This window comes from Bos mutus, chromosome 15 (genome assembly GCF_027580195.1).
Source record: "Bos mutus isolate GX-2022 chromosome 15, NWIPB_WYAK_1.1, whole genome shotgun sequence".
Lineage (NCBI taxonomy): Eukaryota > Metazoa > Chordata > Mammalia > Artiodactyla > Bovidae > Bos > Bos mutus.
In genome coordinates this window covers 36,255,451-36,361,857 of record NC_091631.1, presented here as the reverse complement: position 1 = coordinate 36,361,857, position 106,407 = coordinate 36,255,451, and the positions used below count along the sequence as shown (strand labels likewise).

Genomic DNA, 106,407 nt, shown 5'->3' with positions numbered 1-106,407 from the left:
GTAGAGAAGAACAGACACGCTTGGTAGCTCAGTGTTTCAAGGACACTCAAGTCAACCACCTCTCCAGCAGCTCTGGGGAGGTCAGATGCTTTCAGTTTGCTCAGCAAGCAGCCCTTCCTGCCTCGGCTTCTGCACTTGTGCTAAATCAGTGCTTCCCAGACTCTGAGATTTCAGGGACTGGTCAATAAACAAGCAGATGAACTCAGTGAATTGTTAGAAAGTGAGCACCCTTGTAACCCTGGCCCCCACCACCAGGCCAGGAATAGAGCTTTACCCACATTCCCAGGTTCCCCACTCCCCTCCTTCCAACTTCTTGACCTTCACCGAAACCACTTCCTTGAGTTTCTTTTATCACTCACGTGTGCATCCCTATGCTCTATAGGGTAGTTTTACTATTTTTTAAAAACAGAAACCCACTTTATTATTTATTTATATTTTTGGCCTCACCTCTCGGCTTAAGGGATCTTAATTCTCCAACTAGGCAGTAAACCTGGGCCCCCGGCAGTGAAATCGCCAGGTCCTAACCACTAGACCACCAGGGAACTCCGTAGTTTTACTGTTTTTTTTTGTTTTTTAACTTGATGCATCTCTTTTAATCTGAAGAGTCTCCTCTATCCCTGTCTTTTCCTTACAGTTTATCTGTTGAGGATCTTGGGCTGTTTGATCTGTAGTTTTTCCACAGCCTGGATTTTGCTACTTTTACCCTGAGGGTGCAGTTCAGTTTGCTCTTTTATTCTCTGCATTTCCTGCAAATCAGCAGCTAGAGCCAGAAACCTGATTCACCACAGGTTGGATCCCTCTTGAGAAACCTGTATGCAGGTCAGGAAGCAACAGTTAGAACTGGACATGTAACAAGACTGGTTCCAAATAGGAAAAGGAGTACATCAAGGCTGTATATTGTCATCCTGCTTATTTAACTTATATGCAGAGTACATCATGAGAAACGCTGGGCTGGAAGAAGCACAAGCTGAAATCAAGATTGCTGGGAGAAATATAAATAACCTCAGATATGCAAATGACACCACCCTTATAGCAGAAAGTGAAGAGGAACTAAAGAGCCTCTTGATGAAAGTGAAAGAGGAGCATGAAAAAGTTGGCTTAAAGCTCAACATTCAGAAAGCTAAGATCATGGCATCCGGTTGCGTCACTTCATGGCAAATAGACAGGGAAACAGTGGAAAGTGTCAGACTATTTTGGGGGGCTCCAAAATCACTGCAGATGGTGACTGCAGCCATGAAATTAAAAGACACTTACTCCTTGGATGGAAAGTTATGACCAACCTAGACAGCATGTTAAAAAGCAGAGACATTACTTTGTCAACAAAGGTCCATCTAATCAAGGCTATGGTTTTTTGAGTAGTCATGTATGGATGTGAGAGTTGGACTATAAAGAAAGCTGAGCACAGAAGAATTGATGCTTTTGAACTGTGGTGTTGGACAAGACTCTTGAGAGTCCCTTGGACTGCAAGGAGATCCAACCAGTCCACCCTAAAGGAGATCAGTCCTGGGTGTTCATTGGAAGGACTGATGTTGAAGCTGAAACTCCAATACTTTGGCCACCTGATGTGAAGAGCTGAGTCATTTGAAAAGACCCTGATGCTGGGAAAGATTGAGGGCAGGAGAAGGGGATGACAGAGGATGAGATGGTTGGATGGCATCACTGACTCAATGGACATGAGTTTGGGTGGACTCCGGGAGTTGGTGATGGACAGGGAGGCCTGGCATGCTGAAGTTCATGGGGTCGCAAAGAGTTGGACACGACTGAACTGCACTGCACTGATGAGACTCTAGGCATGTGCTCATTTACCAAGTGCTACATTATGTCTGGTGTTCACTTCTATTGGTGTTGGCAGCCACTGATGTTCAACACCTACATCTGGTAACCAGTGCACTGGAGGTTGCAATATGGATATATTCTAAGCTATTATTTTGTTTTCATTTATTAGAGGGAGTAATTTTATAAGGAGATGCTACCCTCTCATCTATTTGATTTCTGAATAGAGTTTGTATAGGAAAGGTAGGATAAATATTTAATTCTTTCCTTTTATTTACTCAACTTTTAAGATAATGAACTGGACTGGTTCCCTGTTATCCTCAGAAGGTGGCTATTTAAAACAATTGTTAGGAACTTAGAAATTAAAACCTACCTGATGGGTTTCATTTCATGACAATTATTGTCTTTATTGTCTCATCTTGGCTGTTGGGAGTCCCTTCAAGTTGGCTCCTGAGTTGTTTGCCATGACTCTTGTGGTTGCTCTCTGGCATTTGCTAAGTTCCTCTTGTATGTTTTCTATCCTAAACTTGGAATCAGCTATTTCTCTAAGAAGCCCTGGGTTTCACGTGTGCTTTGCCCCTATGTATAAAGGCAGTCCTGCCGCACCCTGCTGTTCAGGCTCAGTTATCTCCACCAAGATAATGACTCCTTGTCTATGGGTCTTCAGACACATGGAATGCAAAGTGCCCTGGTGGCAGCTGGGACCTGTAGTTCCATGGACTGGGACCTGTAGAATGTAGTTCTGTGTCCCCTGGAAAGCATGTGCTCCCTTTGGAGAACAGTGCTTCCAACCACACAGAACCCAGAACCACAGAAACAGGAAGCACAGTGGCCCTCGGTGGACTCTTGGAAGTGAGAAGTGTGGCCACTTCTTATGCCCTTTTGTTCCTGGAACCAGGTATTCTTCCATAGGGACAGAGCAGCACTTGAACTTCTCTGATTTAATGCATATTCTGGATCCTGAAGGATGACATACCATTCTTGCAGATTGTTGCCTCAGATGCCTTCAGAAGGCTATTCCAGGGCTCTTTGGGGCTGGTATCTTCTGGATGGCACAAAAAAAAAAACCCCAAAAACTATGAATGTGTATCTGTCAATCACCAGTAGATCCTAACGTCATGGGCCCACTTCCTAACTTCCTTCCCTGCGAACTGGGTGTGCTGGTTGGATGCAATGGAATTCCATACCTGGGGATCAGGTATTCTCTAAGCTTCTGGATATTGGTGCTGACTGGCTCTGGGCAGGAAAGGCAAACTTATTTCAAGAGTAGATCTCTCTCCCTGCGAGGATGAACTGCTGACCCTCCCTGGATGGAAGGGACCTGAGATAGTTGACTTGCCACCAAGGGATTTGTTGATCTCCTCAAGGAATAATGCCATATCTGGGGCTCAGTATTTGTTTCTTTCACTGGCAGAAGGCAGCAGCAGCTAGATGAGCTTTGGTACTTGGGCATCCGTGCTGGTGGGCCTATGCATAGCCTCCATGTCTATCTTGTGATAGACAACTGCATTCATCTGCTTATTGTGCCAGTTCCAGGATGGCCAGTGACAAAGTGGCTGAGTCATTTAATCTACTTAGTTCAGTCCTCTTCTGTGATGGATGCTCTCTGGTGAGTGGTGATGAAATGACACCAAAATCTTCATACTGCCTGCCTCCTTCTAAATGTCCAATCACATGTCTACCCCAAACCTTCTTGTCCCCAGTCTTCCAGACCCTTCCAGTCCCTTGACAAGGCTGTTATACTACTGACCACTGCTGAAGAATGTGTATCTAGCCTCCTGTGTACACTTCTTCGTCCATTACCAGGGGCAGCTAATTGGGAAGACTTAATGCTTGATCATTACCATTTGCAGCTCTTTGGCAAGACTTTCCCTTTCTTCCCACTGTCTTTCAAGGCACCTCCTGGATGTGACTATCACACAGGCCCTGTTCTTTTTGACTTCCACCCACATACCAAGCTGACCCATCTGCAAACCAAATGAGGTTACCATTTCCATCTTACAATAAACTACTGCTGGCTGCACTTGACTTTGTCTTGGCCAGCTTGATGGAACCCAGTTTATAACAGGAAGTTCATGATGTATTTTTCACTTGATGCTCAGGGATAAGCATTTCATCTAAACCAGGGCCCAGTCACATGTCAGGAGCTGCTTCTCAAAAGGTGTGTAATTCTCTGCTATAGATGACATGACTTTGCTCCAGACTCTCAGGGGCCAACTTTATGATTCTTTTGCTGGGTTTTGCAGTGAGCTCTAGATTGCATCTTTCCCCATCATTGCCACTTCCAACAATATAGAGTCTGCTGGATCTTTACCCCCCCCACACACACACCCCTAAATGCTCAAAAGATTTTTTTCCTTTTCTTTAAAGTTGAGTAATTTTACTAAAATACATCTTGGTGTTGGTCGCCCTAGGTAGTGGTCTCAGGTACATGATGTCACTTCCAACGTGAGGGGCCTTGGGTAGCTTTCCTTTCACTGTGACTGTAACACCCATCTTGGAGGAAACAAGCACTCTGACCCAGGTCATACCTTTCATGGTTTGAATCCAACTTAAAATTTTAGACACCATCTTGGCATCTTCTCTGCTGATCAGAATTCCTGTAGTTCATATGGGCCTGCTGCCACTCTGCACACTGCAAGGTCTTGTTCACAGGTGGTCCAGTAGGTCAGCATAGTCCAGTCTTCTAGCTTGACTGTTAAAACACCAAGAGTATTTTAACTCACTTTTCCAACAAATATTTATTAGATGTGTCAGCCACTGTTTGAGGCACTTAGGAAGAAACTGTGAGCAGATACTATATAGTGAAATACATTTCTTCAAAATCATCCAAGGTAACCCCTTGGTGGGTGAGAGTATAGGGAAAATAAAGCTGCCAGGAGTTTCTAATTGTTGAAGCTGGGTGAGGAACATGGAGGTTCATTATACCAATGGGTGTCTCTACTTCTGTATGTTTGAAACTTTCCATAATAAAAAGATTAAAAAATACATATGGTTCTTGCCTTTAGGCAGTTTGCAATCTAATGAAGAGTTAGATAATAATTTTTAAAAATCACATAAATGTCAAGTTGCAACTCTGATAATTTCCTTGAAGATATCCAGTGCTATAAGAGGCTACATGAGGGGTCAGGAGGACTTCCCTGAGGGTGAAGGTCAAAGTTAATTAGGCAGATGGGCAAGGAGGGGAGAAACTTCTAGGGAGAAGGAGCAACCTTCTGCCAAGTGTCTCCTTCTGTGGTGGGAAGGAGCACAGAGCACACAGGACTCAAAAGGAGGTTTGCTCAGTTCAAGCAGAGGCTGGTGGGGAACGTGGTGGGAATGAGGCTGAGTGACTGCTGGAGCCCAGCTGTGCGGGGCCTTCGAGACCACCTTGAGGGGGTTTTGTTTTTACCATTGAAAAGAATTGATGCTTTTGAACTGTGGTGTTGGAGAAGACTCAGAGTCCCTTGGACTGTAAGGAGATCAAACCCAGTCAACCCTAAAGGAAATCAGTCCTGAATACTCATTGGAAGGACTGATGCTGAAGCTGAGGTGGCAATACTTTGGCCACCTGATGCGAAGAACGGACTCATTGGAAAAGACCTTGATCCTGGGAAAAACTGAAGGCAGGAGAAGAAGGGGACAACAGAGGATGAGATGGCTGGATGGCATCACTGACTCGATGGACATGAGTTTGAGCAAGCTCTGGGAGTTGGTGATGGACAGAGAAGCCTGGCATGCTGCAGTCCATGGGGTCACAAAGAGTCGGACACGACTGAGATACTGAATGAACTGAACTGATTGGAGCTCTGAGAGGTCATGCAAGGGTTTCCTGGAGGTGGATGATGCATTCAGATTTGCATTTTTCACCTCCCAGCTAGTGGCCAAAGGGAAGATGAGAGAGATGAAAACAGCTTGAACTAATGGTGGTAGAATTAAAGGGAAAGGAAAGGATTTTACAGTTGCCTCAAGAGGCAAGGCTGACAGGACTTGGCCACTGACAGATGAGGAGTTATCCAGGTTGTCTCCTAGGCGTTAGGGGTGCATCGCCTACACCCAGACTTGTGTTGTTAGCCAAGCTAAAATGTGTGGGGTGATGCTGAGCACATCTGTGCCTCATTCACCTGTGGGACACCTTGATCTGTTTTGGGCTTCCTTTACTCGTACTGACTCTGTAGGAGGTGGGACTGCCTGGGCACAACAGAATCTTTGAGCTTGAGGTTCCTTCCTGCCCTCTCCTTGACTCTGCTGTTTCCTCCGGGCTGGGGCAGCCCCTGAACACTTCTGTTTAGATTTGGGTCTCAGTGATCTCAACTTCCGAAAGAGGCTTATTATAGGGTCTGACCTTTAACTTGAGCTTCACAAGCTGGACAGTTCCAGCAATCTTGGAACTACAGGATTAATTGCTGAGAACCTGGTTTTGATAGCTTAAATGCTGACCCCAGAGCTAGTCCAAGCTGGACCAAACTGTTATTTCCTATCTTGGTTCAAACTCTTGATTCCTGATCTCTTGCTCTGCCTTAGTAAGTTCTGGCCTCGGGGGACAGGCAACACCACCCCTACCTCTAAAGGCAGCCACGGGCCAGGCAGCTCTTTGAATCATGATGCTTGACTTGTCGAAAATGTTAGTTACACCCGAGAACCATAACACAGAACACGGTAGGCTCAAGCTTTCCAGTAAAGAAACCTTTAGCCCAGATCGAGTAAGATTCTGTAAAAGCTTCCTGGTTTTGTGGTTGTACTTCATTATTTAGGTTTTGGTGTTTGGAGGCACCTCTGGCAAGAGCTGGAATTCTGTGACCTCAGCCCACCGTTGTTACTCAGCAAGCTGTATAATTTGCTAAGCTTAACCCTCTAGTATCATGAGAACACATGGGTTTATATACCTTTGTAGGAAAAAGTAATCATAAAATTGAATTAAAATTGGTGCTTGGTTTTATTTGCAACAGATTCAATGTACTGATTTCACAATTGTGGGCGATGCTCATGGATAATGCTTTACTTTGAATAAGGTTGCTGAACCCCAAAGGCAGGCTTTAATTTGGGAAGCTGAAGAAGCTAGATTTTAGTCTTAGAATACTGTGGGTTCCACATACCCAGATTGTGTGCCTTCCTGCTCCTCATATATAAAATAAATAATTTAGCCTTGTGTTATTGCTGTGTGCTAAAGAGGAAAGGATCTAGCAAATAAATGCCTTTTGAAAACAAGTCCATAGCAATTAAGAAAGTAAATGCAATAAAAAGCATTCATATCAGAAATTGGAATTAAAAACTGTCTCTATTTGCAGATGACAAATCTTGTATACAAAAAATTCTAAGGAGTCTACTAAATCTATGAAAACTAATAAATGAGCTTAGCAAGGTTTCAGGATACAAGATCAATATAAAAATCAATTTTGTTTCTCTATAGGAGCAATGAACAAACTAAAAGTAAATTATTAAAACAATTTATAATAGTATCAAACAGAATAAAATACTTAAGAATCTTTAACAAAAGATGTATATTCTGCAAAATACCAGACATCACTAAAGGAAATTAAAGAAGATGGAAATAAATAGAATATGTTCATGGATCAGAAGACTTAATATTGGTAAGATGGCAATACTCCCTAAACTGATGTATAGTTGAACATGTGCATGCCTGTGAAGTCGTTTCAGTCGTGTCTGACTGTGTGCGACCCTGTGGACTGACCCTGTGGACTGGAGCCCACCAGGCTCTTCTGTCCATGGGATTCTCTAGGCAAGAATACTGGAGTGGGTTGCCTTGCCCTGTCCTCCTCCAGGGGATCTTCTGACGCAGGGTTGAACCCGCATCTCTTATGTCTGCTGCACTGGCAGGTGGGTTTTTTTTTACCACTAGCAACACCTGGGAAGCTCCACAGTTGAATGCAGTTCCTACCGAAATTCCACCTGACTTCACAGAAACTGATAAACTTATCCTAACTGAAAATTCATGTGGAAATTCAAGAGACCTAGAATAGCCAAAACAGGCTTGAAAAAGAAGAACTAAGTTGGAGGACTCACACTTCCTGATTTCAAAACTTATTACAAAGCTACGGTAATCAAGACTGTGGTACTGGCATAAAGATAGATGTAGTGGAACAGAATTGAATTCAGAGATAAATTCTCACATTTACAGTCAATTAAGTTTTGACATGGCTGCCAAAATAATTCAAAGGGGAAAGAATAGTCTTTTTCAACACATGTGCTGGGATAACTGGATAGCCACATGCAGAATAAAGTTGGACCCCGCTACCTAGCACCACATACAAAAATGAACTCAAAATGGGCTTCAGGGAAGATAACGCTCATGTGTGGTTTCTCGGCTGGGCTGTTTCTTCTCTCCAAAGTTTTAGTCAAATAGGCATTGAGCATAAATCCCATCTGGTGCTTGTGCTGGCTCTGATAACAGATAAATCACAACCAGGCTCTCCCCGGGGCAGCCTCCCACACCTGCCCATATGCTGTCTTCATCGAGGGCAGAGTCTGTAGACATAGTGACAAGAATGATGATGGTGATGATCGCTAGCACTCTGAGTCAAGCACCATTCCAACCATTTTACAAGTACACTCATTTGATTCTTACAAATATTAACCCCATTTCATAGATGAGGAAATTGAGGCAGAGATGGACTAACTTGCCACACAGCTGATAAACAGCAGGGCTTCTGAGAGAGTGGGTGGGGAAAACTTGCAGGGGAAGGGCTGTACCTATGCCAGGACTCGGCTGATGATATCAACAGAGAGAAAAGGGGCTGGCATCATAGTCGGCTGGGGCAAGCTGACCTTGACTACAGTGGCCACGGGTTTCCTTGGAATCCTGTTGCTGACCTGCCCAAACTGGATTCAGCAGCCCCATGGAACTCGGGGCCTGCTATGGCCTCCAAGTCCCACACCGCCCTAATGAGCATCTCCTCAGCCTAGCACAGAGCAGGAGCTTGCGAGTAGTTGCTGAGGTCCAAGAACTTGACATTTCCACTTGCTCATGGCCTGAACTCCTAACTTCCATGGTGCTTCTCCTCCTGAAAATGTGATTACAAAAGCAATAGAGTCATTATAGAAAATGCACAGCCATTACACAAGTAATGGAAAGACAAGCAGAAGAGCTGGTTCTGGCGTCTAATTCAGCCTGGACGAGGGGACTTTTTAAAGGGTTCTTGATGGTCTTTAGGATATGAAAGCTCAGGATATTCCAGCTGGAAAAAGCACATTCCACAATGGAGGCCTCATACTCCGTATAGGAAAACAAAGGACTTGAAAATTTTAGTGGCTCGGTGAAAGGTTAGGGACACAAACTGGGACCCTGGGGACAGAAGTGAGGGTATCCAGAGAGGGACCCAGCCACCTGTGAGAAGCAGGGGTCAGAGAAGAAGGATGTCCGGTGAGAACCCCCCAGAAGCAGGATCAGCCTGGACACACTGGAACACAGACACTTCTGCTGATTTTAAGTTGTCTACCACACCATGCAGAACAGTAGCCCCTCAGCAGTGCCTCGTGCAAGATATTCTTTGGAGAAATCAAGGAGAAGGGGCAATGTTTCATATTTGTGTTAATTATGGACAGAGAAAGGAACAGCTGTGGAAAGTGAGATGCCAGGGAAACTGAGACTGGCAGGAAGAGGAAATGGGAGTAAACAGAACTTGTTGTGGTTCTTGAGTTGCTCAGTTGTGTCTGACTCTTCTCCAACTCCATGGACTGTAGCCTTCCAGGCTCTTCTGTCCATGGGATTTCTCAGGCAAGAATACTGGAGGGGGTTGCCGTTTCTTTCTCCAGGGGATCTTCTTGACCCAGGGATTGAACCCATGTCTTCTGCATTGGAAGGCAGATTCTTTACCACTAAACCACCAGGGAAACCCAAACAGGAGAACTAAGCATCTGGAAATTCACACCAGTGTGGAGGAGGGCATTGGAATTTGCACATATGTATACTTGCTTACATACATTTGCTATATACTTTCCTTAGTATAGAGGATGATGGTTTCAGCCATTTTTATTTAAATGTGAAAAGAAGGGATGATTCTGTGAGGCTGGAAGACTGCAGGATACAGAGATAAACAAGATAAACAAGTGGAGGAAAATAAAAATCCCTCTCTACCAGGTAAAGAGAATAACTCCAAACATTTTGGCATATATATTTCAGACTTTTTTCTATGCACATATATAGTTCTGTTGTTCGGTTGCTCAGTCTCATCTGATTCTTTGCAACCTCATAGACCACACAACTCCAGGCTTTACTGTCCTTCACTTCTCTCGGAGCTTGCTCAAACTCACGTCCATCAAGATGGTGATGCCATCCAACCATCTCATCCTCTGTCATCCCCTTCTCCTCCTGCCTTCAATCTTTCCCAGCATCAGGGTCTCTTCCAATGAGTCAGCTCTTTGCATCAGGTGGCCAAAGTATTGGCACCTCAGGTTCAGCATCAGTCCTTCCAATGAATATTCAAGGTTGATTTCCTTTAGGATTGACCGATTTGATCTCCTTTTAGTTATGAATCTAATTTTAAAAGTCGACTGAATGTGCACATCATTTTGAAGTCTGCTTTTTTCCTCTTAATGTAGTATTATAAACATCCTTCTGTTTCAATAAATATTCATCTTGTATCTTTTCTAGGGGCTGGGTGATATCGTGTATGAAGATACTAGAGTTGACAATCAAGCCTTAAAGTTTTGATTTTAGTTGTATTTTTATGAAAGTAGAAATGCTCATAGTTTGAAGAGTCAAATAATTCTATAAATCTTGCTATGAAAGATAGCAATCCCTTACACATTCTCCCTCTTTGTCCAGGAGCAGAAGCAACCACTTTCACGTCCATCCTATTAAGCTAATTACTTTGGTATTTACTTCTGCACCTCTGAACAACAGCCTCGAATTGCTATTTGTTGATTTTTCATCTTAGGTATGATTGCTTCACTTCTTGATATGGAAATTGAGGACTTATCTCACGTTCCTCCTATATTCCCTGGACACATCTCCCTATGTCCTCCTGATACAATGATACGGTAGTTTTGGCCAGATCAGTGTGTACAGTTTACATTATTATGGTTACGTAAACACTGTTGATGGCTGCATGGTGTAGTAAAATATGATGAATTGTCCTTTCCCCCATAGATTTTCTTTTCTTTGGATTGCCTTGTGTTGCAGGTTGGTGTTTCCAGAGACAAAACTCTGAGATGGATCTCGGTGTAGGATGTTTATTACAAGAATACCCTGAGGATCCACACCTGTGGATAGAGGGCGAGCAGACAGAATTGAGGAGAGAAAGAAGTCAGACTGCCATGCAGGCTGAGCACAGCCTTGACTGATGCCCTGGGAGCTCTGGAGCCAGAGGGTAACTTAGGAATAGTCCCTTCAGTGTTCATTTACATGCATTAGTCACTCATTTAACCCCTAACCCTTGGTCAGTTGGCAAAATCTCCTCTCAAGGCATTAGTTTGCACCAGATTTTCAATGTATTCCTATCTTCTCGAAGAAGTCTCTCCTGGACCCTTGCACCTACTCCAGGTACTCGAGGCTGCACTGCACTGCACTCCAGCCCCTACTCCTGGGGCTTTTGTCGCTCCGGGCTCTTGTGTCAACATCACTCTGGGCTTCAGGGCAGCCCATTGTACAGAGGTCTCTGGTTCACTGTACTCCCCTGTATTGGATATTCTGTTTTCCTGTGTTCCATGCCATCTTCTTTCTTATTCTGTTGTTTTAGTGGAGCATATCTTCCAGTCACATTCACAGAAAGCAGAATAATGGGCTACATTTTTTTTTTTTGAGATCTTAATATATGAAAATGTTGTCATTCTTTGTTTACAGATTCCTAGTTTGGAAAAAGACTTCTAGCTTGGAAATACTTTTTTTTTTCCAGTTTAAAATGCATTGCCTTGTGCCTTCTAGCTTCCAGCATTGCTACTGAGAAGTCCAAAACCACTCTGATGTCTGACCTTTTTCTGAGCCCTGTTTTTCCTTTCTGAGAACTTGTAGAATCTTTTCTGTTTATGATGATAAAATTTGCCTCTGTGTGGGTATTTTCTTTCATTCATTGTAGGCACATGAGGGACCCTTTCAATTTATTTGGAAATTCATGGGCTCATTCCCACGAAATTTTCTTAAATTCTTTTTCTTGGATATTTTCCTCTCCTTTCTCTGTTTCATTTTATATTTTTCCTGGAATGTCTATGATTAAGACACTGTATGTTCTGTACTTCATCTTAACCACTCACTCATTTTTCCATCTTTTGCTTTTATTTTTGGAAAATTTCCTCAGTTTTATCATCTAGCACTTCTCTAGTAGAGTTTTAAAAGGAAACCTGATACATAAACAGCAAAGTTTAAAAATCACAAGTGTGCATTTAGCTCAGTGACTCATCAGAAACTGAAGACGCTTGCATAGCTCCCACCCAGGGAAAGAGTAGGTGATGACTATTACCTGCCTTGTGCATTCATCTCATCACCACTCCCTTTCCTCCCCCAAACAATGATCCTAACTTCTAACATCATAAATCAATTTTGTTGTTTTCAAGCTTCAGCTTACATCAGAATCACCTGGAAGATTTGTTAAAACAGATTTCTGGCACTCACTTTCAGAGCTTCTGATTCAGTAAGTCTATGTTGGAGTCTAAAAATTTTCATTTCTAACAAGTTACCAGGTGATGCTGATGGTGGTGAGAACTACTGGCCTATTCCTTAACTGAAAACAAATGAAATCATACAGTGTTTCCTCTTTGGTTTTGGTTTCTTTTGTTCAAAATTAACTTTATCCTTTTTTAAAAAACATGTAGCTGAAGTTCATTCATTTAAACTACTGAATAGTATGACTGTACCCTATAGAATGAAGTTATTTATCCATTTTACTGTTGATGGTCATTTGTGCTATTACCAGTGTGCTAGTACCAGTGTTTCTATGATTAATGGCTCTACAAACATTCTTTTGGAGTATTTTGGTGAAAAAGTGCACACATTTCTGTGGGGTATGTGCATGTAGGAGAGGAATTGCTGGTACACAGTATGGGTCAAGCTCTTTTCCAAAGCAGTTGTACCAATTTTTACTGCCAACAGCAGGGTGTGAGTGCTCTCTGTGCTCTGCATTCTACTCAACACTTGATGTCATCAATCTTTTTATTTCTAGCCATTCTGGTAGGAGTGCAGTGGTATCTCACTGTGGTTTATCTCATGCAAAATGGTTTTGCATTTTCATGATGACTGATATTGATTGTTTTTCATAAATGTATTAGTTACTTGGATACCCTTTTGGATGAAGTACCCATTCAAGCTTCTTGCTCATGTTTCTCTTGATTTATCTATCTTTTTCTTATTGACTTGTAGTGATTCTTTATACATTCTGGATATGACTCTTAGTTGGTAATATATATTGCAATAATTTCTTCCATTCTATGGTTTACTCTATTAATGGTGAATTTTTATAAATACAAACTTCTGAGTTTTGTGTATGTAGTCAGAGCACCTGAAATCTATTTTTAAAAGCAATTTTCCAGTATATTATACAGTATTATATAGCTATAGTCAGCACATTGTACACTAGATTTCCGGACTTATTCATCCTACATCACTGTAACTTTGTACTCTTCGACCAACATCTTCCCACTTCTACATCTCTGCCCTTGGTAACCACCATTCTACTCTCTGCTTCTGTGTATTTAACCTTTGTAGATTCCACATATAAGTGAGATCATGCAGTAAGTTTTCTTTCCATACCTAGTTTATTTCACTTAGTGTAATATCCTCCAGGTTCACCACCATTTCCATAAATGGCAGGATCTCCTTATTTCTTAAGGCTGAATAATATAGCATTATATACATGTACATAGAAGACACAGAGCAAGACTATGAAGAAGTGGATGTAGGAATGGATTGAGAGTTAGCAAAAGCAAAGAAATCTACAGTTGAAAAAGCTGAATTGTAAACTGTGCTCTCACCATTTGGATGCTATGAAGAGGGAATGTGAGAGAGAATGTGAGATTTAAGTCACCTCCTTTTAAGAGACTTGCCTCTGTACCGATGACTATGGCCAAGAAGATGGAATGTGCTAATTTGTCAAAAACAATGAAGGCACACTCCTGGAGATGGGGTAGGGGTCCTTTTTCCAAAGCACACAGAGGGCTTAGGGGAGAAGTGGATACCTGAATGAAAAGAATGAATGAAAGTCCATGCATTGTTAGGAAGAGATCATGGGTAATGGATGTTTGAAGGGCAACAAAAAATATCCACCACATTTTCCAATGACTTTAAGCTTTGAATACTCTTGGAGCCCCTGCAGCACAAATAGGTATTGGCAGGGAAATTAGTTATCAATTTTGCAGGAACTAAATAACTCTGTGATGAATTTGTCTGTTTGATAGTCAGCACTGACTTCCAAATCCTTCTAGAATACCTTTCTGCACTGTGTAAGCTGACAAGCTAAAAAACCTCATCATAAACAGCATTTCTAGGCTCCCTTGCAGCTAGGATCCCGGATATGACTTATGTCCTGCCAGTGAAATGTACTTACATGAGATTGAAAAGTAGGAGTGATTCAGAGGCTATTTTCCAACTGCTTCTGGTTTTGTTTGGCTTTGGTCATGAATAAGTCTATGGAGATAAACCTGACAACCGATTTCCAGGTACTGAGAGGCAGTTGCTATGATGGCAACCTCCTCATCTTGATTCTTGAGAGTTTAACTTGTTAAAGGTATGTAGACAAAAAGTGACAGGGTTCAAGCTCAGGTGTCTGGATTCATAGCTATTTGGAGAGCTCTCAAAGTTTGCCACAGTTGCACAGTTGTTGCTTCCCTGGCGGGTTAGGTCTGGATTCTGATCCTGAAGACCCAGCCTAGACCTCACCTCATTCACCGCTTCCAAACTTGTTGTAAGGGCTTAGTTTTTTCTTATATGCTTTCAGAGCTACTTCAGTTTGCTGCACTGAAACCTTCTCGCTAACATAATAAGGGAAACACCCTGTCTCCCCAGATTCCAGGTTTCCTAATTACAATCATGCTATGGGTATGGAATAATAGCCAAGTTTCTCCCAACAAGCAGGGGCAAGTACCTGTGCTTTGGCACAGCTGTAGAAGAGCCCTGATAGAGGAAGTCAGGAAATAGGACACCAGCCAGGTGTGGCGTCCATGGGCCCGATGGGTGTGTGGCGGGATGAGGATTGCTTGTAGTATGTGCCCATTCTGCCAGCACTTGTGCTCTGCGCTTCAAAAACCTCATCGCATCCACGATTCGGTGTAGCCCTGCAGGGCAGGCATAATTACTTTCAGTTTACATATGGGGAAACTGAGGATCCGAGAGGTTAACAGGACCTGATCAAGATGCTTGGAGTTGTCTACACACTTGGCATATATACATTTACAGTTTTAAATGTTCTTCTCCTAATTACAAAAGTAATGTATGTTTATCATAGAAACTTTGTCATCATCCCTTTCTGTCATGGTAGCAGGATGGAAGCAGGGGCTACTTTTTCTACATTTGCATTTACATAATTGTAAAGTCTTTGCTTCTTCTATTATATACGCTGATAAGATATATGAGCTCTATTTTCCTTTTTTTTTTTTAAAAAATTGAATGGCATGAAAAATATTTCAGAAATGAGAAATAATTGACAAACTGGCTTGTGTTGACCTCTTAATTAATGAAAGGGCTGAGATAGTTATCTGCAGTAAAATTGCAAAATAGATAATTGAAAGGAATCACAGGTCACATCTTAACTTATTATCTTATTAATAGGCTCTATGAGCTAATTTAAAAGGATTATAGCATCTCTCATATCAGTAATCTTACATGACGATTTTAACGACTCACTAGTGTGTGTGTGTGTGTGTGTGTTTTGGTTGCCCATTCTCGTCCCACAGGCTTTAGGCAATAGTTAAAAGTGTGGCCACAAGAATTTAGAAGATGTTATCTGTTGCCTGTCTACCCTAAATTGGTCCAGGATGATAACTCACTATAATCAGGGGTCCACATTTCGCAGGCAGCATAAAAAATGCATGTATACTCTGTGGCTTAAAAATGAACTACAAAGAAGACTCCCATTGAAAAGTCCTATGATCTTCAAAAATGGCTGGGGTCTAGATTTCATTCAATTTTAAGTTACTTTTGTGGTCATGACAATAAAAACTACTTCTGCTCCAGTCCTCCTCTTCCTCCTCCTCCTTCTATTGCAATATATTAATAGTTAAATGGTTCAACAACTAAAAAGTATAAAGACAATCACTGAAACTTCCCTTCCATCCTTTACCTCCACCTACCCAGCCATCTTCCTAATTTCTTATATATCTTTCTATAAATTCTTTATGTATATACAAGAATAAACAAATACAGATTCTTGTCTTTCTGTTTTCCCCCACAAAAGGTAAAAATATATGTACATTGTTCTGTAGTTTGTTTTTGTTTTTTTTTCATTTAAAAGAATATCTTGGAGATCTTTTCATATGCAAACAGATTTTCCTCCTTTCTTTTTATAGCTATGTTAATGTTCTATTTTATATATGTCATATAATTTATATTTCTGCCTGGGATTTTTGGCCATTTAGTTGTTTTTAATCTTTTGCTGCTACAAACAATGCTGTGATGAATAGCTTTGTACATAATATCATTTCATACATGTGAGAATTAACATGTATTAAATGTTTCAGTTCAGTTCAGTCGCTCAGTCGTGTCTGGCCCTTTGTAACCCCATGGACTGCAGCACGCAGGCCTCCCTGTCCATCACCATCTCCCGGAGTTTATTCAAACTCATGTCCATTGAGTCGGTGATGCCATCCATCCATCTCATCTTCTGTGGTCCCCTTCTCCTGCCTTCAATCTTTCCCAGATCAGGGTCTTTTCTAATGAGTCAGTTCTTTGCATCAGGTGGCCAAAGTATTGGAGTTTCAGCTTCAGCATCAGTCCTTCCAATGAATATTCAGTACTGATTTCCTTTAGGATGGACTCATTGGATCTCCTTGCAGTCCAAGGGACTCTCAAGAGTCTTCTCCAACACCACAGTTTAAAAGCATCAATTCTTCAGTGCTCAGCTTTCTTTATAGTCCAACTCTCACATCCATACATGACTACTAGAAAAACCATAGCTTTGACTAGATGGATCTTTATTGGCAAAGTAATGTCTCGGCTTTTTAATATGCTGTCTAGATTGGTCATAACTTTTCTTCCAAGGAGTAAGTGTCTTTTAATTTCATGGCTGCAATCACCATCTGCAGTGATTTTGGAGCCCCCCAAAATAAAGTCTGACACTGTTTGCACTGTTTCCCCATCTATTTGCCATGAAGTGATGGGACCAGATGCCATGATCTTAGTTTTCTGAATGTGAGTTTTAAGCCAACTTTTTCACTCTCCTCTTTCACTTGCATGAAGAAGCTCTCTAGTTCTTCTTAGCTTTCTGCTGTAAGGGTGGTGTCGTCTGCGTATCTGAAGTTATTGATATTTCTCCCAGCAATCTTGATTCCAGCTTGTGCTTCATCCAGCCCAGCATTTCTCATGATGTACTCTGCATATAAGTTAAGTAAGCAGGGTGACAATATACAGCCTTGACATACTCCTTTCCCTATTTGGAACCAGTCTGTTGTTCCATGTCCAGTTTTAACTGTTGCTTCCAGATCTGCATACAGATTTCTCAAGAGGCAGGTACAGAATGAAGAAGGTATACAGTACAGAATGAAGCAGGTCAAAGGCTAACAGAGTTTTGCCAAGAGAATGCACTGGTCATAGCAAACACCCTCTTTGAACAGCACAAGATAAGACTCTAAACATGGACATCACCAGATGGTCAATACCGAAACCAGATTGATTAACTGTTTATTTAATTTAAATAGATATTTTAAGACTGCTTTTTGTAGAGCTTATGTCAGTGTATACCCTCATCACTAACTTTTAAAGTGCCTGTTTCCCTAGACTTGCCATGAGAATGTTGTTGTCAAACTTTGGATTTTTTGTGCAATATGTTTAAGATTTATTTACATTTTTTTAATTGGCCATTTTTCTATTGTGTAACTGGTCTTTACTTATTGACACCTAAGGGCTCTTTACATATGAAAGAGATTATTCTTTTGTGATCTAATATGAAAACATTTCTCCCAGTTTCTTATTTATTCTTTAACTTTGCTTATAATGTTAAACATCAGAGTATTTTTTTTTTTGGTTGATCTTATTAATTGTTTATGGCTTCAGGGTTTGGGGTGACAAAAAGACTTTCCTTACTATAAGATGAAAGGTATTTTCCCATTTTTCTTTTAAAACTGTTGAGGTTTTTTAAAAGTTAACTTTTTTTTTTTTTTTTTGGCCACATGTCTTGCTGTATCTCAGTTCCCCAACCAGGGATTAAACCCAGGCCACGGCAGTGAAAGCCCAGAATCCTAACTAGGCCATCAGGAATTCCCCAAAAGTTTAATTTTGTATTCTTTTGAAGTTAACTCAGTGAGGCATGAGGAATGGATTCAACTTCATTTGTCTTAAGTGGCTACCCATTTGTCCCAATACCATTTATTTAGTGGTCCATATTTTTTCCAGTGATTTGAATGTCAGCTTTATTACATTGTGTCTATGTATGATTTTGTGACTATTTCTGCCTGTCTGTCTTTGTATAAGCCAGCATTACACTGTGCTGATTGCTGAGATTTGATGAGATCTTTTACTAGTCCTGGTACTGCTGATCTTCCTTCCCTGCCGTGGCTCTTCCTTTTCACACTTTTTATCACTGTTCTTGCTCCTTTCTTGTTCTATATAGACTTTAGAATCAACTTATCTAATTTTTTAAAAGCCTAAAAGAACACATTAAAATTTTGAATTAAGTTATGGAGAACTGACATTTTTATGATGTTTCATATTCCTGTCCAAGAGCATGTAATATTTCTACTTGTTCAAGTTTTCTTTTGGATAGTGTTTTAAAATTGTTTCTTTACATAGAACTTGAGTATTTCTTATTGTCTTTATTTTCAGGTATTTAATTTTTTGTTGTTGTTGCAATTGTAAATAGTCTTTTCTTCCATCACCTCATTTATATTGAGAAAACTTGATTTCTACACATTAATTTTGTTCCCTACTAGTTTATTGTATTCCCTTACTGCTTGTTAGTAGTTTTTCAGTTGATTTTTTTCAGTTTTTCAGATATCCAACGATATCACCTGCCATATTTCTTCTCTTCCAATTCTTATGCCTCTAATTTATGGTTGTCTACTTGATTTGACCATTATATTCTGTAAGCTATAGTAAATTGAAATGATCATCTTTGTCTTGTTGCAGAGTTCATTGGAAATGCTTCCGGTATTTCACCGTTAAGTCTGATGTTGGCTTTTGAATTGGGATAGATTTTTTTCCTCATGTTTAAGAAGTATCTATTCGTATGTTATTAATTTTTTTTTTAAATCGAGGATGTTTGTTGTTTAAAATCCCTTTACAATCTATGAAGATGATCATCTGATCTTAGTCCTCAAATCTACTTATAAGATTAATTATGTAAATAGATCTCATAATATTAAACCATCCTTGCATCCTGAAATGTATCCCACTTATTTATGATGTTGAATTTTGACTGCTAATTTTTTGTTTATAGAGGTTAATTCATGGTAATAAATAATATTGATCTATAGTTTTCTTTTTTGTGTACAATATTATGAAGCTTGGGTATTAGTGATATACTTCCTTCATAGAAAGAATTTGACCTCTTTTTCTATGCTTTGGAACAATAAAAAAAATTGGAATAATTTGTTGTTTAAAACAACGAATTCTTTGTTAGAATTTTTTCTGTCAAATTATCTGGTTGGTCCTGCCACTTTGTTAAGAGGTAGGGTAGCTCTTTGACAACTCCTCTTTTTTCCCATACAAATTGGTTTCTACCATTTCTCTCTCTTCTGAAGCCAGTTTTGTATGCATGGCTCTTCTGATGTTTAGAAATCTTGGATTTTCTTCTTATAAGTTGCCTTTATAATTACAACCTTTTATGATATCCTTCATCATCCATTTCTTTAGATAGTATCTGTGGCTTCCCTACTATGAAAATAATAAAACTAGTTCATATCCTAATACAAGACCCGTACTGGCAGCTGAGCTGTGGCAGCCGCAAGAAGAGAGCAGGGTCTCTGTATGGGGCACTACTAAGACTCTGTCCATCCACGGAGCATGTCCGCACAGTTATTAACTCCGGCCTGAGCACTGGGACAGGAATTGCCAACACTCAGGCAGTAAACTGTCAGTAAATTATTACGAAGGAAAAGCAAACACATGCACGTGGCAGTCAAACATAGCAGGGAGTTAGAATTCTTTGAGGAGTTCAGAGTCTCTGGTTTTTAAAACTATGACAACATTGTGAGGCAAATGGTCACAAGCCTAGAAATAGAAATCAAATATAAAAATCATTCCACCAGATAAAAAAGAACAATTTTTACATATGAGGCTTCTGCTCAACCAATTATTAACAAGGAAGACACTTTCAAAATTAATTTTCCTTGTAATTAAAGATATAGCAATGGATATATAAACATGTATTTTGAATTGTACACAAATCATGAAGCCACTTTTGGTTTCTTAAATGACCCTCACAAATTATAGGAAATGTGAACGAAAACAACAACTGCAAATTATGAGCTGGTTCTGCCCACGTGTTTGGTCTATGGTACAACTAATGCAGGCAGAGGAGCATCAGAGGTTTTTAAGTAAGAATTATCTTAGGGATTTCCCTGGTGATCCAGTGGCTAAGACTGTGCTCCCAATGCAGAGCCCTGGGTTCGATCCCTGGTTGGGGAACTAGATCCTGCATGCCACAACTAAGAATTCACAAGCCAAAACAAAATCCCATATACCGCAGTGAAGATCAAAGATCCTGAGCACCAAAACTAAGACCCAGCAAGGACAAATAAACATGTAGATAAATAAATAAATATATTTTTAAAAAGAATGATCATGTTTAGATTTTGACAGAAGTGTTGAGGATGAACACTCATGATGTCTCTTTTCTGTTGGACGGTAAGCTCTTTGAGGGCAGGCCTTGCCTCTCATTCATCACTGTATCTCCCATTGTGCCTAGCACAGCACCTGGTGCACATTCAGGCTGCACGGGGCAGTGGTTAGGAAGGAAGATCTGATGCCAGATATCTTGGCACTGATGCCTGTTCTGTCACCCCCTAGCAAACTACTGAACCTCTCTTTGCTTCATTTCCTTTATCTGTGGAATAAGGATAATGATGATATCTACTTCGTAGTTTCTATGAGTATTAAATGAGCTGATGCATGTGAAGTAGTTAGTATCTGACATTTAGTATTCACTTAAATGTTAACTACTATCACTTAAAAAAATTATTTATTTACTTGGCTGTTCCAGGTCTTAGTTGCAGTATGTGGGATCCAGTTCCCCAACCAGGGATCAACCCCAGGCCCCCAGGCTTGGGAGTATGAGTCTTAGCCACTGGACCATTAAAGAAGTACCAAATATTACCATTTTTAAGGAAAAATTTATTGGAAGAATTTTTAATCCTCTGTAAGTGAAAGAGAATGTTGATGAAGTTTTCAGAGCCATTGAAGAAACAGAGTCCTGGTATTTAGACCAAGATAGCATCAACTTTGTGAATAAAACAATCATTTGCTACTTGGGCTCCCAAGAGGATTCAACCCTACCCCACTGTCTTTCTCCCATCTTACTCACAGGGTCACCTTCTAGCCAGCCAAGTTTCCTAATGGAAGCTTATCTGGAACTGAATAGGAATATTTTTTTGCCTGTAAATAACAGAAAATCCAATTCAAAAAACTTCAATGAGCTACTGCTTCACATTCATTACGATGGCTATTGTTTAAAACAACACAAAACAGAAAGTAAGTTTTGGTGAGGATGTGGAGAAACTGGAATCCCTTGTGCGTTGCTGGTAGGAATGTAAAATGGTTTAGCTGCTATGGTCATTAGTATTGTGGTTCCTAAAAAAATTAAAAAGAGAAACATCATATGATCCAGCAATTCCACTTATGAATATCCACTCAAAAGTATTGAAAGCAAGCACACAAATAGATATTTGTATACCCACATTCACCGCTATATTATTAAAATAGCCCCAAAACAGAAGCAACCCAAGTGTTAATTGACAGATGAATAGATAAGCAAAGTGTGGTATACACATACAATAGAATACTATTCAGCCTTAGTATTTATGTTACATGAAATAAGACAGTCACTAACACTGTATGATTTTATTAATATGAGGTACTTCAGTTCAGTTCATTTCATTCACTAAGTTATGTCTGATTCTTTGCAACCCCATGGACTGCAGCATGCCAGGCCTCCCTGTCCATCACCAACTCCTGGAGTTTATTCAAACTCATGTCCATCGAGTTGGTGATGCCATCCAACCATCTCTTCCTCTGTCGTCCCCTTCTCCTCCTGCCTTCAATATTTTCCCAGATCAGGGTCTTTTCCAGTGAGTCAGTTCTTTGCATCAGGTGGCCAAAGTATTGGAGTTTTAACTTCAACATCAGTCCTTCCAATGAATATTCAGGACTGATTTCCTTTAGGATGGACTGGTTGGATCTCCTTACAGTCCAAGGGACTCTTAAGAGTCTTCACCAGCACCACAGTTCAAAAGCATCAATTCTTCAGTGCTCAGCTTTCTTTATAGTCCAACTCTCACATCCATACATGACTACTCGAAAAACCATAGCCTTAACTAGACGGACCTTTGTTAACAAAGTAATGTCTCTGCTTTTTAATATGCTGTCTAGGTTGGTTATAACTTTCCTTCCAAGGAATAAGCGTCTTTTAATTTCATGACTGCAGTCACCATCTGCAGCGATATTGGAGCCCCCCAAAATAAAGCCTGCCACTGTTTCCACTGTTTCCCCATCTATTTGCCATGAAGTGAAGGGACCAGAAGCCATGATCTTAGTTTCCTGAATGTTGAGCTTTAAGCCAACTTTTTCACTCTCCTCTTTCACTTTCATCAAGAGGCTCTTTAGTTCTTCGCTTTCTGCCATAAGGGTGGTGTCATCTGCATATCTGAGGTTATTGATATTTCTCCCTGCAATCTTGATTGGAGTAGTCAAATCCATAGAAACAGAAAGTAGAACGATGGTTGCCAGGAACTGGGGCTGGGTGTAGGAGTGAATAATTACTGTTGAATGAGTACAGAGTGTCAGTTTTGCAAGATGAGAAAAGATCTGGATGGTAGTGATGGTTGCACAACAGTGTAAATATACTCAATGCCATTAAACTGTGTACTTTAAAATGGTTCAAATTGTAAATGTTATGTTATATATTTTTTACAATTTAAAAAATAAAGAATAACTTTAAAAACCAATTCAAACAATAAGGAAGGGGCTTACCTGGTGACTCCATCTGCCAATGCAGGAGACAAGGGTTTGATCCCGGATCCAGAGGACCCCACTTGCTGTGGAGCAACGAAGCCTGCACGCCACAGCTACTGAGCCTGTGCTTTGGAGCCCAGGAGCCGCAACTACTGAGCCTACATGCTGCCGCTACTGAGGCCAGAGTGCCCTAGAGCCCATGTTCTGCGAGAAGAGACGACACTGCAATGAGAAGCCAGTGCACCGCAGCCAGAGAGTAGCCCTTCCTCTCCACAGCTAGAGAAAGCCCGCACAGCAGCAGAGACCTGGCACAGCCAAAAATAAACAAATAAAACTAACAACAAGAAGAAGTGTACTGGCACACATACCTGGAGATCCTGAGGTGGGGTGTACCTGTGGGTTGGCGTCAGTGTTCCTCTTGACTTATCCTCTTTGGGTTGGTATCAAGATGGCTGCCACAGTCTCTCACTCACCACACCCATATCATAGCAAGAAAAGAGGACTCTTCCATTCCAACCTTTCAAGCAAAGAGACTGAAATGGCTTCTGATTGGAACACCGTCATGTGTTTATCCCTGAACCAATGATTGCCGCGGGGCATGGAATGAAAGTACTGATCTTCTCAAACCATCTCCTGAGCCTGAAGTTGAAGGTGGGGCAGCTTCCCTCCGAGGAACAGGGGCTGTCTGGGGCAGGGGAAAACATCTGTTGCGAGAGACAAAAGATCAAATGGAGATGAGTCCAGATCAAACATACTGGAAAGGTTTTTCAGGAGATGTGAAAGCCATCCATGGAGGAGAAATGAACGTGTGTATGAGAGCTGATGGGTTTTCTTTTCTGGGTTAGTTCTCAGGACCTGCTAACCTGCAGACTCTAGTACTTTCATCCATATTTCATTGCTGTCTGGGGGACATCTCAGCAAACACCTTTCCCCTGGGGTACAGTATCATTTGTTAATCAAGACATTGCATTTTATTTATTGAGACCCACTTTGTGTCTTTTAGGCAAAGGGAAGAGTGTGAGCAAAAGAAAAGATATATGAGGTGGGAAATGACAAACTCCTGATACAAGTAGTTCAGTGTCGCTGGAGCATAACTTGTGGGTAGGAGAGAAGTTGGAAGGGCAGAGGGTGCCAGGCAGACCACAAAGCTCTTTGGCTAGGCAGTTCTTGTTTTAACTTACTTTTTGAGGTAAAACACATACAATAAGGTGCATAAAGTGTTTTAAGTATAAGCCAGAGTCTCAGTGAATTTTTACATATGTGTACATCCATCACCCAGATCAAGATCTAAAGCATTTCTAGTGTTCCAGAAAGTTCCTTCATGCTTCTTCCCAGTCAACACCCATTCCCAGAGGGAATTACTATCCTGGCCTCTATCACAATTCATTAGTTCTATCTATTCTTAACCTTCATAGAAGTGGAATCGTACAATACGCACCCTTTTGTATTTGGCTTCTTTCACTTAATATAAATAATCATGAGATGCCTCTGTGTCTTTGAATGTGTTAGAGTTTGTTCATTTTATTGCCCTACAGTATTCCACTGAATGAATATCTCACAATTTGTTTATGCATCCTCTCTTTAATGGAGATTTGAGTTATTTCTAGTTTTGCGCTAGTGTGAATACAGTCATTATGAACATTATTGTATGTGTTTTTTTGAGTAAACACTCATTTCTCTTGGGTATGAACCTAAAAGCAGGTAGTCATGTTTTGCTTGAGTAGATACCACACAAATGTTTTTCAGAGTGATTGAATCAAGCGAGTTTGGACTTTAGCCTGAGAGAGACTGGGATTGGTGTGACAAAATTTATATTTTACTCCCACAGCCACTGTGAAGATGCACTGAAGGTAAAATTCTAAACAGGGAGATCAATAAAGAACCGCAGACTAGGAACAACAGACCAAGTGAGGGATGATGAGGTCCTGAGCTCCGGAAGCTTGCATGAAGGAAGAGGATGGTTTTGAGAGATGATAAGAAGGTTGGGTTGACATGAGGGTTTGTATTTTGTATGTTGTGGGAAGAAAGAAAGTGGACTCTGGTGTGACTGACAGGTCTCTGACCTAGTGTCGGCAGAATGACAGTGCCTTCTATCAAGTGCTATCAAGAGGAAACACTTGATAAGGAGCAGGTTTGAGGAAGAAGATGAACTCCGATTTGAACATCTTGAATCTGAGGGACCTGTAAGTGATCAAGGTGCAGGTATCCAGTAGACAGCTGGAGACAATGCACAGAACTGAAGCTAAAGGGAGATTTTTATTATAGAAACAAGTGAATGAACGAACCACCGGGGAGAGGGTGTTGAAAGGGGATCTCAAAAAGATGACTGAGAAGGTAATTCCTCAGAGGCTGGAAGATCAGGAGCTTGCCTGCTGCCACGAAAACCCAAGGGAAGGAGAATTTCTAAAAGGAGTTTCCAAAAGCTGCTGAAGAGTAAAAAAAGTGAGCATTGAAAGGTGTCCAGCGAATGCAGAGTTTACCTCAGCCATATGCAGTTCAGGGGCACTCACAGTTTTTGCTTCCACAGTCTTCTTACTTCCAGAAGCCCACACCAGTGAGACAAGGCTGGCTGGGTTCTCTCTCCCCTCCGGTCTGGTTCACAGACTCTTAGCCTGAGGGAGGTGAGAGGGAGGTACAGCCTCAGTCCACAGACAGTGTGGGGACCTCAGTGAGACAATGGAGGGCAGACAGCAGCTACCTCAGGGCCCACCAAGTCCCCCTTGGTGTTGGAACACTGGAAACATTGACATTTGAGCACCAATTTCCCCTGAAGCCTTTCCCCTATGGAAATTCCCAGTTGTAAACCATATTGACTTTAATCTGAAGCGTCAGAAAGGTTGCCCAGGCATCTGGGAGCCAACCAGCTGAAAGAACGTTTGTATGGAAGTTTGGGCAAACAAAATAGGATTCACAACATTTTTGGAGATCTGGGCCAGTGGTAAACTTTTCCAGGAAACATGAGGGAAAACTGACTCTCTTAGGCAAAGAAGCACTGGGTCTTATAATTAATTTGTATTCTTACTGACATATAAACTTGGGGAAATGGGGAAGGGAAAGAACAGTGCGTCTTATTTCTTACCAGGCACAAGGACTGGAGGAGGCTCCCATAGAGTTTAATGGGCAGCTTTATGTATTTACATGCTTTGACTGCAGCTAACGACGTCTGTGCCACACAATGGGCAGTTTCTAGTTGGATTTCAAAGAAGATAACTTTGATCATTTCAAAAGCAATGAAGCCTGATGCAGCTGGAGAGAAAAAGAAGGCGGTAATTTATGGCTATCGTTAAGGACACAAAGACAAAGGCGGAGAGAATGTTTCACTAAGTGAAGATTTACAAATGTGTAAAAAACCACCCTTATGACTAGAAATAGCTGAGTGAGTGTCTCACTCACTCAAACAAAAGCGGGTGGGAGGGATGGGGGAAAGAGAGAAGAAGGGATGCAACCTGCTTGCCTTAGCTGGGGATAAAAAGGTCAAAAGAAAAACAACCACAGAAAAGTTATTTTCTCCGATTCTCCATTGGACAGCAGCTCTAGGAACTAGGAAGGAAGAGGTGAAGAGGCAGTCTCATCCTGGGAGTGGTGGGGGTGGGCGGGGCAGAGGCAGTGGAGGAGAGGTGCTGAGCCGGGGAGACATGTTTTTGTGCCAGAGCTAAGTGGGGATTTTTGTGATGTTTGTGTTTTTTCTGATTATCAAAGGAATGAATATGTATACACACACACACACACACACACACAGACATACATACGTATGTTCGTGTATATTCATGGGATAAAATTTAATAAATACAGAAAAGCTCAAAGAACATTGAAATCCCTGAGTATGGTGTTTTGTTGCATCTGGGAATTGCCGTTACCTTTGCTCCTGGAGCCATGCTGATGCCGCTCATCATGAGCTCCAGTCTCCTGTGCCTAGGACGGTGTGGGAGGGCCCTGTGCAGGTGTGTTCTCTTGTAAGGACCTTGTGTTGTCTTGTGTTGTCTTGCTTGGAGGGCCAGGTGACAAGTACTGCCTTGTACATGCAGCTGACAAGTACTGCCTTGTACATGCAGCTGACCAGACCTGATGTTTATTAGCTCAGGTGGTCCTACATACCACTGTTGGGCTGTCTCTTGTTCCTGGTGGCTCATCCTTGACCTTCTGGTCCCCCTTTCCCTTCACTTTAGGCTCCAAAAATACATTTAACCAGTTTTCAATGAAATGAACATTTTCTGTTATGATTCTGGGCCCAGCATTGTGCCAGAGACCGACAGTCTCAGCAGTGTGTGTGTGTGTTGCGGGGTGGGGAACAAGTGGGCCACTGTCATCCAGGACTTTAGGCCAGGGGATCAGAGAAGGCCTGGGTTGGGCAGAACCGAGAAGGGTGTAGACGGAGTGCCTGCTGAGGTGAGCAGAGAAGCTAGGGTCCCACTCTCCAGGGAGCTCTTCTGAGGCTCCGAAGGACGCGGGATCACTTTCATTCCATCCACACTCCCCTCGTAAGCGGAGAGAAGGTCAAGTCCCATAGGTGGCGTCGGGGTTTGGGGACTATAGGACTCTGAGATACACAGGACACTTTCCGGGTGCCCCGTGTCCGAATATTTCAGCCCCAAAGTGCTGCTTGTCCTCACAAGAGGGACCGGGTCAAGTTGGAGGACACCGCGAACGGGCGGAGCGCGGTGGCGGTGCGGGAGCGGCGGGTTTGGGGCGGGGGAGCCTGCGCTGGGGACTCGGGGCCCGCCCCCGCCCCGCTGACAGCCGCCCTCCGGCCACTGCGGCCGCGCCCCCTCCGCCCGGACCGCGAGGAAGAAGGGAGGGGGCCGGGAGGGGCGGCCCGGGGAGGACCGTGTGAAAATGAGGCCGGGGCTCGGGGGCCGGGCGGGGCCAGGCCAGGGGTGTCAGAGCGCGGCGGGCAGAGCGCCCGCACACACCTCCCGGAGCCGCCGCCGCGCTCGCCGCCCGCGCTCCCCTGCCTCTGCCCGCAGCCGCCGCGCCTGCCATGGGGGTCGCGGGCCGCGGCTGCCCTAGGGCTGCCCCGGCGCTGCTGCTGCTGCTGCTGCTGCTGCTGACGGCGGCAGTCCCGCCCTATCGGGGCCGCGCAGAGGGGCCGCCGGAGGGTGAGTGTCTGGCCGCGGGGACGCACCTGGCACGCCGGGCGGGACGGGTGCCAGGAAGGGTCCGGGTCCCCTGGCGGGGGGTGAGGGGCGCTTGGGAAGAGCGGGAACGCGGCTCGGATGCGGGGCTCCGCGTGGCCCCTGCTTCCGTGGGGCCCCAGCCGCCAGACAGGCCGAAGCGCCGTCACCGCGCGGGTTAGAGGCCGGGGCCTGAGTGCGCGGCCGGGCCTGTCCCCGGGGCTGATGACAGTTCCCGCTCTGGTCTGCGTGGAGCGCCTGCTGGTCAGACTCGCGCGGGCGGAGCTCGGGGAGCAGGGCTTGGGAGTCTCCTCTGCGGAGACGGGGAAACTGAGGGCTCTGGCCGCAGTCCAGAGTGAGGTCGGGGCCGGGAAGTTCTCCGATGGGCTTCGGGAATGTTTCTATCCGTGGAACAGCTGCTGTTGGAGAATCGGGGAACCCCGTTCTGCACTAACTGGCCTTGCAATACTTTCAAAACGTTTGTTTTTAGTTCACATGCTAGAGGGATATCAGCCAAGCAAATACTTCTGCCCAGGCGGCTTTCCAGGTTGAGAGGGTGGGCAGCGGTGAGGGGCTGCGGATGGGGGCACCACTCCCGCTTTGCCTGGTTGGAGGGCTCAGGGTGCTGTGATCAGAGCCCAGGGCGAGCTGTCCCCCCATATCGCAAACCCTGAGAAAGCTGACAGACCCTGCTCGGTTTCTCAGATCATCTTTGCCAACTTGGTCTTTCCTTCAGTAGGCCTTTACCATCGCCTGCTCATGTGCCAGGCACTGTGCGTGGCCTCAGGGACGCAGACCCAATCTGTAATCAACTGTCTAGATGGCAAGACAGGCAGGAAAGCAGTGACAGTGTGATATGCAAGCACATCCTGGGGAGGGCATCTCACCTGCACTCTGGGCTCCTGGCACACTCCCTAGGGGAGGTGGGTCTGAGCTGTGTAGAGAGGGCATCCCAGTCACAGTGAACAGTCTGTGCCTGGAAACAGGGTCCTGGAAATCATATGTCAATCCCGGGACTTCCAAGATGGTGAGATGTGAGGTAGGGTGGGCTGGTGGGAGATGATGCCAGAGAGGGACCAGGCCAGGTCATCTAGGGAGACACCCTAGGAGCTGCTGTACTCTTTTGCAGATGTGGACGAGTGTGCCCAGGGGCTAGATGACTGCCATATCAATGCCCTGTGTGAGAACACACCCACCTCCTACAAGTGCTCCTGCAGGCCTGGCTACCAAGGGGAGGGCAGGCAGTGTGAGGGTAAGTGACCTGGTAACCAGTAGTGTGTGGGCCACCAGGGGAAGCCCTCCACCTCCTCAGCACTTGTAGTGGCCACTCGTGTTGGTAGAAATGCTTCTACTCCCACGCTCCCACCCCAACCCTGGGTCACATCACCCATTCTCTGAAATGTATTTCAGATCCTTAAAAAACTGGGAACATCAGGTTTTCCCCAGAGCTGATCATAGCTTCATCTGCCTCTGGCTCTGAAATGCCCTTTTGTCTATCTTCTGCAAAGGAAAAGTGGTGCTTTAGTAGTGTCTTTCGGTCCCACTCAGTTTGGGGGCAGAAAGTGAACAGCTGTGTTGATCAGACAGCCATGCCTGCCAGAGCAGGGCTGATCCTTCACCTCCCTGGGGCAGCGTGTATTCTCACTCTGGAGTCTGAGTGCCAGAGTTCCGCCCTCCCCTGCAGCTGTAGTGACTCCATCTTGTCCATGACTTCGGGCGGTTTGGCGTTGTGACCTGCCAGCTGCACCAGGAGGCTGCCTCATTTGGAGCTGCAGGTTTGCCCCAGCCCTGGAAAAGTGTATGTGGAGGGATGTTTTAAGCCCTTAGAGCTCCAGATTTGGGAGCCTGAAGGCTGGACTCCACTATATTGTGTTCTGGGCCACTGGGGATTAGCTCGTGTCAGGAATTCTGAAGTTGGGAACTGGCCATAGAGTGGACTCTTGTAGGAGCAGGCTGCTCCAGGGAATGGAAGTTGTAGCATGTTGGAGCTGGCAGGGCTCTTCTGGGAGCTCTGAGCCAATCCTGTCTCTCATGTTACTGATGAGGGCATGGGGCTCAAGGGAATTGGGAAAGGGATTGTGGGCATGCTCACACAATTAGCCTGCAGGTGAAAGAATGTTAGATAAAACTCCAGCTCTGTTGCTGGCCTCATATCTCTCCTGTTCACTCAGCTCCTGGTGTCCCTCTTTGGTTGAGTGTGAAGTCCTATTATTTACAATCTCCTCTGTGCATGAGGAACAAAACTCTCAGTTCTCGCATCAGAGAAGATGTGCTCCTGGTCAGGTTCATAGCAAGTGGGGTTGGTGGACCATCCAACCTTCTGTTTCTTCAAGCTCATCTTTTCCTGGAGATAGACGGCCATCTCTCTCTATCTGCCCTACATCATGGGAGGCCAAAAGACTACCTCTGTCTGAAACATTTCTTTGTCAATTCCTCCATACCACATCCTCACTGTATTAAATATTCTATGTATAGTACTGGAATTCACATATGTTCATATCCTGCTTGGGGATAAAAATGTTCACTTTTTCACTGTGACTTCCAATCACTGTATGCTTTCTGGGGGTAGAAACCATGCCATGGTTTCTTTTGAATAAAGTACATATTTAGTAAATGATATTGAATGACAAGTGGCAAGAGTTTGGTGATTCTTAGCTGTTGAGTTTTGCTTATCACAATTGAAATTGAATTACTAACAGTTTAGAGTTAAAAGTTTGCTATTTAGTTTAAAAGAATTAAAGATCGGCATTGCTGCTCTTATACCTTTAAATTGGTTTTCAAAATAATTTGTGATTATTTTTATAAAAATCAATACAAAACAATACAAAAATGTGTGAAATAGAAAAGTAAAGGTCCTCCTCTTCCTCTCTCTACAGTGCTCGTTGTTAACAGGGGGCATGTATTCTTTGTGCTGTCATTTTCAACCCAAACCCTAGGAGGATCTGATCTTTTGAATACTTGTAGTATTTATAAACCCAGCAAGTAAGGCTCTCCCTGTTTAGTTTGGATTTCTTGGCATGGGGATCCATAAGTGGAAACTTTCTTCCAAGAAGGGAAAGGAAAGAAAATGAGGATTGCAAAGACTCAAAGATACAGATATTCAAAGATGTAACTCCTTCATGTGTACTTTCTAGCTTATTAGTTTTTAAGCCTCTTGGGTCCCATCTGTGTATTTGTGATAATCACAACACAACAACATTTGTGATAATCACAACACAACAACATTTGTGATCATCACAACACAACCACATTTGTGCTGTGATTATCACCAGAGTCACTTGGCCCTATTTAAGTTCAAGGATGGGGTTTAAAAATAAAATAAAATTAAAAATCAAAAAAAAAAAAAAAAGTTCAAGGATGGGAACGGGTTTGCTCAGAGCGAACAAAATTTTCTCCTCCACAAATTTCTTCTGCCAAAACGTTAGAAAAATGAAAGAATGGGACCTGAGTATTTTTAAAATAATGTGCTTCAGAAGTGACTTTAGGTGAAAGATGTTATGTTCTTCATGATCTTTGCTTATATCCCAGACTTTAGAGAGGGATGTTTCAGTGGTCAGTACTCATTATATGGTCCTTATTTCTCAGTTTAAGGAACTGAATCATCTAGGGATGAATCTAGACTTGGCCTTTGTAATTTTTTTTTTTTAACTTTTTATTTTGAACTAATTTTAGACTTCAGAAAATTTGCAAAAATAGTGCAGAATTATTTACATATGTCTACTACTTATTTTACCCTAGTGTTAGCAACTTACATAACTGCAGGAGCGTATTAAAACCAGGAAATTAACATTGGCACAATATTGTTAACCATATAGACTAACTCAAATGTCACCAGTTTTTTCCTAATGTTCTATTTTTTCCCTTCCAGAATCCGGCTCAAAGTCCCACAGTACACTTAACTGTTGTCTCCTCCTCCCCCTGTGTGACAGCTCCTCAGTCTTTCCTGGTCTTTCTTGACAATGACACGTAGATGAGTACTGTTCAGTTCTTTTGTTGGTGTTATGTTTCCACATGATAAAAAGTGAGATGGTAGGGACAGACACAATAAGAGAATGTCCTGTGTTTTCTTGTTCTGCATTTGTGATAATACAAAAGTGAAACTTTTGGCAAAGGCTGCTACAGAAGTATTTTCGTGTGCTTTTCAGTGCATCACAGCTGGGGCACACGATGCCACCATGTCCCATTACAGGTGATGTTAATCTTGATCACCTGGTCAAAATGATATATTCTGTGTTTCTCCACTTCAGAGTTTCTTTTTTCCCCCCGTTTCAACAGAGCTATATCTTGAGGCAGATACTTCTGGCCCATGCTGATATCCTGTTTGTTCTCACATTTCTGTCCGCTGATTTCAGCGCCTCACCGTGGATCTTGCCGGCATCAGTTGTCACTGTGAAGTGTGCCTCTTGGTGGTTTTGTATTTCTCTTGTTCCTTGCACGTCTATTAATAGGGTTTCTCTAAGGAAGCTCTGTCCTCATTTCTCATTTATTTAAGCATTGATTTATGTGTTTATGTATGTTATGCCAGTATGGACTCACAGGTATTTATTTAATTATATAGTTGTTTATTTTTGGCTCAAGTTGTTCCAACTGTAGCCATCAGGAGCTCCTTCACATGTCTCCTGTGTCCTGTTGACATGCCCCCATCCTTTTTTGAGAAACTCCTAATTTTCTGATACCACAGAATGCTCCAGCTTCAACCTATATTTTAGCCTCCCTAACCCTAGAATCTGGAGAAGGCAATGGCACCCCACTGCAGTACTCTTGCCTGGAAAATCCCATGGACGGAGGAGCCTGGTAGGCTGCAGTCCATGGGGTCGCTAAGAGTCGGGCACGACTCTTTCATTTTTCACTTTCACGCATTGGAGAAGGAAATGGCAACCCACTCCAGTATTCTTGCCTGGAGAATCCCAGGGACGGAGGAGCCTAGTGGGCTGCCGTCTACGGGGTCGCACAGAGTCGGACACGGCTGAAGCGACTTAGCAGCAGCAGCAGCAGCAACCCTGGAATCAACCACTTCTTCAAGGAGCCCTGGCTTTCCTTTTATTGGGAAATGGTGTATGGAAACCAAGATCTGGATGCTTGATATTTTCATTGTTACTGGGATGTCATTCCTCCTAGGCCCTCTCAGTGGACAGAGCTAGGAAATATATGTATGTATACTAACCCACACATACACACTTAGCTATTTTTATTCCTTTTATCTATGCATTTCTCTATATATTAAAAACAGTGAGTTACACGGATATTTCAGATTCCAAAGCAGTATCACAGGATTATTCTAACCTCCCTCTTGGCTTATTTGTAACTTCTTTCTCTAACAGTGAGAAGCCTGGCTCTCATTATTTGCAATATATGTATGTTTGTTCAGTCCCAGTATACATATAAAGTATATACAGAATTGCTACTCCATAATCCTGTGGGTAAAACAGATAGAATAATTCGGGTATGGTATTTATATACAACTGTCTTTGTTTTCAGCCTTACAATATCCAGTCAACTTATTACTTTTTGAATTTACTGAGGCTAGTACTTTCCTTCCCCATCCCCTCCAGTGTGGTCGTGTTACTCGTTTATGGTACATTTGGATTCATTTGTTTCTCTCTGTATTCCATTTTTTATCTCCCCTCAGTCCCCACTTCTGCTGCCTGCTTGATGTGTGTGTATGTAAAACATCACCATGGTTCTGAGTCAAAGCTGTACAAAAACCAGAGAAGTGTTACTCCCTTGTCTCGTTCCTATGCTGCTTACATTCCTCATTTCCACGCCTTTTCCCACAAGCACGGGTCACCAATCTCTGTGCTTTCTGGTTTCTCCTTCCTATGTTTCTTTTGTACAAATAAGCAGCTGAATATGTATTTTCTTTTTAACTACTTCACTGAGTTATAATTTACGCAGCATAAAATTCACCAATTCTAAGTAATGTACAAATCAGTGATTTCGAGTAAATTAGTTGAGGTGTACAATTACCATGTAATACAGTCTTCAAGTCTTCAAGGTGTCAAACCCATGTCCTCTGCATTGACAGGCAGATTCTTATCCACAACACCAGCAGAGAAGTCCCTGTCTTTTTTATTGTAACTGTCTAGGGAGTGTGGAATGGTATCTCGTGATTGTAATTTGAATTTCTCAAATAACTAACGATGTACCTTTTTTATATGCTTATTGTGTTGGAGTGCAGTGTTAGTCACTTAGTCGTGTCCGGCTCTTTGTGACCCCGTGGATTGTAGCCCACCAGACTCCTCTGTCCATGGAATTCTCTAAGCAAGAATACTGGAGTGGGTTGCTGTTTCCTTCTCCAGTGGATCTTCCCAACCCAGGGATCAAAGCTAGGTCTTCTGCATTACAGATTCTTTACCATCTGAGCCAGCGTATTGTCTTTGGTAAAAATGTCTATTCAGATCTCTTGCCCATTCTAAAATTGAGTTGTTTGTCTTATTGAATTATAAGAGTCTTTTATGAGGTATGTGATTGGCAAATATTTTCTATCAATTTGTGCTTCTCTTTACTTTCTTAATGATGTCTTTTGAAATGTAAAAGTTTTAAATTTCCGCAAAGTCCAATTTATTAATTTTTTAATGTATGGATTTTGTGTTTTGGGATATATTTAATGTTGTATCTAAAAAAATCTTTACCTAACCCAAGGTCTCAAAGATTTTCTCATAAAACCTTTATATTTTTTTCTCTTAAAAGTTTTCTAGTTTTAGCTCTTACATTTAGGTCTCTGATGCATTTTGTGAGTTTTGTGTATGATATGAAATAAGGGCCTAAGTGAGTCTTTTTTGCATATGGATATCCAGTTGTCTCAGCACCATTTGTTAAAAAGACTATCATTTCTCCCAATAAATTGCCTTAGCATTTTTGCCTAAAATCAAGTGACCATAAATACAAGGTTTATTTCTGGACTCTTGATTCTGTAACAGTGATCTGTTTGCTTGCCTCTATGCCAGTACCACACACTGTCTTGATAACTGTAGCTTTATAGTAAGTGAAAATCCTCCAAATATGTTTTCCTTTTTCAAAATTGTTTTAACTCTTGAGTCTTTTGCATTTCCATGTAAATTTTAAAATAAGCTTGTCTAATTCTGAGAAAAAAAAAGCATGTTGGAATTTTATGTGTATTTATATCTCCTTATTTTTTACATGAAGATAACATATGACAAATAATCTTATGCATTTTTTTTTTTACTTATTAGTATATTCTAAAAATCACTCCAAATCAGTTTGTAGAAATCTTTTCCATTGTTTCTTTTTAACAGCTGCACAGTATTCCACCAAGTAAACGCACCTTAATTCTTCAACTACTTGTTATGGACATTTAGGTTTTTTCCAGTATTTTGTAATTACAAATTCTGCAGTGAATAACCTTATGTATATTAATTTTACTGTTGTTGGAGATTCCTAGAAGTGGGATGGCTGGTTAAAAGGTAAATATATATTTCTCTACACTAAAGAAATCATTCTTCGGAAGGAATGATGCTCAAGCTGAAACTCCAGTACTTTGGCCACCTCATGAGAAGAGCTGACTCATTGGAAAAGACTCTGATGCTGGGAGGGATTGGGGGCAGGAGGAGAAGGGGAGGACAGAGGGTGAGATGGCTGGATGGCATCACCGACTCGATGGACGTGAGTCTGAGTGAACTCTGGGAGTTGGTGATGGACAGGGAGGCCTGGCGTGCTGCGATTCATGGGGTTGCAAAGAGTCGGACACGACTGAGCAACTGAACTGAACTGAAAGAAATAGTGCCTGTGTGGCTTACTTCTGTTTTACTCCTCAGATATTGATGAATGTGAAAATGAACTCAATGGAGGCTGTGTCCATGACTGTTTGAATATTCCTGGCAATTATCGCTGTACTTGTTTCGATGGCTTCACGCTGGCTCATGATGGTCATAATTGTCTCGGTAAGAAAAACAAATAGAAATGGTAATTATCATTTACCTCCTCTCTAGCACCCCACCCCTTTCTTTTCTTTGACAAAAACATGTTCATTAAAAGAAAACTGGGATGATAAACTTTTGTTTTCTGGCTCCCCAGAAATCATACTTCCTAATAGAAAACCAGGGAAAGTATTTTAGTTTTTATGTGGTCATTCATAATATAAACCCTCCATTGTCCAAGGAGGTGGGTGGGTATTGTCATTAGTACTTACTGACTTTCTGGCATTGACTTGTTACTTATAAGATCTTTAGTCTTGTGTTAAAAGGGTCTTGACTTAAAGCTATTTCTTTAATCCTGTAAATACCTCTATTCCAGAATCATGTAAAACTATTTGTCATAAATATTCCACATGTGTGCTTGGAGCTCAGCCAGATAGACCCCTCTCTTTTTTCTTAAAAGAGAGAGAAATTCAAACAGAAACCTTCCATTAACATCCTCCTAGTATCCCACAAACCAAAAACATCTGTTAGAGTTTCAGTCTCTGAGTTAGGAACTGCAAAGAGCATTGTTTACATTGGTTCCTTATGCTAGGAATAAAACAGAATTTAAAAATAGCAAGCAGTTGGATAGGGCTGAATGTTGGATGGTCTTAGAAGACGTGGCACACCTGGAAGGCAAGTGTTTATGGTCTGTTTGCACTTGAAGGCTGATGTTAGCAGTGGTACAGAAGGACATCATGGGACTCAGAGGACATCAGATGCCTTTGGCATCAATCCTTCATGTGGTTGACCCACTGATGTCCATTTGGCTAACCAAGAGAAGTTTGAGCCAGGCCCCACCTCTGCGGGAACAGCTAATTCAGATGCTCCCTTGCTGTGCAGTGGAAATGGCCACTTGATCAAATGCTTTGAGATGAGCATGGTGGTGGTGGTGATTTAGTCACCACGTCCAACTCTTGTGATCCCATGATCCTGTGGACTGTACCCTGCCAGGCTCCTCTGTCCATGGAATTTTCCAGGCAAGAATGCTGGAGTGGGTTTCCATTCCCTTCTCTAGGGCATCTTCCCAACCCAGGGATCAAACCTGCGTCTGTCTCCAGCATTCCAGGCAGTCTACTGTATTGCAGGCAGATTCTTTACCGACCGAGCCACTGGGGAAGCCATAAAAGTCACTGAGTGAGTATAGGCCGAACTTGTGTTTTGAGTGTTGGGGGAAGGAGAGTATTTGGGACTTAGGCCTGGTATGACCTTTGTCATGTCACCTGGAGCCCCATCCTGATGTCGACTCTGTCCCTTCCTGTCTGTGTGTGCTATGAGAGGTCCAGCACTGGTTAGACCACTTGGCCTTCCAAGCCTGCAGCTCTCAGGGAGAAGAGATTGAGGGCTGGGAGTCACTAACCCCTCTGCAACTTTCTAGGTCATCAGCACCACAAAAAGACACATTAGAGACACAATCCTGAGAGAAGCAATAAATTGAGATTAATTAAAAATTTAAAAAAGAAAAAAATTATGTTTAGTGTGTAATTTACAGTATGTTTTAAAAAAAAAAACATTTTCTGGGGAAAATCACTTATTTCCCTTTGATTAGCCAATGGCATGTTGAGGATCTGTAGTTGATGGAAGACCCATTGATCACAGTTGTGCTCAAACTCACAGCCTGGGGAAAGTGTGAACTTCTGAAGAACAACACGCAGAACCTTCCAAGAGTTAAGGACTAAGGACCTTGGGTGGGGTCATTTGGAGTAAAGGCCTGCTCAGAAATCCCGAGGCCCCAAGTTCTTCCTTGCCTGGCTGCTAACTCAGATATTTCAGCAGACTGTTTCCATTTCCCCCTCTCTGGGCTCTCTTTCTGGGTTTGGTAGCAAGAGTCTGCCTTGCAGAAAGGCCCTGAGCATCCACTGAGTACCTCTGAAGGGACTCAGGATTCTATGAAAAGGAAGGCGAGAGAAAATACAGTGATACGTGAAGATCAGGACCAGCACACAGAGAAACCTCTCTGCCGTTTGGACTCAAAAGAGCAGAAGCATTTTGTGACAGGGAAGGAGCTCAGTATCAAAATTTAGGAGTGGCAGTTTCCTGTGTTCTCTTGGATGGCCCCTACCTCTCCTCGGCCCCTAACCCTACACCAGCTGCCGATATATGAGCCAGGATATGCAGAGGACAAACACCACTGAGTTCTGGCTCTCTACCCAGATTGCTCCAGAATCTTGGGTGCCTGTAAGCCTGAAAAACAAAATGTAGCTCTTCCAGACAGCTCACCCCACCTGAATTCCATTTCTGTTTATGGAATAGCTACTAGGTCTTGTAGCCTATTAGCATCGCTTGAAAAGTTTAAAATGACACCAGGTCTCATCCAAGGCTAGTTAGACCAGTGTGGTCCAGATATCAGCATTCTAACCTGCGGCCAGGTTGTGAAACACTGTTTTATGCTCTGAAGAAACTCACCAGCTTAGTGTGCACGTGAACTTTTGTATTAATTCATTCCCTGATAGCTCAATTGGTAAAGAATCCATCTGCAATGCGGGAGACCTGGGTTTGATTCCTGGGTTGGGAAGATCCCTTGGAGAAGGGAAAGGCTACCTACTCCAGTGTTCTTGGGCTTCCCTTGTGGCTCAGCTGATGAAGAATCCACCTGCAATGCGGGAGACGTGGGTTTGACTCCTGGGTTGGGAAGATCCCCTGGAGAAGGGAAAGGCTACCTACTCCAGTATTCTGGCCTGGAGAATTCCATGGACTGTATAGTTCATGGGGTTGCATAGAGTTGGACACGACTGAGTGACTTTCACTTTAATCCGAGCGCATCACCCAACTTGATACATTTCTGATTGCTTTGGAGAAAAGGAATAGTGGGTGAAGCATGGGGTAGGGTGGGGCAACTCAGAGCCAGGCCAGGTGTTGGTGCCCAGAGAGGCAGATCGCTCCTGCTCACCCCAGTCCTCTCTGCAGGAACAGCCAGGCCAGGTGTGTCCCAGCGTCTCTCACCCTCTGGAATGTGCTCCCTTCACCCTTTGGCACGGAGAAGGGCGAGTTTGTTAGGCTTCAGGGGATGGCTGGAGTCCCATCAGTTTAGAAAGGCATCTGCTGGGTAGTGTGGGAGGACGGATGACTGTAAGATCTGAAGCTTGAAACCAGATAACAGGTATTTAAATGGGAATGTTCTTGTTACAGATGCCCCCAGGAGCTAAGATAGGCACATGGGAAATCAGGGCTGGAGAAAATAAATTGGTTTTTATGTTAGCCTTCTCCTCGAGCCTCTATCAGATCTGAGATTTTTCTGGAAGTTTCCTCTTCTTTAGCTTTGATAATGCTATGCTCTTCTTCTTGTTTGTTCATGCATTGAAGAGTTAATATGTGCCTGCAGGTTACAGGGCTATGCTAAATATATATTTTTTAAAACATCTGTCTTCAAGGAGTTTGCAATCTAGTGGCTATGGATAAATAAGCAATTCTGAGGAGTCAAAAGGTACAAATTAAAAAAAAAAGATTTTGAGAATGCATAGCGGTAAGTGTATTGATGGAGCCATGTACAGGAGTGTGTGTGACTCAGTGGAAGAAAGGTCCTCTAACCTTGCCCTAGGGGCACAGCACTGGGGCAAGGCTCCCTCCCTCCATGCTGATGGCTTCTTTATTGGGGCTCCTGCTCTCTCATCCTGCTACCCTCAGTGTTCTCCAAATTCTTCCTCTGGCTGTCTCCTCTCTCTCCTCTCCTCTCCCTTCCTACACTCCTGTGTTTGACTTGCTCAGCTGCCTCCAGCATATTATCAGGACACCACGAGTAAGTGGTTTTCAGAGCTGTCTTCACACCGGGCTCAGGGTTCCCACAGCCTACTGGATCGAGCCCTGGATGTCAGCATCTCGCATGTATCACCTCCCTGCCCTGCTGGGACCAACCAGTCTCCACCCCCAGTTCCTCCCCATGTTTCTCAGCCACCTCACCCTATGTCCACATGACACCCTTGTCCACAGTTCTCTTTTATTTCTTCCATCCTAGGCACCCCCTCTGTGGTCCCCTTCTCCTCCTGCCCTCAATCTTTCCCACCATCAGGGTCTTTTCCTGTGAGTTGACTCTTCACATCAGGCAGCTTAAGTATTGGAGCTTCAGCATCAGTCCTTCCAATGAATATTCAGGGTTGATTTCCTTTAGGTCACCAACTCAATGGGCATGAGTTTGAGCAAACTCCAGGAGATAGTGAAGGACAGGGAAGCCTGATATGCTGCAGTCCATGGGGTTGCAAAGAGTCGGACATGACTGAGCAACTGAACAGCAGCAGGTATCCTCACTGCCAGGCCCCAGGTCAGGTCCCTACTGGCACCAACCAGGGCTATTTCAGGCACATGTTTGAAGCTGGACTCCCAGGTTTCAATTCTTCCCTTCTCTGAGTGCTGTCTTATCCTTCCCAACATGAGGGGCTGATCGTGTCATCCCAGCTCTGGTGATTTCCAATTGCCTCTCTGATGAAGTGGGAACTTCTTTGCCTGGTATTTAAGGTCCTCTGCAGTGTGACCCCAATTTGTTTTCCCAGCTCTATCTCCTGTAACTTCCCTACCTGTACCATGCTTCAGTCAAATTGAATTACCCACAGTTATCTGGACATACTCCATGTCCCCCAGCCTTCCTGCTACACTCAGGCCCTTTCTTCTGCCTCCAGTCCCATCTCCTGATTTATCATTGAAGAAAGACTGCAAGGCTCACGCCTTCATCAGCTTTTCCAAAGAACCCATCCTGAAGCCCACAGCCAGATGTGACCTCTGTCCTCTGTGCCATTTACCTTACCTCACCATTACTCCTTCAGTGTCTCTTCCCCTTTGCTGAAGCGGATGCTCCTAGAGCCAGGGAACTGCATCTTACTCATCTGTGTTTTCGGAGAAGGCGATGGCACCCCACTCCAGTACTCTTGCCGCCCATGGATGGAGGAGCCTGGTAGGCTGCAGTCCATGGGGTCACGAAGAGTCGGACACGATTGAGCGACTTCACTTTACTTTTCACTTTCATGCATTGGAGAAGGAAATGGCAACCCACTCCAGTGTTCTTGCCTGGAGAATCCCAGGGACGGGGGAGCCTGGTGGGCTGCCGTCTATGGGGTTGCACAGGGTCGGACACGACTGAAGCGACTTAGCAGCAGCAGCAGCATCTGTGTTTTACTGTCTCCTCTAGCGCTGAGCTTTGGAGAGAGAAGGTAAATACTTACTGGACTGATTACCTTGTGTCCAGGGGGACGGCCTGTTTAAGGGAGCCACGGACCTGTGAGGGCTGGAGTTAATTACCTGCGGTCCCACTGGCTTCAATTCTGAGAGCTTCTGTGACACAAGGACCTGAAGAGGGACCTCGTCTCTGCTTAGCAGGAGCCCCTGAGCTGCTGGGCAGTGGGGTGGGGAGTAGGGTGGGGGATGGGAGGTGCTGGGGCGGGTGTGTGTGAAGCAGCCCCACACGCAGAGGCTCAGCCTTCTCCCCCCGCAGACGTGGACGAGTGCCTGGAGAACAATGGCGGCTGCCAGCACACCTGCCTCAACGTCATGGGGAGCTACGAGTGCCGCTGCCAGGAGGGCTTTTTCCTGAGTGACAATCAGCACACGTGCATTCACCGCTCAGAAGGTATCTCTGCTCGGCTGGGGGGGGCGGGGGGAGGGGCAGCGCCACACCCGAGAGTCCCCCTACCCCCAGTGGCTCTAGAGGGAAAGCATGCCATGTGTAAAGTCTGGAGGCCTGACGGGCAGGGTATTTCAGCTTCACCTTCCTCACTGGCAAAATGAGGGAGTTGGTCTGGGTGAGTTCTGAGGTCTCTTCAGACTCTCACAGTTGCTGATTCTAATCTCTAAATAGACACATGACACATTTCAAACATGACGATGTCTCAGAAGAAATGATGATCTGCCAAGTTTTTGGAAAAGGTGCTGCAAAGCACAGCCGGCTTTTTCAAAGTGCGAGCCGCTCTTCGTGGGGAGGGAGGGAGGGGCTGGAGCCTTCCCGTGGAGACTCAGTAAATGGCCCTGTTTTCAGCAAGAGCGGGCCTTCCCTGTATTTTGTATTTTTGAACTCTGACCTCTGGGATTCCAGGGGGCAGGTGGACCCCTTCCCCAGACTGGGGGGGGGTCCTCTATTTTAGGGTTTCCTTCACCCATATTGCCATTCACCATTTCTCCATAAATTTGCAGAAAACTCCTCTCCTCTGATGGCTTTCGTTCTCTCTGCTTTGTGTTTATACCTATTTTCTTTTTCTGTTAGTTCAGTGGATTGTGAGGAGGGAGAGGCATTAACTTCTTGTGGCCAACCAACCATTTTTAACTCAATGATGTGGTTTTAATCCTTCCCTGCTCTTTCTTAAGCCACAGAACCACACTTTGATGGCGGTATGTCTCCCATGGTTGCTCGTGCCTGTTTTTAAGGGAAGTGCTCCAAATACTAGACTATTAACTCCTTTGTGCTGCTTGTTCATCCTCATAAGTTAAAATGAGGTGATTTTCAGTTTTCCTACTATTTAATCACAAGATTTATAGATTTATTATTTTAATTGTGGTGGTTTTAGTAATTTTTCAAGGGTTTCTTTGTGGAAGATGATTTTTGCCTCATTTTCCAAGAATGATGGCTCCTTCCTTAGCCCTCACCAGCAGGCCTGTTTGGGTACTAAGAAGAGGAGTCAGAGAAATGGGGAGTCGGATGCTCTTATCCCCCAGCTTGCTTACTGTCAGAGTGTGAGCTGGTTACTCATAGCCCCTGGCTCTAATCAGGTGATCTCTTATCTCATTTAGGTGTAGCCCTTGACTGAATAGCAGGTTTGATTTTCGTTTTCCCTGTGGGGTTCTCTGGACTCTTCCATGAGCTGTACCTCTTGTCCGAGGCTGAATTAAGATGCCAGCAGCACGAGGATGATCCTGATCTCAGGGCCCCTCCCCTTTGGTTGCTCAAAGCTGCTTCCTGGAAAGTCCCTCTGGCTTCCTCTTCAGGTGGCAGGAGGTAGAGCTAGTGGTCCTGTAGGTAGAGCTGTGATTGAACACCCCCAGTATGGGTCCCACCTCTCGTGAAGCCACTGGCAGTGATTAAGACCTTCTCTTACCCTCACTCCTCCAGAGCAGTGATTCAGCCCCTTTCTCCTGTCCCCAAGTCCCCAGACTGATTACAGACACAGGCTCCTCAGACTGCAAGACCATAAGAGCAGTTCCTTTCCACAGTCTGTGTTTTCTAAATTTGTTACGATTCAGACATTCTTAGAACCCCTAAAGAGTATTTAAAATGAGGATATTTGTTTGGGGCTAAAACCCAAGTCCAAGTATTGGAGTTGTGATCTGGAAGCACTCTGTGATTTTCTGTTGTGTTTCAACCTGGCTGCTGGGTGAATTCATGGTGGCGTGAGCCCACAGATTAGAGCAGTTTGCAGCTGCCCACTTCCATTGTAGGGTTTTAACTCTCCAAATAGAGCCAGCGGTAAACAGTATTCCTCTAGGATGCCCTCCTTGAAGTGCACATTAAACTCCTGAAATCTATATTAAAATAGGCTTTAAAACCCACAGCTGATCCTTTAAAAATGGTTGAAAGAAGGTAAACACTGCAAGCTAGTATTTTCTAGAGTCACCAATGTTGTTATTAATAATTATATGCTAAATGTTCTTTAATATAAGGGATCATACTAGTTAACTCTGAGAGAAACTCAAGCTATTTGTGTGTTTTTTTTTTTCATCCTTAGAGACCCCAAAGTTCTGGTAAAGAGACTGTGTGTTTTCACCCATGTAATGGGGGTAGGCTGGAGAGAGACACATGGCCCCAGCCTGCCTTTGTGCCTATTCATGGGTGCTCAGGCTCTCAAAATGAGCATTCCTCTTTTGTTTTGTCCGCTCTGAGAATATTTCTAGATGTTTGCACTGCTGCCTTTTTAGAGTAGTGGGCAAGGTGGCAGGTTAGTGAGTAACGGGCCGTGCTGTTAGCAGGATCTGTTTCTTCCTTTTCTTGCCGTATTTGCAAGGCTTATTTTTATTCAGTTCCCAATAATATACTTCAGTGAGACCCTGGGCCAGGGGTCCCCCAGAATGGGATATTTCTCAGGTTTCTGAGCTGTTTCCTCCCTGGTGAACTAACAGTCCTAAACATAACTGTCCAGGCAGTTTCTGGGATAGCCAGGACCCTAGCTGGGTCCTCCAGTTTGGACCAGTCCATCTGCCTACCCTAGCAGTGGCCTTGTTTTGAGTCAGGGTACTCTGAAAAGCCTCGGGGGCCCCTCTTAAAAAGCCCTTAGCATTTCCAGAGCCATTTAAACCTTCAGTGTCTTCTGGTAACTTTAGGTCTTGCTTGGTATGATGTGACATCAGGGGGCAACTTCTTTGTGCATCCTCATGGTATCTGGTGCACAGTCAGTTCTTAAAAATATTTCTTGTGCAAATGAATTGCTCTGAGAAGCAGTAAAGGTCACTTTGCAAACATCTTAACAGACTTGTAAATGAAATGAAAAAGAAAAAGAGGAAGAAGCAGCTGATTTGTATGGGAATGTGCTTTGGGGTACTTCCCCTCACTCCCGACCCTGGGAACCATCTTGTGCGGCCCAGCATCAGAAACATCGGGAAGCAGCCGGCATGAGATATTGAGGATAGTCTCCCGGAGGGAAGGAAAATGATGTTTCTACTGCTGCCTTTTCTTGGGCACTTTACATTTACCACTAGATGCTCCTGGAGCCTGTTAGTGTAAATGCCCTGCTGATCCAAGAACAACTGTAATGCTGGGTGGGCCTTCTTTGGAGGACAGGATGCTTCCTGGAGGCATCTCCCACCTCCTGTGCCATCTTAGTACTGGGAGAAAATAATGTCTTCAGAAATCACCGGCCCAAGCCAAGAGAGAGCTCCCCCCTGACCCAGTGCAAGCTTCTTTCTGTGTTAATTGACAGCAGGCCTTGGCACGGATGAATGGATCCCAACCACCTCCAGCAGATTGAGTGCTGGAGCTCAAACAGCTCATAACTGTCAGATAAAAAACAAGAAGGTTTTAAGAGAATGTGAGATGTATTAGCTGTTGCCCTCTCTTTTGGAATAGAAATGACATCTGTTTGTATTAAAACAATCATTCCAGTTAAGCATAGACCCATGGGTCCCATGGTGAGATTTGGAGAGAAATGACTTTTGACTTAATTAGAACCAATTGGCTAAGGTTTTAGGGGCACAATACAGAGCAGTATTGGATCCTGGAGAACTCGAATGAAAGCTTTTTGTACTCATGTTAAAAGAGTGCCACTTCCAGTATTAGAAAATGTCTTGTCAGTGGAGAATCAATGAGAACCAAATCCCTACTCTTAAAAATGTTTTAGAGTTACATTGCACAAATGCAAAAAACCATCACATGAATACATACCTATTTAGTTCAGTTCAGTCGCTCAGTCGTGTCTGACTCTTTGCAACCCAATGGACTGCAGCATGCCAGGCTTCCCTCTCCATCACCAACTCCCGGAGCTTGCTCAAACTGATGTTCATCGAGTTGGTGATGCCATTCAACCATCTCATCCTCTGTTGTCCCCTTCTTCTCCTGCCTTCAATCTTTCCCAGCATCAGGGTCTTTTCTAATGAGTCAGTTCTTTGCATCAGGTGGCCAAAGTATTGGCGCTTCAGCTTCAGCATCAGTCCTTCCAATGAATATTCAGGACTGATTTCCTTTAGGATGGACTGGTTGGATCTCCTTGCAGTCCAAGGGACTCTCAAGAGTCTTCTCTAACACCACAGTGCAAAAGCATCAATTCTTCGGTGCTCAGCTTTCTTTATGGTCCAATTCTTACATCCATACATGACTACTGGAAAAACCACAGCTTTGACTATATGGACCTTTGTCGGTAAAGTAATGTCTCGGCTTTTTAATATGCTGTCTAGGTTGGTCGTAGCTTTTCTTCCAAGGAGCAAGCATCTTTTAATTTCATGGCTGCAGTTACCATCTTCAGTGATTTTGGAGCCCAAGAAAATAAAGTCTCTTACTGAACCCCATGAACAGTATGAATAAGAAAAAAAGATATGACATACCTATTAATGTTGTGCAAACCAGGGAGAGGTTTTGAGAATACTCTTGGGTGTGATAACAGTTCCTGCAGAGTGCTAGGATGTGGCAGAGTCCTAAAGAATTGGTATTGAGAAGAGGCATGATGCTGGCAAACCACACAGATGTCTGCTTTGCTGCAACCCCATCAATTAGATAGATGCATGCTAAACCATCGAGGAAAATAACTCCCTTCCCACCATATTTACCACAAGATCAGGCCTAATGAAAATTACAGTTTACCTGGGAGGGATTTAACAGCAGCTCAAGGAAACCACATGTATGAGGTCTGTCTCTGTTCTTTCTGCTGTTGACTTCTGAGCCTGCTGAGGGAGGGCCCAGGAACTAACTGAAGGAGGTCACATAAGACAGGTCCCTGGCAGATGTCCACGGGGTGATGCCAAAATACAGAAGTAATCACAGTCACCTCCAGAGTGTGGATTTGGTGGGGGTACAGAGGAGGGTTGAAATTTTCTGAAAATCATCTGCGAGAATATATGAAAAGGAAGACTTCCCTGGTTAAGACTGTGCTCCAAATGCAGGGGGCTTGGGTTGAATCCCCGGTCAGGGACCTAAGATCCCACACACCATAGAGCATAGTGCTCCCCTGCCCCCCAAAAAGAATCTGTGAAAAGGTTGAGAATCTTCACCTGTCTATCTGCAGATTTTTGTAGAGAGATTCTCCTTTTCTGTTTGCATTCTTGATCAGCATGGGTAATAGCATGGCAGAGATAAGATTTACTGGGGTCCACAGGTTCTGATTCCACACCCAACAGAGAGCTCCTAGTGGTACTTCTTTTTTTAAAATTTTTTGATCACACCACGTGGGATCTTAGTTCCCTGACCAGAGATTGAACCCAGGCCCTCTGCAGTGAAAGCGTGGAGTCCTAACCACTGGACTGCGAGGGAATTCCCTTCTGGTGGGTACTTTTTTCTAAGTGTATTGAGTAGGCTCCTATCTCTTTTGGAGAATTGAAACATCCTATGTTTTGGGTGACATAAGAAAATTTTCATATCTCTGTTAACTGGCTTGATATGAATGACATATTCTTGTAAAACGTGGGGCTGATGGACACCCAGGCAGGCAGGTTTGTGGCCCGCCTGCCAGCCCCTCCAGACACTCCGGGGCTCTGGATTCTGGTGCAACCTGGTCATCGGCTGCATGCCGCTGTTTTGCAGAGGGTCTGAGCTGCATGAATAAGAATCACGGCTGTAGTCACATCTGCATGGAGGCCCCGAAGGGCAGTGTCGCCTGTGAGTGCAGGCCAGGCTTTGAGCTGGCCAAGAACCAGAGAGACTGCATCTGTAAGTACAGACTGGTACCCCGCCCATCCCTGCACCCTGGGAACCCCAAGCCATCCTACCCCAGAGGTTGTCTTGTGCAGCCCAGCATCAGAAACATCAGGGAAGGCAGCTGGCGTGGGATACAGAGAATAGTCTCCTGTAGGGAAGGACAATGATGTTTCTAAAGGGACCAGTCAGAAGGAGCTCACACTCAGGAGTGAGGAATGTGAATGCTGGGGCACAGGTCTCCCTCTTTTCATGGAATAAAATAAAATTTCCTCATTTGGAAACTCTTTGATACCCGCTTCCTGCTTCTTGTACAAGCCTCACCGACCTCCTTTCTCCAAACACCAAACTCCTTGCTTTTGGAAGATAGTTCCCATTCTTTCATGCCTTCAAGGCTTTTCCAAGCCCTCCTCCCTTCCTGGCTTGGTGAATTCTCACTCAATATTTATTTACTTATTTTTGGCTGTGCTGGGTCTTTCTCTAGTTGTGACGAGCAGAGGCTAACTCTTCTTTGTGGTGCTCGGGCTTCTCATTGCAGAGGCTTCTCTTGTTACGGAGCACCGGGCTCCAGGGTGCACAGCCTTCAATAGTTGCAGCACCATGTGGGATCTTCCCAGACCAGGCATTGAACTTGTGTCCCCTACATTGGCAGGTGGATTCTTATCCACTGTACCACCAGAAAAGTCCTCACTCAATTTTTAATATCCTGCCTAACTTCTAATAATGAAAAAGATAATAGGTACTTTGGGAGGGCATTTAATATGTGCAAAGGCTTATCTAAAGAGGTGCCATATTCCATTTAATTCTTACAGGCATCACCTTATGAGCCAAGTTGAGAAAATTGTGGAGAAGGTAAAGCTATAAGGTCACAGAGGGAGCAGGTGGCAAATGTAGGATTCACACATAGATCTAGCCTGACTGTAAGGCTTGTGCTCCTAATCACCATGCTACACGACCTCAGAGGCAGTCCCCGATGGCCTCAGACAAGGCCGCCAGTTGGTATTTTGCCTCCCGCAGTGTTGTTTATTCCTCAATTATAGCACGTGGCTCTGTGGGTTGAATTGTATGTTTATGTGTTTGTTCCCCCAGCTATGAACCTCTCCAAGTCAGGGATTTTGTCTTACTTTTGCCTCTTGGTCTTGTCCTGGATGTGTTCAATACACATTTATGTAATGGATGAGTCAGTACATGGTGTACACAGTCCAGATGCAGCTGCCTCGGGATGAAGAAACACAATAAGAGCTCCGACGGATAACAGGAAACGACCACCATTAAAGGTGTTTCTAAACCACTATTTATGCCAGAGGAAACAGTGAGGGTTTCCTTTTAGGAACTCTTCCCAAAGTCATTGGGCTTCCGTGGTGGTTCAGCTGGTAAAGAACCCGCCTGCTAATGCAGGAGATACATGAGATGTGGGTTCCCTCCCTGGAGGAGGAAATGGCAACCCACTCCAATATTCTTGCTTGGAAAATTCCATAGAGGAGCCTGGTGGGCTGCAGTCCGTGGGGTCTCAAAGAGTTGAACATGACTGAGTGAACATGCACCTCTATTACATTTTGGGGTTTCTCAGGTGGCTCAGTGGGTGAAGAATCTTCTTGCAAATGCAGGACATGCAGGAGTCATGGATTCGATCCCTGGGTCAGGAAGATGCCCTGGAGAAGGGCATGGCAACCCGCTCTGGTATTCTTGCCTGGAGAATCCCTTGGACAGAGGAGCCTGGCGGGCTACAGTCCATAGGGTTGAAAAGAGTTGGACACGACTGAAGTGACTGAGCATGCACGCAGCATGCCCAAAGTCACGGACCTTCTAGAAGATGCCTGCAGTTTGCTAGGGTTGGTTGTTTACAGTGAGTAGACCTCCGTGATTAAGAGATGGAGAGACAGGGACTTCCAGTGGTGGAAGCCACTGGACAGGTGGTCCAGGGGCTGAAACTCCACACTCCCAATGCAGGGGGCCCAGGTTTGATTCCTGGTTGGGGAACTAGATCCCACATGCCACTACTAAGACCTGGTGCAGCCAAATAAATAAATATTAAAAAAAAAAATAGAGATAGACAGTTTTGCTGGTGAGACTTCTCTCTGATACCTCCATCACAAAGCAGAGCACGGCCTCATAGCCTGACAATCTAGGGCTTATGCCACCATCACCATCAGCAGGTTCTGACAGCCTCACAAGCCCCTAAAAGTGGGACTGGCTACAGCTATCCTCAAAAAGAAGACCCAGGTCTCTGCAGGAGACTCACCTGTGGATGAGATTCAGCATTTTACAGCCTTTCAGGAGCCAGTAGACTACCTGAGAGTTTATTTGTAAAGATTTAAAATGTTTTAAAGATATCATTGCTCAAATAATACCATAAGATTATATTCAGATAATATTATAAAACTTAAAATAATAAAAAAACCCCCAGAATTTCACCACATAATCCAGCTGTTTTGCTTTGCTCATATTCCTATTTAGTTGTTGATATGCATATGCAATTACTACACAGCTATAATCACAGAACATTTTCTTTCTCACAGCACAAATTTAGTTCTTTTAAATTAAAAAATTAAAAATGACTGTATAAGAATTTAAACAGTCCAAAGAAACATGTAACCCTCCCCCACTCCCATTTCCTTTGCCAGAGGTAACCACTGTTCAGTTTGATGAATAGATAGTTTTGTGGTTGGCTTTCTTCCCCTCCTTGGCTTGTTATCAACGTGTTCATACACAGTCTTTGTAATTATTGGTTAATGTTGCATTAACTGTGCGCGAAGAGTCATCATTTCCTCTGATTACCCTCCCTTCTAACTAATCAGATGTAATCTGATGAGAGAAATCCTAACATATACGTATAAATTAAATACCATCTGTTCCAGACATAAAACGTGATAACATTTCCAAATGTCCCAGTACTTCTTCTGATAGAGCAGAGCACTAGTTTAGAATCCTTTGGTATCATTTCCTTTAAATGGTGAAAATCTCCCTTCACCTTCACATCTCTGTCTTCCTATGTAGTGTTGCTCAGATCTGTCATTCAGCATTTCTACAAGTCTTATTGTGACTGCTTGCTCACATAGACAGGGATATGGACTGAGTCAAGGGTCTTTTACGTACAGTCCCTAGTACATGCTAGGTGCCTAAAGACCTCCTGAATGAGAATCAGAGCTCTTTTGGAGGAAACAAAGCCCCAGGTGTGGACATCTCAGTGTTTGATGTGTCGATTCATTTTCTCTTAGTGACCTGTAACCATGGAAACGGTGGATGCCAGCACTCCTGTGAAGACACCGCTGAAGGCCCAGAGTGTAGCTGCCATCCTCGGTACAAGATGCACTCGGATGGGAGGAGCTGCCTCGGTGAATGGTGACCCCAATGCTGGGTTAGGGTCTTCCCCAGCCTGCTCGCCGCTAACCCAACCCTAACCCAAACCCTAACTATTAATAGTGTTTAGAACCAGAGGTAGGGTGTTGCCAGTGCACTTGCCCTCAAGCGGGTTCCATGCTGCTTCACATGGGGCAGGGGCAGTATTCCAGACCTGGAATGGGGACCCTTTTCTCCCTGTGAGAACTTGGAGAGCCCTTGTTCCTCTTCTGGACTAGGCTGCTCCCGGAGCTGATATTCTGGAGATTGGTCACCTCCCAAGAGAGCTGTTCATGATGACAGGGTGGCCTTTGCCGTCAGCAGAAGCCAGAGTTGCATGCTTATGGCTGGATGCCTGCCCTGTCCATCGTGATGTGTCCTTTGCTAGCTCCATTTTAGAGGTTCCCCGATCCAAGATTCTTTTTGTCCTGAACTAGGGGTTCTGAAGTGAATCTGAAGCTTGCATTCCCCAGGGTCTGTGGTCAGTACAATATAATAAAAAAAAAAACTCTTTCCCGTATTTAATGTCTATTAAGGCTCTGTGGCCATGTAACACAGACCCTCATTGCAACATGTTTTTTTTGAGCAAAGAGTCACATTTCTCACATTGTTCTCGTGTCTGGGATTTCCAAGGAAGTGGTTGTGCTGGGGATGAACAATCTGACTCATTCAGTCTGAGAACTGTGCTCTTTGCGTCTCTTGCAGAGCGAGAGGACATTGCCCTGGAGGTGATGGAGAGCAACACCACGTCCGTGGCAGATGGGGATAAACGGGTGAAACGGCGGCTGCTCATGGGTAGGCGCCTCACACACACCCACCAGCCCAGCCACTGCATTGTCCCTTTCCGTCCCCAACTTACAGCCTCAGGACTGAACCTGGGGCCATGTGCCCCAGACCAGCTGGACCGGAGTCAGCAGCTCCTGTCCAGCTGAGGTGTGTCTGTTCTCCACTCACTGCTGTTGCTAAGTCACCATCCAGGACCCCTGGTCCAGTGGGAAGAACATCGATTCAGCTGTCAGCGTAGCTGGTTAGCATCTGAAACTTGCCAGACTTGGGACTTGGAAACACTGTGTCCTGGCCTTCCTCTAAAATGGATGTAATACAGTTGATCTCTTCGGGCTATCAGGAAGCTCAGCTAAGACAATAATATGCCAAAGTGCTCAGAGTCCACTGCCTGGGACTTAGTGGGTGGTCAGTACATGTCAGATCCCCTCCACTCTGAGTAACTATGAAGAGAGAGGCATTTTGGGCAGCCCCTGCTTAGCATGGCACTTTGGCTGGGTATTTGTCCACTGAGTCTTCTAGTTCAGATTCAGCTGTGTTAATGGCAGGAGAGATGAATGGAGAAGAGCGGCACTTGGCTGAGGGACACAGGAAGGTCTGCCAGCAGGCCCGCTGGAGCTGCAGGCCACAGACAGCAGACACTCAGCCTTGGCTGTGGGGCGGGAATCAAGCAGCTCCTTTGATGTTATTATTCTGCAGAAAGCTTGGCTTGACCTAAATGAAACTGATCTTTGGATAGCTTCTGGATGTAACGGTCAGGTAAGATATTAAGCAGCCGTTGGTTACCAGGCACGTGACATTTCTGAGCTCTTTTCTGCTCTGCCCTATTAAAATTATTATTTTTAATTGCCTTAGAACAGTATGTATGAATAATATAAAAACCTTAAAGAATTAATTAGTACTTAATAGTACTTATAATGAAATAGATCATTTCCTTGTCTCATAACTTGCTATTTGCCAGTGGCCACAATTTTTAATTCTCCTGGTTGTTTCTTCTTCTCCTGACTTACCCTCCCCCATATTTCTGAAAAGGGAAGTGTATATAGTTATTTCTTGATGTCAGGTGTTTTTTTTTACCCCTTCACCACAGGGTTCATGGGATCTTAGTTCCCTGAGCAGTGATCGAACTTGCATCCTAGGCAATGAGAGCACGAAGTCTTAAGCACTAGGCTGCCAGGGAATTCCCCTGATGCATCAGTTTTAAATAGTAGTTTTTGACTTCCTACCACAGAGGATTAAGTTGTTAAGCTCCCTTTTGACCCCCTCCCCCAATACACACACAGACTCCCTCATACCCTTAATATGTTGTTATTCAGTCACTAAGTTGTGTCCGACTCTTTGCAACCCAATGGACTATAGCCTGCCAGGTTCCTCTGTCCATGGGATTCTCCAGGCAAGAATACTGGAGTGGGTTGCCATTTCCTTCTCCAGGGGATCTTCCCAACCCAGGAACTGAACCCAGGTCTCCTGCATTAGGGCAGATTCTTTACCAACTGAGCTGTAAGGGAAGCTAGTTTTCTTAGTACCTCTTACCATTTTTTTTTTTTTTTCCAAATTTCTGGCAGACCTCTAAAACCCTTTACAATGTGTTCAAATACAGCAGATAACTTACCAATTGAATTTTTTACAGAAAAGTCCCTTCTGAGGCTTCCACCCTGCTCCAGTGGGGCCTCATTCCTGGGCCAGTTGCATATCTGTCATCTTGGCCTTTCCTGGACCACCCACTTGGAAATTCCCTTCCCCATGCTCCAGCTTTGCGGGATCCCATGGCTTCTGTTTTGTTAGTTTGCAAGGGTAGATAGAGATTTTTTTTAAAACTCTGCACACCTGAAAATGCCTTTATAGTTCACCTTCCCCCTTTCTTAAGAATTTGGCTTAGTAGAGTTCAAAGTTGGGAAGAATATTCCGTCAGAGTTTTGAATAATGCCCTGTTGTTTTGAACATTCAGTGTTCTTTCCAGAAGTCTAATTCTTGATTCTTCGTGTGAAACCTATAAAAGCTTCTCTCTGGGTGTTTTTAGGGTCTTAACGTTGTCCCTGGTGATCTGAAATTTCATGACAGTGTCCCCCACTGAAGAATTTGTCTCACCTGTTATACTGAGCACTCAGTAGGCCTTTTCAAGAGGGACATTCGCGTACCTAGGTTCCAAGAAATTTTCTTTTATTTTTCTTTCAATAATTTTCTTTACTTTTCTCAGTCTTTCTGAAACTCCTATTAGTTGACTATTGTAACTCCTGGTTTGCTCCTCAAATTTACTTCTTTTTTCTCTTCTTGATATTTACTTCCTAGGAGATCCTTCATTTTCCCCCCTAAACTTTCTATAGAGTTCTTTTTATATTTCAGCCTTCATATTTTAATTTTTTAAGAACTTTACTTTGGTATTTTGTTGTTGGAACTTGTTCTTATTTCATGGATGGTTTTCTTACCTCCCTGAGGAAATTAATGATAAGATTTTCTAACTTCTCTATCGTTCCCCTGTATTAGCTTTGTTTTCCCCAGATTCCTTTTCCGGTGTTTGTTTGACTTGGTGTATTATTTCATACTAGAGGCTTTCCTGAAATGTCTGGTGATCCTCGGCTGACTTTTCATATTTAAAAGTGGAATATTGAAAAGCCACTTGGATAATCTGTCAACTGGTGGGCTTTATGCTTGGTGGACTAGGCAATGGCTTAGTCATTTCATCTGGAGATCTTCAAATGCCAGTATCTGCAAGTCTTTTACTTGGGCAGGTCAGTTTAACTGGAGAGGAATCCTTCAGTCTCCTGCTGGGGTTATTTAGGCTTGGCTGCCAGTGTCCCAGGAAATAGGGAGACAGAGGATGAAAGTGAGAGATCGCTCTTTTCACAGTATAGACTTTCACCCGACAGCATCTCCCCTTCCTTCCTCTGCTATTTCTGGTGCCCATGAGTCCAGGGTTTCTCTGGTCTGACTTTTTCAGAGACTATATTAATCTGCTTTAGCCTGAATAGGGATGAACTATGGGCTATGGAATTAAGATGGCCATCTGGGGGCTTATTTGTTATACAGACTCTCAAATCAGTCTTCATATTTTAACTCCATCCTTACCTCTGCCTCTCGAGTAACTTTAGTGCTTCCAATTCCCCAGCCCCTCTGGGATTCTGTGGCTCACAATGAGCTGACCACTTGTTGGCATCTCTCTGCAGACTGCCAGGGTTTAACTGCTAGTTACCTTTCCTCCATTGATATGCTACTTCCAGAAGATTTGACATCTTTCATCTATTATTTTCTATTTTATTTGTCCTTAATGATTTACACTTAAAATTTTATTTACTCTCTTTTTAGTGAGGTTTTGGAGAGGAAACAGAGATAAACATACTTGTTCTATCTGTCATATTTAATCAGAACTAAGTTTGTCCTCCAAGACTTCAAAAAGAAGTAGTTTTGGGTGTAAAGTCAGTTTCTGGTAGCTAAATGCTAACAGTTGAATGAATGTTGAATGCGTTTGTGTATTACTTGGAATTAATGCAAAGCTAAACGGTTAGATACGATTTAGTAACTGCAGCTGAGTTTTCACATAGCCATAATGGGTCTTTCTCCTTCCAAGGAAAGGTAAACTTCTAATTTGAGTTACTGGGCAGTTGCCGAGGAAGTCATTGGTCTGCAGGAAGAGAAGGGCTGAGATGGGTGATATTTCCCCTTTCTCACTTTGCCCATAACACACAGTGAACAGAGAAGGTTCAGGTTAAAGGAAGGGAAATCCCCCTTGGCTCTGTTCTGCATTCACATCTAGCCTGCTGGAAGAGGTTGTCATACTCAGCCTCTTTAGTGTCTTCACTAAAGAACATTTGGTTCTTTAGTGTCTTCACATCTTTCGTGTCTTCACACCTGCCAGGAACTTTTAGTGTTTTCACATCTGCCAGTAGAGAGGAAAGCAGGTTGGCAAGGGCGTCTGTCCCCCTGGCATCCTGTCAGGTTTCCTGGGGAGATGTCACTTATTTATTTGGCTGCTCTGGATCTCGGCTGTGGCATGTGAGGTCTTTTAGTTGCAGCACGTGTGATCTTAGGCTGAAGCATGCGGGATCTAGTTCCCCAACCAGGGACTGAACCTGGGTCCCCTGCATTGGGAGTGCAGAGTCTTAGCCACTGGACCACCAGGGAAGTCCCGATGTCACTTACGCAGAGAGGGGATGGGGAAGAGCTGCACTTGCTCTTCCTCTAACTCACCTGTGGGTGGCAGAGACTTGGGGTATGGCTGTGAGTACCCCACACACTCCCTGATGTTCATGAATTTTTGTCAAGTATTACCACTGCACGGATGTCCCTTTCCTCCCAGCTGTGTCAGCACTTCTCTATGAAGCTAACTGCCTCTTTCTTACCTCCTTGGCAGAAACGTGTGCTGTCAACAATGGAGGCTGTGACCGCACCTGCAAGGATACTTCAACAGGGGTTCATTGCAGTTGTCCCGTCGGCTTCACGCTCCAGATGGATGGAAAGACCTGTAAAGGTAGCCTGGGCCTCTCCATGCAGCTCACCTGGGGGAGTAAAGGCAGTTCTCCCCCTCCACGCCTCCTGAGCAACTCCAGATTTGCTTATGATTCATATTGATCAAAAGGAAGCGTTTCTTCCCTAGGCTAGTAGAAGGTTATAATTGAGGAAGCTTAATTAGAACCGACTTAATTACAGTAACTGTAGAGAAGGTCAGCTTCTACAGGCACAATCCATTTCAGGCAGTGGCCTTATTAGAAAAAAGCAGTTGTTCACGGAAACATTCATTTCCAGGAGATAATATCATCCTATCATAAATAATAGCCAAGATTGTTATCCAGAGAACTTAATGAATGTACCATCAACATGTTGTAATGAATAGAGACCCCAGTGACTTAGTATTTCATGGGCAAGAGTACAAAGGCGTCGTTCTTTAATGTAATTTTAAAAAAGTAGATAAACAGTTACCAGATGAAACAGAAAATATAAGATTAATCAAGTATCAGAAATCATTTAAAAGCATTGAGGCTATTTAATCGTTATGTAATTTGCCAAAACAAATATTCTAGTTCCTTATAGTTTAAATCGTTAAACTGGAATGGGAAGTATAGGAAAGGAAGCCATCTCATCTTGAGAGACCAGTGCAGGCATGAGAGAGTAATAGGGCATCCCGTTTTCCCTCCATTTGTTTCCTTAATGCCGGTTAAGAGAAGGGCAGCGTAAGTCCGAATTCTCCAGGGTATGAGGCAATTGTCTTTCAAAACGGGTTAAGCCAGGCAAGAGAAGGTGTGTAAGATGGAAAACATCAGTAAACATCCTTAAATGCTTTTATGGGTCTCTTTCTGTTTCAGAGAATAACGAAGCACACACAATAGCACTTCAGGGATTTGTGGCTAACAAGGCAAGTACCGCTGTCTGATTTGCCGATGCTTGCCTGTTACAGATATTGATGAGTGCCAGACGCGCAACGGAGGGTGTGATCATTTCTGCAGAAACACCGTGGGCAGTTTTGACTGCAGCTGCAAAAAGGGATTTAAATTATTAACAGATGAGAAGTCTTGCCAAGGTATGTGCTGAAACATAGCTGTGCCCTGCAGTGCCCACTGGTTGGATTGGAGAAGATGAAACCCTACTCGGGCCGAGACCGCCTCACTGGGCTTCTCAAGTGGAGTCGTTAATCCAACCTCCAGCCTGTGCTTCACTTTTTTCATCTGTTAGATAAAATACAAACATGAGTTAGCTCACAGGTATATTTTGGAAATTCAGTTGCTGATGATTAGAGAACACCTCAAAGAACCTGTGTGGTGTGATTACAGCCCAGAGCTTGCTGCTAGAAATGGATCACAGAATGCAAGCAGGGTTGTGTTAGGGTTGAGATGATGAATACGTTCCCTTTTCTAAAACTTCCTTGAGTGTTATGGATTTCCTAACAAAATTTGGTGCAAAGTGATGTTGATTTAATTAACATATCTTTTCTCAGCAAAAAGTTGGGGTCAACTAATTGGTCCCTTTCTTATAGGCCTTGTTTGAATGACCAGCCTTTGGTGTTGGGGCAAGGGTAGGAGATGAGGGAGGGAGGGGACTGAGTGGAGGAGAGGCTGGGCAGTCCTTGGGCAGGATGTCAAACCCCTTATCAGACACATTCTTCCCACATAAGGGATATCTTAAGGGAACTTCTCTGGGTAGCTGTTATTGATATTAATAATTGTTTTGGACATCGATAAGCTGTTTTGGGTTGAGGGGGCATCATTTATATTTCCAGATGAGCACCTTTTATGCCCTATTGACATGCAGAAAGAAACCCCCAGGAAAGATGTGCTGGCGTTTATTCCTGTTTCATTTCTGAGAATAAGAACAGCCTAACTTATTTGGTTAGAAGTCCCACAATTAAATCAAAATCAGAAAAAAAATCTGATTTCACTTCAGATAATAAAGATGCAACATTACTTTTAAAAAATCTTACGGTCTTAAAATCTTAAGTTTCTCTCTTGGTTTTTTCCTTCTTGATACATAATTTGTCAGACTCTTCATAAGCCCCCTTTAAAGTCAGCGAGTTCATTTTAGATAACTACTGCATGATTTTCTTCTGTTTGACTTGGAAAGAAAATTTACTGTTCCATATGATGTTTCATAATGTATAGAGCAAGAAATACTATTTAAGCTGTGTAAACACATTAAAAAGGAATTAGAAAAGTGATCTCATTATTTTTGGCAAAGCAAGAGCCCTTTGTGAGCAGCCAAAGTTAGCTACCGAACAAACCCACATTCTCAGTAACTGGCTGATATTAATAACAGAATTCATAGAATGACATCAATTGCTACAGAGCAAATAGACTTTTTCTCATTTTTCACTGGTCAGTCTTGGTAGAACAAATATTTGCACAGAACAAACTTGCTGAAGAAATTTCCAGGACTTCTGGGAAAAAGTGGATGAAGAGATTTTGTGAGATTTTGCCCTTTTTTATTTCTTGTTTTTCATTCCTCCAATTCCTTCCAAATGTTTGTTTTTTATTAACGAAGTTTCTCATGGCACAGTTGGTGTTGAAAAAGGGATCTAGCAATGGTCTAGTTGGCTTGCACTGAGTCCTGCCCTGGTCCTGGTCTATCCATCTGGGGACACAAGTCGTAACTGTTAAAATCTTCCCAAGAGTTGAGGAAGTGAAACACTGAAATTCCAGCGTACGGGAAAGATGTGAGAACAGAACAGGGAAGAAGAGATGATTAGATCGACAAAGGCAGCCTCCTGAGGCTAGTTTCCATGATCTCAACTGAAGCCAAGGAGGTTTCCATGCTGAACCAGGAAGGGAGGGGTCTCCTGGAACTGAAACAGGAGGGAGGAACAAAGCCAAAGGATTGGCCAAAAGGATCTAGTTTGGTGCTTAAGCACCACATTTCAGGGTCTGCAATAGAAAATTACTGAGGATGTTAATGTTAATGCATTTTTTTTAAATTTTTTTGTAGTGCAGAGGGCATTAAAGCTCAGGATCAACTGGTCTCCTGGGGCCAGAAGACAAATTCTGGCTAGACCCAAAAGAGATATCTCCAGCTCAAGTGTTTTCTCTTTTTAATTGAATATAGCTTATAACATTACTATGGATCTTTTACCAATTAGTAATAGAATAGTAATAACGCACAGTTCAGTTCAGTTCAGTCGCTCAGTCGTGTCCAGCTCTTCTCGACCCCATGAATCGCAGCATGCCAGGCCTCCCTGTCCATTACCAACTCCCGGAGTTTACTCAAACTCATGTCCATAGAGTTGGTGATACCATCCAGCCATCTCCTCCTCTGTCATCCCCTTCTCCTCCTGCCCCCAATCACTCCCAGCATCAGAATCTTTTCCAATGAGTCAACTCTTCGCATGTGGTGGCCAAAGTATTGGAGTTTCAGCTTTGGCATCAGTCCTTCCAATGAACACCCAGGACTGATCTCCTTTAGAATGGACTGGTTGGATCTCCTTGCAGTCCAAGGGACTCTCAAGAGTCTTCTCCAACACCACAGTTCAAAAGCATCAATTCTTTGGTGCTCAGCCTTCTTCACAGTCCAACTCTCACATCCATACATGACCACTGGAAAAACCATAGCCTTGACTAGACGGACCTTTGTTGGCCAAGTAATGTCTCTGCTTTTGAATATGCTATCTAGGTTGGTCATGACTTTCCTTCCAAGGAGTAAGCGTCTTTTAATTTCATGGCTGCGGTCACCATCTGCAGTGATTTTGGATCCCAGGAAAATAAAGTCAGCCACTGTTTCCACTGTTTCCCCATCTATTTCTCATGAAGTGATGGGACCAGATGCCATGATCTTTGTTTTCTGAATGTTGAGCTTTAAGCCAACTTTATCACTGTCCTCTTTCACTTTCATTAAGAGGCTTTTTAGTTCCTCTTCACTTCCTGCCATAAGGGTGGTGTCATCTGCATATCTGAGGTTATTAATATTTCTCCTGGCAATCTTGATTCCAGCTTGTGTTTCTTCCAGCTCAGCGTTTCTCATGATGTACTCTGCATATAAGCTAAATAAACAGGGTGACAATATACAGCCTTGAGGTACTCTTTTCCTATTTGGAACCAGTCTGTTGTTCCATGTCCAGTTCTAACTGTTGCTTCCTGACCTGCATACAGGTTTCTCAAGAGGCGGGTCAGGTGGTCTGGTATTCCCATCTCTTGAAGATTTTTCCACAGTTTATTGTGATCCACAAAGTCAAAGGCTTTGGCGCACAGGCAGCACCTTAATAGTTTACAACCATTTTTAGGTATGTTAGGGCTTCCCTGATGGCTCAGATGGTAAACAATCTGCCTGCAGTGAGGGGGACCAGGGTTCGATCCCTGGGTGGGGAAGATCCCCTGGAGGAGGGTGTGGCAACCCACTCCAGTATTCTTGCCTGGAGAATCCCATGGATGGTGGAACCTAGTGGGCTACAGTCCTTGCTATCACAAACAGCTGGACACGACTGAGTGACTTTCACTTCTCTTTCACTTTTAGGTATGTTATTTCACTTGACTTCATTTCAGTATCTTGAATTGCTCAGCCCTGCAAATAAGCATGGGTGAGAGAGACCCACTGAGCTTTTTAGTTTGCAATAGCACTTGGAAATAAGGGTCCTGGCTGTGAATATACTTCTTGTGGGTTGCTTAACACTTTCTTTAATACAAGTGAGCAGGGAGAGCTGATAGATAATTCTTTGCTCTGTTTTTTTTATTGTATTGGTCAGCAACTAGTGTTCTTATAAGCTTGTTTTTCTCTCCGCTTGTCCCTCAGAGTCAGTTTCAGCTCCCCTCTCCCTTTGACAATTACAGATGTGGATGAATGCTCTCTGGATAGGACCTGTGACCACAGCTGCATCAACCACCCGGGCACCTTCACATGTGCTTGCAGCGAAGGGTACACCCTCTATGGCTTTACCCACTGCGGAGGTGAGCAGAGTCCCTCTAGAGTCACATGAGGCTGGGCCTTACTCCTAAGGTTTCCTGAGATCAGGGCCAATTTTTCTACCTTGGGAGCTGGACTGGACATACCCGTCACTTAACAGTAGTAGGGAGTCCCTCAGTTCAAGGGAAGCATCTGCTATGGGAAATCTTCTCACATTGATCCCTTTAATTCATCAAGTGTGAGATGGAGCAGAGAAAAGAGCTGAGTTCTTTCAGTGGTGAATGCTTTATGGACCGTATTGATGCTGTTGTACTCAGAGAATGGAGGGTCTCTCAAGAGCTGATGCACTGTCTGCTGGAACTTCCCAACAGATAGTAAAGTCACAGTCCTCAGAGAGGCTTGGCGGTGCACCAGCTGATCCCACAGTCTTACTGTGCATAGGGGCTGGCTGTGGGGCTTGGTTCGAGCTCTTTGAGCTGGTCTTCATGCAGGCCTCTCATCTGGAAGTGGGACCATGAACCCTATGTCTCTGCTGAGCCCTTGAAGCAACATCTTCTGATGTCTCATGATCTTACGGCTAAGTCGACTATAGCCCAAGTCAGACTTGGTGTCACTCTGCGCCCTCTAATCATCAGATGCATTTAGCAATCTTTGAGAATGCAGATTCTGATTCTGATTCTAAATGGCTAGACTTCCAAGGTGATTTTGGAGATTTGAGGATATGGGAACCACTGATCTAAGTATTTCCTACCCGATCCTTGTGTCCTATGTCCTTAGGAAGAATGGATAGTAGTAATTTGTCATAAATAGTGTTGTTTCTCTCCCCCTTTTCAAAACATACCCGTCATGGCTGAAGACATACTCTCCAGTCCATCAAGAAAGTTCAAGGAAATGTTTCCTGAATATGAATATGTATCTGCGTTTTAGTTGGAGTCACCTTCCAACTTGGACTCAGTCTCAGGTTGATGGGGATTAGTGCACATCATTTTTCTTTTTTAATGTCAAAATTTTGACAGCATAACTGCTTTATTTTTAAAAATTTAATTATTATTTATTTAGCTGCATTAGGTCTTCATTGTAGCACACAGACTCTCTAGTTGTGGCACATGGGCATTTTTTTTTATCTATACCCTAACTTTATAAACTATCAAGTGGAGAATCCTCATTCTCTCTATCTCCCTCGGGATGTAACTCAGGAAGACAGTGGAGTTTTAACTTAGGGGCCTGTGCTGTGGCTGAGTTGGACCCTGAGAGTAGAGTGTGACCCTTTCTCAGTGTGCTCGTTGGGGCAACTGTTTGGTCAAGAATGGAACTTGAGATCATCCTGGTGAGGTTCCTGCCAGGAAGTCCACTGAATGGGGAGGGGGTCAGCTGGTGCCAGGTGCACGTTCTGAAGGCAATCAGCACGTTCCCTTAGTGAGTTTCAGTCACGTGACTCCCCTCCTGCTTCTTCCTTGATGGAGGGATACTGTCAGCCGGGTCAGCGACAGACGGCTGTGACAGGAGAGTGTTTTACTTCCCAGACACCAACGAGTGCAGCGTCAACAACGGAGGCTGTCAGCAGGTCTGTGTGAACACTGTGGGCAGCTACGAATGCCACTGCCACTCTGGGTACAAGCTCCACTGGAATAAAAAGGACTGTGTGGGTAAGAGTCCCTGCGGCTCAGGCTCAGCGCAGCCCAGCAGTTCTCGCCACGCCCCCCTGGACCCGGCGTGTGCCGGCCAGTCCTCGACTGAACTCTCCTGCCCTCAGCTGCAGCAGCCCATCTTTAAATAGTTCAAAAACAGGAGATACTTTGCAGGCTCTTTGGTGTTTCCTTCTGTGCTTCAGCGTAGGTTGGAACTCACTTCTGTTTGCTTTTCCATATGAAAAGAATAGTAAACCAGACGCTCCTTTACCCTGGGCGGGTGGTGGGGAATAAGCGAGTGTCTGTGTTTTGGGCTGGGCATCAGCGCTGCCTTCTTCGCTCGGGTCTTTGGTGTGTGGGAGTCAGCTGGCCTGGTCTCACCAGGAAGTGTCCTTCTCTCTCTGTAAGTGTCTGCATTTTGTCCTGTCTAGAAGTGAAGGGGGGCCTGCCCACTAGCCTGTCACCCCACGTGTCCCTGCAGTGCGGTAAAAGTGGTGGAGGAGACAGGTGCTTCCTCAGATGTCACTCTGGCATTCACCTCTCTCCAGGTGAGTGGGTCCCAGGCCCGGGGCCAGGCCCTCCTGGCTCTAGGTGTTAGAAGCCCTCACAGGCCTTCCAAGTATTTGACCAGCTGCTCCCTGGCCCCTGGAGGCCTGTGCTCTGAGACCCTGTGTTCTGGGGCTTTTTCTAGTGGTTCACGTGGAGCGGGGGGAGGGACGGACTTGAGCTTCCGGCAGGAGAGCCTGTAATCTCGCCCACATGCTGACAACCCACCTTCTGTCTGTCAGGACTGCAAGAGGCCTATTCTGTCACCTGCGGCTCTTCCTCTCCTCTCAGGAACAAACAGCAAAAATCAAATGACTCCGCTTTCGGGGGTAATTACCAAATCTGCGTGTTGTCTCTGGGGCTCACTGTGTTCGATGGGCTTCATTTGTGGGGTGCTGTTCTTGGGTGTTGGCTTTGTTTTCTTTTCTCCTAATCTCTCTGATGCCGCGAGCATGTTACAGGATGTTCTTGCCTGCAGCCTCGGTGCCTGCGATCTGACTCACCACGTAGCAGACACTTACTGAGTGTCCACTCTGTCAGGAGGCTCTGTGCAGCCCTGGTGGGTCATAATATTGGGCAAAGGGCCGTGTAGCTCTGGGGCCAGGAGACTCGGGTCTCCCCAGCTTCTGGTACCGTAGAGCCCCTCAGAGGCCCAGCAGGAAAAAACAGGTACTTGGGGTGCCTGGCATTGGTGGAGACATGAGCATGACAAGGGAGCAAGGATCCTGTCAAGAGAAAGAAGCCCAAACCCTTTTCGGTTTATCAAAAGACAAAGAGTAACCTTTGAAGCTCTTCAGAGGTCTTGTTCTTCCAGATTTAGATGGGTTTGTGATGACGTCATGAGAATATCTAAATAAGGAAATGGTTCTAGATGTCCATACTATGCGTTTAAGCAAAGATAGAAGCTCAGAGCATGATAATAACAGCTTGTGTTGAATTGATGGAGCAGTTAAAACATGTGCGAGCTGATTTATTATAATCCACACGATAGCCCTCTGGGGCTATTTTATTGTTATTTTTATTAACCAGATGAAGAAACTGAGGTTTAGCGAGGTGAAGTAGCATATCGAAAGTGAGTCAGATGGGACACTAGCGGAGCCAGGATGTTGACCAGGCAGCCTGGATCCAGTCTTGAGCATTGCCCTTCACTGCTCTTCTTGTGCGATGCTTACACCCAGTCAGAGGGGACATTATGGTCTGTTTCACTTAGAAATTAAGGCCGCCCTAAGGGTGGGCAAGCAAATCGTTAACAGTTACCAGACAGTAGGCTAAACATTTTGTTGTTGTTGTTTTGCGTTACCTCATTTAGTTCTCGTAACAGCTTCAGTAGTGTAGGGACTGTCTGTTTTGTGGATGAGGACACTGAGGCTTAGGGAGACTGAGTAACCTGCTCAAGTTCTCATCACAAATCGAAGGGCTGGAATGGGAATCCTGGTCATTGGCTCCAGAGTCCAACACAAGGTTAAGACTGCCTGTGGAAGGAGAGCAGAACGTTCTATGTGAGGCCCTCACAGCAGGCCCTTTGCTCCCTCACAGACCCTGAGAGTCCTGGCCGTGTTTAGTGATGCTGTCCTTGTCTGGAATGGTGGCTCCCTCAGCCCTGCCCTCCCAGGACGGGCTTGTTGAGGAGAACCTGCCTGTCCATTTTTCTCCACTGTCTTGTCCAAATGTGAACTGGGGGATTCTGGCCTTCCTTCTTGGAAAGGCACAGAAATGACCTCATTTTTCATCTCACTGCTGAGGCTGTTTTTGGCCCTTCCTTTGTTATGTTTGAGCGCTGGATTCATCTTAGATGAAGGGACAAGCGTAACTCTTAGGAGGCTCCTGGTGCCGTTCGTCCCAGGGTCATGGGTGCCCCCGGATCCCAGTCTTCCTTGGTCTCAGTGTAAGAGAGGGGCTCAGGGTATGCTTCCAGCAATGGACAACTTGCCGTGACCCGCTGGGATTTTCATTCCTTTGCCTCCAAAGGTAACCTCTCTCACTTGTTTCTTTCTGAAGATGTCGCCACCGTCAGGACAAGTGTAACCTTTAAGCTAAATGAAGGCAAATGTAGTTTGAAAAAGGCTGAGCTGTTTCCTGAGGGTCTGCGACCAGTCCTCCCAGGTATGGAATCAGATGGCTGGTGCAGGAAGTGTGTCTGCATGCCGGGGAAGGGATCTGTAGCCAGCGGAGCCCTTCAGATGGGATCCTACGGTTCAGACTCTCTATGGACTCTCTTCTCAAGAGGAAGAAGACCCCTGCCTGGCAGCTCCATATGCCCCTGGGGTTACACATTAGGACCTCCTTTGCAGGGTACAGAGGGTGAACCTCTGGGGAAATCTGTGAGTTAATAGCAATCAATATGGGCTTAAGATGCATTAGTAACTTGTGATCATATTGGGTTAAAATTTCTAGATCTTAGAGTTTGCTTAAAATATAATCCAAAGAAATGAAAAAAGGTTTGGCTCAGAAAGGATCATCTTTGGTGAACAAAAATATCATATCCAGCTTTTCTGCTGGATCTCATCTTTGGAGGCAGTGATGCCATTGGCTTCAGCAGAACAAATACTTTCCAAGTAGACCTGGCTTTATGGAAAGAGCAGCATCCAACATTCCTCTTTCTCCCCAGCCCACATTTCCAGTATTAGTTCATAGAATAATTTTAGAGAATAAAAGAAAAATCAGGATTCATGTATTAGGGAGGGTTCTTTCCCTAGTCTACCCTCAAATAAATCATACAAACAAATAAAAGCATAGTCACTGTAGTCACATCTGGCTGCCTATTTTAAGTAACTAACCAAGATTAATTTGGGCACCTCCATTTGATGGAATTGGAGAAGGAAATGGCAACCCATTCCAATATCCTTGCCTGGGAAATCCCACAGACAGAGGAGGCTGGGCACTACAGCCCATTAGGTCACAAAGTCCATAAGTCACAACTTATCAACTAAGCAGCAACATTTTATTGAATATTACACAGCTATTAATTATGGGTTTTCTTGATGGAATATTATGCAGCTGTTAATTATGGGTTTTCAAAGAATGTTTAATGACATTAGAAAATGTTATAATAAAGATGAAAAAAAGAGTCACATTTTGTATATCTAATATAACCTAAACTGTGTAAAAAAAAAAAAAAAAGCATAAGTAGAAGAAAAACAAAGAAAACTCACCATGTCCTTATTAGTGGGTTAAATCTAGGTAGAAGGATGTTGAGTGATTTTAATTTTTTTGCTGAATTTTCCAAATTCCCCAATAGTGAGCATTTATACTTTTAATCAGAGGGTGAAAGCATTATTTAAAGATAGATTTGGTCTTTAGTTTATTTAATGGTATTATACTAATGTTAATTTCTTAGTTTTGATAAAGATACATGTAAATATAAGATGTTAATATTAGAGAACACTGGATGAAGAGTGTGTGAGAACTCTGAATACCCTCTCAGAAACTTTCCTATACATCTAAGCTTACTTCAAAATAAAAAAATTTTTAAATAGATATGAGAAAATAGAAAGTGAAAGAGGTTCAAAATGAACATCTATCCAGTTTGAGATTTGAAGTGAGCCTTTTGAGAGGTAAGATGGATCTTTAGGGAAAAATTAATTGCCTTCTCCTTCCTTTGACCCTGATGCCCTGCTGATTTGAACATCCTTATAATGTTAAGAGAAGAATATGATACAGATAATTCATCAGTTCAGTTGAGATTAGTTCATTGTATGGATAGTATGTGGATCTGCTCTTTGGTTCTGGTTAACAATCATTAGTCAAAAGATTCACTGGAAGTCATGGAATGAGGAGTGAGGGTCAGAAACGAGCATGTCCAAAGCCTTACATAACACCTTCACTCCCGTCCTGTGTGCCTTCATGACTGTTTGGATCTGTTGATCTTTGTGCCATTTATTGCTCCTGGTTATTTCAAAATGAGTCATCACTGTTGATGTGCTTTCCAGCTTTCTCTTTGAGTTGGAATTACTCCAAGGTCAGTTTGCCTGAAAGCAGGAGTTAATTTCCTTTCTACTCTCATGCTCGTTCCGTACTTGAAGACTCAGCCCCTGCTTGAGGCATCATAGTTCAGCTTTAAAGAAATGAACCCTGAGAACATGAATGCACCTTAGCAAACCACCAGTCAGGAAGGCAAGACAACCTTTGGTTCCAGTCTTCCACATGTGTGGCTGGTCATTCAGAAACATCAAGCATCTGTTCATGAAAATCAGTTTCGAGAGCTAATGGTAAAGTTGCATAGGAGGCAATACTGGCTCTTCAAGATTATAGTGTCATCGTGCTCCAGGCTGAGGGCTTGCAGTGTCTTGGCATCTGGAGTTAATCATCTGGTCCCCAGAGAGCTGTTCTAATGAAATGTTTACAGAGTTTGAGCAAATGTTCAGCTGAGTGCTTTGCCAGGATTTGGCTTCCGATAATTTTGTTTCTCCATACAGAGAAGCACAGCTCAGTAAAAGAGAGCTTCCGCTACGCAAACCTTACATGCAGCTCTGGCAAGCAAGTCCCAGGAGGCCCTGGCCGACCGAACGCCCCTAAGGAAATGTTTATCACTGTTGAGTTTGAGCTTGAAACTAACCAAAAGGAGGTGACAGGTTGGTTTGAAAATAGTCTCTGGTGCCAGGCTTCTTACAGCTTTCTCCTGTTTCTTTGCCTTTTGCTCTTCATCATTCGTGTGGGGGGAAATTGTGCATTCACTTAAGTATCTCCTGTTTTTTTTTGTTTGTTTGTTTACCCCCAAACTACACTGAATTTGTTTGGAACCTGATGATTTTATCTGCCTCATCAAAACTCAAAGCTGCCATTTTGGCCAACAAATTTCTGTTTGAATCAAATGCTGCCCAGCCTGCTAGGTGCCCAGCTCCATGTCTCTCCCCATGCTGTCTGCAGGGGGCTGTGAGTGTTGGTAGGCCCTGCAGTCGGTCTAGACATAGTCCAGCAGATACGTACAGCACCTGAACTCCCCTCCACTGCACTCTCTGGTTTCTGCAGTGTCTTGTGATCTCAGTTGCATCGTAAAGCGAACAGAGAAGCGGCTCCGGAAGGCCATCCGCACTCTCCGGAAGGCTGCCCACAGGGAGCAGCTGCACCTCCAGCTCTCAGGCGTGAACCTTGAAGTGGCTAAAAAGTCTCCCCGAACATCTGAACGCCAGATAGAGTCCTGTGCAATGGGCCAGGACCATGGAGGAAACCAGTGTGGTGAGTGGCCTGCTAGCCGGGACATTTTTACTAATAGAACTCTCTTGAGCTCCAAAAACACTAAAGGTAGCCATAAGCAAGTCTGGCCCATCCTTTCTCCCCAGGCTCTTTCCAGAGAACACCTGGGATCCCCACCCTCATTTGAGATCTACACTTGGTATTGCCCTTGCCTACTGGATCAGGAGCCCCTGAACACAAGGAGTAGTGCCTGGCACTTAGTAAATGTCAGTTGAGTTGAGGGATGGGATGGAAGAGGCAGGGCTGATGAGAAGAGAGAGGGTTGTCCTTTAAGGGTCTGAGGGACCGTGGTCTTCAAAGCACTGTGGTTCCCCCAGCTGGGGCAAGACTGCAAATATAAGGCATCACTGAGCCTTCTCGACATTCCACTCTCAACAGTTCCCCTATCATCTCCCTATGGTTTGACCCATGATGGCAGTTAACAAACTCTTGTCCATAATTTTGTGGAGGGGGAGGCTAGAGATCCTCAGCTGCTTTATGAGATCCCTGAACTATGGCCCAAGCTTCTGATGAAGTTCTAGGCAAGAGGAATCTGGGCAGGAGGTTCCAAGGTGGTCAGTCTTGAGGTGTGTTTGTTGTGAGAGATTGTTCTGGGCAATTATGGGAGACTCTACTGAAGGAGTCTTAGATGGGGGGAAAAGTAGGGTCTCACTTTATAGTAATGTAATGATTTGAGGCTTCACCTGTGACAGTCATAACACTAAGCACTTTATCTGCATTACTTCATTCAATCCTTATAGTCATCTGACCAGGCAGTGTTATTATCTGCATTTTACAGAAGAGCAAACTGGAGTTCAGAGGGGTAAGTGTTCTTGCTCAAGGTCACATGGATGGTCCTACTCCAAACCCTGTGCTCTGGTCCCAAAGAAAGGTGAATTTCAATAAGCAGACCCCTCCAGAGTAAAGTGATGTCCTTTCTAAAGTGTCATTAGAGGAGCAAGGCCTGAGAAATGAAGCTTGAGCTAAGGAGTAATAAATCAGTGTTTCAAAAGAAGCAAAGCTAAGTCCAGAGGCACTTGTTCAGAAAAGTTGTCAGCAATAGCTCCACATCCCTATTCTGTTGCTTTGCCAAAACATACTGGAAATCATGTGTAAAATCAGGTGGTAACTGTCTACCAGGGGGCTGTTCTCAAATAGTTGTAACTCTCATTCCAGCTGACTCACTTGAAAAAAAAAAAGATTAAAAACAACCCAGCTGGTTGATTTGTTCTCACTTAAAATTCGAAGAGTTCCAGTTTTCATACCAAAATGGTGATGAGAATTGGCTGTTGCTGCCCTGGTTTCTAGGGTGAGCTGCAGAAACTGTCAGGGACAGGCAGGTCTGTCCTGCTTCTGGCCTCTCAGAGCTGTCTGGCACCCCTCATCCCCCAAATGCTGTCCTGGAGGTAGAGGATCCTGCAAGCTCGCCAGGGAGCTTTTATGGCCAGTTAAGAGTTCAGAAAAAGCTAATGTCAAGGGCCTTGGGGAACAACTCCCAGTGAGAGTATTATTAATACTACTATGGGCATGCTTCTGGGGAATAAAGAGCTCACGGTGAGGATCAGGAGTTACTTAACAGAGGCCTCATGACTGTGGCCACTCATGGAAGACACACAGTACGAGGTCAGTGTGGCTGTTGTGTGTGTGATATCCTGAGGTGCTTGTCATGCCGAGTTGGGTTGGATTTGCTTCTACGAGAGGCCACGTGTCTTGTCTCAAGAGCTCCCTCTAGCACTGAATGAATTCTGTAGCCTGCAAGGGACTACAGGTTCACCCCGTCTGACAGCAGTGCTGACGATTTTACGATGTCAAGGAACACAGCCCAAGGAACTACCAGTGAAGCTTTCCGCCTGCTGGAGGGAGGAAGTGGGTATAAAGAAGGGTCAGTTGAGTTAGCTGGAAAGGCTTTTTACCCAGCAGACTCCTGGCAACGGCAAACCATGGTGTGTGTGTGTGTGTCTGTCTTATATTCCTGGTCGATTAATGCAGTTGTGTCCAACTGTTTGCAACCCCATGGACTGTAACCCACCAGGCTCCTCTGTCCATGGAATTCTCCAGGCAAGAATACTGGAGGGGGTAACCATTCCCTTCTCCAGGGGATCTTCCCGATCCAGGGATCAAACCCACAGACCCACATCTCCAGCATTGCAGGCAGATTCTTTACCATCTGAGCCACCAGAGAAGTCCTGCACTAATGGTGTTAGAACTTCATAAAGACCAGGCTGACTGGTATATTCTGAACTCTGATAGCACATGCAGTGAAGACAAATGGAGGATAATTCTTCTGGGGAATTATGTTATATTTCTGGGACTTCTTTGGTAGCTCAGATGGTAAAGAATCTGCCTGCAGTGCAGGAGACCTGGGTTTAATCCCTGGGTCAGGAAGAGCCCCTAGAGAAGGGAATGGCTACCCACTGCAGTATTCTTGCCTAGAGAATGCCATGGACAGAGGAGCCTGGTGAGCTACTGTCCATTTATGTTTCTAGAAAAGAGCCCAAAGAGTGTTTTGAGTCACCTAGAAGGAGAGATGGGACTGTTATGTTTTTCCTTTAAAGTATTTTTTATTTAGTTTTTAATTACCTGTAAGTGGTACATGTGTCAAATGATATAGAAATGTACACAGGATGGAAATTTTCCAATCAGCGTCTAACCCCACTCCCCAGAAATAATCACTGTCAATAGTTTGCTGTGGATTTTTCTACATCTGTTTTTATGCAGATATAAAAATGAAATTTTATTTATTCATTCAACGAATATTTATTGGGCACCAAATGTGTGCCAGGCACTATTCTAGGTGCTGGAATCCAGCAATGAGACAAAAAAGAGCAAAAATCTCAGCCCTTGCCGAGTTTAGAGTTCTAGAAGAGGGAGACAGGCCACAAACCAATAAAGAAGAAAGTATATCCTGTAGCAAATAGTGGTGAGGGAGTGAAGAACAGGTAAGCAAGGAAGTGGAATAGAAAATGCCGAGGTAGGACTTCCCTGGTGATCCAGCGGTTAAGACTCCACGCTTGCAATGCAGAGGGGTGCAGGTTTGATCCCTGGTCATGCCACACAGCACAGCCATAAAATAAAAACAAACAAAAAGAAAATGCCAGGGAAAGGGGAGGGGTGGGGATGAAGGTACTCTGCCAAAATGCAGACTATGCTCAGGGGCTGTGGTCATTGAAAAGTGATATTTGGGGAGAGATGTGAAGGGTGGGAGGCACCGGCAGTGAGGACTTCTAGGGGAAGAGCCCCGGGTAAAGGAAACAGTGAGACTAAAACCCCGAGGCACCGAGGAGAAGGCTGGGGTGATGGGAGCTGGGTAAAGGAGGGTGGAAGAAGAAAGTCAGAGCAGAGGCACAGGGCCAGAGCACGTGGGGAGTGGAAACAGTGGTGAGGACTCTGAATCTGAGTAAGAGAAAAACCTGAGAAGGGGTTTTAGCAGAGCGATAACAAGGTTCTGACTTATGTTTGAAAAGGATAACTTTGGCTGCTGTATTAAAAACAGGCTGAAGGTTTGTGTGTGATAAAACAGTAAAAAATATATCAATGCAATTTTAACATACTGCATATTGTTTTTAACTACAGAGTAGATCATGGCCACCTTCCCATGCTAACAGAGGAGCTGTCGTACTTCTTTTAAAGCTTCCTGGTCTACGTTTGTCTTAAGACACCACTATTTATTAGCCATACTCCTGAGGGTGACATTTAATCAAGCTATTCCTAATTTTTCTATTACCAACAATGCTGCAGTAAATATTCTTTTTGTGCACAGACCAATATTTCTGGAAGATAGACTTGTAGATGTTTAATTGCAGGTCGAAGGACGTACATGTTTAAAACTGAATAGATACTGCTAATTCAACCTCCAAAAACATACTAATATATACTCCCCCCAACATTGTGATTGAGTGCTTATTGCCCCACATCATTGGTAACATGGATTATATTTTATTGATCTTTTTAATTTGCAACTCAGATTTGCAAATCTGATAAGTAAAAATGATGGTCATTTGAACTTGTTTTTCTTTGATTATTAGTAAAACTGAGTATGCTGTCATATGTCTGTGGCCATTTTGATTTCCTCTTCTAAGAATATCCATTTTCTTTAGCTATCTTTCCATTGAAGTTTTTGTTTTTCCAACATAATTTTTAAAAAATAAAATTTAAGGCCCCAAGTTTTATCAAAGAACATAGTCACGTCTGATCAAACATTTTCTTTCTTATAATAATTTTATATAGTAAAGTCTCATTATTTAAGGACTTTGAGGACAGCCCACTCTGCAAGTGATCTTTGTACCATCTGTGATCAATTTTAGCAAGATGGCAAAAAAAAAAAAAATAGCAACTATATTCTCCAAGGAACAAATTCCTCAAGCTTGTAGTAATTCATAAAGTCCTTTGTATCTAAAGAAAAATTAATAATGACTTGGATTTCTCTTTTTCTTTCATAGCTATTTATCCTTTCATAAAGGATACATTATTTAAGAAATATACTTGCTAAAGTATAAATTTTTGTATTTGATTATTTTGAAACTTGCCGAAATTTTAAAAAGACAACCCAGACAACTGGCAAACTGGGAAGTATTCTAGTGCCTGGGTCCTTGAGAAACTAGAAAAGTTTAATTCAAATGTTAATAGTAGTAGCTTTCTTCTGCAGCAGTTGGGAAAAATTAATTCAAACAGAATTTATTGAGATCCCACTCTGTGCCACAATAAGAACTTGGGATGAAGCAATAAGAATATAATGGGTGAAAACTGTGCTTTTATGAAGCTCACATTCTAATGCAGAGAGATGGGTAATCAAAAAGGAACGGAAAGGATAGTTTCAGAAATTATAAGTGCTATTGAACTAATAGAACAGAAAGTGTCAGAGGGGAGGAGAGATTTCTGCTCTTTACAGGGTATTCAAGGAAGGCTGCCAGAGCAGGTTGCGTTTGAGCTGAGACCTAAGTGAGAAGGAAGAACTGAGCATGCAAACCCAATGGAAGCAGGGGGTGCGTGAACAGAGGAGACAGCAGCACATGCAAAGGGCCTGAGGCAGGGAGAAGCCAGGTATTTTCTTCTTAATTTTTTCAAAACAGAAATTACTTGGAATTGAGCAGGTGGAAAATTTCTGTTTTAAATCAAGGAAAATGTAAGTGGTATATATAGACCAATATTAAACTAATATTTATCACCTAGACTTGATAGGAAATTCATTTAATTAAAACAGTTTAAAAAACATAATTTAGTAAACTGTTGACATCTATTGAACACTTAATGCATTCAGCCCTTTGTTAAGCACCTTACCTGTGTGTGTGTTTAGTCCCTTCAATCACTTCTGACTTTTTGCAACCCTGTGGACTCTAACTAACTTCTCTGTCCATGGTATTCTTCAGGCAAGAATACTGTAGAATACCAAGAATGGGTTGTCATGCCCTCCTCCAGGGGATCTTCCTGACCCAGGGATTGAACCTGAGTCTCTTATGTCTCCTACATTGGCAGGTGGATTCTTTACCAGTAGTGCCACGTGGGAAGCCCTAAGCACCTTACAGGACTCTTCTAATTTAGTCCTTGTCACAAGTCTATTCTGCATCATCCCATTTTTATAGATAGGGAAACAAAGGCATGAGAAGGTAAGCAGTTTTCTCAATGTCGTGCAGCAAGCAAGTGGCAGAGCCAGGATTCAAATTCGGGTCTGACTCAAGAGCCCATGTTCCTAACTCTTAGTTTGAATACTCTCAGCTCTCCTGGGTACTGTGTATGCCCTGTGATTATCCTACTCATACCTAACTCATATGGAGAGTCCTCTGTGAGCCATCTTTGTGGTGGGTGCTGAGGAGGACTGAATAAGTAAGATAGCATCCCTCAAGTTGTCACCCTCCCAGGGAAGAGTCAGAGAAGCCTTCCCCAAAGAGGGGAAGACTCAGTGAGCTTTAAAGGAAGCACAAAGGGAGCACAGACGATACATAAATGGGTAGAGGAACAGCCTTGGGCAGTGAGGACCAGCAAGATGTGCACAGGGAATCTTTGGCATTTCAGTATGACTATCCCTGGAGTGGAAGGTGGGATGTGGTGGGCAGCAAGGCTAGTGGGAAAAACATGGCTAAGTCACGAGAGACCTTGAATATGTTTATCTGTAGGTGACAGGTATCATTAGAGGCTTTAATCAGGGAGCACAAGGTCATATTTATATTCTAAAAAGAGCTCTGCAACTGAATTGAGGGGCAGGACTGGAGGCAGAAAAGCCTATTTGAGAGCTTCTAAATGCTTTGCATAAGAGATACTGAGAATATGAAGGCACTAGATGGAATAGAAAAGCAACAGTGGATTAGAGAAATATTTAGGAGGAGACGTGAACAGCATTTGGTGATAAATTGGATTGGGGACTGAGATGAGGAAATGGTTGGGGTGAGCTCAGAGGTTTCCGACTTGGCCTCTGATCCTGCATTTTCTTCCCATATGTCCCCCATCTTACCCAGCCCTGTTTCGTATGCAGGAGGCACCGACAAAAAGCCTGTGGGTTGGTTGAATGGTAAGATGAATGTGATCACTGGGGAAGAAATAATCAAAAGATTTATAGGAAAAGCAGAAAAAAAAAATGGGCTCTTGAGAGGGCATGAGAAAGAATGAACACTCATATACCAGAAAAGGAGACTGAAGGCTGAGTTTGAGTTGAAGACACTGAAAAGTGCAGGTTGGCAAGTCGAGGAGGCTTTTGAGGCAGGGAGTGAAGCAGTCAGAGAAGTACTTTAGGAAGGTGAATCTGTGGGTAATAACAGAGCTGGGGCCAGGAGGAACGGCCAGCAAGGGAGTGCACTGGAAGTTTATTGCAGTAATCTAGATATGAGATGGTGAGGAGCAAAGGACACTAGTGCCATAGGGATAAAAAATCGGGGACAGACAAAAGGGACCCAGGTATAGGATGCTGCAGCAGGGAGAAGAGAAGTCTGGGATAATGTGGTTTGGAGCCTTGGTGACTGGGAGTGTAGAGATGCTGTTTATAAAGAGGATAAAGTCAGAGGGGTAGGAAGACTTGGACAGGGAAAGGGAAGAGAAGCATTCCCCTTGGGAAAGTAGAATTTGAGTTACAACAAGACTCCCAGGCAGAAATGTCCACAGGCAGGTGGGAGTCTAGGAAAATGATGTCACCTTTCCAGGTGTAGACTGACCCCCCCACCTTGCGTCTGTCCACACTGCTCTGACTTGCCTCCTGTTAAAAGGGATGAACAGCCCACACTCCTTCCTAGGGCCCACTCTTCCCCTGGGGCTCCAGGGCCCATTCCCTCTCACCATCTCAAGAGCAATGTTCCTGCTCTTGTCCCCACCGACCCTGCATCTCAGAATTCTCCTTCTCTACTGGATCATTTCCAACAGCACACAAACCTACTCCTTTCTTAAAACCCGCACAAATCCTCCTTTGACTTCTTTTGCTTCTCTCCAGATCCTGCCTCCTTTCTTTGACCCCCTGTCAAGCAAAACTCCCTGAAAGACTTGTCTAAATTCCCTGTCTTTGCTTCCTCATCGACCATTTTCTCCTCCACCCTAACCAACCTGGTTTTCATTCCCAACATCTCCAGGGGAACTGCTTTTCCCAAGGTTTCTAACAACTTCCATGTTACCAAATCCAGGTTGCCAGCTGTCACCCAGACTCTGCTGACCCCTCCCTCCTCCCAGAAACTCTTCTCATGGGTTCACACACCACACACCTCTGGTTCTCTTCCTGCTTCACCGGCTGCTCCCTTTTCATTTCCCATGCTGGGGTTCCCCTAATTTTTTTATCTCTAGACATCAGGGATCCCAGGGCTCAGTCCTCCATGCCCATCCCTTATTTTTTTTTTTAACTCTCTTCGATGACCTCATTCAGCGCTGTGATAGTTTTAAATACCACCATATGCTGGTGACTCCCAAACTGCCCTCTACAACTCTAACCGCTGAACTTACCTGTCCTAGAGGTGCCGAATGTTTTATCACACATGCGCACACGCACACACACACACACAGTGAAATATTTTTGAATTTATGAATTTTTACTTATTTTAAAATTATATACTTATACTATTGCCTAATATATTGTATGCATCATTTTAAAAAAAGAGATACAGATTAAATAAACAAAATTTTAAATAGCTGGCTAGCCTCTGAAGGCACCATGCTGACAACTCAGCAAGGTTTATTGTTAACGGTAGTGGCTGTAAATCATTTTTTTCAAATAGTCTTTTGTTCATTGCTAGTGTTTTGGCTCACTTCTTGTCAGAGCTGATTAAATCATTGCTGTTCCTATCTTGGGATATGGTTTGACAAGAGCTGGTACCAGGAGAACAAGCTGTGTCCGTTCTGCGCTTCCCTGGGGCTCACCTGCGCCTGCATCCCTGGTCCTGCATCATGGGTCCAGGATTTCTACAAGAATTGTTGGAAGCTGCTTTCTACTTCGTGATGGTTTGTTTGTTTGAGACCAGATAATATAATCAGGAAACCTGTTCAACGAGGCCTAATTGAAGTTCTTCTCGAGACACGGGAAAGAAGTGAGTCAGTCGGTACCTCCCCACTCACAGGTCTCTTTCTTGGGGATTTTGTGTGTGTCTGACTTGTGGAGATGTGGGCTGACTGAGGGGCCAATCTCTCTTCTTTTTTAAACAGAAGAACTTAAAAAATATATATTTTTTTCAGTTTTATTGAGATATAATAGACATGCAGCAAAGTATAAGTTTAAAGTGTACAGCATAATGATTTGACTTCCATGCATCATGAGATGATTACCACAGTAAGTTTAGTGAACATCCATCAGATCAAATAGTTACAGCACTGAAGAAATATGAAAAAAAATGTTTCTCCTTGTGATGAGATCTCTTAGGGTTTACTCTCTTAATAACTATCGTGTATTACATACAGCAGTGTCAGTTATATTTATCATGTTGTACATTATATTCCTAGTACTTATCTTATAACTGGAAGTTTGTACTTATTGACCACCCTTATCCAATTTCCCCTTCTCCTACTCTGATCTCTTTTTCTGTGAGTTTGTTTGTTTTTGAATTATAGCTGACCTATAGCACTATGTTAGCTCCTGGTACATGACATAGTGATTTGATATTTCTATATATTTCAAAATGATTACTATGGTAAGTCTGGTTTAGATACTAAACCAATGAACCTTTCTTTATGTCTTATTTTTTAGATAAAATTTAATATGCATAGATGTGAAAATACTTTGTAAACTGCTGAGGTGTAGTAGTCTAGCTTGGAAACCACCAGCATAACGAATGCCTTCTCAATACCAACACTTGCATGGCCTCAAAGTTTCTTAAACTCAACATGTCTAAACAAAACCTTTTCTTCTCCTCCCTCACTCCACACCAAAACCCCCTTCACCCTCACCTCTTTAACTAGCTTCCCTGTTGCTTAGTTGCTCTAGTTGAAAGCCTCAGTTTTCTTGACCTCTCTTGTTCTGTCATGCTCCTTATTGAATCCATTAGCAAATCCTGACAGATCTGCCTTTTTACCTGAGTCTAACTAGTTTTCTTTTCCTCTGTTTTTACTACTCTGTTCCAAACCACCACCATCTCCTGCCCAGTCTATTGCAATGGGCTCTGAATTGTTCACATTACCCTTGCCTGCCTTCCATCTGTTATCCGCACGGCAGCCAGAAGATCTTTTAGAAACGTAAGTCAGATCATGTCCCTGCCCCATTCAAAACCTTCAGCACACTTTGAGTAAGGGCTAATTTCCTTACCGAGACCTTCAAGAATCTATGTAATCTGCCCCTTGCTTGCTTTTAGAGTTCATCTCCTATCACCTAGCACGTTTCACTATGTTCCTGCTGCACTGACTCTTTTGCTATCAGGCAAGACCATTGCAAAACTGCTTCCCTCATTTCACTCTGATCTCTGCTCACAGAGGCCTTTCTGAGCTATTCTTCTAAAATAGCATTCATGCAGACCACTAGTCTTTGCCTTACTCTCTTCCCTGTTTGAATTTTCTTCGTTGCACTTACCTCTCGTTAGCATTCTACTATATATTTATTTGTTTGCTCATTTATTGCCCATATTCTCCACTAGAGCAAGAGCCCCTTTAGGGCAGGGCCATGTCTGTCTTCTCTGCTGTATCTCCAGCTCCTAGACAGTACTGGTGCTAAGTACTTAATTGAATAAATGAGTAGATGAATCTTCACAAGAACAACAGATGACATCCCAAGGATAGTCACCAACACTAAGAAAAAAGGGGGCTGGGGAAAATCTTTGGGGAAATATTTACATTGAGGGCAAAAGAGACATTTTAAACGCAGTGAAATCAGTCCCATTAACCAGGCATGAAGAAAACGTAGCATACCCTGGGAAGTCAACAAGGAAGGCATCAAGCTGGGCTCCTCTCTCCGCCTCAACTATAAGAAAGTTTTCAAATAGGAGACCTGAGAACACACCAAAACCTGGACAGACATGACAAGTCAACCTCTTGACCCAAGAGGGTGCTATTTCCTGTCACTCTGAAACACTTGTTTAAAAGGTGTTCAAGTCGGGATCCCTAGGCCACAGCACTGCCTCAGGTGCCATTGCCTCTAAGCCAGGACAAAGCAGCAGCTCCAAGAGACCCTGGGAATTCATGTGGGCCGCCGGAGGCTCTCCAGAAGGTAGGGCGTGATCCTTAAGAAAACAGTCAAATGCTGGGGAGTGACCTCTATTATTAGGTTCACCATCTTAACCGCAGAGAGACCATAGTGTTTGTCCATAGCCTGAAATACTCAAAGGCCATGGTGTTGAAAAGAGGGCCAGCCTTCAGGTCTCTTTGTCACCATTAATCCTGGTCCCCACTGGTCTCTCCCTTTTGCATCAGAAAAGCTTTCTTTTTTTCTTTTTTTTGAAGAGGAGGAGAAAACAGCTGTGCGGGATTTGAGAACGGGATTTTAATGGTCACTGAAGACACACAAAAGCTTTGCTGTGATCGTGAAGTGTTCTGGGGGCGATTGGCTCCTTTGTCTGGGGCAGCAAAACAAGCCGGCTGCTCAAGGAGAAAAGAGATGCAACTGGAACTGGGATGGAGGTCTCTTGAGGCCAGATCTTCAGCATATTTGCAAAGAGCTGTTTTCGGGCATCTCTTCATGACATTTCAGAATTTCTTTTTAGTGTTTGGCTCATTTTTACCTTGAGAAAGAAACAAATTAATCTGGAAGGTTGTTGGCATGGATTATTTTTGTGGGTCTGTAGGTATTTCTCTCTGGAAGGAAAATAGAAACTGTGAGTGACGAGTTTGTTAATGTGGAGCAGGCCTTTCACACTGAGAAAAAAGAATCAGTGCTTTCTTTTCGGGAGGGGGTTGGGGGGGGTGGCCGGTGGTGGCCTGAGGGGCATTTCTCAGTTCTTTGCTCACTTGAAAAATTGTAGCAGATGTGGGTTATTGTGAGGCTTCCCAAAATGTAACCTTGGGGAAAAAAAAGGTTTTGGAGCGGGGGCAGTCAGTAGTTTTAAGGAGGAGTGGACATCCAGAACAGCAGGAGTCCATTCAGTTACTCTTTACAGTAGGAACCAGGTCATTTTTATCCACTCACAGAGGGGGTCTTTTTCTGACAGAGGAACTGTGATGGAACAGACCAAGCTGATCTGACCCAAGTTATGATTGGTGGGGCTGTTGGAATCATTGTTGTCCATATGGGCACTGTCCCTTTAGGTGAATGGGTGTTACAGAAACAGCCTTTCCCACAATGGACATGGCTTGGGCTAGAGGAGCCCCAGACAGCCTTGGTTTTATTTACTTCTTCCAGTCTTCATGACAGTTGGCTTGATAGAGTCATGAAGGGGTTAGCTCACATTTACTGTCTGTTGTAGGCACTGGAATAGTCAGGTGGGACCCAGGATAAAAATCCATGATTCCTAGTACGTAATTCAGCCCTGCTTTTCATGGGAGATGAGCTGAAACAGAGTAATTATGGAAACCATTATCCAGTAGGGCTACATTTAGAGACTAAGTCTGGAATTACAGGCTCTGTCTGCCGCAGTTCAGTGCATCATATCCACTATAATGTCCTTTGCCAAGAAAGGAAGAGTTTAGTTCACTTATAATTTTTCTAAAAATATCATAAAATTAAATTTAAAAATGTGAATATTATAAAAGAAAATCCAAATAATATAAAAAAGTATTAAGATTTAGATTTTAGTGTAGACTTTCTTGATTGATATTTTCATTGTAAAAGTAATGTTTAAAGTGGCATTTTTCAGCTTACTATGATTTTTTTAGTCTCATTTTTGTTTTCTTTAGATTATGAAGTAAATAATGAAAAGATTTTTATTACTGGTAATAGAGAAAAAGTACATATGCAAATTGCACTTGTAGGGTAGGATGAAAACCAATATTACCCCTGACACACATTCAAGGGCTATAATAACTAATTTTATTGTGTGATATTTTGTTTTGTAGTTCTGGGCAGCTTAGATATAAAAGAAAATGTGTTTATTCTGGTCAAACTCCCCATATGCCCCATAGAGAATCCTTGCAAAGTCTGGAATTGTGATTCAGTTGGCGCTTTCATTCAATGATCTTTTTCCTCTTTAAACTCAAAGCTCTTGATCTCATTGTAGGTGTATTTCACAGATTAGTTGTGGAACCTTGGCAAAATTATTTAATGTCTCTAAGTCTCTGTGAAATGAAGCTAATCATAGCACCTTGCTCCTTTGGGTTGTTTCCAGGACTAAGTGAGATAATGTATGTAAAGCTTATTGCACAGTTGCCATGCCCATCTCCAGAGGATCTTCCTGACCCAGGGATCAAACCCATATCTCCTACATCTTGTGCGTTGGCAGCTGGATTCTTTACTACTAGCGCCACATGAGAAGCCCCAATAGATCACAAGTAGTCAACAAATATTAGCCATCAGAAAGCCTGTTTGATGGTTCTGATGATGTTGTTTAAGTATTATACTAGGGAACCCACTTCAGTGTATTTACTTTATGTTCATATCCTAAATGGAGAAGGCAATGGCAACCGCTCCAGTACTCTTGCCTGGAAAATCCCATGGGCAGAGGAGCCTGGTAGGCTGCAGTCCATGGGGTTGCTAAGAGTTGGACACCACTGAGCAACTTCCCTTTCACTTTTCACTTTCATGCATTGGAGAAGGAAATGGCAACCCACTCCAGTGTTCTTGCCTGGAGAATCCCAGGGACGGGGGAGCCTGGTGGGCTGCCGTCTATGGGGTCGCACAGAGTCAGACATGACTGAAGCAACTTAGCAGCAGCAGCATCATATCCTAAAATAAGATATAAGATGTTTGTTGTTTAACAACACCAAAAAATATGATCAGAAGCATTAACTTCCTTGTAGTTTATTCTTTCAGGAGATGCTTACTAGGATTTGCTGTTTGTAATGTATTATTACAAATATGAAGCATCCTATTTTGCACTGCTCATCTGTAAGACACTTGAAATCACCCTCCCCTTAGCCAATAGTCAGTTCAGTTCAGTCGCTCAGTCATGTCTGACTCTTTGCGACCCCATGGACTGCAGCACTCCAGGCTTCCCTGTCCATCACTAACTCCTGGAGTTGCTCAAACTCCTGTCCATCAAGTCGGTGATGCCATCCAACCATCTCATCCTGTCATTTCCTTCTCCTCCTGCCCTCAATCTTTCCCAGCATCAGGTCTTTTCCAATGAGTCAGCTCTTCACATCAGGTGGCCAAACTATTGGAGTTTCAGCTTCAGCATCAGTCCTTCCAATGAATGTTCAGGACTGATTACCTTTAGGATTGCCTGGTTGGATCTCCTTGCAGTCCAAGGGACTCTCAAGAGTCTTCTCCAACATCACAGTGCAAAAGCATCGATTCTTCAGCACTCAGCTTTCTTTATGGTCCAACTCTCACATCCATACATGACTACTGGAAAAACTGTAGCTTTGACTAGATGGATCTTTGTTGGTAAAGTAATGTCTCTGCTTTTTAATATGCTGTCTAGGTTGGTCATAGCTTTTCTTCCAAGAAGCAGGCATCTTTTAATTTCATGGCTGCAGTCACCATCTGAGGTGATTTTGGAGCCCAAGAAAATAAAGTACCCACAGCCAACAGAGAGTGAGCATTTCAAAACACAGCTTCTGGTCATATTCCTTGCCTTTCAATGGCTCTTTCAGGATAAAATCCAATCCTTCAGGATAAAATCCAAAGGCCTGACACTCAAGGACTTTTTCAACCTATTTTTCTTCCCCAAACTTTCTTCCTCCCCTTTCCTCCCATATGTCAGACATGAATCTTTACAACCTACCCCTTTACCTATCTGGGGAGCTCCTACTCATCCTTCAAGCCCTCTTGAAGATGTGGCCTCTTCTAGGAAGGCTTCTAGAATGCCAGTAGCCTGACTTAATAGCACCTGCTGCTGCTGCTAAGTTGCTTCAGTCATGTCCGACTCTGTGCAACCCCAGAGATGACAGCCCACCAGGCTCCCCCGTCCCTGGGATTCTCCAGGCAAGAACACTGGAATGGGTTGCCATTTCCTTCTCCAATGCATGAAAGTGAAAAGTGAAAGTGAAGTCGCTCAGTCGCCTACCTGTCTATTATTCCAATACCAATCCTATGTTCAGTGAATGATTTTCACCTTTATACTCCTGACAATCCCATGAAGTAGGGGATGTCATCAAGTGCTTGTGTTCAAAACTATTGAGGACCACTGTGATCCCTGCCCTCAAGGAACTCAAGGTTTAGGGAAAAAGGACCTGTAAACACCCCAGCAGAGGGTGACAGGGATAATGGCAGATGAGTGTGCACAAGGAACCCAGAGATGGCACATGTTCTGTGTTCAGGGGGATTGTATAGGGAAGTGTGTGGTCAATGCCAGCAGTTGACCTTCATCCCCAGCACTCATACCATCCTTCCTTTGGCTCTGTCCTCTCACTGACCAGATCATTTCCCCCTTTGGCTAGTCAGTTGCAGGGCTGGGACATATTATGATGGAGCACAGGAACGCTGTATTTTATGTCCAAATGGAACCTTCCAAAATGAGGAAGGGCAAATTACATGCGAACCATGTCCAAGACCAGGAAGTCCTGGGACCCTGAAGACCCCAGAAGCTTGGAATGTGTCTGAATGTGGAGGTAAGAATTCTGTCTGTCCCTTCTTACTCCCCCAGTCTCTGAAATCATTGTTGAGACAGAAGGCATAAATAACATCTTAATGCAGAAAATGTGTACTACACCATGGAATTCCTACTGGTAGAAACTTTATTGGGCTCATCTTATTTGCTGAATAAATAAATGAAGACCTGATATAATACACTGGCAGAGAAAATGTGTATTTGTTGCAACTGCATGTTTCATCACTGTAAATAAATAACCTCTGAGACCTGAGTGATCAACCAGTGTGGAGCGACTCTCTGAAAATGTCAAAAAATGGAGAAAGTAGCTCTGATTATTTCAAGATTTCATCTCAAAGTCATAGCTTATTGCTTTTTTTCTTTAAATTGGAGGATAATTACTTTACAGTGTTGTGTTGGTTTCTGCCATATAACAACGTGAATCAGCCATAAGTATGCATATATCCCCTCCCCCTTGAACTTCCCTCCTACCTCCCACCCCATCCTGCCCCTCTAAGTCATCACAGAGCACCAAGATGAGCTCCCTGAGTTATATAGCAACTTCCCACTAGCTGTTTTACATATGGTAATGTTTATGTTTCAATGCTACACTTTCTCCTTGCCCCACTGATTTTTTTAAAAGTGTCCATCTGGCTATTTTGTTAAAACTGCATGAAGAGTTTTTAATCATCTATAAAATATTAACTCTGGAGCCATGCTTACTTAGGTTCTATGGGCTTTTTTCCCTATTTTACTGTAAATGTCTTTATTAAACAATAGAAGGGCCAGCTGTCCTGACACTCTGTGGGCTCAAATGGATGGTGTGATTTGATCTGGAAATTTTTAGGTGATGTCCAGGGCTGAGTGCACCAGGGCCCTGGCAGCCCTGCCTCTCTTTCTAGTGACCTCTGGGGCCAACTTTAGTTCCCACCTTAATGACTCCAAACTCAACTACAGGACCTTTTCTGATTTAAAAATCAGATCCTCAGACTGACTGTGTGACTTCTAGCATAAACTTTGGCCTGTTATGAAATCCTAGAACCAATGGTAAGATTGATAAGGAGGTACTTTGGGGGCATCTGTTCACACTTGTATGTGATCTCAATAATATACATATTTATAGTAAATAAGAACACTAGTAATAATAATTTATTGAATACTTACCTGTGTCAGGCATCATGTAGGCATTCATGGATAGTTCAGTGAATTACTCATGTGGTTGCTGTATCACTACAAAAACTTTATGAGGTTAAAGTGACTCATTCAAGGTCACACAGCCAAAGAGCAGAGGATTTAGAATCAGAACCCAGGTCTGACAGACTCCAGACTCCTCCCTCAGGTGTATTTGTTAAATACTGTTATATCTATAACTTATGGTTAGAAATAAAACTGTGAAAATTAATAGAGGAGAGAGGATTAGGAATATGAGACAATAGATTTCTTTTTATAGCATCTTGCTAGTGATGAGCTAATTCCTAAGTAAATATGTGCTTTTAGAAATCCTTTTGTTTATGGCTGTAATTCTTGTCATAAACTAAAATAAATAAATAAGGTGTTTAAGGCTTCCCCGGTGGCACAGTGGTGAAGAATCCACCTGCCAGTGCAGGAGACACAGAAGACCTGGGTTCAGTCCCTTGTTTGGGAAGTCCCCTGGAGAAGGAAATGGCAACCCACTCCAGTATCCTTACCTAGAGAATCTCCATGGACAGAGGAGCCTGGCAGGCTACAGTCCATGGGGCTGCAAAGAGTCAGACATGACTGAGCGACTGAGCATGCACACACACACACACACACATACACACACACACGCACACAGGTGTTTAAATAAATGCCTCTGGGTCCCTCTGTTACTGTGGATGGGATTGGCTGTATTTAGTAGACTAAATGAGGGAGGCCAGGACTCCTCAATGTAAGGAGATGTAACTTAGTAAATAAAATTGGTAAAAACCGGTGGACCCTTCCATAACCAAGAGTCTTTTTATCCCAGGATGTAATCAGCTGGGTGACTGCAGGCAGAGAACCCTCTCTCTGGGGGCTCCAGCAGTGCAGTGGCTCCCTGGGCCCATGTAGTCCTCAGCCTGCAGCATATTCAGGCCTGCTCCATATTTCAGAAGAGTCAACACTTGTCTCCATCTTTGCCCTGTGGGTAAACATCAGGCACCCACAAGCCACTTCATCGGGGTCAGCCGAAGGGCAGGACAAGGCTTCTGCTTGCTGAGGTGGGAGCCGAGGTCAGCACAGGCGGACAGGCCTGACCACATCTCTCTGATCTCACTTGCAGAGAGGTGGGGCAGGCTCTCCCCGGGGGCCTTGCTCACCTAGGGTCATTCCTCCCCCAGGTCTGTGCCAACCTGGTGAATACTCTGCAGATGGCTTCACACCCTGCCAGCCCTGTGCCCGGGGCACATTCCAGCCTGAAGCCGGCCGCACTTCCTGCTTTCCCTGTGGAGGGGGCCTCCCCACCAAACACCCTGGAGCCACTTCCTTTCAGGACTGTGAAACCAGAGGTGAGGACTTGGCAGCGTGCCTTTTCCCCAAGCGGAATTTTCCTTTTGAGGACCAAGGAGTCTAGTACAGCTCCGCTCAAGCCCAGCCCGAGGCGCCCTGTGTGGAACTCAGCGGCAGGGAGCTCAGGTCTCCAAGGCAATTCATTCCTGCAGGATGGGCAGGGAGCACAGGAACTGCCCAGACATGGGCCTCCTTGCCCTCCCACCTTGGCCCCTTTGGATGGGGCTGACTGCAGGGAGACCGGGGAGAAGCACCCAGGTTTAGTCCCCAGCCTCCCTCTGCTCCTTCCTTCCAGGTTCCTCTAGCACCTCTCCCTTACCTAGAGCTCCCTGCTCCAGAACAGACCCTGCCCCTTCTCTGGAACCTTACCCCTTCCTGCCAGAGTTCAGCCTGGACCCTGGGGTCGGCTCTGTGCCCCTCCATGCTCACAAGCTGCTGTGCGTGAAGACAGCTGTGAGCATTCGTGTCTGATGGCACAGACCCTAAACTCAGAAGATACACCCATACCTCATTCCCTTTGTAATTTTCTCAGTGTCATGAGTCACAGGTCCCACCCAAGCGGGCTATTTAGGGAATTAAGTGTTGATTAGCCCCAGATTAGTAGGGAAGCAGTACTTCACTTGGGAATAAACATTTCTTTCATGAACTGTGAAATTTCTTGTGTTGCATTTGATAAAAATAGTCTTTTGTTGTTGTTGTTGTTCTCTCCACCCTCCCCCACTCCTGCAGTTCAGTGTTCACCTGGACATTTCTACAACACCACTACTCACCGATGCATTCGTTGCCCAGCAGGAACATACCAGCCAGAATTTGGAAAAAATCATTGTGTTTCCTGCCCAGGAAATACCACGACTGACTTTGATGGCTCCACAAACATAACCCAGTGTAAAAGTAGGTTTCCCTCTAAGGCTTTTCACAGTGGTGCTTAAGAGGGCAATGCCTGGGCCTCCCTGGGAGTGGGGGATGGCAGGGGTCCATGGTTCACTCGGGACCATGGAGCTGCTCTTAGCCCTGCTCAGGGCTCTGCCGATCAGCGCTGGACCCTCAGGTGCTCACCTGTATCCATCCAGTCTACTTCTCCAGACAGGCAAGCTGTACTGGCTGTAATTTCCCGCGAAGGGCAAAATGTCAGGTCAGCCCTGTTCACCAAGCACTGTTTGAGGATCTGTACTGTGTCAGGCACTGCAGACAGAATGAGTCCTTGGTTCTGCAGCAGCACCAGCTGTGGGATTGCGGAGGAAGGAGCCACACCCTCTGTCTGGTGCTGTGCTATGCTTAGTCCCTCAGATGTGTCCGACTCTTTGCAACCCCATAGACTGTATGTAGCCCACCAGGCTCCTCTGTCCATGGGGATTCTCTAGGTAAGAACGCTGGAGTGGACTGCCATATTCTCCTGCAGGGGATCTTCCCAACCCAGGGATTGAATTCAGGTCTCCCGCATTGCATTTGGATTCTTTACTGACTGAGCCACCAGGGGAGCCCTCTGTCTGGAGAGATGAGGAAAGGCTTCAGGAGGGTAGGAGAAGGTTTTGACAGGGAAGGTTGGCAGAGAGAAGAATGAGCCTCAGGCCCAGGAGAGCAGCTGGGAGGAAGCACAGACTCAGGAGAGTAAAAGGCTTTATGGGAGGAAACCCCTGGACCTGATCATGGAATGTGCTGCAGGGAGGCTGAGCAGACCAGGAAGGGAGGCCTTATTGACCAGAAAAGGAAGAAAAAGCATAACCTAAAAGTTGAGAGTTGTGTTTTATTTGGTACACAAAACTGAGAACTTAAGCCTGGAATGCAGCCTCTCTGATAAACTGTAAGGAACTGCTCCAAAGAGGCAAGGGAGGAGCCAGGATACACAGCAGTAAAGAGAGACCAGGTAGTCGGAGCATCAGAAGACTACTGTTAATCAAAGAAAACCAGACATCTGAAGTTAAGGAATTTAACACTTTTCTGTGTATGGGAAGATGCAAGCGTCTGGGCTCACTGATATCATTCCTTCGATATGCACCTCAGCTATCTGGGGCCAGTGCCCTCTGCTTTCTCATCCTGAGTCTCCTCAGGGTGCATCCTTTGGGGTGCCTGCAGTGTCTCGTGGCTTGATGGCCGCAACATCCTTTGTTTCCTGCTATGGCAGGCAGCATTTTTTCACTGTGGTCTTGACTGCCAGGCTAGAGAGTTTGGTTTGTATTCTATAGGAATGGAGAGGTAAGTCATTCAACAACTTGTTGTACGGTTTGTTTGATTGTTGTTTATAACCACCATGTGAAATTCTCTAGTAAAGGCCAAAAGACAAACTAAGCTGATTCAGTGTCATTAAGACTGACATGAAGGGGAGCAGAAGGCTTCTCCAAACTGGAAGAGCAGGGGATTGGAGGGGTGAATCATTGGAATTTATGACTGGAAGAGTATCTAGTTTTCTCCCTATCCCAACGAAGTCCTTTTAATAACATCCTCATAAGTAGCTGTCTAGTCTCTTTTTGAACATTGGCCTTAACAGGAAGCTTAGTGCTGCTCATAATATCCTAGTCTGTTGGTAGATTAGACTTGGTCAGTTCACAGTGTGAGGAGATAAGGTTTTTCCTCCCTACCGAGATGAATCTGTCTCCTTGTCCCCCATCCCTGGCCCTCAGTTGTTTTTTAGTTCCTCGGGTGGCCAGTCAGGCTCAGAGGCATCCAGGGCTCTCCCCTCCCCTTTTTCTCTTCCAGGAACAAAAGCCTATTTATTTATTCTTTTCTGCCGGGAATAATAAATCCAAGTTACAACTAGAGAGGCCAAAGGTAGTCCCTCCAACATCTTCTTGAACACATTCACCTGATAGTTGTAAACGATAAGCTCCTTAAGGGCAAGAATATTTGTTGGATGAGTGGAGAGATAGTTAGTGAAGATGTGGCTGAGGTGGAGTGTATGTGTGTGTGTGTGTGTGTACCCACAAGTGTGTACCCACATGTCTTTGGTGCCAGAGGCGAATGTGTATCACGCCCCCTACTGACTGATAGCTGAATGGAATTCTCTTCCCCATTTGAAAATAAAACATGGTCTTGACCAGAGAGAAAAGTGAGAGTATGGCTGTCAAGTCTTCACCAGAGATGTCTAGGAAAGGGTAGAATATCCTCTGCTAACAGTCAGCTCTGTTCTCCCTATTTTGACAGACCTGCCCGTTCTGTACCACCCGTTCTCCCAGTGCTTGGACTTCGTAAACAAAACAGTAGAAAATAAAGTTATTCTTTTGTTTCACAAACACCTGCCCCTGACCTTCAAGTTGATGAGAAAATGATGCCCTGGGAACTCAGAGGGGTGGGCTCTGTGTGGAAAGCTAATGTACTTGGGCTCTTAGCGGGGGTTGGGGGGTTGGGGGTGCTGGTACAGACTTATCCCCACAATGGTGTCACTTTCTGGCCCTGTTCCTCCGTGGGAACAGAGATGCAGTGGTTCTCCCTAGCCAAGCGGGTGCTGGCCGTGACATGATGGTGGCTGTGTTGTACTTTCATGACTCATGGCATTTCCTCTTCCAGACAGAAGATGCGGAGGGGAGCTGGGTGATTTCACCGGGTACATCGAATCCCCAAACTACCCAGGCAATTACCCAGCCAACACAGAATGTACCTGGACCATCAATCCACCCCCTAAGCGCCGCATCTTGATTGTGGTCCCTGAGATCTTCCTGCCCATAGAGGACGACTGTGGCGACTACCTCGTGATGCGGAAAACTGGTGCGTCTCACGCCTCTGCTCCCCTCCCTTTCTGAGGCCAGAAGGGAAGCCTGATGGCACACCACCTGGCTTTATTATTTTAAAAATTTTTTATTGATATAGAGTTGATTTACAAGATCATGTGAGTCTCAGGTGTACAAAACAGTGATTCATATTCTTTTCCCTTATAGGTTATTACATAATATTAAGTATAGTTCCCTGTGCTGTACCATATGTTCTTGTTGGTTATGCCCGACTTTAAATGGGAGATGCAGGCCTGGAATGCCAGCCTGTATTAGAACAGAGATGAGACATGAGTTTATAGGGTTTTCCAAGAAAACAAAATTTAGACAAAACCACAGGTTGAGACCTCCTGTTGAACCCTAGACGAAGCAGTGCTGCAGGTCGGTCTCCCCTCTGTGCTCACTGGGAAGCCTCTTCGGCAAGGACACAGTGTCAGTGAACCTCAGGGAGGGCTGATTTCAGGACTCCAGACACAGGCCTCACCCTGGGAAACAGCTCATGGCTTGGGCACTGACCAAGACCAAGGGCCTGGTCCAGCCAGGAGGGACCCACCTCCCATCCTGACACATGACCTGGTGTGCATTAAAGGATACTGCCATCAACACAGCTTAGAGGCAGCATAGTGAGGGGGCTCTGCAGCCAGACTTCCTGGGTCAGAATCTCAACTCCACCTCTTATTAGTTCTATGATCTTGGAATACATTCTGGAACTTTCTGCCTCAGTGTGCTCATCTGTTAAAATGAGGATAATAATAGTTGCTACCTCATAAGGTTGTCCTGAGGAATAGATCAGTTTATATTTGCAAAGCACTGAGAATAATAATGACGCACCAGGCCACCACAGAGTGTTTGCCATTCTTGTTAGTGGTTGCAATGCCTGAAGTCAGGTGTGAGTCTGAGTCCCAATTTTTCCACATATTGGCTGTGTGACCCTGTGTGATCCATATACTTAATCTCTCTATAAGTGAGGGAACCACTGCACCAACTTCCTCTTGTTTGGGGGAGGGCAGGGTTAAGTGAGATAACGTCCATAAAGTGCAGCGCGCACTGCCTGGTCCTAGGAAGCATGCAGCCAATGGTGGTGATTATCACTGGGTTACAGCAGGTTGGCGCTAGAATGGGAGGGCCCTAACTCAGCTCCTGCATGACTGCTGCAGCCTGAGCTGCTGCTCTTTGCCAGCCAGGGGCCTTGCAGTGAGCTGTCCCTAGGGCCCACCATCACCAGCTGCATCTACTAGATGTCCAGGACTAGATTTCCAGTTTCCTTCTGAGGACTCCACTGGTCCTGAAGAACCCTTGCACATGACTTGTTCTGTGGTCTGAGTGTCTGAAAAGATGAGTGTCCGTTGTCTGCAGGCTCAGTGGTGACTTGAACCCCACCCCCTCCAACTTCCCTTGGCAGCTTCATCCAATTCTGTGACAACATATGAAACCTGCCAGACCTACGAACGCCCCATCGCCTTCACCTCCAGATCCAAGAGGCTGTGGATTCAGTTTAAGTCCAACGAGGGGAACAGCGCCAGAGGGTTCCAGGTCCCATACGTGACATACGATGGTGAGCACTGTGAAGCTCAGGCTGCAACATGTGTCAGGAGCAGCTCTGGTTTGAACAGAACCCACTCTGGGCCAGCTGGCGGAGTGCTGACAAGCACACATGCTCAGCAATGCAGGCAGGTTATGGAGAAAGGACACTGCTGACTCACAAGTGCCAGTTTCTAAGCAGGTATTTGGAGACACTAACTACAGGCATGAAAGGATGTTTGCAAAAGTAAATAAAAGTGAACATAGCTTGGTGGGGTGGAATGTGGGCATTGGAGTTAGGCAGGTTGGGTATCATCTCTTTTGTGACTTTGTGATGTTACCAACTCTAGGCTTCCTTTTCTTAATATGTAAATGAAGATAGATAATCATTAGACTTAATGTGAGAGTTCAGTGGGATAATCCATAAAGAACTTGGTTTGGTGCCTGGCACATAGTAAATGCTCAGCAAATATTAACTTATTATGATTGTGGCTTTTCTTATATGGAATCCTAAGGATGGGGAAAAAGACCTGAGTTCTGGTCTTGTCTCTGCCACTAACTTGCTGTTTAACTTTGGGCAAGTTACATGACCTCTGGTTTTACTTTCTTCTTGTTAAATGAAGGGGTGGCCGATGTGAGACCTGGGGCCCTATCTAATTCTGAGACTTGTGGGACAAACATTTACTAGGAACACAAAATGAACTAGATCCTGTCCTGGAGGGACTCATAACCTAGTAGGGGAAGAGTCATCTATTCATCATGAACTTATTCATTCATCCATGAAGCAAATATTTAATAGCATCTCCTATGCCAGGTATTGAGTGAAGAGCTGGAGTCATAAAATGCATATGGTATCATAGATGCTACAACAGGGCATGTACAAGATTCTGTATGAGGACAGAGAAGGGGCTGCAGTTCACTTTACATGGGTTTTTGGAGAGAATAAAGCAAAGTCTCAGGAGGTTTGAGTCAAAAGAATTTATAAGTTTTCTTATAAGCGGCAGGAAGAACATTCAGGAAAAGGAAATGACATGGGTGAAATGATGGAGCACTTGGCATGTTGGGGCCTGATGATTTGGCCCATTGGCAGGGTGCGCGGGACTCAGCAGTGAGAGATGAGAGTGGTAGGAGGCAGGCTTAGGCTGTGACGAGACTTAAGTGCCAAGCTCGGAAGGGTAGACCTAATTGTATAGGGAGCCATTGAAGGTTTTCAGGCAGACAAGTATGAAAAGTTGCTGTTTTGGAAAGACAGTATTCTACGGAGTTCCTAAGAACACCTCACATAGTTTATTTCTAACATGTGATAAGATCTAGAATCATCATCTTGGTGCCTAAAACACGTCAGACACCAAGACAAGGGATCTCAGCATCAGATTCCTAGATGGACACACATGGCTCCCATGTGGCTCTGCCGGGAGACAGATCCTCCTCTCCCCGCAGGCAGCCAGCTGGGATGAGGAAGGCACCCAAAAGCCACGGAGAAGCCAAAACAAATGTCACCAGAGCTCACACACTTTAGTTCAGGCTGTTCTCAACTCTGTGACACATGAAAACATCTTGCTTTTTTAATTAAAAAAAATTCAAATAAAGAGTTGTTGCTTGAACCAGAGAAAATTACATATAACTCTGGTTAGGCTCATGAGAATGGATCTGGCACGTCACAGCAGAAAATAGTTGAAAAATGCTGCTTTGGCCATGCAGAACCTCTTAGGTCCTCACCAGAGCCTATTTAATATTTTTTCTCAACATATATTTCAGACAAATCTGATATGTGGTTCTAAACCCAGAAGAACAGCAATTGCATTGAGAAGGGGCAGCCGAGGCTGCTACAGACTCGCCCACTGGCCGGGAGAAGCAGGAGGGCCACAGCTGTGCTATCGTGTGCCAAACTCAGAACCAGTGCCAAGTGCGCTTGACCTGGCGCATTCCTCCCAGCTGCCCAGGCAGGAGATGCGACTGCACCTCTTTCCTGATTTATAGATGAGGCCGCTCTGGCTTAGAGATTTTAGTAAGCGCCTGAGGACACAGGAGGACAAAGTTGCAGGGCCTTTGCAGCTCCTGAGTTCTTACCTACGACACTGGAGTGCTTTTCCCATGACAACTGGAACAAGTGAAAAGACAGTCATTCTTAAAAGCAGAGGAAAGATTAAAAAAAAAAACCAAAAAACGGTTCTTTTGAGGACTTCCCTAATGGTCCAGTGGTTAAGGCTCCACACGCCCAATCCAGAGCTCCCAGGTTCAATCCCTGATCAGAGAACTAGATCCCACATGCTGCAACTCAGACCCAGTGGAGCCAAATAAATAAATAAGAATTCAAAAAAAGATGGTGATCTGGAAGGATTTGTGGTGCCAGACAGCTCTCCAGCATAGTGACAGGCATTCCTAATGGTAAACTCCTCATCAGAAGGGGCAGATTCTCTGAGGGGCTAATTCTCTGAGGGGCTAATTCTCTAACTCCGCAGCAGAGGAATTCAAGATTTTAAACAATGTACCCTTATTCATATTGTATAGTTTTTGTATTCACTAAAATTAAAGGATAAGAAGAAAGAGACCAAATGAACAGAGGACCAGAGACATTGTACAAACATGTATTCAGTTAGTAATTATGAGTCTTATCCTATGAATTTCCATTTCCCATCACTTGAGGAGGGGAAACTTTTTGAGAACTCCTCCCACACAGTTCCAGTGATGCTCTTATGATTTGTTTGCTTTCGTTGCACATGATATGCATACAAAGAGGCACTTCTTTTCTGCCTGGAATTTTAAAGAGATTGTGTCTTGCATATGCTTGATTTGAATTATGACTGTAGGAAATAGGCTAGACTTCGAAACGCTACTGCATCAAGGAGGATGATGGCTGAGAATTGAGCTTTGGGATTTAGCGACGTGAAGGTCACTGGGGACCCCGACAAGCAGTTCTGGGGGAGTCGTGGGGGCCACTGTTGACTGGAATGGGTTTGAGATAGAAAGAAAATAGAATTGGAGACAGTGAGTGCTGACAATTCTTTCAAGGAGTTTTGCTACAAGGGGGAGCAAAGACATGGGATGCAAGCTGGAGGGAGAAATAAGGTCAAGAGAAGGTTTTTAAAAAAACAAAAAACTAGAGACACAACAGCATGTCTGTTGTGCTGATGTGAAAGACTAGCAGAGAGAGAAAAATCGTAATGTAGGAAAGGAAGGGCAGAATGATGGGAATAACGCCCTTGATTTGCTGAGAGAAGAGGGAGCTGGTGAGCAAAGTGGAGGGAGGAGCCTTGGCTGGATGCTCTGAGGGTTCATCTGAGGGAAAAGGATCAGGAGAGGGTGTACAGGTGCCGGTGGGCCAGACGAGAAATTCAGGCAAGGCTTTACTGGGGCCCTCCTGCAGTGGCCAGGGGAGGGAGAACAAACAGGTTCCCTCGATTGCTTGCTCGTTGCTCCCTGCTCCCCAAGAAGGTGCAAGCTTGTTCCTTATGTGGGGTGAGAGTAGGGGTGTGTCCAGGGGTTGGGCTGGAGGGGTGGCTTAGGTGTTTTGCCCACCCCTTTAGTGGTGTTGTATGCAGGGGGCATGGGCAGTACCCTGCTTTTGCTCCAGGTTCTTCAAAAGTGGCAGTTGGGTTTTTTGGTCTCCTTGTATCTTTGGGGTCAAGAGTTTGCCCCAACTGAATATGCATGCCATTATTTTTAGTCCCATACAGTTTCTTTATATTTTGTTCCAGGAGTGGTGTGTCTAGATACAAGCATTGCAGCCTGGCTGCACAGGGTCCCAGGTCCCAACCGGTCTCAGCTGCAGAAGGGGCATTTCTCAGAACATTATTTGAACAATTAAAGAAAAGAGTGAGCTTGGAAATAACTAAACCATAGCAAAAAAAAAAAAAAAAGTGTCCTTTTTTCTAAACAGAGGACTACCAGGAGCTCATTGAAGACATAGTTCGAGACGGCAGGCTCTATGCATCTGAGAACCATCAGGAAATACTTAAGGTGAGTATACCTAGGTGGGCATGGTAGTTACCCATGCCAAGCACCACAGAGGAAAGTTTCCTATCCCACCACGTTGCTGCCTTTCGGACATTGAGCCTGCTCTGGGCTGAGGGCAGTTTTATATCTTCACCAGACTTAGTTTCTTTAAAAAACAACAACAACAGGGAGTTGTTTTTAGTGTTGTCAAGTGTTGTGTTGTTTAGTCGCTAAGTCATGTTGGAATCTTTTGCGACCCCATGGACTGTAGCCCCACCAGGCTCCTCTGTCCATCGCATTTTCCAGGCAAGAATACTGGAGTGCGTTGCCATTTCCTTTTCCAGGGGAGCTTCCCAACCCAGGTCTCCTGCATTGGCAGGTGGATTCTTTACCACTGAGCCACCAGGGAAGCTGTTTTTAGTGTTGTCAAGTAAAATTGTATTTTTTAATCTAGAAATGTAAGGAAGAGCAGTGGGAAACTTGTTTATCATAAATCCAAGCCAGCAGCAAATCATGTTTTCATGTTTATTCTCCAAATAGTTGAAGAGTCTTGGCTCCTTGTTCATCCTTCAAGCCTGAAGTTCACCAACTTTCAGATACTTACAAGTATAAATAAACACTTGCCACATCACTAACCCTAAAAATATTCCCCAAATTCCAAAGTTATCATGTGGTTTAGAAAAACAATTTTTTACATATTAAGTTTTCTGTTATGAAACTAATATGTGCTTTTTAAAGATCCTTGGGGGGAAAAAAACTGGAAAAAAGGGTAAAAATCAGAGGAAACAATTTTCACAAAGTGTTTTTCAGCCAATCAACTTACTGTCTCACAGTGGGACATTATAGTTCCCTTGGCAAAATGTCATCATGTTTAAATATTTTAGCCCAGTAACAAAAATTCTGTTCTTTTTAGGATAAGAAACTGATCAAGGCCCTGTTTGATGTCCTGGCCCACCCCCAGAACTATTTCAAGTACACAGCCCAGGAGTCCCGCGAAATGTTTCCACGATCCTTCATCCGATTGCTCCGTTCCAAAGTGTCCAGGTTTTTGAGGCCTTACAAATAAGACTGCCCACGTGCCACTTGACACAGTGTTCGGCCTGTGGGCTGGCAGGACATGGCCATCTGCTTCTGCAGCCAGCATAGATGGATAACGCTGCCTCTAGTAGCAGTGACTGGTTAGAGTTCAATTTTTATAGATAATACAGGTATTTTGGTAAATTGAACTTGGTTTTTCTTTCCCAGTGTTATAGGTGTGGACAGAGAATGGGTTTGAGTCTTACCCGCTTCTCAATGGTGTGGGCAGCTGACTTGGATACATCAAGGGCTGGCTGAGCTGGGTTTCAGTCAGCTTAGGTGAGACTCACCTGTCCTTCTCGGTCCTCACTTCTCCTCGAGGGGGCTGCCTTGTCTGAAACTTCAGCTTCTTCCAGCATAGCCCTCCCTAAGGGAGCCCTTTATACTCGGGTGTTGGCTCTGACCAGGCAGAGCAGGAAAGCGGGGAGGAAGGGAAGGGGAGTCCTCCAGACACCGTCCACCTCCCCCCGATCCGAGACCTGGGAGGACCCAGTTTTCTCCACAGCCTTCTCCGGTCTGTGTGACTTAAATTTGATCCCAGCAGCTTGGATTCCAAGCAGTGATCACCAAAAAATACTTAAGGCAGAAAGAATTAGAAATAAGAAGGTAGAAACTCAGCACTTCCACAGACATCATAATGTGGACCTGTTGATGACCTTCCATGTTGCCAGTTTCTGTCTCGTAGCAAATGCTCTGTGCTTGTCTTACACCTGCAGCTGTGCCTTCAGGGCACTGCTCTTCTGGGCACCGAGGTAGGGCCTGGACAGTTCAGATCCGATGTGATCTGATGGATGTGACTCCATCCATCATGAAAAGGAGATTCCCACACCCTGAGTCAGTACCGCCAAGGGTCCTCCTTCCAGCTGGGCTTCCCACCACGGGGCGGTGGAGGTCCAGGTGGAGGTGGTATGGCCCAGCCTGTCATGCTTGCCTTCCTTCCCCCGCTCCAAGCTCAGAGACTGACTGAGGGCCTGAGCTGCACGGCTCAGGGTGGCCTCACTCCCTTAATGGTCACACCACCGCCAGAAGCAGCTACACTAACCCCAGCCTCTGAGTACCGCAGAATCATCTCACTTTCAGTCAACACAGTGGGACCTCACAATCATTTTCTCCTACAGGAATATGATTTTTCAATACTATTGAATTTTTAAAAACTGAAATCCACAGGCAAAAATCTTATTACAGTGAATAAAAAAATTCTATCAAACAAGCTGCTGTTTCCCTAATAAAAGGGTTGCCTACAGGCAACCATATTGTTTTATTTCAGTAACAAACTAACTCCACACACAATCAGCTCTCTACACCAAAGTACCAAAAAAATGATCAACAAATGTTTCTGAAGAAAACGAAGATTATTTCATTGTTGAATTCACTTTTTACCTCAGTGATTTTTTTATATATAAGCAATATTGACTTTTTTAAAGCCCTTCATCAAAGTTTTTTAATTTACTTGAATGGTCCTAAATACCCTTCTAAGTCTCTCATGAAAAACGTGAACATCTTCATTTTTAAAGGTATCATTAATACAAGTCCTTGTAATTTATAATGCCGGAACTTGGCCTACATTTCTGAGTCTGACTATAACATGAAAATTCAGATGTAACATAACATGAGTTAGTGACCTGACCGATGGGGTGAGCTGAACTGCACCATTCTGTCCAAGCATGTTAGTAACTATATGCTCAGGACTGTCTGGTTCTGTACTGCTGATTTCATAAGAAGGCAGCTGATGGCAGTACCTAGGGGTTGGAGGGATGCTGCATAAACCTGGTCTCTGTGAAACATCCTCCAGGAGCCGGACCATGCACAAGCCACTGAGGCCCTCATGAAACTTCCTGTCTGTACCCATCAACCATTCTGAGAGACTCTGTGGTCCCGTTGGAAGGCTGGTGGGCAGGGGCTACTGATACTATCTGCTAAATCAATAAATAGTTAACTAATATCACCTCTTTGCTGTAGGGTTGCACAGTGACAAGACAGACAAGGTCTTGTCATTTTAGAGCTTACTATTTTAGAGGGAGGAGACAGAGAATGAACAAATCAACAAGAAAAGTATCAGCTAGGAGTAAGTGCTGTTGAAAATTAAAATAGGTTAATATAACGGATGATGGTGTGGCTGTTTTAGGTTTGGGAATCGTGAGGATCCTTCTGGGTAAATGATTTTTCAACTGAAAAAAAAAATGGCAAGAAAGAATCAGCCTTGGGCCAATCAGGGGGAGGAACATTCCAGAGAGAGGAAAGTCAGGTGCAAAGGCTATCCAGGCAGGAAAAAGCATGTGTGTGGATCACAGACTAGTGAGAAGTCAAGTGGTATGAGATGAGGCCAAGAAACCAGATAGGGCCAGAGCACACTGGGCTTTGGAATCCAGAATGAGGGGTGTGGGCTTAATTCTAAATATGCTGTGAAACTTTTGGAAGGGGTTTAAACAGAAAAGCGGGGTGATCTGATTTATGTTTTTAAAAGAGAGCTCTGGTTACTATATGAAGAATAGGTTTTAGAAAGTAGGCACGGAGGCAGAGAGCAGCTAACAAATTATTGCCACCAACCAAGCAGCCATCCAGCGAGAGGTAAGGCTCTCTGGGCTAAGACAGTCGTAGTGGAGAGGACAGAACAGAAGGATTGTGGACATGTTTTGGGAGAGAGTCCCCAGAACTTCCTGATGATTGGATGGAAGTTAAAGGGAAAGACAGCAACTAGTTGCCCAAATAACTGGTAGATGAAGATTGCAGAAGGAGCAGGTTTGGGACATGTGACAATTCAAAAACCTGTCTACAAATTCTCTGATGCTTCTTCCATGGAAAGTTGGGGGTCTTTTACCCCTCCCCTTGAATCTGGGATCTGTGATTGATGAACCAATACTCTATGGCAGAAATAACATTTTACCAGTTCCTGGATCCGGGACTTAAGATACTGGCAATCTCCACTTCTTCTCCTTGGGAAACTCACTGGGCCCTCAGTCACTGTACCTTGAGGAAGCCAGAGCAGCTGGTGAAGAGGACCCCACCCATAGCCTAGCTGACTCTCAGGTGACAGCTAGTAAAACTTGCCAGCTAGGGGAATGAGCCACCTTAGAAATGGATTTTCCAGCTGATGCTTTGCTGAGCAGTTCCCACTGAGTCGTACCCAAATGACAGACTTGTGAGCAAAATCAATGATTATTATTAGATCATAGTGATTTATTATGCAATATGATGCTGGAAAAGAAGATAAGGTCAAGAATTCAATTTCGACCATTCTAAGTATGTCTACCAAATAAAGAGTTCAAATAGGCACCTGGTTCTAGGAAGTCCCAGGAGAGCTCGGGGCTGGAATATGAGTTTTAATGTCACAGGATAAAGGATAAGACAGATTGAGGTCACATGGGAAAAGTATGTAGATAAGACCAGGCAACTCTGAATTCTGGGGTTCCCTGTGTGGACAGAACTTACAGGAGCCATTGATTAAGTCAACAGGAAGAGGTCAGAGCTGAGCTTTGCCTTCTCAGAACTGAGTGGGAGAAGAGTCTGAACACGTCCTTCCCTCCAGCTGTGGATATTGTTCTCAAGCTATGTACTGAAGTGCTGCTTTTGTTGCTGTAGCCACATTCCCCTTGAGTTTCCAGTGCTAATAAAAGAGTGCTTGCCGCTTCACACAAACAGATGATTATCTTCACTTTGGAAAATTGCTTCCTCTGAATCACCCTCGGAGCTGTTAAGTGTATCGTCTGTAGGTACTCACTGGATTTAGGTTTGCAGGTGATTTTATAGTTGTGATGTGGGAACTTGGGAAAGGCAGCAGCTGTACAGAACAAAGATTTGTGGATCTTTGCAGGAAGATAAGCCTGGGCTCATCCTGGGCTGCTGCCTGCTGCCTGCTGCCCTCCACTGCAGACTCCTGTAGCCTGCTGGGAAGCAGGGGCCTCCCACACCCAGCCCAGCCTCCATCTCCTCCTCAGCTCAGGAGACAAACCTCTGGCTGGGGCTGTCAGTATCTCCGCTTCCTTTCACACAGCAGGATGGATGCCAGGAGCCTTACCCGTCTGCATCACTCTTGGTCAGTGTTTGGGAGGCACGTGGATTGGGTGAGGCTCCAGTAAAGCAGTTCCTTAGCAAGTCAAGTGGAGAAGGCAATGGCAAGCCACTCCAGTACTCTTGCCTAGAAAATCCCATGGATGGAGGAGCCTGGTAGGCTGCAGTCCATGGGGTCGCTATGAGTCGGACGCGACTGAGCGACTTCACTTTCACTTTTCACTTTCACACAATGGAGAAGGCAATGGCAACCCACTCCAGTGTTCTTGCCTGGAGAATCCCAGGGACAGCAGAGCCTGGTGGGCTGCTGTCTATGGGGTTGCACAGAGTTGGACATGACTGAAGCGACTTAGCAGCAGCAGCAAGTCAAGAGAACTTTGTCACCTGGGGCCTTCTTTTAGGCAAGGCATCAACTGACTCTGAACCCAGGTCCTGGGCATGACCAGTAGGGGCCCATCCAAAAGAAATGTGAAGCCATGGTGTGGCTTTCTCTCTGTGTCATCTTCTATTATAGGGTCTTGTGAACCCAGCTCAGGGTTGTCCTGGGTATTTGTGGTACCCTGCTTCCTTCTCCCTTCAGGCAGTCGTGATTGGCCTACGGGAGACCAGCCTCAGGGCCCTGATAGCCCAACAAGGCTGCTTCTATAATTGACAGCTACAAAGACATAACCACCTAGCAAGGATCACTTTCCAGAGAACACAGAAGGATTGAAATAGATTTAAAAACTGAAACCACTCTAATTCACAGGCAGGATGCTCTAGTGGAATAAAACCCATCTGCCATAAACAATGATCATAACTCAGCATCACTTGATTTTCAGAGTATCTCATTAGGGGCATGTGCCTACAGACCTTAGTTTCTAATAATTCTTTGTTATGTATTTGCTCATTCATTTGTTTATATATGTTTACTGAGGGCTTAGAAAGCATTAGGTATTGAGAAGCTGGTGATACTGTAGTGGGAAAGATGCTCTTGTGAAGTTTAGATTCTAGTTGGGGGAGAATATGCATATAGTAAAGTCAAGGGTGATAACTTGCAGAGAAAATTTAAAAGAGTGAACATATAGAGAATGAGGAGGTGGTGGGAGGGAGTTGCTACTTTAGATAGGATGAGCTCATCATTGGAATCGTGAATCCAGTTCCCTCCCAGGGCGCTGGCTTCTTAAACCAAGCCTGGCAGCACTGGCCCTGGCAAGTTCCTCGACCTACCCAGCAGGAGCTTGACAGTTGGTCTCAGGCCAGGCTGACCACAGCTCCAAGTAGTGAACGAGGTGTTTTGCAATTCCTAGAACAGGCGCCACCTAGTGATTATAAATGGGATCCACCTGCGTTTCAGTCATCCCACTGCCTTGAAGCTTAAATGACATGGGGGCTTAAATGCTCAAAATTCAAGACAAAATGTTACCAATGGGATGCTGGGGGCTAGGGCTGTGGTTTGATAACAGATTGATTGCATGTTGAATGTATCTGTTTAGATCATTTCCTTCTCTCTGCCTGTCCCAATGACTAATGACCAGGTAAGAAGTTACTGATCTTTGCATGCATGCGTGTGTGCATGTGTGCTCAGCTGCCTAGTCGTGTCCGACTCTCTGTGATCCTATGGACAGTAGCTCACCAGGCTCCTCTGTCCATGGAATGTTCCAGGCAAGAATACTGGAGTGGGTTGCCATCTCCTCCTCCAGGGGAACTTCCCAACCCAGGGATCAAACCCACATCTCCTGCATCTCTTGCATTGGGAAGTGGATTCTTTACCACTGAGCCATCTGGAAAGCCCACATTGATCTTCAGGTCCTTTCAAACTATCAACAATGCTCTGAATCATGTCCATGTCCAAAGACACACACACACTGCATTCATTCATTCATTCTTATGGTTGGATACATATTCCTGAGACAGGAGGAAGAAGGACTTGAAAGAATGAGGGGGAACAATTATTCACAAATTGTAATCTTGTGTAATTTTCACTGCATGGCGTTTCAAGAGCTACCACTCTCCACTGACTTGGACTGTCCTCTGATCCTATATTCTTTTTTTAAAGTTTTGTTTGCTTATTTTCTTTTATTATATATATTTATATTTATATATATTTTTTTTTTTTTTTTTGCCTTACCACATGACTTTGGGATCTTAGTTTCCCATTCAGGGATGGAAACCAGGTCCGTGGCAGTGAAAGCCTGAGTCTTAACCACTGAACCACCAGTGGTTCAGTTCAGGGAATCCCCTGATCCTATATTCTATCCTAGGGCTGAAGGATAACTCAGAGGCACAGTTTGGAGTTTTCCATCTTTCCCTTGTGCAGTGCAAAAAGCAGAAATACAAGCCTATCTCAAATCTGAGCTTTGTTGCTTGCTTTGCCTTATTAAACACACTTTGTGGTTGAAAAAATTTAATAGTTTCTGAGCAGGAAATGGAACCAATATCCCAGGGAAGACAGACCCAGCAATGTGTGACGGACACAGTCACAGCCAGCAGAAGAGTGTGGCAGGAGAGAGTGTGAGGCAGCGGTGAACCCTAGCCAGGCTTGCTGGGCTCAGTCCTCTGCAGCCTCGTGTGTACCTCACTGTGTGGGACCGCACACTGGCCGTCGTTACACAGTGCCAGCTCAGCCGCAGTAAATGGTGCCTGTCCATTGAATGAAACTGGACAGCATAGCAGGATGGTGATGGTGGTAAAGCAAGAATCTGTGGCCAGAACCTCAGTGTTAGATCCAGGTGACTTGGTTTGAGGAAGGCAGTTTTTAGCAGCCACATCAGGCACCAAAGCTGAAGTTGTGAGAGATGTGAGTACAACTAGAAGAGGCTTGGTAAATCGTCACTCAGGGTTTCCAACGAGGAACTGAGAGGACTCAAGCAGCATGAGTCACCTGATAGTCCCCCTCTCAGTATTCCTAATGTACTTTTCTGAAAATACATTCATTTTCTTTATCTAAGTGGAAGAGTTCTCTAAAATCTATATTTCATAATGTTCATTTTTCTCCAAGACTCCCATTATGTCCTCTGCAGTACCTGGATTTGTCCTCTACATCTGCCACTTCATAGCTGTGTGACCTTGCACAAATTACTTGACCTCTCTGTGCCTCTGTTTCCTTATATAGTGTCTTTTTTTTTTTGTCTGGCTATTGATTGTGAAAACTGATAAACATCTTTTACTATTGTGATTATATAACTTTGTTTTAATACCATTGTATCATGATTGGTCAACAGAAAATAATAGAATTCTATATCACTAAATCACTAAATTTTGTTTTTAACAAAAGAAAAAAGATAAAGATAGTCCTTACTGGATAGGGTTTTGTGAGAATAAAATGAGTTCAAACATGGAAAACTCTTGGAAAACTGCCTAGAAGGTAGTATGGACTCAATAAATTTTGGCTGTCATCATTATCATCATCATTATCTTCCACTACTTGAGACTAGAGAACTTAAATCCAAGATACATTTTAAAAATGGGTTCATAATCTGCTAGTTTCTCCCATTTCACTGAAACAGAAAATCCTTTGGTTACAAGCTTTCTGGTGGGATGTGTTCTAGGAACAAAAGAATTAGAGCTTGAAGTAGGAATGCAAGGCCATAATGTCAGACTTGGGTTCTCTCCCACATGACCTTCTGAAAACCCTAGACTCCTGAACTGGAAAGGAGAAATGTGCTCTTTCAGTCTCCCAAGACTCTCTCTCTCAGGTCAGAAACCGCACCCATACACAGAGACCTGTCAGCCCTTCACCTTTTCTTATCTCCAGCCCTCACCCTGTGATGTGTGGGGATGGCAACACATCTCCTTGCTGAGCTTAGAATCACACATTCCCCAGAACTGCTCCGTTCAAGTTTAATGTTTCCAGTGCGAAGAGGTCCAGCCTTTCTTCACCCCCAAGAGGCTGTGCTCAGGGCTGTAGGCAAATACGACCAATGAAGACACCTACTTTGGCAGGGTGTGAATTCCACCTGAACTGAGTAATTTGCATGAGCCCTTGTGGTCAGTGGGACAAAGTCCCTGATGAGATTGGAGGACATAGGCCTGGCCAAGGTGGTCTGAGCTATCATGCAGCATGTGTCTTGGACGGCACAGACCTCAAAGTCAAGTGTGCTAATGGAATGTAGACAGCCTGAAAAGAGAGAATTTCACCTTTCAAAAATGCATAAATGGGAGAGGGGGAAAGGCAGTAATTATACAGTGCAGAAATCAAGCAATACCTTGATGAGGTGATCAAAATTAGCATCTTCATTAAAAGGCAGATGGACAACGTGTGGCTTTGGAGGAGCATGACATCACCTACACAGTACTCAGGCCAGGAATACAACCCTAACTGGGCAAACACAAAATGAGAAATACTCTGTTGTTTAAGAGAGAGGGGAGTTGAGACACAAATCACTTGCACATCAAGGAAATTTAAAACGTTCATGTTTCAAAGGACATAATCAAGAAAGTAAAAAGGCAACACATGGCATGGGGAAAATTTTGCAAATCATTTACCTGGTGAAGGACTTGTCGCTAGAATATATAAAAGCTCTTACAATTCAACAATTAAAAGACAAGTAACTCAAAATTATCCGAAGAAATATTTTTCTAAAGAAGATAAATGGCCAATAACACATGAAAAAGATGTTCAACATCATTAGCCATTAGGGAAATGTAAATCAAAGCCACAATGAGACACCATTTTTTTTAATACCCATTAGGTCAGACAGGACAGAGTGACTTCACTTTCACTTTTCACTTTCATGCATTGGAGAAGGAAATGGCAACCCACTCCAATGTTCTTGCCTGGAGAATCCCAGGGACGGGGGAGCCTTGTGGGCTGCCATCTATGGGGTCACACAGAGTCAGACACGACTGAAGTGACTTAGAAGTAGCAGCAGTAAGTTGGCTGTAATCAGAGACACACAAGTGTTGGTGAGGGTGTGGAGACACTGGAATGCTCATACATTGATGGTTAGGATGTAAAATGGTATAGCCATTCTGGAAAACAGTCTGTTAGTTTCTCGACAGATTAAACATAGAATTACCTTGTGCTGTGCTTAGTCCCTCAGTCGTGTCCAGCTGTTTGCTACCCCATGGACTGTAGCCTGCCAGGCTTCTCTGTCCATGGGGATTCTCCAGGCAAGAATACTGGAGTGGGTTGCCATGCCCTTCTCCAGGGGATCTTCCCAAACCAGGGATCGAACCAAGGTCTCCCACATTGCAGCCAGATTCTTTACTGTCTGAGCCACCAGGGAAGTCCAAGAATACTGGAGTGGGTAGCCTATCCCTTCTCCAGGGGATCTTCCTGACCCGGGAATCAAACCAGGGTCTCCTGCATTGCAGGCAGATTCTTTACCAGCTGAGCTACCAGGGAAGCCCAGAATTACCATATGACCCAGCAATTCCACTCCAAGAAATGAAAACGTGTGTCCATATAAAAAACTTGCACACAAAAGTTCACAGCAGCATTAGTCACAATAGCCAAATGAGGAAACAACTCAAATGTTCATTATCCGATGAATGGATAAACAAACTGTGATAGTATCTTTACAATGGAGTAGTATTTGCCATAAAAATAAATGAACTACTGATGCATGCTACAGCATAGATGAACCTTGAAACTGGCTAGGGGAAAGCAGTCAGTCACAAAGGATCATATATTGTGTTGTAGTTATATGAAGTGTCCAGAATAAGTAAATCCATAGAGACAGAACCTGTAGATGACAGGCTGCCTAGGGCTGGAGAGGTTGGGAAGAAATGAGGAATGACTGCTAATAGGCATAGTTCCTTTGGGATGATGAATATGTTCTAAAATTGAATGTAATGATGGTTCCCCAGTTCTGTGAATATATTAAAAATTATTGAATCATACACTTTAAGTGGTACATCGTATGGTATATGATTAATGTCTCTAGAAAACAGTTAATAAGAAGATGGAGGAATGCATTCTTCAAAAATGTCAGTGTCATAAAAGACAAAGAAAATTGTGGACATGTTCCAGATTAAAGGAGGCTAAAGAGACATGACAAGTTCAACCCCTGACCCTAGCCTGGATCCTGTACTAGAGGAATATGTCAAAAAGAACATCATTAGGTCAATTGAGAAAACTGAAACAGGAACAATAATAAATAAAATTATTGTACCAATGCAAATGTATGAGGTTTGTATTTGTACTGCATTATACATGAGAAAAATCTCTATTCCTAGGAAATACATAATGAAATCTTAGTGGTAAAGGGTCATAATGGATATAATTTTTCCTCAAATGGTTCAGAAAAATTTTTTTGCTTGGGTGTGTGTTTGTATGCCTGGAAAATCCCATGGACGGAGGATCCTGGCAGGCTGCAGTCCAGCGGGTCGCTAAGAGTCGGACACGACTGAGTGACTTCACTTTCACTTTTCACTTTCCTGCATTGGAGAAGGAAATGGCAACCAACTCTGTTGTTCTTGCCTGGAGAATCCCAGGGACAGGGGAGCCTGGTGGGCTGCTGTCTATGGGGTCGCACAGAGTCGGACACGACTGACGCGACTTAGCAGTAGCAGTGTTTGTATGTGTGCGGACATGTGTACTGATATAACCAATGGAGTAAAATGTTAATGACCTGGTTAAAGGATATATAG

The 106,407-nt window shown here is 44.1% G+C and overlaps 1 protein-coding gene and 1 non-coding gene across 6 annotated transcripts; one reads left to right on the top strand and one right to left on the bottom strand.

Annotated features, from left to right (window-relative positions):
* Positions 1 to 27,789: 27,789 nt before the first annotated feature.
* On the top strand, positions 27,790 to 103,063 carry SCUBE2 (signal peptide, CUB domain and EGF like domain containing 2). Of its 5 annotated transcripts, XM_070383898.1 has the most exons (23): positions 27,793 to 28,113; positions 29,258 to 29,380; positions 35,904 to 36,029; positions 41,464 to 41,598; positions 47,182 to 47,307; positions 50,511 to 50,627; positions 51,337 to 51,426; positions 55,763 to 55,879; positions 56,804 to 56,926; positions 60,654 to 60,770; positions 62,250 to 62,372; positions 62,786 to 62,902; positions 63,143 to 63,229; positions 64,899 to 65,003; positions 67,316 to 67,471; positions 67,869 to 68,075; positions 82,932 to 83,102; positions 85,420 to 85,587; positions 86,318 to 86,479; positions 89,090 to 89,287; positions 90,692 to 90,844; positions 94,691 to 94,770; positions 95,660 to 103,063. In XM_070383898.1, exons 1-23 carry the CDS (start codon positions 27,996 to 27,998, stop codon positions 95,810 to 95,812), a joined length of 3,072 nt encoding a protein of 1,023 aa, XP_070239999.1. In that variant the 5' UTR covers positions 27,793 to 27,995; the 3' UTR covers positions 95,813 to 103,063. The 5 variants fall into 5 exon arrangements, with proteins under 5 accessions (XP_070240002.1, XP_070239999.1, XP_070240001.1 ...); XM_070383901.1 differs by lacking the exon at positions 82,932 to 83,102 and having other exon boundaries at positions 27,790 to 28,113; XM_070383900.1 differs by lacking the exon at positions 29,258 to 29,380.
* On the bottom strand, positions 55,461 to 55,533 carry TRNAG-CCC (transfer RNA glycine (anticodon CCC)). The gene has a single exon. It is a non-coding gene; the product is annotated as a tRNA-Gly (tRNA).
* Positions 103,064 to 106,407: the final 3,344 nt, after the last annotated feature.

Excerpts from the sequence above, each read along its gene's own strand:
- SCUBE2 (XM_070383898.1), top strand. The coding sequence starts at position 27,996 with ATGGGGGTCGCGGGCCGCGGCTGCCCTAGGGCTGCCCCGGCGCTGCTG. Across the intron at positions 60,771-62,249 it reads TGGCTTTACCCACTGCGGAG|ACACCAACGAGTGCAGCGTC; the intron begins GTGAGCAGAGTC and ends TTTACTTCCCAG. Across the intron at positions 65,004-67,315 it reads TCTGCGACCAGTCCTCCCAG|AGAAGCACAGCTCAGTAAAA; the intron begins GTATGGAATCAG and ends TTCTCCATACAG.